Here is a 142446-nt window from a genome sequence, read left to right on the forward strand (position 1 = left end):
ACAGATTTTGTTCTCTTAAAGTACATTTCAGTTATCAAAGATATTTACACTGGTGTACACAGGGAGTACCCTGGTTATCTTACAGTTCTTAATTACAAAAAAAACCCAACAAACAAAACCCCTCCACATCCTTGGGTCTACTGTGCAAAGCTGCTCTGGATGTGAACATCAGCTGAAACTGGCCCAAAACCCAAGTTACCAGGTTATTTACACATACACAGTAAACGGGCTTCTTTTCAGCATCTCCACAACACAGTACACAGGGAGATGGAGCCTCCCAAAAGGCAGCTTTGCAAATGTGTATCAAAAGGCTCTGCAAAGTCAGGGGAAAAAAATACTAAATGCAGGTTAATTACAGTATTCTTCTTTCATCTGTATATAATTTTGCATTTAACATTTAAATTACAAGAAAGTTCAACAGCTTGCTTTTCTCTGTTTTAGTTGATTTGTAAACACTTCAGATGCACTAAATACCTTATAAGAGTCAACTGTTTTTCAGCTGAAAAGTACTTTATTTTCCTAGTATTTTTAAGGTAGCAAAGGGATATGAACGTTGGAACTGCATGCAGCTCCTTCAAGAATAGTCATTTAAAAGGTCTCTATCACTGTGCTACTGAAGATCTTCTGCAGGTACACACTTATTCAAGTATTGCAAAAAGCTAAGGCCACTTTTTCAAGAAAGGAAAGTGAACAAGATGGGATTTTTCAATCCCTCATTCCACCCTGTGAGTAACAAGTCTTTTCTGAAAGGCAGAAGTACTGATACTCCACAGCTTGGCTTAGGGAGCATCCTGCTGTGACAGAGATACTCACACTCCTTGTCCTCACAAGCCTGGGCTTTCCTACCTGGCACCAGGATCGTTCTGAAGAGGGAACTGCATCTCCCCACTGACAACAGCCACTGCCCCAGACAGCTTAAGGGTCTCAGAAAAATGTCTCAGCCTTGAATCTTCTAATGTAGATGCACCAAGATAACCAGGACCCAGAAATATCATCTTGTTCTTTATAATGGGAGGGTTAGGTATTAGAAAGAAACAGAGAATTCAGTCTGTCTGTGAGACTCCAGGCTTCCCCATACCTCCTTGCTACCAGCTGTGACAGAGACAGACCATTTCTTCATCGCAGTAATCATCAGTCTACAGGTACTCAACAAACTTGAGTCTATACTCAACTCAAAGCAACTCAACACACTTGAGGTATTGAGAAGGTAATTCATGTATGTTCAAGTCTTTTTAGGGTTGCTTCTAGCAAGGATTGCTACCAAAAATAAACAGATGTTTGCAAAGGAATAACGCCATTAATTAGATACTGCTTCCTTCTGCCCAAACAGCTGCAAAAATAGTTACTACTAATGTTGAGGGTACTCAACTAGTGCTACCCAAGCCAGCAAGACAACAGGCACATGATCTCCAATGGTCTCTGGTACCACAGACCAACTGTACAACCTTCTCCCTGCTGGTGGGCAGTCCAGAAAAGCTATGCCAGCCCTGCAGAACAGCCAAAAAATTTCAGGGGAGCAGGACAACCTTCCTGACACCTGCCATGGTATTTACAGAAGAGAAACCAATTTTGTTTCTCTTATACTCCAGCTATAAATCTGTGCTGCAGGTTTCTGCCTTCTTTCTGTAACTGCTACCTATAAAAATAGCAATCCCCACTTTTGAAAGAGATACACCCAGGAAAGGGAATCTGAGGCGGTGACCCAATCAGTGACACCATGCTGGTTAAATATAGCAGCTTTAGTTTGCTTCTATCTTAAGCAGTCAAGAGTTTCTTGGTCCAGCACAATGACATTTTATGTGGACAAATGAATTACTTGGGGGGGCAGGGGGAAGGGGGGAAACCTGAACACTGCTCCACCAAGACCACTTATTTCCAGCTAGCCAGAAGGGCCACTACAGTGGGAAGAGACACAGACACACATATGCTTGTCGGAGGTATTCCTATACACCATTACCTCCTCCTCATTGTTCTTCCACTCATTAAGCTTCCATCAATATGGCTCTCCATTAACTCTCAAGTGAGGTGCTGGCAATACTACATCTGAGAATCTGCATGGACCTCTGACAAATCCAACATTTCCCAGTACTGTCCCTGAAGAATTACCAGCTATGTGTCATTGTGCAAAATGCAAATATTCCAATGATAGCTCCCCTCCTCCCCCCCAAAAAAGTGGAAAAGAAAACAAAATCAAGCACTAGCAGAGGTATGCATAGCAGGAAGCTCAAGAACCAAATGGATGAACCAAGTGGTAGAGATCCCTGCCACACCTATTGTGGGCTGCAGCATCTTTGGAGCAAATCAACCATGTAACAGCTGCCCATGGCCTAGAAGGTCTGGGATAGGAAGGAAACAGATAGAGCTTTTTCAAGCTCAGCCCACTCAACTCTCCACTGTCTCTGAACCAGGTGTGGTGAAGCTTTATTCCTAGTGCTTGCCTTTGTACCCCACCCCTGGTTACTGGGGTTTGGTTCTTCTCACCTTACCCCCATATTTGCCTCAAGAAGCTGGAGGTTTTGTGTGAATAGTACAGGGCTCTGGAATTTTCCAGAACAGATGCTTTCTCAAGTTTGGCTGTCTCAAAACTAAGACAGTGCAGCCAACTGCACAGGGCACTCTCCTATAATCCACTTAATAAATTATCTGAAGATAAATAAAAAACCCACAAGCACAAAACATGCAGACAGTCAAAGCACCAGACACCACTTTCTTTGGTGAATACACTCTGTTCTCTAAATTGTTCAAGTAACAGCTTCTCCGAGTTATTAGGGTGACAGTAAGGGAGGAAGCTGAGGGATTGAAGGCCAAATTTTTGTGAGGAAAAGTTTCCCACTCCTGCATGTCTCGTGCCTGAAAAAATCCTGAGTATCCATTATCTGGGAGCAGCTGATGCTCTAGGAAGAGAAGTGCTACATGGTAGGAGGAAAGCTGTCCACAGGCTCATCTTTAACACATTGGGCGGCCTTTATCTTGCTCCACCTTGGGACTGAAGCCTAAGTTATGTATGAAAAGCAGCAAGAATTTTTTACTTGAATGCAGAAAGCAACATCATCACCCTGGACTGGCTGGCACCACACCTGGCACCATGTCACAGAAGAAAGGTGAAGACCAACTTCACAGAAAAGGGAATTAAACTGGCTCTGGAGCAAAAGAAACTGATGCACATTGGTAAGGTTGGCTGCAGGAGAAGAGGTGTTAGGATTAGAACACTGTTCAGTATGGTAAGTCTCCATTTGAGACTAAAACCTGACCAAACCATTTCTTCTCCCAATTACTCACACTTCTAAAGACAAGGTGAATACTGATGGCTGACAGCCATTCCAGCAAAATAGCTAATATTCCAACTTACCCAAACCCTTTCAGAGAACAAGCTGAACATGTCAAAGCCCCAGGCCAGGGCTCCAGACAGCTGCTGACAGTTATGTGACGTAACTGTACTGGCACACGAACAGTCTTGACCATTCCCCAGTGCAGCCTCAAGTGAAGAATCAGCTTGTTCCAAATCCAGTGCAAGGTCTCTAATGGCAGTGGATGCAAATTCAGACTCTTTCAATCACATCTGAACTGCCTTTAAACCCCACACATGGAAGGAAGTCCAGCAGCAGCGCTTGCAGTGTGGAGAGTACATCAGGAGTCAGAAAGGCTGGCTTCTGATTCAGTGGTTAAGCAGCTGTAAGTTTATTTTCAGCACTGTTAGACAAGCAGCAGTCTCCGCTGTTTCTCATTTATCTGGTTGAGCACATCAACAGTGTCTCTGATTAAGGCCTCAAAGATCCCGTCTGCCAACTGCATCTTTACACACAGTTCATCCTCATCATAGTTCACCCATTGCGCTTCTTCCTCATGAAGTTCCTGTACCTTGGAGGATAGAAAGGCAATACAAATATTACAGTTGTGTTGCTTTAGGATAGTAACCCCTGCAAAGTTCCAGAAAGAGTCCAAAACAGCACACATCTGCCAACAACATATCTGTCTTTGTAAGAGATTACAGAAAAGGCTTTGAATAGCAAAATGAACACAGATCTATTTGAACCAGGCTATTTCACTGTATGAAAGCTTTCCACCTTTCACTGTAGTACCCATTTTTCACAAGTTTTTCATTTGAAAGAACTCAGCTAATGAGATACTCTTGGCCAACAGCAATCCCTAATTGTTTATTTGCAAGAAGCTTGATTCCATGCAGCTTAATCTGGTAAGAAATTGTGCAAGGGCCTGGAACAGGGTAAGGAGAAAAAGAAAAGAATTTTCTGCAGTTCAGTTTATGTGAATAATAATTAGAAAAACTAAAGGAAATAATTTTTCCAGTTCTTCTGTATAGGAAGACAAAATGCTGGCATGTGTTGTATGACAGTATTACAACTCCCTTTGCACAGAATATGCCATACTTCGTTGGATTTGACAGCATTATTACAAGTGCCATTACATTTAAAACAGTAACTCAAAAAATATTTATTTATTTCTATACCTAAACTGTTTACAAACAAAATCCTGTTTTACTGGCCACTGGCAAATAGGTGTTTGAGTAACAGACAGAAATATGCAATTTCATTCAGCAAATCAAAGTCTTAGCAAGACTCTCTCCAAACTGGACATTTCCAATTAAACTTCCTAAAAATCTGTCTTGGTGACCATTTCAGTATTACAGACATATCCTGACTAAGCTCAAACACTTGAGAAAGGAGTGGGTGCAAACATCACTCATTTAAAATGACGAAGAAAACCTGCTGAAAGCTCTTTCCCTGCTCAGCTTCAGCAGAAAGCTCCTCTGACTGTAATTCCTACACTCTGAACTGAAAATACATGTCCACATAAACAACTGAGCCAGACACTTAGACACTGACAAAACAAGGTTAAAACATACTGAAAATCCAGTATTTCAGTATCAGTATCTAATGTTATCATCTAAACAGAGTACTGGTGCTATACCCCCAACACCCTTCCTTTTGCCTGAAGCTAAACCACCCACAAATTTGTCCATTTGGAAGATGACAGCTGCTGTAGCCTAATGATGATTCAATAACCCAAACACAGTGTGAAGCCCAAGATCAGGCTGCTATGGGAACTGGCACTGCTTCAGGGTTTGCAGCCACTCATAAGGTCTTAGTTGTACATGTGGTTTCAGTCTGACAGCTTCTTTCTCCCACTCTTAAGAGAGCTTGAGGAGAGGAGCTGGGATTTCATCCTACAAAGAGCTTTGTAAGAGTCTTGCTATGTGCTCACAAATCTGTGCTACCACAGCGAGCACTCCTCTTTGGCACAGCCCTCATTTCCTATATAGCTGTCAAAGGTGAGGTGTTAATGGTTTCATTACACTTCTTACTAACAAGGAAGAAGCAACAATATTGGCAATCAAATTTTGAATGACTGTTGTAGGTGAAAAATAATTTAAAGTGAATGCTAATAAGCAGCAGGTAATTGGGTCTAAGTTTGTGTAGACATGGATGTCTGAAACAGACTTCTGAACTCTCCAGCAGAACTGTGCTCCCTGCAAACACTATGTACTGGCTGTAAATGTTGACAAACACTGGGCTAAAGAATAGCAGCTTGTCCCAGGTCCTTCCATCAATAAAGAGGCATGAGATAGAAGCACCGATCTGGAGACTTATCATGTGCTGTGTGTCTGCATCACGGACTATTTAGATGAGGAAAAGCAAGATACAGGGGTCACAAAAAGAAGAGGTGGTGCTAAAAAGAAAGGTTCCCAAAAAGCAGAAGTGGTCTGGGAAGGAAAACAGGGGTCCCAAAGAGTGAAGGGGAAGATCCTGGCTGTAGGCGAGATCCTGGAAATGGGGGAAGAACCTGGAGATGATGGAGGTGGGTGGAAACAAATGCTGGGTGGGGCACACCCAGGGACCTTGACCAATGACACCCAACACTGGTTACTGAGAGCACTGGCACCACACCAGTGGTGAGATTTTCTACTGGGCCCTCCCAGGCCAGCAGTGGTCTCACTGCTGGGAAGCGAAGTCAAGACCTTGTGAATGTAACGCTGGGGGTGTGTGGAAATGAGTGAGTAAAATAATCAAGCAGGCTAAAAGCTTTGATCACACTGGCCCTTAAGTAAACCCCAGTATCAAGATCCACACTAGGGTGCTGTTTATTCTGTCTCACCTGCAACAACATGATGGGACAATTCCTTTACTGTGCTCCAGGAGGGAAAAGAGATACATGGGATAATATAAACAGGTGAGGAGAAGGTAACATGATCCAGGCAGAAAAGGGCTGGATGTTAAATAGCAGTAGAAAGATGAAGAAAGGAAAACTGTATCAGTGACTAATTTTCTCTTGCCTCTGCCATTCCCCTCTCAGATACTCAATTTCCTTTGACATTAGGACTTCCTCGATCGTAGTTCTGGAAAACTAAAGAGAATATGCAATTTGTGTGCGTGTATAAATATATATGTATGTTCTGAATATAGTGTATTCAGAGCATGTAGGGAAACCGCTGTGCTGCTTTGCAGCCGTAGCTGCAGACATCTGAGCCAAGGCAGTTGCAACTCCTCAGCCAGGGAAAGGTTTGACCCATTTGCTGTACTACCACAAACTTCTAAGCAATGGAGAAAGTTTGCTTGTATTTGGTGACTACTACAGCTTTGATGGAAATGGACTTCGCACTGTCTTTAGCACATGCAGAGCATTGAAGTTCCTGTACATTGTTGTGACAAAAATAAAACTTCGCATATTTGATATGGAGAAGTTCTCTATAGCAAAGAGAAACTGCATTTGGGCAAAGTCAGGAGAACAAGTTTTAATGAAACTGAATTCTATCCCGCAGGAAAAGATAAACAGTGACACAATGCAGAAGGCTGTTGTATGTTTGTTTGTTTTTTTTTTAATGTGCACTTTTTTTTTGTACTCATGTTTGGTTTTTTTAAACACAGAAGGAAAGCAAGGGGGTATGCACACAAAAGAAAAATCATGAGATAACAAAATAGTGTGACCTTGCTGGCCATTTAATAAATGCTACAGTACCCAAAGACATCACTTAATATAATCTGGCAGTAACTTTAAAGAGTAACTTATTAAGTTTTGATTTCTGAAGGTTTCCATTCAAAACATGAGTATCTGCAAACTAAACTACATTTGATGACTAGATCATTTAGGAGAGTAAAACTGCAGATGTAAACTAGTGCCTTGGAAGAACACCAGTAGCAGGAAGGCAGGCAGATGCATTCTCACAGCTTTTTGCTCTCCGAGTGTCTGGCAATCTTAAGACCCTCCAGTGTGCATGCAAACAGGCTTTGATTCTCTTTAACTGTTAACATTCCCCTTGGGTTTAGGCCTCAGGTGCCGCAGAAGTGGGCCTTGCCATTACGCCAGCTTTATAGGAACAGCTTTGCTTTGTTACAGAGTTTCTGCACGGAGAGAAACACCTTAAATGTTAAGTCAAAAGGTTAGAAGATCAAGTACTTTTCAGCACTCTGTTGGCAGGCTTCTCAGGTGCAAAAGCTAAACACATAGGCTTGGCAGTATCATGTGAGCTTTGCTTTCTCAAGCTGAGGATAAAAGGGAAGGGAGGGTGGCAGGGAAAGCAATAGCAGAGTTTGTTTTAACCCCATGCAAACTGAGCAATACCAGGAGTTTTTGGCTGAAGACCCAAGTGGAAAAAAAAAAAAAAAATAGCAGTAGAAACGGTCAATTGTTAGCATTTGAACTTAAATGAGGAGATATGAGAGTTCTTACTGTGGCTGAAACAGAGGTTTTGAAAGATGAAGGCAGCCCTGATGAACTGAAATGCAGCACCTCAGCCTACATGTACATTTGTGATTTTCCCACAAAGCAGAGACAGCATACACATGATAAAGGTGGCAACATGAAGGGACAGGAGAAGAAGAAAGCAAATACCTAAACATTCCTTTAACCTTATTTTAAACAAACTAGTTTCTCATAAATGAGAACTTCCCTGTACTTATTTACTGAAGATTTGCTCCAAATGTTAATAACTGGAGCAACTATCCAGCAGACAAGAAAGTTCTCTTAAGAAATCCCAATATAAATGCCTTCTGAGGACCAAAATGCTTGATCAAACTTAACAGTGCTGCAAAAAAGGGTAAGAGGAAGATGTTCCTTTTTTTTTTGTCACTGGTAGGAAAAAAAAATAATAGGCTAACTGTACTGGTGTCAATGCTAGGGAAGCACAGACAAAAGTGCAAATGCAGTCAAGATGCATTCCCAGCATGTGTGATGGCTGACTGCAGTCACCCACAGGACCCAGATCACAGAAAAGCAACAGCGCAGCACAGGCTGCTTCTACTGCCCTGCCCCTTCCCCACAAGGCTGAACCTTTGGTGGAGATGAGAACATCTAGGAACTGGGTGTAGTACAATAAACCCAGAAAGACACATCCAGGGATAATCAGTGAGAGAGTAAGCCTGGCACTTGCTTCTGTACCTTCAGAAGAAATTAAGTCATGCCTAGTTCCTGGGTCAGACAGTCCTGGACAGTCAGATGTGTTCAACCCTCTCACTGAAGTAACTAATAATGCATAGTTGCCTCAACAGAAAACTATCAAAGGATGTTTTAATTTGAAAGTTAGTTTTGCTTGGGGAAATGAAGAAACTGGGAAGGACCTGTGCTTGAAGTTTATGTGCAAATTAACAGAAGCCTAAGAATGTTTACCTCTGCTTTAAAGAAATCATGTTTTACTTTAACAGTCTTTGTCTTTGTAAGTGGCAAAAGAATGTGAAGAATCAATCGGCTCATAGGTGCTCACGTGACATCTCCTGCACATTGCAAGAGGTGTATATTGGGTAAATCTTCACAAAAAGTTGAACATTTTTTATGATGATTTCTAGAGAAGCTTCCACAACACCTAAACTTAACAAAAAAGCCTTGATTTATCTTTCAGGAAACTGCTGTATTGCACTACTTGAATATACTTTGAACAAGATTTGTAAAACTCCAAAAGTGACCTCTCCGTTTAGGGCTACACCGTGAGTGTACCCACTACTAGGGGGTAGGTAGCAGATCTCTTACAGGCCTGTATATCTGCTTACGACCTAGGACTTGTGTTATCACAGAACTCATGACCTTAAGCACAAGTTGGAGGCTCACTAGGAGACAGAGAAAGCTATCCAGATACTTCATGTTTTATAGAAATTGTAATAAAACAAGGTAAGATAAATTGAACACTCCTTACATTTTCAGTCAGAAGTTTCTCTTATGGTGTCTCACATTACAGTATGAATTTGCTAGCACTGCCACCAGGACAGCCTTATTCCTAAACCACTGCTGCAACCTTCACAGAGTTATTCCCAGACTTCAGCTAAAATTTTATTACCGTATTCTTATGAGAACAGAATAAAATTAAACACATTGCTTATTAAGCCAAACTTGTCAGAGCTCCATTAATCTTTGATGTCTGAGTCTGCATCTAAGTTGCAGATCAGTTCATCTGAACTTGTTCCACTTAAAGCACTTTGGATGCCTTTAATTAGAACAATTTTTTCCAGTCAGGAATCTTTCTTTCTAGGTATGGTTCAAAGAAATTAGGAATTGGTAAAAAAGTTGTACCATTAGTTTTCTCCGGGTTCTAAACATAGGACTTTTTTTGTGCATGCTTTAATAGCCTTTATATCCCCAAGTTGAGCTTACTATGATATGCAGGTTCTATGCACAGATATTCTATTTACACACAATTAAAACCCCAGGAAAAAGCCTGTGTTGGAAACCTTCCACTGATGGACAATTAAAAGACCACAGGACCCATGACTCAAAATTACTTATATGTGCGCATGTGTGGAATCAATTTCAGGTATAATTAAGTCAAGCACAGTGTTAATGATGACTCATATTCCCAAGCAGAACCTTCACTATCATTATAGCCAATAAAGATGTTAATCATTCTGCAATACAAGCCAACAAGTAGCTTTCAAAAACTAGTACACAGCCAAGACACACTCTCTTATGCAGTTTTAACACTGAACTGCTGCAGTGGCAGCTGCATTTACTAGTTCATGTCAAGTATTAGAGGAAACGCTCAGCTGTGGGTACCATCTGCCAAGACTGGTTACCTTCTACTAGGGACTATCATGTCCCATACTATCTCTTTGAAGTCTTTGCAGTTCTAGCTCAACGACTCTGAAACATTTCAGCTGAATCTGGTTAGCAGTCTGGCCTATTAAATTCTCCATATTACTGTCTCCAATGAGTGATATTACTTCAATATTAAAATATTTTAAAATAAAGTAAGAAGAAAAACATATTCCCTTCCCAAAGAAAAAGTTTACTCTCCTTTCAGTCAAATATTTCAGTGTTTCCTTCTGTGAATTCGTGCTTTAACCTTTTGGCAGTAGGCAAATTTATAACCCAGCCAAACTAGCAGGCATGAACAGCTAATTCACGCAACTCACCTTACTTCACTTACTGGCACTAGACTTCTGTTTTTGTCATTTGGGTGCTCTCTAAAATTAAACACCACCTATCACAACCTCACAGACACTTTGGATTCTTTAAACAGCATGACTGAATACTGAAAAATGCAACTGTATGTCACACTTTAGTCTGGTGGACAGTATCTGACATAATTGCTTATTTTCATCCACTGACCAGTATATGATCCACTCGGTCTCGTTTCTTCCGCCCAAATTTCATCATCTTCTGCCAGTCTGTTTTATGATTAGGCTCCTTCCTGAGGCTGAAAAACTTCAGTACTTCAGCTGCAATGAAGCTCTACAGAACAGTAAAGGTAAGATATATCACACGACCTAAGAAATTAAATGTATGCACAAAGTACCTTTCTGTTTAGCTAAGAGACACAGGGTGTATGTATGAAGTTAAGAGTGAAAGTTTTTGAGGCAGAACAGGTGGAACAATTATTAAATCCAGAAGTGTGCGTGTGTGGAGAATGACACCCACTTCTGTGACAATCTTGAGAATAGAAACTTTCAATTAAACACAACAAGCAAACAGATTATGGCAATTCATTTTATGGGAGAATATTAAAGAAAAGCAGGGTGGGAGTTTGGTGTTCTTGTCCTGTGCCCCAGCCCCTCTGCTCCATGCTATTGAAAGTTTTCTGAACTGAGTGATCTAGACACTATTTCTGTCTTTTCTAGGCAGCATCTTCAGCATCTTAATCAAAATACAGTTACCACCTTCCAAAGTGGGGGAGGGGGGCAAGGAGAGCAGGGGAGAAGGAAGTCTTCATAGCTTGAAATTTTCATTTGTGTCTTGGTGAGCTGTATGGACAGTTCTTTGTTGTGCATTTTCAGAGACAGTTTTTTTCCAAATGTCTAGCCCTGCAAGTTTAACCTAGGTCCAGTCATGCTCTAGCCTTCTGGAGTTTTGTCCTTTCTTGAGCACTACCACAGATAACAGGAGACCTCCTCTGGTGTACCAAATACAACAATGCCCTCACTAGTCAATTTTTGGGTCCCTTCTGCAAACTCCCACTGTCCTCAGTGAGGCTGGCACAGGTGTGTCTGAGCAAAAAAATCCAGCTCATCCCATTTGGCCCAACCCTACCCTTGGATCCATGCCAATATGCCCATACAGAGTTCCACCGAAATCTGCTAAAGCAGCAGACTGCCAGCATACCAATTTTATAAAATCAAGGTCATCCTGGCAGTTAAGCACAGAGGACTAAGGTTTAAAAGCAACCAGTACCAGCCAAAAGGACAGGGAAGCATGTTGAATAAAAACCTGGACCATTTTGACAAACTCCCTTTCAGGTTTGCAATCTCATTTGTTTTCTCATCTTATATCTTGCTGGATACACCTGGTATGATCTTTCAACACTCAGGCAAGTGCCAGTACAATGATTTTTCATCTCACATTCCCTGAAATACAAAGATTTCTTCTTACCTTGATTTCATCCAGATCATTTGGATCTTTCACTCGGCGAAAGTAAGCAGATGCAATCCTACATGGTTTCATCCAAATAGGCTGATTTAGATTAGGATCCTCAGCAAACATTTCCCCAAAGATCTCTCTTGTTAAATCAAATACCACCTTAACAAAAAAGAGGTAAAAGCTAAGGCTTCTGTTGTTTATGATAAACATTAAAAGGGCAAGAACAAACTGTCTGAAGACTGTACCTTCTTATAAACCTGTTTGTTTATAGTGTCTGTGTCCTGCTTTTTGAGAGTACTATCAAGATCTGTATGTAGGCTGAAACTTTGAAGATCATGACCCAGCTCCTTTAGTTTCCAGAGTTCCTCAGCTGCTGCATGCACCATAACTTCCACCTCCACTGCAGTATGAGGGACCGCCAAAGGCTCCTCACATGGCTTTGCTGGCACTTGCTGAGGTTCTACCTTGGGCAGCACTGCTGGTTCCTCAGCTTGCTTCTGCTGGACCTTATGGGAACTCAGGCCATAGTCCTCATCAAACCAGTCTTGATCATCTCCCAGGACACTCAGGAACTCCCGATTGAGCTCCAGCTCTGCCAGTCTCTTGGCAAGCTCTTCCTGACCACTGGCACCAAACACTGGACTCTCCTGTGAATTAAGAGACACAGATTAAATGTAAAAGCAGTGTCACACTCCTGTCTAACTCATTTTACATTTTTAAATGCCCTACTTGTGTAACTGGCAATATATGCACAAATACTCAGGAAAATAATAAATATCCTACTGTAAAATTAAAAATGTTTTGATTCAAATATTTGGGGCTTCTACCACTTTTGAGAAATGCTTTCAGTGTGTTCCTACAGAGCTTAAAAGACTGCATCCTGCCCACTGTCTGTCCTAATGTTTAACTCCTTACAAAAGGCTAAGTGGTTTAAAAACTGGCAATGTGACATATAACTTTTCACTTCTCTTACAAGCAGTCTCAGATCTAAATCAACAGCCTAGAAGCTTTTAGCAGGCGATGGCTGTTTCAGTGACTGAGCAGTGCTCACACTGATGAAATGAGCCAAAGCTTCCTGTGATGATAATATATTGAGATCAATGGCAAAGCAGACAGATTTACTGGGATCTTCAGCAGAAAGGCCAAGCCCTGTATCTGTATCATTAATGATTGTTCTGAGGAAGCCTGAACTTTCACTACCCATGGTATATTATTTGAGAGAACAGAGCAGTTTGGTACCTTAATGACCTCTAGAGCAACTAATTATGTTTAGAGATCATTATTTCATATCAATAACCAGAGGTAAGTTAACAGTCTATTGCATTTTGCCATTTTTAGAGTAAAAACCAAAGATAAGGATTAAATACAAACTGAATGTGTAAGCAGAATGCAACCTAGAAAAAGAATTTTTCACTTTCATGTGCCAAAATGTGTCTTTTGGCCTGTAGGGCTACCAAAATAAGCCATGAACTGGGATATGTAAGAACAAACATGTAAGACAAGACACACACATACAATCTCCACATCATCCAACAGAACGTGGGAGAAAACAAACCGATGCCACATAGCATTCCTCAGATTCAGTCATCATCAGTCAAAGGAACGATTAACTTAAAACCAGTGCAAGACATCTGCTACTCACTGGTCTGGGACACATGTCTGGAGAGGAAAGTTCTTCTCTTTCATCTTCAAATTCGGAGCTCAGAAAAAGGTTATTCAGTCCATCAGGAACTTGCTTTTCTACCTGCTGGGATGGGGTACTGTATTCCTCTTTTACATCACAGAGCTCCTGGTTGCTGAGCTGGATTTTCTCATTCCTGACCTTCTTTATTTGCTGTAACTGATCAACTGTGTCTTTTACAAAATCTCTAAGCAGGCTGTCTGTCAGCAAACTGACTTTTTCCAGTTGGTCTTTTGACTTGTCTTCTTCTCTAAGTGGCAGTCTAAGCTGTGCTTCCAACTGGTTCTTTTCTTTTGTCAGCAAATCCAGAAGTGGAGTTGCAGGCTTCTCCACAAGTCCAGGAAGGAGGTCAGCTACCTTTTCAGCACATTCTTCTCCCAGTGTCTTCTGCCTCTCCAGTTTTTCAGAAAGGAAATCTGAGATGTCGTCCAACTGAACAGTGGAAATCTCATCTGCAACGCTAGAAATAAGAGGAGCAAGGCTGGCCTCCTCTTTTACAACATGCTTCAGATAATCCACCACTGACTGTTCTTGGGTAAATGATTCAATAGCTACAGAAATGTTTTTGCTGTTTGCTTTAGAAGACAACTTCTCATCAAGCCTTTCCTCAGCTGGGACTTCTGAAACAGCTGTGTCTGCAGGACCTTTATCGTGGGAATAGTTCTCTGTTACATCTCTGCTCTGGCTTTCATCCTCTTTGCCAGGTTTGGAACTTCCTCTGTCTTTCTGGTAGGCTTTGTGTTGCTTCTCCAGTCTATCATCGAAGAATGAGTCTTCATCGTTGCCTGTGTCTAAATAGCTATTGGTACTTTCTGTAATGTGAGAGATTTTTTGAGGAGGAGCAAAAATACCATGCTTTTCCTTGCAATCGAAATATTTAATACCATCATAAGTCCCATTGTTGTTCCCTTCAGGCTTATCCAACTCTACACCAGCCCAAAAACCTTTGGCAAATTTAGTCAGGCCTTTGAATCGCAATGTTCCAGGTTGGACTTTACTCACAAGTACTCTATCACCAATGTTGAAATCTGGCAAACTATCTGTTTCTTCTATGATCGAAACGGAGGCCCAAAGTGGTGATTCAATAGGGGCCTGTTCTTGCTCCACATCTCTACGTTCAGTATTTTTTATAAGTTCTGTTGGGGACTTCAGTTCTAATAACCTCTCTGAATGCACACTGCCAGAGAGAGAGAGAGACCTGTCACTGAGGTATTCACTGATTTCACCATCACTGCCAAGGCTGGTGGATCTGCTTCTGCTGGTCTGTGTGTGCTGTGACCGCTCTCTCAGTGAGTCCCCATTAGGGGAGAGAGGAGATGCTTCAAAGTCATCTTTGTAATGCTCCCCAGGAAGCATTTCTTCAATTGATGCTTGTTTTCTGGAGGTGGATCCTTCAAAGTCTTCAAGGTACGATGCCTCTTTTTCACTAAAGAGTTGTTCTGAAAGCAGATAACCTTTTTCCTCTGCAGATTTGCTGAGCCTGCAAGAAGATTCTTCTGTATTTTGGCCAGTTACAGCATGTTTATTTGTCAGTCTCTGTTCCAAGATTTTTTCCGTACCCTGAAGACTTTCCACAGCCAAACTAAACAGTTCCTTCTGAGAGTGTTCATTTTCAGAACAGGGGACTTGCTTTGCAAGGATGTCCTCTGAGCTCTCCTGTTCATTACTTAATGTCAACAAGACATCAGAACTCTCCAAAGGTTTGACATGAGAACCTTCAATTTCATGTTCCTCTGACTTCAAGTATTCCAAGTATTCCTGTATCTCAGATTTATAACTGAAGGCAGACTTATCACTGGATGCATTTATCACGTTGTTCACTGACCCATGGGATATTCTGCTAACATCTTTGAGAAAAGATGATAAGGGTACATTTTCTAAGGAATCACCAGTTCCTGTTCTCGAATGCTCTGGTGACATTAAAACTGAGGAAGGTATTCCAGAAGGTTCTTCTCCATGAACATCTGTCACGGCCACTTTCTTGCCGCGTACAGACACAGATCTCTCCGTTTTTGATGACACAGTATCTTGAAGGAAAATAAAAAGGGAATCATAGTTGCATTGTTTAATGGAAAACTGCAACAACAGGCAACAAAATTAACAGCAAGGTTTCTGCGCTAAAGAAGTTACAAACTGGTGCCTTGGAAACATGTATTTATAGCTGCCCCATAAACACGAGCAACATTCTTTTACTTCCAGGTTTCTAACCCTTCTTCTCTGATACTGTTCCTGTACCACTATTTTGCAATGCCATACAACACTGACCCTGAGGTAAGGGCTCAGTTATTTGTTTGCAAGCTGCAAATACAACCAATATTAGAATGGTATATTATTATCAGATAATGATCAACAGCAAAACATTGAAGAATATCTATAAAAACCCAACCCTATTCCTAAATTCTTCATTATTTTTTGTTTCCTTACTTTCCTGAAGTGACAAATAAACAAGAAATAAAAGAAACAGAAAAGGTTGTCACTTAATTATGGTTTCACATAAACCTTAGCAGAGTAAAACTAAATGCTGAATATACAGGAAACAGCGAAACCAGATGCCTACTAAATAAATATATAGCTTGATCATTATGATTTTATGAAGTCTGCATTTTCTCTTAAAACCTCTTCTTGAATCACCAAGGAAAAGCTTAAAGAATTTTAAGACAGTCTTCCAAGATCTTCATCTGTAGTACAAATTCTTCCAGTTACATACCTGCATGTTCTGAAATGGATTCCAAAGATGCTTTGCATCGCTCTGATTCAGCCAGTGATTTCCAGTTCTTAGCTGTCTCAGGCCTAAATATGAAAAATGAAATTTCATGAATCATGGCTACAACCAGAGTGTGTTGCTTTGTCTTTTTTCTTTTTTTTTTTTGAATAGATAAAAGTGGAAATGCCAGCATTTATGATTATAAGGCCAAACCAATGATAGCAAGCAGTTTGCTTTGTCACCATACTGTGACCCTAGAAAATAGGAATGGGGACACAGAGAAGAGTTTGGCAAGTCCTGAAAAGTATTTTTTTTTAAATATTTTGGGTTTTACTGGGATGCACTAAAATTGCACCATCTGCTGGACAAAATTAAACACTTAAAAATACAGTAGAAAGTGCAGAAATCAGTTGAATTCTCTGCCTTTTAAAACCCAATAACCAAACCTGATTTAAGTTGCAAAGATGAATGGCTTGCCTCACACAGTGCTGCAGGCAATAATACTGGTCATAAGAAGCAACCAAAATGAGAAAAGAATTTCTTCCCGTTTGTAATCCATTAAACCATTTGGCTCAATTCTTGCACAACTGAAAAATGTTCAGAAAGAACTTGAAAATAGGACCTGAAAGGCTGCACAGGACAAAAGGGAAATGCATACAATTCCAAGGACAGTCCATCTTATCTGTTTTGGGTCAGTGAGACCAGCAAATAGGTCAGCAGGATACTGTCCAGTTTCTAAACTAAAAGCTAATACTCATGATTTAAAGTTTCAGTTATCTGCTAAATTCATGGTTTCTCCTAAAAACAGTATTCACCATAGTTTCTCAGAAAGAAGAAATCCCAGTTACCTATGGAGTGGTGGTGCCTTGATCTTAGGTTTTTCAGCAGCAGCTGAGGATGGAGTTTTAATCTGAGGTTTGGCTGTTGGCGATGTCTCCAGATCTTGGCTCAGCTCTGCTTCAGTCTTCTTGATAAACTCATCATATGACTGCACACAGAAAAGTTATAGCTGTCAGTCTACAAAACCACAACTACAATTTGGTAATCAAAACCTATTAAGTTAATAAAGAAGACACTTGGTTTCTCTGAATACTATACTTAAAAAAAAATAAACAAAAATTAATTACATGTGAATCAATCTTTAATTTAGGCTCAGATACAAATGCATATAAACATAGATAAGCCCCCTGAGCACTGCCAGTAACCCATTCAAGATATAAATTTTAGAAGGGAATAGCATTTTTGCCTCAAGGCTGTGGTTCATTATTGAAAATATTTAAATAGCCAGAACACAGTCACAGTAATATGTCTTTCATAGCTGTTGATAGGACAGTCAGCCAACAACATCCATACTGTAATGGTTTATCCAAGGCTAATGATCTTTCATGTCACCCTTCTTCCTACTGTTGCTAACCTCCAGTTGTTTGATCAAACTGGCTTCCTGGGCCTTCAGTCTCTCCTTTTGTCTTTTTTTCTGTTCCTTTTTCAGCTGGTAAACCACAGACTTCCTTTTCCGCAGTTCATCCTTCAGGGCCCTGATCCGTCCTTCAATGTCACTTTGATCGGATGTGGTTTCTGAAAAAGTTTTGTTTTAGTCTTTGCAAACTTCCACCTCACAGAACAGTTTTACACAAAGCAATAAACAGTTTAGTAAATAGAACATATGGTCCAAGCAAAATCTCAAAGAATTTAATGTCAACATGGTAACATAGTAAGTCTCTTAAAGTAGGATCTCAGATTCATAACACTAGTATACAACATATGAGAGTTGCATCTTATTTATAAAAGAAAGGCTCTGTTATAGTACTTGCTCCCAAACTTGTTCACATCAACCACCCATGTTTATGCTGCTACCTCATTAACTGCTTATCATGTCAGCTGTTGCTGAAATTAATTTTTTCTGACATGTTAAAAAAATATGACAGCTCAAAGATGCGTATCAAAAATATATTAAAAAAATTTGTTTACAATCACAGTACGCAGTTTCAAGATGCAGGGTACACTTCAGTGATGAGAATTTCATTTGGAACAGCGGTCTGCAAAATAGGGTTCTGGCCCATTTAGATTTTTTGCCATGTAGACTAAATCCACCTATGAAATTGAGAGCTGACTGCTCAACTGCTGGAAGGAAAGTCAGTTTGAACAATGCAGAGATTTTTTCACTATTGTCAGGCTCCAGGGGTAGCACTGAGCTTAGACATGTGGTGGACTGCTCAATAATAGCTTATACAAAGCTGCTTGGCTCCAAATTTAATTTTACAGATCCTCCTATGATGCCATTACTGACTGTAGCTGTTTTCCACCTGAAAGATATTTTTCTTTAATGATTATTCTTAGTAATTTTAATATGATCTCCACTCCTTTCCAACCCCAGAACTCCCTGCAACCTGGTTTTGCAGTCCTGATTATGATAATGTTCTACCTCTTTTCCCTTAGGACACTGTCGCCAGATACTTAGATCCATTCTCTGCATGATAACCCCATTCTACCAATAACTCTGCTACTTTTGATGTTTTTGATGTAAAAACCTCTCAGTCTCTCAGACTTTACAGAGAGACTGACTTAGTGTCTCGTTACTTATTCTTTTCTGCACACCTGATTATGTCCACTTGTTTCTTGTTTAAAATGTATACCAACCAAATGAGATCTTTGCCCCACACTGGTGCTACCACAGTTAAGTATCAAAACCTCTTCAAAATATTGATCTGACATAGCCTTACTGAAGCTCCTCCCAGCAGCTGATGTCCCACTTCCACTTGTACAGCAGCAGCTACATCTCCTAAGAAGGAACTTGTCTGGTTTGATTTTATAATGCTCAATATTACCTACAATGTTTTCCGGACCAAAAAGCTTGGATGTTCATTATCATCAACTGCTTTACTGAACATCCTAGAAATAAAGTCACCTGTATTATCTGGTCAGCTAGCAGGAACAGCTCGACATTTTGCTAATCAAATTTCCCACGACAACAAACCACCATAATGAAGGATTTCATCACCAACAACAGCCAGTAAATACACTCAAACTACTGTATTATTTTTCCATTAACAACTGCTGTTCATAATTTAGAGAATTAAAAAAAACAACAAAGGAAACAGCACAAAAAAAAAAAGGAATCTCACTAGCTAATGAGGAGTACTTCATGATGTTCTTGTAATTAACAAACTCCTCCCAAATAGTAAGTGACCACTATGTAATTATATCTTTTCTTGATCAACTCATAACGGAAAGATCTGCACATGCTTTCATCTTTAATGATCTTGTCTACGCATGGATCGGATTGACGTAGCAATGACTTCATTACTACTCAGCAGCTTGGGAGATTTGTCTCTTTACAGTGGAATGGCTTCACTAAGGGGAAATCCTGCCTGACCAATTTGGTGGCCTTCTATGATGGGGCTGTGGAACTGATGGACAGGGGTAGAGCAGTTGATGTCATCTACCTGGACTTGTGCAAAGCATTTGACACTGTCCCACACGACATCTTTGTCTCTAAATTGGAGCGACATCAATCTGATGGATGGACCACTCGGTGGATAAAGAACTGGCTGGATGGCCGCACACAAAGAGTTGTGGTCAATGGCTCAAGGTCCAGCTGGAGACCAGTAACAAGTGGTGTCCCTCAGGGACCGGTGTTGGGACCGGTCTTGTTTAACATCTTCATGGCTGACATGGACAGTGGGATTGAGTGCGCCCTCAGCAAGTTTGCCGATGACACCAAGCTGTGTGGTTCGGTTGATACACTGGAGGGAAGGAATGCCATCCAGAGGAACCTTGACACGCTTGTGAGGGGGGCTGATGCCAACCTCATGAAGTTTAACCATGACAAGTGCAAGGTCCTACACCTGGGTTGGAGCAATCCCAGGCACAGCTACAGGTTGGGCAGGGAAGAGATTCAGAGGCGCCCTACGGAGAAGGACTTGGGGGTGTTGTTTGATGAGAAAATAAACATGAGCTGGCAGCGTGCGCTTGCAGCCCAGAAAGCCAACTGTATCCTGGGCTGCATTAAAAGGAGCGTGACCAGCAGGTCGAAGGAGGTGATCCTGCCCCTCTACTCTGCTCTCGTGAGACCTCACCTGGAGTATTGTGTGCAGTTCTGGTGTCCTCAACATAAAAAGGACATGGAACTGTTGGAACAAGTCCAGAGAAGGGCCACGAGGATGATCAGGGGACTGGAGCACCTCCCGTATGAAGATAGGCTGAGGAAGTTGGGGCTGTTCAGCCTGGAGAAGAGAAGGCTGCGTGGAGACCTCATAGCAGCCTTCCAGTATTTGAAGGGGGCCTATAGGGATGCTGGGGAGGGACTCTTCATTAGAGATTGTAGTGACAGGACAAGGGGTAACAGGTTCAAACTTAAACAGGGGAAGATTAGGTTGGATATAAGAAGGAAATTCTTTCCTGTTAGGGTGGTGAGGCACTGGAACAGATTGCCCAGGGAGGTTGTGAATGCTCCATCCCTGGCAGTGCTCAAGACCAGGCTGGACGAAGCCTTGGGTGGTATGATTTAGCGTAAGGTGTCCCTGCCCATGGCAGGGGGGTTGGAACTAGATGATCTTAAGGTCCTTTCCAACCCTAACGATTCTATGATTCTATGATTCTATGAATGATTTACTGTGAAACCAGTACCATCGTGATCAGCTTCTCACTTCTTATACCCTTCTTCAGCATTTGAAATCAAAGATTGCAAACACTTTATTTTACAAAAGTTTGTTTTCATGACCCCTGTTTGTATGCTTTAATTTTCAAATAGCTTTCTTATGTGGTTGCTCAGTCAGAACTTGAAAACAATCAAGTTGTTGAATGCTCCATAATGTTGCAAACTGCTCTCCAGACAGAATCCCAATACAAATCACTCAGTACACATACCTAGGTGTCATGTATTCATTTCTCTATCCATCAGGAGAACAGCTGCCTCCAATTTCTGTGTTTCTATTGCACTCACATATACAATATTAACAAAAAACCCCACCCAAAATAAAAGATTATTAAGCTTGTTGCATCAAGCACCACAATGACTGGATACATACACATACCAGGAAGCCATCCATCTACACACAAACAACAGTCAGCACATACAATAGAGCCACTTGTTTACTTGTTTTTTTTTTTTTCAGTAAAGACTTAAGAATGAATTTAGGAAATTTTTAAAAAAAAAAAAAAGGGGCAGGAAGATGCTGTCTCATTTGCTAGAAGTATTTCATGATACTCTTATCAACTGCATAGAGGAATACACATTTGAGAACTAGAAGTACAGAAAGGTTCAAAACAGACTTTAGTTCAACAGAACTCACAATAGTGAACCTCACTGAATCATGGCTCAGGAAGTCCTGCAATCCATGTGACTAACAGACTGTGAGAACACATCAGGGAAAGGACTGCTCCATACCAGTTCACTTCTAATATTTTCTCTCTTAGCATTTACTGGTAGCCAGCTTTGATACTGGATAAAAGAGTATAATGAGTCCATTCAGTAGAACTTGCAATTTACAGCTCAAAATGCAACCTTAGGCCCTATTTTACTGCACACAGTTCAAACCTTCCTCTAAAAATAAAAACATGTTTCCTGAAGCACCCATTCATTCTGTGCATGCCAATGCAGGTGCAACGGGCTCACTCATACTGCCATGATAACAAAGCTATACTGCTTCTGAAGCCAGGCTGTGTTCAGAAGGAGAACAATCATGTTTGTACACTGCTGAACCACATTCTGCTTTCTTACAACATGACAGTTGGAGATGTGTCACATCTGTGCTAAGCACAGATAAGCTTGGTATTTTTAAATTCTAGGACCACCCTGACTATTGACTCTTATTTCCTTCATACCTGTTTGCAGGAACAGGTGTTGTTTTCTAAAAGAAGAGATAATACACAGACCTTCTTAAGCAGAAGTGATCAAATTACGTCATGGGAAAATATTCCCACAAAACCACAAAGCCTGGCATTTCCAAGCCTCCCCACATCTGTTTCTGCCTTTCAGGTTTATTTGCTAAAAGCAAAAGCTATGAAAAAGCGGTTTAAACCCAAGCAGATATTACACTTACCTGACTGTGTCATAGATAAAGATTCATCAGACCAGTTGTGAGATATCTGATGAGACTTTATAGGTGAACGTAGCTGTCCTCCAGTTCTATGGCTGCCTTTACTGGAATCTTGCCGTGATACAGATATGCTGCTTCTGGGAGGAGACTATGGCAAAAGAGAATGACAAATAAGTCATTGCTTGTAAAGACCAGTCTGAAAAGTAGGAGATCACTGTCATCAGGAGCTAGTTACAAGGAAGGAACAGCATGACTAGAGAATATCTCACAAGCAGTGGTACCTATCCAACTATCTTAAGAAGAATATCAGTTTGCTGGACAAACAAGAATACCAAGAGCAGAAATAGCTGACTGCTTACTTTGAGCCTAGATTTCAGTAAACCTGCTTAGACTACTCTATTTCCACCTACATGAACCGACATGGTTCTGACTCACAGGCATTTGACACAGTTTATGTAATCTTATTTGGTAACAACCACAGCAAAAGAAACTCCTAGTAAATATATCAATGAAATCAAAAGGACCATTTCACGTAAGGGGTGCAATATGACATTCTAAATTAGTAAAACCACAGAGCATTTCTCTGAGGCCAGGCAAACAATTCTAAGAGCAAACATTCTCCCACAGTGCTGCTTACTGCTTTGACATTATACCACAAACCTTTCACACACCTTGGACATAACGTCTGGCACATATTAGACATTTTACCTCACTATCTTCTCGGCAAACTTTCCAAGAAAATATTTGTAATAACTCTAGAAATATTTCTAGAATATAAAACTATATAGATACATGTACAGCATAACTATAGAAACTCTAGATGAGCAGTTCTTTTACCCCACAGACACCACATTTTCTGTCTCACTAAGCACAGAGCAAAGTTATCAGGACGAAACTGACAAAAATTATCAACCAAGTAGAATTAGCAGTTATGGAATAGCTGGAACAGAACAATAAGGTAGAATTAGCTGCTGCGCAGACATAATCTGAAACCCAAACGGTTGTGCATGACATTACAGCTCTGCTTCTTCATCCTATACTTATAATTTGGGGTACATCACTTGCAAATAAAGCAATGCGGAAAACCAGAGAATAGTTTCTATGGCCTCAAAGAATTTATACAATGGTAACAAGCTAGCCTACAGCTAATTTATACTGGTAAACTGGGTCAATGTTCCACCACTTAATACTGCATACCTACGTGACATATGCAAAACATTTTGCAAGACTACCCACAAGTTTAAAAATATCTAAACTCTGTGATGAAGCAATTTCTCCTGAAGACTTCAGCACGTACCTGATCACAATGTGTATACACAATAATGTAAAATGGTATTGCCAACAGAAAATAGTTTAATCTCTGCTTTGACAACTGGCATGGCTATGCTTACTCCTTCTCTCATAGCCTTTTTCAAGTGTTAAAATACATATAGCATAAAAACTCACGAGTTTGCCAGGTGAGGCAGACTTGAACTCTTCAGAATAAACCATTTCTTCATTAGCTGTACTCTGATCGGGGCTTTCTGGCTGTCCATGGCCCATAGTCTCTGATGGGACAGACTCAGCAGCTAGACTGCCCAGATCTTCTGGGACAGAGCTTTCACTGTTCAGATGACAGCAAGAAGGCACTGGAGACTCTTCTTCACTAGCTGTTTCTGAGATTCAACAAGAGACAAAACAAAGCGCTTAAGAACCTGCCCTGATTTATAGGCCTTCAAAGATGCTGCTGCCTGTATACAAAGTAGTAACTGCTACCAGTACATGTCAAATTGGTGTTATTTCCCCCACCTAGACACTGAGGGTGGAGCTCTTGGAAAGAACAAGCATGTTTACTAGAAAGTTATGATTTGAGACTGTCAAACCTTCTAAGTGATTGCTGAACATATAAAATAAAGAGGGTTTCAGAATATTCTAACATTTTCCAGACAACACACTCAAAAAAGATCATTAGCAAAACCTGTCCTTCTGGTTGACCATACACCATAGCAAAAGACACTATTAGTTTGAAGAAGTCATGGAGGAGCATATAATCTGCAAGCCAGATACTGAATTTAGAATTGACTGCTTCCTTTACAGTAGTTGCGGAAAACATTTTAATGTTAGGATTTCATCATGAGTGTCTCAACTGGCAGCAACTAAAATAATAAGTTGGGTTTTCAAAATTCCTGTTTATTAAATTCCGCAGGAGTCACAGCATTACTTAGGCAGTCATAGAGAATTATTCAGTATTTGAGCAAAGGCTGGGGAGCAGAACTTCTGAACATGGGCTGTGTTCCAGTGCTTACTAGTAGATACAATTAATAGGAAGCAAGTATATTTTCTCACTCTGAATTTTTGTTAATCTGATACACATATCTTCAAAATGTCTTACAATGCCCAAAATCCATATGACTCTTCAGTAACAACCCTAATAGGGCATAATTCTGAATTTCCTTTGCACATTCAAAGGACATGCTGCCTGCCTTCAGCAAAGTGGGAGAGAAAAAAAGAAAATTGGTTGTTTCTAGAACAATCCCAAAGTTCCATTATTTTCTCTGCCTCTCTGTGCTTCATGCTGAAAGTATGGTCCAGTTAAAACAGAACAGTAAAGCTGTGGCTCCCAACATCTCTGAACTTTTTTTTTTTCCTAACAATAGCATTACTCACGCCAATTATATCCTTACACACTTAAGCACAGTTGCACATTTCAAATGGTTATCTTGCATTCACAACAGAGGGTAGAAAAAGATGCTGAAACACAGCCTCTGGTAAGAGCCATCCTCACCAACAGTGAGGAAGCTAACAGGACAGACACTCTGAGCACTACAGAAGTTTTAATAAGAGTAAGTTCAGAAGATGATCAGCAGAGATCATGAAGTATTTTTGTTCTGAATTGTATGTAGAAATGGGCCTCTGGTGCACTGTTCACTTGAGAAGATACACAGCAGAGGAGGAATACACTTTTAACTGAAGTGTAAAATGGGGCTAAAAGAACAAGGCAACAGAAGGCACTAAAGACTGTAGAAACGGATATTCTAAGGGGGTCCAGAGAAGAACCACCACCAGCAAAACATCAAAAAAGGAAGGAAGTGCAAACTTGAACAATCATGTCAAATTATGCTTTACTCGTTATTTGTATCACTTCCCTCCACTTCCTTTTACCTTTGGGTTCAGTTCTCTGATCCCCCAGCTCTTTCTTGGCTGTTTTGGTTTTGAGCAGCTCTTTGTCCCAGGCAGCTAGAGCCTGCTTTTCTATCTGCCGTATTTCTGCTTCTTCTGCATCCAGGCGGCGTTTCCACTCCAACAATTCTTCAGCATGTTGTCGACGCTGCATCAGCTTCTGTTCTCGCTTAGTTAGAAACCTAACAGACAGAGCAGAAGACAATGAGAAAAGAGCCAATCACACTCAAAGGTCCCAATACCCAGATGCTCTATTGCCACAATTTCTAGAATTATAGCTGTTCAGATTTTTTTCAAGGATAATATCCACACTAACAACTATGTTCTAGACCTCCCACGTGCTGCTGAAAAACCCCCTACAACTAAAAAAGATTTTTTTCTTTGCAATAAGTCTACAACATCCTGTAGTGGTAGGCTACAGCAGACTACAACATATGCTGCTTACATTTTAAAGATCTTCAAAACCATTAAAAGTGATACTAACTATTCACTAAAATGAACAGGCTAAGTTCCCAGTTTCAGTACATGAAAAGTACCAGTGGTATTAAACTGGAACCCTCAAGAAAGCAGTGACTGTTTGAAAAAAAACCTTTTCTTTTCACTAATCCCAATGACAGAAAAATTGTAACTCCAAGTTGCCCCACATATTTTCCAAATACATACTTCTAAGAGAAGGTGATGCTGTGTTAATAGATCTCCTGAATTACTGGAGTTTCTACCCTTCCTCCCTTAAGCGTCGTCTCTGTGGATAACCACATCTGAAATGTTAACTGCGAGCTGACAGCATCAAGAGAATATGGGATGCAGGACTTTTTTTTCCCAGCCACTAGCATATCTGGTTCCTGGTTTAACAGCAGATAAAAAGCAAAGCTCATGATGAAAATTATGAGATATTTTCTTTCTGACAAAGATTTCTTAGGTGATCCACAAAACCTCAAAAATGAGGAAATTCTTATAGGACTCTCTAGGTATGAATAAGTTTGTGTGAATATACTAGCTCGCTTTGGCAGCTCTTGAACAACAGTATCTCTGGTCTTATTTCTAAACACTGAAGTAACCAAGACCACAGGATTTAAGCTTTAACATAGTAAATGAAATCAAGTTCAACATCAACTGCATGCACTTCCTCTGACATGCAAAGTCTAGAGAAGAGTGTGTATCAAGTCATTAATCTCCTACACTTAAATTATGACATCATAAAATCATTCTGCAGAAAACTTATGGTTTGCCAGCTAGAGTTCACCCTCTACAGGGGGTGGGGTACCTAAAAAGGCAGTCTTCAAAGATTTGCACTATTTGCTTTGCAAATGCCTTTATAATTTGTAAGTTTCAAACCATACCAATCACTTGGCATCTAAATTTTTAAGCTGCAAAGCAGATGATAATTTCATTTCTGCTTTTTAATCTCTCATGTTCCAAAAAAAGCCCTTTTATTTGCAGACGCTGGAATAGCCAACTAGCTAATCTGCATGTCTTGCCTGCTAAGGGACACTTCTTGTTTGTTCACTTCATGTTCATTCTGCTCCCTGTAAAAGTGAGCTGGAAGCTGACCAGAAAGGTTAAGATTCATGTAAATTCTTCTCTAAGATCGATTCACATAAGGTAGACAAGTTATGATTTGAAGATAAAAGTTTCAGAAGCCAGTAAGACATGCCCACAATCTTCTTTCCTATGATCAAAACAAGAGCAGGCTCAAACCAGAAGCATCGCAGAGTCTTTGGGAACACCTTCAAGCAACAGATTCAATGATTTTGTGCATTACTTTATTACTTTCTATAGACAAACATCAAACATTGTCTACTTTTAGACAAACCCAACAGATTAATACCATTAAGAAAATAGAGTACCAACAGTAATTGCATTACAAACATGACATGGACAGCCATGTTGTGCCTTTCAACAGCACTATCAGATTTATCAACTCTTACTTTCAGATACAAAACAGTTTCAGTTAATCTAGCAGATCATCATGTATTTGGAACTCATTACGGAGTAATTATTACAATGATTTCACTGCAAAAGGCAACTTTTTCTTCTTCCTTGTAAATGGTTTGATATAATCAGAACGTCTGGATCTTCACAGCTTACTGGATCTTTAGGAAGGCAAGTCCAGTTGAAATAAAATGCAAGAGATAGGTTGAAATAAATGGATTCAAAAGAATAGGACTCCCTAAAAGCATTAACCCCTAAGACTAGGGGAGACAGAAAGGAGAATAATTAACTAAGTGCCGATGAAATTAACCACCACACAAAAACTACTTGCTAGTAAGAAAGGTAAGTCAAAAGAAGTGATGGGAACGAAAGAAGTTTCCAACATTCCACCTATAGAAAGAGGAGGATTAAAGCAGCATGCCTAAAGATGCAGACCCTTTTATAACCTGGGGTTTGAAAGGTCAGAGCCACAAGGTAGTATACACACTGCTTTGACATTTACTACGGTCTAGAGGGTTCCAGTTGTAACACCAAAGGTATGCATTTATCCTCAAAAGCAGCAGCACCTTCATGGGAAACCAGAAAAAGGCAAAACCATGCCTGGCATCTACAAAGCTGGAAATCTGGGGAGAAAAAGAGCAGCAGCACTCGGATTGCATCAGCATGATTTAAAAAAATCTAAATATTTCTCTGCTGCTAACATCACATATTTTATCAATGCATCCCAAATATTAACCTGGAAGCATAACTTGCTATTCTGACCTGTGCTTGTACATTATATCCAAAGTATACTGACTTCAAATTCAAATTAGACAGTTTCAGCAGCTATTCTGAAGTGCTAACTAGACAGTGGGAACAAAGTGAACTATCTGCCATTCAGAACACAGTAGGAATAAGAGATTTGAATCATAGGATGGTTTAGATTTGAAGTGACCTTGAAGATCATCCAGTCCAACTTCCCTACCATGGCCCAGGACACCTTTTACTACATCAGGCTGTTCAAAGCCCCATCCATTCCGGCCTTGAACACTGCCAGGGCCGAGGCACCTACAACTTCTCTGGGCAACCTGTGCCGGTGTCTCACCACCTTCATAATAAAAAAAAACCCAAATCTTCCTTATATTTAATCTAGACCTACTGTTGGTCTAAAACCATTACTCCTTGTCCTATTGCTAACGTGCCCTAGCAGAAGGTCTTTCTGTTTTTTATTTAAATAGTCCACTTTATATATTGAAAGGCACACATAAGGTCTCCCCAGTGCCTTCTCTTCTCCAGGCTGAAAAACCACACTTCTCTCAGCCTTTCTTCACAGGAAAGGTACTCCAGCCCACTGATCATTTCTGTGGCCCTCTGCTGGACCTCCTCCAACAGATCCATGTCTTTTTCATCCTGGGGACCTCAAAACTGGATGAAGTACTCCAGATGGGGGTCTCATGTGAGCAGAGTAGAGGGGAAGCATCAGCTTATATCCAGTGGGTTTTTTCGTCCACCAGCATCCCCAAGTCCTTCTCTGCAGAGTAGCTCTTAATTCATTCATCCCTCAAGTCTACACTGATTCTGGGGATTGCCCTGACCCAGATGCAGGACCCTGTTATCTCCATGAGGTCCACAGTGGCCCACTCCTCAAGCCTGTCAAGGTCTCTCCGGATGGCACCCCTTCCCTCCAGTGAATCAACCACACCACTCAGCTTGGTGTCATCTGCAGACTTTTTAAAGACATACCCAATCCCGCTCACTGTCTATGCCATTCAGAAAAATCTGGAAACAATGAGGAAAGTGTCAAGAAGTTCACTGATGAAAGAACCTCTTGACTTCCCAGGACTGAACAGAGCATGCTCTATCAAAGAGTCTATCACTTGAAAAAGATGCAGTTACCTGACCAATTGGTTGTAGATATACAGCTGGAATTTGGGGTGAAGATTGGGAAAACAGACACTGAGAGAGGCCCAGTGGTGAGACGTAAAGACAGAGAAGAAGTAGTGAACAGGAGAGCAGTGTCTACAAAATAAGGAGGAAGAGTTTAAAACTAAGATAGCAAAAAAGGCAGAAAGAATGAGAAAAGGATAGCATCTAGCAAAGAACTTTAAAATTAATTGCATTTAACATTGTATAGTTATTACCCAACATCTGAAGTAGAAAAACTATACACTGTTATGCAGAAGGTAACAGAAAACACACACACACCAATTCATTTTCTAATGGCAAGCTACTTTCACACTGCTAGATTTTTCTTTAAATTTTGGAAAGAGTTTTATTTTGATGCAGACTTCCACATGCACTGGTTAACATTTCAACCTGATCTTTTTGCAACTCCTGTTACTGTAATTGTCAATACAGTATACAATGAGCATTAAATAGCATGCTACTTTTGCTACATGAACAACTTTGCTTGTCTGAAACTTTAAACACGTTTTCATTCACCTGGTGAAACCTCAGTAAAATTAATTCTCCAAAGGTAAGCACCAGTGAATGGGGGGGGGGGGATTAAATTACATATTTTAAAACATGAGCAAATCCAGGAAAAGTCTGAGAAATACCTGTAATTTGACCTCTAGCTGCTATTTTGGTTTTTGGCAATGAAGTGCAGACTTGGTCTCAGAATACTTGTACATTGCCTCTTTCATTTGAAGTACTAACTGCAGAAAGATAATGCCTATTTGTTTAAAAAAAATAATCTACCTACCTAAACTTACAGCTGTGCTTAAAATGGTATTTTCTAAACAATTACCATTTTAAGTTAATTCCTAATGAATGATCATAATTACAGAAAAATGCCATGCTCCACATAGCTCTATCAACTACAACGCAAGCTAAGCAGCATATTAAGGAAAGGCAAAAGAAAATGAGCATTTAATCAGTTCTTCTATAGCACAGATTATCATTAAAGTTGCATATGCAAGGAAAGCAAGGGGAAGTGGTTAATTCTCTTTGACAGAGCATGCTCCTGTTCACATGCAGGCTGTTAAAAAAATAACCATTCTTTCATTCCCCTTTCAGCAGAAAAGAAATATTAAAGTTGCCTCTTAAGGAAGCCACAGGATTTCCACCTTGCTATGGACTACACCAAATCCAGCATAGTAGGCTCTCCTAATTCCTTATTCTAGTTCCTCTACTACTTCATTCAACATTCAGCCTCTTTCCTTTTGCCGTATCTCACTCACACCCTGATTAAGCTGCCCTTCAGACAGCAGCTTCCTATCATTACACCCCAAACCAAATGTCTTACTCTATTATGTTAATATTATTCTTACGCATTTTACAAATAAGGACATTTAAAAGACTCCAAGTCAGCACTGGTTTTCAATCAATAAGCACAGCTACTGCAATCAAAATGCCTGCAAAAGGCGTGCAAAACCTATATAATTGGGAAGATCAAGTACTAGAGAATCACTTATGTTTACACAAAATACTACTTCCTTTGAATATGTCTGTATCAATCCAAGACAAAACCATAAAACCAAAAATACATGACCACATATATTGCACAACTTCCACTTGTTCAGCCTAAAAGCAGTTATTTCAGCTCAAATCCTGCTATCTACTTTTTGAAAATTATTCTATTTTGGACTGATGATTCAAACATCTCTAAGGGCAGAACATAATTTGTATCTACTACTATCCCTTGCAATAGTAAGAACAATTATTTATTAATATGTAATTCTTTCTGCAATCATACTTGTTGCTTAGAAATGAAAGTACTTTGAAACAGTAAAATTTCAAAAACAATACTGACAAAACCACTACCTGATAAAAAGTAGCAAAGGAAGTTTTAAATACAAAAGTGTCATCTCCTATAGTGTTTATTAACACTATATCTCAAAAATGGTAAGATGTCACTTGGTTTTGTTACACCACCTGAAATTTTGTATGTTGAATCTCAGGTGGTAAAAAAAACAAAGACCCTCTTTAAAAAAACCCTGAAACTCCGTAAGTCAACATGGCCTCCAGAGCACATCCTTCTCAAGTCCTCATCTTCAGCCATTTACCAACTTCAAAATACATTTTGAGAAAAAGAGTTTGCTGCTATACCGATGGGGTTGGTTTCCACACGACCTGGAATGCCAAGAGTTTAGTTTTGGAAATATGACAATTCAGAATCTTGAAATCATTTGTCATTTTGGCCATTAAGTTTACCAGAAGAGTTTGAATAAAATAGCAATGAATTCAGGCGAGAACATAAAGACTAAGTATACCTAGAACGCCGTTTTTGATTTTTCCTACTTACACCAATCCTCACTTAGTACTACTGGTTTTTATCTTCATCATATACAAATATATGCAAGTCTGGGAAATATACTTCTAAAAAGATTACAAGCACATAAGGAGTCACAAACAGCCTGCAAATGGCAGTGCTTGCTTTTTGATGTGTTTTGTGTTAGGAGTCACATGAGAAAAAAAAACAATTATATAAGATCTCCCTTACGGACTAAAATACAGTGACATACTTTGGTTATAAGTTAAAAAAAAAATAATGTTTAAGCAAGGACTATTTTTTGCAGAAATTGGCAGAGATCAAATTTTTAATGGATTAGTCTCAAAAATAAATTTAAGGCTTCAAACTAATGAGCACATGCTGGAAAAGCATTTGGGATGTTTAGTGCAGACAAAATAATCCCTACACTGAAAAGATGCGGAAAAATAATTTCATTCAAAACAATTTAACAAGTGAAACCTTCAGCCCTAGTTTTCAGACACAGGAACTGCACATATACTTCATTGTTTCCTCTGAAGACTAACAATCAACTTCAATTTTTTTCCAACCCATGGACCAAACAGGATGAAAAGAAAGGTCTTATTAATTGCCCATCTTCTCAGTCACACACATACAACCTCCATTAATTAAGAAAATACTATAAAATGCATCCTAGCTCACTTTAATGCAATCAGAACTGAAATTCTGCAGCTGGATAATAAGGTAGAAATCACAAGCCTGACAAGCTCAATGACTTTCTGAGAGCCAGATCTCAATCTCAGTTACTAGTTTTTGCATAAAATTATTCCTATTTTTAACTTACGCTTCAATTCAAGATAAAATTGGTACTGTAATTGCAGAGTCTCACTTCTTATATTTCTGCCCTTTAGAATAAAAGGGGAGATACAAAATACAGACACTATTTTGACCATTTGACTTCAGAGGTCTCATTGCTATAGGAGCTCTAATATCATCAAGCTGGAGACTGTCCAAGTTCCTTGAGCATACAAGTAGCTGAATCTCCTAAATTGATGTGCTTTTACGAATCAAAAAAGAAGTACAAAGAATATTAAAATCAATCTTGTATAATAAAAACTTGACACACTGTCTGCCAGCTAACAATGTCCAAATCTTAGTATTCATGCAACAGTTGTAGCCTTTGTATATTATATTCAAAAATTAACACAGTTCTATTAATGCTTCCCAATCAGCTATTTTTCAGGCAACACAGATCAAAGCTGATGTGATATTAATAGTGCAGATACTGGCCAAACCAACTCACTCTATTAAAATAGTAAAGTCTTGCATAAGAAGAAAAAAAAAATAAATTAATTACTTCTCATCCATTCTGCTGCGCATTTTTTTAAGTTTCTGCATAATGCTACTAGTCTCACTGCTGGAGATTGAGATTGGGGAAGGGCTGCGTGTTTCTCCATCAGTTGGAAGTGGGCTAGAACCATGGCTCTGTTTGACGTCATCCTCACTGTGAAGTTCCTGCAATTAAGTGTAAAAAACCCCAAAAGGCAACATTAAAAGTAGGAAGTTATTCTACAATCCTTTTTAGACATTATGTTAATTTAGCTTACTTCTCTCCAGACTACATCAAATACTACTTCAGGTAAGTCTGCCAGCCTGCAGATTTAACTTGAGTATACAACTTCATTTTTATGTGACACAAAGTTTTTTAGTACATGCTTTTCCACCATAATTTAAGTTCTCCCTAGCTGTATGCAGAAAAAACCGCAACAACACCCCAACATCAGAACTGAGTTACCCAAACAGGAAACCAATCCTTTCTATACTACTATTATTCAACTTGTGTCTCCTCAAAATTTTGTGAGGAAGCAGTCACCAAAATCCTGTCTTGCTGTCTTATAAAGCAGATGCAATAAACTTAGTGCAATGACACTAACACTCACACAAGGCAGCAAGTTTTGGGTTTAACACTTACATTTAGTACTTTGGAGTCTGAAAAATAATCAAACAAAATCAGAGCCCAAGAGATCTAAGCAACAAAAAGCCGATATTCCCAAAGTTATCGGTTAAGCTTGAGAGTTAAAACATCATTTACTGCACAGTTAAAACATTTAATAATGCTTTTAAGAAATTAAACACTGCTGAGATAAAGAGGATAAGACCATTTGAGGCAGACAAAACTTTCAAGTGATAGGTCCAATCCAGTAGCTTTCCATTCCTATAAACACTGAAATCAAACACTAGATGCATGGACAAAGAGGGAACACTCCAGCTTCTGTATGAACACTTACTAGTTTGTTTTCTCCTGCAGACTTTAGCTTCTCCTGCAGTTTAATTGTAGTCTGACGTATTCGTTCTATTTCCGCCTGCTGTTTAAGGATCAGCTGTCTTTCCTTCCGAGCAGCTTTGTTAGCCTCTTGAAGACGCTTAATTTCTGCCTTTTATGTATAAAAGATTAAGCATAAGAACTGTGACAGACAACTCTCAAGAACATGCTCTAAAGCTGCCACAGTGTCCTTGCTAGGGGTTTAAAATTACTGCAATTACTGATGAAGCAACTAGCCTGAACTTTAGCAGCAAAGAACAGAAGATCAGTTAAGACTTCCAAGTCCCAACACGTGAGATTACTGATCTAGAAAGACCCTTTAAATCAATGTGTTAAATACCACCAAAATGCAAGTAACACTTGCTGGTAAGAAATACTGCTAGCTTTCTATCCAAAAGCCTGTATGGAAGGTTCTCAATTCTTAGCTTTTACAGTGTCTGAAACATTTAATGGCTACAGAGAGGCTTCAACAGGGTTTTCCTACAGAGCATCAGTTACCTTTTCCTGCTGTAATCTCAGCAGCAGACCACGCTGCCTCTTTCGAATAGGAGGCATTTTATCATCCTCTCCCTTGTCTCGCAAATGCCTGCAAACAGATTGGAAGAAAAGATTAAATAAGAAAAAAGGATATAACAATGAACCACAAGCCTTTTACACTTTAAAGTAAAAAACCAAGATTTACTTTTCCTAATCTGCAGAAGAGTATATGTCTGTAATTAATCACTTGCATGCTCTATAGTGAAATATGTTGTACTGTTTAGTCAGACACACAGTTGAAAGGCCAGTGCAGGTAATACGAGATCTCACATGAATGGGCAGAAGCTCTCAAGAGGTAGTATTCTCACCCTTTGAGAAAGGCAATAGGAAGGACGCTTGGGTCACTACCTCACAATCCTTTGTCAAACCTACATTAACAAGAAATTGGAAGAAAATGCCTGTTGAACAATGGTAGTCTCATGCAGAGAGTGACCATAGAAAAGTATTATTGATTAAATCTGGCCACTACCATACTTGAAGTAGCATTCCCAGCCAAAGCATATGTTAGGTTGAAACAAATTATTAAGTACTACTCATACCCAAATTCACAAAATTTGGCTTGAGTCAACTAAAATGACCTCAGACATCAAGCAAATAAAGGTCTGTTTGACAGTTTTTTATCTTCTTGAATTAAGACTTGTCAAGTAACAGTTGGGAACTACCTTCTCTGACTGACAACAAACATCTGATATTCTACTGTTTCATGACATTCTCTTTGATCAAACCATGCTCAATGTGGTGCATCAAAGTACACTCACAAACTGAATTCTGTTCTTTCCAAACGACAATAACATTTGTATAGATTACTGATGTCAGAAGATCAGTTCAACCATTGATACTTAAAAAGGGAGGGGTGGAAAATGGTCAGTCACCAACAGTGTATATTTAGAGCTCCCTTACTTCTTCTGGTGTTCCAGCCAAGCTAATTCAGCCTTGGTCTTCTCCTTCAGAGCTTTCTCTCGGAGCCGAAGCAGTGAGGACTGATGAGCTGCTCGCATTTCCTCTTCTTTCATGTACTGTCTTACCATCTCCATGGTAAATTTAGAGAAACTATCTTGTCCCCCTGAGAATGGCATGCTTAGCTCCTGGAAGGCAAGAAAAATTTGGCATGATTTAGAGAAATTCCAAGGCTTTTTTCAATTACAAAGTGTGTGTGTGTCTATACAGACATACACAAAAAAACATATTAAAGAAGGGAAGCTGCTCTTATTCTGAGCTTTGTGCAGACCAGCGTTTTCTGCCCTTGGCTGTGTGAAAGTTTTGGGGTGTCCCCTCTTGGGCCAGAGAATCAAAGCATCCTCTTATACTTCCTATCTGTGTGTAGGCATAATAGAAAGATTTAATCCACTGATCTTTTATAACCCACCTCAAAATGTCACAATAGGATAGAGGCATATTTTGTAAGTCAGCGTGCTTGTACAACAGTGACATATTGCATGATTCATGCAACCCTAAGTTTTGAGATGCTCAAAGAACCACAGGGAGGAAAAAAACCTGAAGTTTGCAAACAGAGGTAAGAACAGCTCACCTGAAGCTCATTAGCTTAACAATTTCAGTTCAGTTAATTTACCTTCACTACAGTTGCTCGACCTACCTTGATAGATGACAGAGCTGTTTTGTCTGGGGAAACTTCCTCATCAGAATCATCACGATTACCCCGTTTCTTCTCCAAGTTATTTCTGCGATGACTCTCAGAGGGCAGCAAAGACCGAAAAGACTTTTCTTCGATCTCATCCTCTGTCATGGACTCATCAAATTTCAGGGAATATTCTGTTGCAACAGAAGCAGAATCTGAGGGAGAAACCAGGGAAGCAGTTTTATGCTCAGGTATGTAACATGAATGAGATTTTACTCTGTCTAATCTCAATAAAGTCAGAGGGGCAGGAAAGACAGAGAGAGAACTAATGCAGAATAAAATGGGTGTTCAGAAAATCAAATCATGGAATACCAGGTTGGAAAGGACCTCAAGGATCATCTGGTCCAACCTTTCTTGGAAAAGCATGACCTAGACCAGATGGCCCAGCACCCTGTCCAGCCAAATCTTAAGTGTCCAAGGTTGGGGAGTCCATCACTTCTCTTGGGAGATTATTCCAATGGCTGATTGTTCTCACTGTGAAAAAGTGAGTGACCTGACCTTGAGTTATAGGACATCATGAAATACCATTATCCAGCCTGACAAACCTAACAGACTTCCATAAACAGGTATAAACGCATTTCTGGGCTGCTGAAATACTTAATGTTCAGCTTGCACATTCAGCAAGTGAACTTCCAGCCATAGTTAGCACAACAGAGAGCAGAACAGCCCACACACTCCACCACTCTGATGTGCAGAATTTCAAAGGCTCCAGTCTCACTATGCCACCCTCTCTTACTTCTTAAGAGACTACCAATTCACCTGAGGCTCAGCTTTCTTCACATATATTCCCTCATTTACTTCAGAAACTAATTCTGAAACAGCACCTCCCCTCCCTTCCCCCTTACCACCCTCAGATTCATCACATATGAACACCACAGCTTACCTTTTTCATCTGGCAGTGATAAAATACTATCACTTCGCAAGGAATCATCCACACCAGTACGTGCCTGGTCTTCAATACTGCTAGTTATCTTTTCACGACGGGAAAGCTTTTTCTCGTTCTCCTTAGAAGATGGAACTGAAGGACTCTCTTGGCGGCTGCTGGCACTACTGGGTTATCAAAGAGATAAGGGGTTTTTTTTTAAATGACTTTGCACATTTCAAAGTATTTATATTGCATTACTACTGCACATACCATGATTAACAATGCCAGCAACAATCCACATGCAGAGGGTCTGGGACCTTTTTCAAATACAGCTTGGCTGCTTCAAAATTCCAAGCCTCAACAAGCTGCAGATTGACAGCAGGACTTGCATTTTTATTCCACCTTTGAATCCAAGTGCTTTTTAGGTATGCACACTCTCTACCTGGCAATGAGTGTGGATGATAAACCACTGCAAACATCTCTCCTTACAGTTTTTAAAAGGATAAGCGAGATGGCAATACTGTTTTAAATTAGAAGAACTACAGGGGATATAATCATTCATCTGGACAAGATCACAGAAGGGCTGTGAGAAACTTCATGAGCTCTAACTAGATCAGGTAAGTCAACAGGAAACAAAAAGCTAAAAATCCATTGTTAAACACAGGTGAGATACTGAAAAGTAACACCAGAAATGAGTCAAACCTAAACCTCAGGCAAATAACACCCCATGCGGTTCATGAAAACTCTCAAGCCAGTGCACAGCAGCAGTGATAAAAAGTTCAAAAACTAGAACCTAACAAAACGTTCAGATACACAGAGAACAGAAAAGAAAGTAATGTACATTACAGCAGACAGTTCTACATGTCCCTGCACTGTGTTTTCAGAACATATGCTCCAGTCTCTGTTCTAGTCCATTCCAAAATCACACATAGCAAAATGAGAACGGCACAAAATACAAATATTTAGAACAGGGAAAAAGACTCATATAAACAGAGACCTGAAGGGACTTTTAGGTTACAAAGGTGACACAATAAAAGCATGGAAGTAGGCCACAGCACAGAAATTGGAATAATCTAAGCTCAAAAATTTCTGAAAGCATTTCATCTAACCAAAGTCAAGGCTATGTAGAAGTTCTGAACAGCTGCAAGAACAAAGGATCCCACAATCTCCCTAGAGCCCCAAGTCTAGTGTTTGACCACCTTCACAGTGAGTGTTTTTTCCCTCAGTGACTTTCCCCTTTCTTTAATGTCACCATTGCTTTCTGTCATCTCACCATGCATCTCTAAAAAGAGTCTAACCTTATGTTACTTAACAACCCATGTTTTAAGATACTGCAACTAGATTCCTGCCCCCTTAGCCTTCTCTTTTCTAGGTTAAGTTAGCTCAGTTCCTTTATCCTGTCTTTTACATCATGCACTCCAGCCTCCCCTTGGTGGTTCACCACTAGACTTGTGTCTGTATGCAAATATCTCCTCTTTACTGAGAAGCCCAAAACTGGACACTGTATTCCAGATACAGTCTCACAAGAGTCGAACAGAGTGGAATAACCATTTCCCTTCACCTGCTTGCTAGACTTCTGCTAAATCAGCTGAATGAGAAAGTGAAACTCAATTATTCTTAAGTTACACAAGAGAAAAGCATTCAATTAGAACAAATATAGCAAATTCAAAACTGAAGACATTAACACACTGTGGGCTACAGTGTAGTAGGACTTTTTTAATTAAAGACAAAACCAATTCTGGTAGGCATATAAACCTTCAAGCTCCATAATATGAGACAGGCTTACCTGTTGAAGGTTTAATGCTGACAACCTCTTTTTATAAAAAAATTTGAAGGAAATATCTTTATATTCCTTTGTACTTTAGTTCTTACTTATAGCAAAACCACCCCTGTGTAATCCAAGCCCTTCTTACCTCTGATCATGAACCTTCGATCTTGAGGACTCTGAATAACTATCAAACATTGGCGAGTATGTCTGTTTCGAGTCACCTATCCCCTCTTTACTTTGTGATATGGCACCAGACTCACATTTCCTAAGAAAGCAAAGTGTTTGGCGTAAATCTGTGTTATCTTAAACCAAAGAGGAATATAGTTTACTAGAAGTAGTAACAGCTAAAATTTCTGAAGAGATCACTTAAAGCTTAGACTAGTTAAATCATCCCACAAAACATTTAGGACATCTTTTTCTACACTTCTTATATAAAGGTTCACAGAACTAGTTAATGTCACCATTGCCATATCATACACTATTAAAAGGCAATAAAGATGGAATCTGAATTCTTCTTCAATACTCACTCATTATGACATCTTAAAATTCTCTTCAAGAATAGGTGAAGGAGAACCTAACAAATTTTACTTCCCCCTTCCCAAGATGTGAAACATTAGGCAAAACCTGTTTGTATCAGCTCGGGCTCTCAGTTGTTTCATGAACTCTGAATGATGCTGCCGCTGGTGGTCAAACAAGGTGGTGACTGGAGCAGCTGGAGTGCTGACAGTATCCGTTCGTGCTAACTCAGTCATCTGAGCACAATAAAAAAAAATAAAAAACCAAGGAATACAATAAGCCTATCAGCACCAAAATCTTTTTGAGCGAGAAAAGTAATCCTCACAATCTTACTCATTTATTGAGCAAATATGTAAGATGTGGGTTTAAGATGGCTTGTAATTATAAATGTGTCAATTTTGGATATAGAAGGTACATACTGCTCTGTAAATACATATTCTTTAACTTATGCAGAGTGAAATTATTAATATGAAGCTACAGATATGCAAGATACTACTTACCATATCATTCTAATCATCTTAACCAAACTCTGATCAGTCTAATGATCCCCACATAATACAACATTCCAGACTTCTTATAATTGAAACAAAAAACAAAGCAAATACCTCCCCCCCCAAACAACCTCCAACCACCACCCCCAGAAACACCAGAAACAATGTTTTCATTTGAAAGTGCATTTTGCTCAATAAGCAAAAAATATTCTTTTCACTCCAAAGGAAGCAACAGGTTTAAATTCCAATACCATGCACACTGCCAGGTCTAAAATCAGCAGCATTAAATAAACAATTGCCATAAATTATCCATCTTAATGTATGGCAGTCACTGTGTACTGGACTTATGAAATAAGAGCTTCTTCAGAAACCACAGTAGATAACACTAGTTTTCAGAAGCTTTAGAATTAAATATTTTTCTTACTGTTCAAAGGTCTGCCTCTTGCAGAGCAGGGAAGTCTGGTTCATTTTGAAGGTAGGTATAAGCTGTATTCCAATGATTTTTAATAAATATACAGAGTTTCTTCCGTAATTCTTCAATTAATGTATATAAATTTTATAGAAATAGTGAATGTTTTAAATTGGATTGTCTGCATACATCATCCACTGTCTTAGCCTTCATTAATATGACAATCAACTCTAAGCAAACTGAACTGTATAGCAGCATGCTATATTCTTTTGCATAATACAAGCTTCTAATTGAAAGCAACGCAGAAAATTAACTCTATTCCCTTATACATAAGAAATTATAGGATACGTCCCAAAATATTCCCAGCATATTGGTAACAGCCATTTCCGCTGCTGCATTCCAGTTAAAAATAAATGGTTGTTCAACTGAGTATCTGGAGTCACTTGTAAACGTAGATGGAAAAGCAACTCTGCTAGCCCATCATCACCGACTAGGTCTTCCTCATCAACCTCTCCACTAGCACCTTTTAATCTCAGAGTTTGAATTTAAAGCAAAACAAGAGATTAAAACCCTACACCAAATAAAAGCTCTATTCCTTCTGCCTTGTTTCTTAACTGGTTTCTACCCACTTCAGCTCTATAAGCTACAAATGTTTCTTTGTCTTTATCCAAGACTCCACTACCTTCTATCAGCAACCACTGCGTGCATCCAAGATGCCTGAGCTTTTCTGTGCCTTTAACCTAATCCATTCTTTTTATTAAAAAATTATGTAAAAGTCACATATTTGGCAAAGGCCAGAACAAGTACATCACTGTTATTCTACAGTTCCACTACGCATCACACAAACAGCCTTCCTGAGCACTAACATGTGCATAAGCTGTAAAGAAACATGTTCACATTCATCAGCCTTCTGCATTCCACCCCATGACCCTAATTTGCAGGCACTGCCACTGCTGAACTATGAAGCAGCAAAAGCATTTTTTTGTTACTGTGTTTTTTACCTATGTAGCAGCCGCTACAATTTTGGAGCAAGTAGTATAAAAACTGATAAAATTATATCAAAAACCTGAAAGCTAATAAATATTCCAGATGCCACAAAAGAACAGAGACCCCAAAAAAGAAAACTTCAAACTACCAAGAGTGAAGATCCTTCTTTTTTTTCTCACTTCTATCTTCAAAAGTAAGCAAACTGTTACTTTCCCACTTTTCTGATTTAATTTGCGTATGAAAAAGATACATGATCAATCCCCGATGGAGTGCAACTCTTACAAATTAAAGATGTGTTCACTATCCTCAATCTATCCTGGAAGAACAAACTTCTTAAGAGTTTGCTAACTGGAAGATCTTAAGAATAGTGATCAGGGATTTAGGGCTGCTGACTCTTTAGTAATGATGCCGGAAAAGCTCCTCTAAAGTCCTATCATTTGTTACGTTATGAAGGTGAAGAATTACATTGAACAGAAAATATCCTAGAGGCAAAAAAGTATGCAAAGTACTACTCAGGTTAGAACAGTTTTTTCCTTTCGCTCAGGACCTCACCTCACGGGTCTGGTGAGCTGCATCTGTAGTGAGATGCGCAGTTTCTTCCTGCTTGGCTGGAGCCTTGCATTGGGTCTCCTGTACAGCCTCCTGACGTGCCTGGACAAGATGCTGTAGCGACTCTGCATGGACCTATGCAGAAAACACAGCCAGTTTACCTCTTCAAAGTCTTCTGGCTATAACAACTATACTTTCATTTCTTACAATCTGGTGGAAAAAAGTTTGAAATTGGCTCCTAAGAGTTTTTCAGCTATATTAAACCCCTTCAGCACCTTCACATAGCAGCTTCAAGTTAAGAATACTCGTAGGCATGGATTTACTTACAGCATTTTGCCTCTTACACACTCCACATTTTCTGAAGGGCAGCATTACCTGAGCTGCCTTCTGCCTTGCCTCGTCCAGTTGTCTCTGACTTTCTAAAGCTTCTTGTTCAGCCTTGATTTTTAAGAGAGCTAGGTCCCGTTCATGGCGCTGCTGCTGAGCCTACAAATCAGGAAAACAAGTTTTTAATCATGCAAATTAAACGTAAACACTTTTTGTCTCAGCCTCTAGCTGCAATGACCTCTGAAAGATCTAGATCTTCTCTACTGGTGGTGTCTCTTCTGCTAAAGTAAAATTTCCAGGCTACCAACTGTCCTTCTCCCTTTTCAAGCAAGCAGTAGACAATGCACATGCCCTGTACTTTTCCACTACAGTGTGGAAAGAAAAGAGGATTTAGGAGACCAATTAATTCAACAAACAAGAACAAGCAATCCTGCCAACATAAGGAAATTTCAACCAAAAGTATCCTTTTCATGGTCTAAGACAAATGACCTAGCCTGAACAACTACACGGCATGGCATTGGGACCCGATATCAAACTCTATAAACAATCAAGTTTTTATTTTACTGAAGTATACGACTAAAGCAGTGATTCCAGCTAATGGTATATTAATGACACATGTTTGAGTCATCAGTTCCTTGGTGTCAACTTAGAGTCAGAAAAAGAAGAGACACTAATCCTCAAAAATGGACACTGGCAGAGACACTCTATCAGGAGTATTACAATTTCTCTGCATTGCCAACAAAAGCATAACTCACCCTGATTAATTTTCTTGCAAAATAAAGAAGAAAAGAAGGTTAAGACAAGGAAGTATTTTTCCATTACCTTTAGAATCTGAGCCAAGGAAACACTCTCCTGCTGGGCAAGTGATATGCCTCGTACTCGTTCTACATCTGACAGCTGTCGCACAGACTCCTCAATAGCACTAAGGTAGTTCAATTCTACTGATAAACGATGCTGAAGACCAGCGGGGGAGAAGCGCATACATCCTGCAGGATAAGACTTACTGGTCAACTTCCTTAGACTTTAGTGCCCCACATCAAAAATACAGAAAAAATATAACTACTTTGGGATTACTGTGGTTCTAACAAAAAAAAACCACAACTCACCACTTGCAGAGGCTGCTCCTGCTACAGACCTACTAGCTCCCAGACTCAAGTCGGGGGAGGCTGAATTATGCTTCAGCCCTGAGGCTGTACTTCCAGTAAAGCCAGCAGGTGACTTGACTCTTTCTGCTGTATTGCCTATAGAATCAAACTGCAACATTTTTTGGGAACCTGGAGATGGGGAAGAAGTTGGTGTCTTCTGGGATCTTCCCTTGTCTGAGAAACTGACAGTGAAACAAAAAAAGAAAGGAGTCAATATTCTCCTAAATCCAGCCATTTGATACCACAATGAGGAAGTAACCTAGTTCTTCCACTTACACACACCAAAAAGATCCACATAAAAGGCAGTCTTTTATAGTTTGCACTATAAAGGCCCAGTGTGCCTTTAGGAAATGCCCTCATGAGATGGCTTTTGTACCCATACCCCAGGTTAAGGTTAAGTTTCTAGAGCACTCTACTTTTCCTCCAAGTATTAAACCTAGTTAGTACACACCAAAGAGGAAAAAAACCCAACCAAAACCAAAAACCAAAGCATAGTATCTAACATGTTCTACATGGCCAAACAAGCAGTTTCAATGCCTCCTTGTTAGGAACCTGCCATGACAAAGTCTGGATGCACTCACCTGCATGTGCATTTATATATCTGTTTTGAGAGTCTGAGTGAAGAATTTTGGTTTAGTTACAGAAAATTAGGGCCATATTTTGATAACAGAATACAATGAACAGAATTTTTAGAAAGTGAACAGATTACTACTGGCACATGAATGCAACTGAATGTGGTTAAGTCACTGCCCTGGAGCCAACTCTCTCAACAAAATGCAATGAAACACTTGAACGCCAAACTTGACAAACAATTAGTAAACTACTACGCTTAAACACAAAGACATCAAGTTATTTAAACACACAGAAAATCACCCAGACACTTCTTAAATTTACTATTCAAATTTCCTTTCATACCCAATACTGGATATCAGTGAAAGTCACCAGTATAAGTCAATATCTCTGAACTGCCCTGTACCCACAGAGATGAGAGACCACTCGTTTTATTTGTTGCTTTTTAGAAAAAACTGCAATGGAAACTAAATTGAGTATTCCATAATCATCTTCATGGCACAATTAGCAGAAAATTAGTACTTTTTTCCTTTTTTTCTATACTCTTTTCCAAGGATCAGTTCACCTCTCAGAAAGCATCAACTCACGTAGCTGGATAGGCTTATGAGTATTAGCTGAATACAAGTCTAGCCAAAAAAGTCTGTGGATTCTACTGAAAAGAGCAAGATGACTGCACACACTATTTCCCCCCACCTCACACTTCCTACAGAACATTTATAGAAGTAAAAAAAAAAAAATAAAAAATTGTATTTCACTGCTGAACCTGACATGACAACTATATTGGCCAGTTACCCACACAAAAATAGAGGAACCATCTGGGAAGGAATCACTGTTTTGTATTTTCTCTTACTACAGCCATTTACTTTAGGCTTTGACATTTAAAATACAGAGGGTGGGGAGTGGGGTGGGAAAATGAACTACAAAATATTTTCTGCATTCCCATTTTACTAACATTTGATCATTTCTGTTACTTTTCCTTTGCACATCCAAAGCCACTGCCATTTCTGATAACATGCCATAACACCGTAAGTTTAGTTATATTTGCATACAGTCTTATAAAGTTCATGTTACCTCATCAGGGAGTGTCCAGACAAGTTTTCCAGTGTACTGTCTGTATCTGGGTTCTGTTCATGATCTTTACTAGAAATTCTGCTACTTGATAAGGATTTCTTTGTTGGTTGGGATGCCCTCTCCAATTCAGATAGCACTTTATCTTCTTCCACAGGGAAATGGTGAGAACTTCCATTGAAAGAGTCCAACCCTAAGAAGAAACATCATTGCCAGAAGTTTATGTTTGGAATTCTAAGTATGAATCTCTCACCATCAAGAGCCCCAAAACAGGTAATTGAGAACTTTTTTCCACAATTAAAGAAACCTCCGAGTTAGAAGTTTATAATTCCAACAAGCAAGAAATGTAAATTCGGCAGCTTCCTACAAAAGACTAAGTACTCTTCTGTGTATTGTGTCCACTACCAAGAAAACCGTCACTCACCTTTCAGTTCTGCACGTTACTGTTAATAAAGAAAATACATATTTGACTCTTTGATGTTGATAATCTGAATAAAGCCTAGCTTTCTTTGGGTAAGCTACAGTCAAGTATTGCACTTACGTTCCTTTTTCCCTCTCTTTTTAGAGGAAGCAGACGAGCGAGAAGATGCTGCAGACCGTGGTCCAGATGAATGCTGAGAAGCAAGCTCTGCAGATTGAGGTTCATGAGGAGACTTCCTACTCGCAACTTCTTCCTGAATGTTTGAATTACTGCTGCCAGCAACACTAAAAAGGAGCACATTGACAGTGATTAACTATGGATTTCCAGCTCCCACATTGCATTGTGCACAAGAAATCCACTACACTTTAATTAGACAGATGGCTAAAACTAGACTAATTAGTCCAACTTGAAAAGCATTGATTTTAAGATTAAAAACTATGATAGCTGAGACACTAGTAAAGTTTGACGTGATACTGAACATATTGAAACATGCTTCCAATAATAAGAAACTGTAAAAGATGGGTAACAACCATCCTCTCCAATGCTAAAAACTCTTCAGAACTATTTGACTACAGATCTGAACTTAAGAATGACTCCAAATAAGACTGCATTTTAAATAATCTCTGGGCATACAAGTATCATCAACTCACAGAAACAGCAGTGATTAGACAGGATTTGCAAAAAAATCTAGCAACGCATTACATAACAAAGAATACCAAGAGAAGACCTATTAAGAAGTTTAATCAGAAAGAAAACTTTTTTTGCATTTGTTTTCAGGGTGCAAAATGCCTTTTACCTTCCTTTCTTCTGAGGTAAAGTATTACTAGTATAAAAACAGTACTTGTGACCTTCTCTGAGGTGCCCAGAAGATGTAAATATATCTCAATTCAAAAAAGAAAAAAAAAAAAATACAAGGGGGTCTTAGAAAATTCAGGACCATGACATGAAGTCAGCAGTAACATGGAGAGCCTAGGATTTGCAGTCTTCAAATTTTAGCCTGCAAGAAAGGTTTTAAAAGTTCTTAGATGATTTACCTATCCATTACTAAGCATTACCAAACCCTTACTGAAAGCAATCATAGGTTTTTAAAAATTTTCTGAAGTACTGAAGATATCATTTTCAAATGTTTTTCTTTTTTTTTTTTTTCCAGATTACAAAGACCAACCAATTGAGCTTCATAGCTGCCACACAATATGGAGAACTAATTTTCACCTGACTACAACAGGTAAAAACCTTGCCTAAAGCTACCTGGCCAGACTAAAGAACAACAAAAATTAGACAGAACAGGAAAATTTGACTCCAATTTTTATGTCTTAACCATGCTGGTTGTTACATTAACTGCAAAGGTCCTAAAGTCGTACCTCATCACTTTGACTAGTATTACTGTACAGCGTAACAGAAAAGATATCCAGCATATTGCGAAACAAATACTGCATTAACTACTTTCTGTTGAATTCTGCATTTTGATTTTAACAAGAAGTCTAACGTGCAGCTACCTGAGGTCACGTGCAATCTTTTTGTCTGTTAAAGTGCCACTTTCCTGTGATGAGACAAAGTCATCTTCAGAAGAAACCATGCTCTCTGGAGGGCTCATGGCAGGGAGTAAAGGGTGCAGAAGGGCAGACCCTCCATTCAACCTTTCATCAAACACTAAAACATGGACAAAGAAAGGAAAAAACAAAAATGACACAAAATGACAATGTGCATCAAGCAGGTATTAAAGCTACAGGAATTATAATGCTCCCAACCATGAGTTACAAAGACTTCCTTTCAAACACAAAAACATCAGGAGAAAAATGGTGCAGCTGTCCCATGGCAGTTTTAATGCAACATAGCAAGCACAGCCCTCTTTTTGTAAATTATGAAGTGAATACTCCATTAACACACTCCAGCTAAAACATTCTTGAAGAGCACAGCGCTTGAGTAGAGCCACATGCAGAAAATTTAAATGCAATCATATTTAAGGGAAATAAAATGAAGAAAAAAAAAAAAATCAAGGCAAAAAAAACCCAAGCAAAGATAAAAAGCAATTTCTTAGAAAACACTCCTCAAACTTAGGAACTCAAGGCAAGAGAAACTACTCATAAAATGAAGAATGAATTTGTACAAAAAATTAAAATCAAATTAAGTGTTCTGCATGGGACACTTGTAAAGCATGCCCTAAGACATTAACACTTGAAAGGGCTCATTTAAACAAGAGATTGTCCCTTATTTTCTCAAGATCCAGTATTGTTAGCGAAGTTTTAATTGTTGCACTACTTTGAGGCATTATCAAGTAACTCGTATGAGGAAAGATGCAAAAAAGAAAGACCACATCATTCAGTCACTGAAGCTAGTATAGTAAAGCTATATTCTTGCATAGGAAAGTTTACGGCAACAACAGCATAGTAAAGCTGTTGCATAGCAAGTTTACGGCACTTATGTTTACACCATAAAGTGCTGCATAAAGCATGTTATTTCATCTTTCTGCTTTAACTGAAACAGGGATGGCATCTTATTACAGATGATCTGGACTGCACACATAATAGGAGGATGCACATTCCAAACCAGAGGGTCTGTTCGCATAGTGGAGAGACCATTTCCAAATGCATTCTGGGCAATTTAGATTTAGCATGTAATTCTGGATACAATTAACTTTACATTCATAATTCCGTAACTATGGGCATCCTTAATAAATGTAACCCAGTACATATGAATTAGCTACTAATCTAGAAACACACAGCAATCTAATATAAAAATAATATTCTTCCAGCCCAAAAGCATGGTTTTTTTTTCCTTTTTCTCTTTTTTTCCATAGACAAGGCAGCAAAAGAAGGCAAGGGGAAGTAATTTAACATTCAAAAGTAAAGTGAGAAAGCCTTACACAGATTCATGTTTGAGACATCTAAAAAGCACATTCCTTACCTGTGAAGTATAAAGTGTATGAAATAGTAAAACTAGGAAAACAGGAATTCACAAGAGCTTTGAGAATTTTTTCCATTTTTACCTTTTCCATGAAGTTGGTAACTTTTCGCAAAGATGTTGATGACACTGTGAGGACTTCCCTTCGCCAGTTCCTCCCATGGCCCCTTGCTGTGTGCATCACTTGTCTGAGTGAAAAGTGGCAAATATTTCTCGGCTGCTTTCTGAAACTCCTTTATGGGCTCAAATGCATTTCTATCCCGAATGCAGAAATCCTTCTCCTTTAATGTCTCCAGCATTTTCAGCGGCAACTGTCTGTGCTGCCCTACTTCCTCTTCAGAGAGGCTTCCGTCACTTGGGAGAGGCCCTTCACTGATGGAGTCAATGCTGGACTCATGAGGAATTACAGCTTTGTTCAGAGTGTAAGCCTGGTTTTCATGCCCAAGGGAGTCTGTCTGTCTCTTACATAAATGTCCTGGCATCCCTTCATGCCTGTTAGCAGCAGGGGACCTCATTCCAAGGCTGACTACATCAGCATGAGGCCTGATAGAGTCAGGGAGCTTTTTAAATTCACTAAGGTTGCCTGCACCAGGAAGGCTGTCATCAAAGGCTGTATGAGACATACAGGTACCCAACATTTTTTGAATCCTGGCTGAAATAGCATCTTCATTTTCCTCTCTCACAGGAGGACTCACAGCCTTTGCCCACCGCCCATCATCCTGTTTTTCTTGCATGAATTCATGGTCCGAGTTCCACATGGTACCATAATTGATGCCAGCCCCAGCCAACTTTTTGGCTTCACTTTCAATCCTGCTAGAAAGTGAAGCAGCTGTAGCTTTCAAAGCTTCAATCCGATCTAATTTGCTCTTATATTGATTAGCAGTAGGTTTCACTAAGAGGTTTTGCTGTGCTGCAGTTGAATTCAGGTACAGCTGAGGCATCAAGGTCAGTGATCCCATGGGTGCAGCATGTTTCCTCTTGCCTGCCATCATGGCATCACATTCCTTTGACAAAATATCCATCTGCTCCAGACTCCAGTGTTGGGAGCAAGGGCCTCCACTTGAGCCCATGAGCATTGATGGGTGAGAGAGCTGCACTCTTGGGCTCAACCTGTCTGGCTGTATCCATGGAGGCTCCATCAAATCAGTCCTGAAATGGAAAGCCAACATTTAAGTACCGTAGTACTTTAAAAGAGAGAAAGAGAAAAGGCCCACAGTGGCTCACCTCAGCAGCGGCTGCTGCGGTTCCGAAAGCGACATGTCACTACTTGAAGACGCACTTGGAGGACGCTCTTGAGCCTTGTTTTCTTTGTCAGATTCCCCAGATGGCTGATAACCAGGTCTGGGCTAGAAATGAAGACAACCAGAAAAATGAACTTTCAAAATCTTTAAGAGTTTAGAAGTTCATCTCATTAAAATTGAAAAGGCTTACATTTCTCAGTGTAGTATCCCATCTTACCTACCACACAAAGACTTAAAAACACAAGACATTTATGTTTTTGTCTCAGCAGAATGTACTGTGAAAAAAGCAAAAAGCTTTGCTTACATACTTAACTAGTTCAGCCAAACACAAACTGATATTAGTCTTTCACCATATATTAATCTTTTTTCATGTTCAGTTTCTGATTAGCAAATTTAACTCACTGCTGAAGTTTGTCTACTGACTGAAAGCAACCTCAAAGCTCTCTAATTCAGAGTTGGACTTCAGTTTTCTTAACAGACAACCTTTATAGCTGCTTTAAGTTATTATCCAGAATTCTGCTTCTATTTGTAACAGAAAGGTTATTTCCAATCACCTTTCTTATAGGCCTTGCTGTGACAAAAAGCAGCCACTAGCAAGGAGGGTCCAGATCAAAACCACTATATTTAAACAAAATCTATACTTTTCCTTCTATCCTTTTTCTTAACTGATAACTGGACCAACTCATGACCTTCCTAAACATATGACCTCCTATTCCTGCAAACAACTGAAACACAAGTTAGTGAATCAGCTATTACCTGTGTTTCCTGCACTGTAGGCAGCTGAGGTGGCTCTTCTAAAATCGTATGTTCCAGCAATAACTTAGAATAGGTTTCCTGTAACCTTTTGGCTGCTGAAGGCTCAGGAGGAGGCACATTCTTCACTTTAGTAAAAGCTTCCTTCTGCTTTCTGTAAAGCTCTTGGAGCCTTTTGTTCTTCTGTTCCGTTGCCTCCTTCTGTGCTTTCTTCTCTTCATTCTGCTTTTTTTTCCTCTCCTCTTGTTGCCTGATGATGTACTGACGAACCTCATCTGTATCATAGTGACGTTTCTTAGAGATCACCTGAGGCTCCTCACTGGCGGCTATCTTGTCCGGTTTCCTTTTGGTGGGACTGTGACTCCTGGCATTTTGAGTGGGCAATAGAGATTTCTGATTCTGCTTTTCCCCATCTTTCTCCTGCTTTGTACTCATGGAATCCAGCTGCAAGTCATCGAGAATTCCACGTATCTCTATGGGCAGGAAGTCCTTATTTACAGAGGCATGATCTTCTTGCTTATCATCTTGAAGAGCAGCTTTCAGTTTCTTCAGATTATTCTCGGAATGTACTTTACTTCTTGACCTTTCAAAACTTCTTGAAGAGGTTTTACAGGTAACATCCAGTCTAGAATCTGAACCTGTCCTTCCAATACAGCCTGCTAAAGAATAGTCACATATTTCAGGTAAAAATAAAATTTTGGAAATTACATGAGAACATTGCAACAGCTGCAAAAGGGGGGATGAAGGAGGAGTGCAAATCTCACTGTAAATGTGCTTTTGCTTCATTGTCATAATCTTAATATAGTAGCCTTTGCTTCGACTGAGCTCACACCCTTTATAGTCTTAACCAGCCTCACCACCTCACAGGCAGTAAGAAGCACAGCAGCTACCACCATTCCTTACTTGTGCTGTCTGAGATTCTGGATAAATTCTAAAAAGGGTTGGTAGAGGAGTCAGTGAAGATTTATGATGCACATAGATGATGGGATAGTATCTGGAAGAACCCCAATTCCTGTAAAACAGGGATGCCCAATTCTAGCTTACATATTATATACAGCATATCTGGAAAGTTCATAGGGCCTGTGGACCACTGCTAGCCATTCTTTTCCTCACTAGCTTCAAGAGGTAAAGACTGACTGCAGGTGGTCTCTATTTTTTTCGTTGCAAACTTATCGGCCATCTTTTCCTGAGTGCCTTTGCAGCATGTAACGTACCTCAAGTCACTTGCAGGGTAAGCTTCCCATGACACCAAGCAAAGTTCATAATCCACCCAGAAAGAGAGGTTAATGCATCACAACAGTGGACATGAGCAAAATCGCTCCCCCAAATCCCAGGTTAAAAATAGGAGTTATTAAAATAAGAACCTGATTTCATTCTGTCTCAGAAGTCTGCTTTATTCTGCAGACACAGTGTTATGTAATAAAGTAGTAAAAAAAAAAAGTAATTAAAAAGTCCAGCGATAAAAGTACAACTTACCAGTCTTGGCAGCTCTCTCTCGTCCTGTTCTGTCACTAGATACAGCTCTTCTGTCCTGTTCTATTCTGGGAGCTGGACCCAGTATCTTTTTTACTAGCTTTTGTCCCTCCCGCCAGGAGGATGCATTTATTACATAGTTTCCACCTGCACAGTAAGTAATAAATAAAAGTCAAGTATCAGATGGATTTTCCAACATATCAAACAATACTTATTGCAACCACAGATTATTTCTATACCATTTAGTTCTGGCGTAAGTGGCAGGACTGCAGTTATGTCATAACATTAACGTATCACAACAATACTCAACAGCTCACACAACTACCAGTGCTTCATGCCTATGCATAACACAATCTAAACATCCAAACCCCACTGTAGCACATTAATGCCCTACAAAAATTGATTTAAAAAAGAAAAAAAAAAGGAAAAGAAAAAGGTGGGGGGGGGGGGGGATGGTGTTACACAGGTCTAAACCATACAAGCATATGTTACTGGGATGAGGGGAAATAACTGTAGAGGTCTGAGAAGAAGCTGTTCATCTTCACTCAAATAAGGAAAATAAGAACAAATAAAAGGAACAGAAAAAGAACAATAAAGGTGGGAGATAAAGAACAATTCACCTTCATACAAAAAGAAGGTTAGTTGTTATTCTAAGGGGAAAAAACAACCTTCAGAAATTTTCAGGTAACTGTTACAATACGTGTCTTGGGAAAGGTTAGAAAAAATAGACAGCAGCAGTTGTTCTAAGCCAATGCTAACACTCTGTCCTCCATCTGGGATTTCCGTACCAAGACTGAAAATATTTAAAATAAATGCTATTAGTTGATACTTAATTCAAGAGCAGACTATCTTGTAAGTGACAGAAGGCAAATCAAAATGTTACTATTATTATTATATCATCCCACATATAATTAGATGATAAAAAACTGGGTATGATGGCTTCTTTACCTAATATTGGTTTGATCAAATGCTGTTATTCAGCTCACCTTTCATCCCAATAACTTCCAATATTGTTAATTTTTTATTATTTTTTTAATAATGACCTTAAAGAGCTCTGGAGAAAAGCATCACATAAAAAAATAAAACCATTAATAACCTACTTCAGACAATTTAGCAGTTACCTTATTGCTAGAAAAGTACCTAACTTCAATACACAATCTGCAGTTGCTTTCTAACCATTCAGTTTCAGGTTCTACCTCTGACAGCACTGACTAAACAAACCCAGACACTGCAGCATGAAAACAACACAGCCAAAGTAAAAAAGACTGTTGTCTGGGCCCAACAGGATTTGAAGATAAAATCCAAAGCAACTTCAAGTGAAGTCCAGGACAGCAGAACAACGGTGTTTCTGTAATCCCAGTCCCTAATTTCCACACCCTGCCACCCCCCCCTTTCCTTTTTGTTATTGTAAAACAGGAGGAAACTTGCTCAGTCAGAAGCCTATAGCCCACTATTCTTCCATTTACTAACAGTATTCTTTGCTTACATTGTAAATTAACCAAGTATTTTATAAATCTGCCACTTAAAACATGTCACTACAAGCCTCTTTGAAACAGATATATCAGTCAAAGGGGTTCTCTCATGGAACTCACTGTTCTCCATTACTTCTATGTGCTTTTAAAAAGGCAGTGTAAAGTCTCATCTTCCATTTCAAGTCAGCTGTTTGAACTAAAACACGCTAACAGAGCAGAATATGAGCTCTGGCTATTTATAGCCTTGGCTATGTAAAGCATTTTCTTATTGCTATGACTGAAGGAGGACAGACCATCACAGATATACCACTCAGTTACGCTTGTTATCTTCTAGGGATTTCAGGACATCATTCTCCTCACATTTAATCCATTACGGTGAATAATCATTGCCACTAAAACTTGCAGCAATCTTTGTGCTCCCCCATCACTTGGAACTGTCACAAATACGTAAGTTAAGATAGTTTCATCCCTTAAGTATGAACTGATCAGCACAGGAAGGAGCAAATCCATATTATCACTTCAAGTGACAGGCTGAGAAAGTTGGGGCTGTTCAGCCTGGAGAAGAGAAGGCTGCGTGGAGACCTCATAGCAGCCTTCCAGTACCTGAAGGGGGCTTATAAGGATGCTGGGGAGGGACTCTTCATTAGGGAATGCAGTGATAGGACATGGGGTAATGGGTTAAAACTTAAACAGGGGAAGTATAGACTGGATATAATGAAGAAGTTCTTTACTGTGAGGGTGGTGAGGCACTGGAATGGGCTGCCCAGGAAAGCTGTGATTGCTCCATCCCTGGCGGTGTTCAAGACCCAGTTGGACAGAGCCTTGGGTGAGATGGTTTAGTGTGAGGTTTCCCTGCCCATGGCAAGGGGGTTGGAAGTAGATGGTCTTAAGGTCCTTTCCAACCCTAACGATTCTATGGTTCTATGATTCTATGATTCATTATCACAAAATAGTCACATGCAGCTTCATGATTTACAGCTTGCAGAAGCACATTCACTCGAAAAAATCTTTGCAATGATTTTTTAAAGCTTTTTTTTTTTTTCCTCAACAAAGTATTTACCAATTATGTATCACTGTATGTAAGGAGAAATCAATTCTTTAGAGGTGCAAGAGATACCTAATACCACATGTATTCAAAGAAAAATATTGCTCTTTAATGGGACTGCAGTCATAACCACTTACTTTGTATGAAAAATAAAACCAAATGCAAAGCAGATGTGGAAGTCTTCCTAATTCTTTTGCTACACACAATCAAAGATTAACATTACTGGAAAACTAAGAAGTGCTGACAGAATTCCACATATAGTTAACTCAATTTTCTACTGTAGAGGAGTGCCTTATAGTAATCTCACATCATCTTCTCCTAATACTTTAATTTTACTTGATGGAGAGTGGAAATATCAGACAACAGTGGAAAAAAATAATCTTAATTGGTTAAAGAAATAAACATTCCTTTAGAAATATCAAAATCTGTAACTCTTGTCAAGGAACAGGTTTTTGTAAGTTTCACTAACTTAAAAAGCCAGGAATGGGTCAAGCCAGAACTAAGGGTGCAGGACAGCAACAACTTGATAAAGGACATAGAATGGCAACAGCCAGAGAAAAGCCAGAAGGACATCTGTTCTCTGCTTCTCCACTGAGCAATCATGCAAGTGAACAGCTTTTACTGCAGCCCCTCTTTGCAGAGAAGGTCAACTTGGCAAATCCCACTGGCACTCCTTGCCATTCCTCTTCTCAACATTAGTTGAGAAGGCACTAATCAGCTTTGACACAAGCAAAATAGAAGAAGAATCCAAACAGAGCTATTGCTTTTTGTCTGTGTCAGCCTGACTGATATCTAAGGATACCCACCCCCACACCCCAAGAAACACATGCTCTTTAGCAGTTCCCATAAAGTGCTCACAGCAAGTGGAAAGGCAGAAAATTAAAACAAACAAAAAATAGCACATACAGCCAACTACCCAGTAACAAAAACACACACATCCCCAATGCAGCATATAGTCTACAAACACACTACAACAGCGCTGTCACATATCTGAGAAGACTTGGAAAGTAACATGCTTTAATTTCTCTTTATTTCTTGAGACAACTCATCTCCGAAGGACAAGTGACAGCCTTCCCTCTACAGTAGAGCTAGTCACCTTGTTTGGACTCTGGACTTGACAACCGTGTCAGTTTTTGTACTTTCCGCACTGGTCTGGTTGCTTTTTTCTCTTTGTTTTTCTCACTAGGTTTTCCTTTCACTGTTGAATGTTCTAAAAAGAAACAAAAGCTGTTAAGTGATATCCCACAGAAAAGAACATAGAATGACAAGCTTGCTTCAACATTTACCTTAAAAAAAGGGAACTTGGAAAAACACAATAAAATTCACTGACTCTCCCACATTATATGTTGAGACCAACTACTCCCAGTCCAGCATTTTAAAATCCTGGTATCATGAAAACTTTAAATCAAGTGTTCCTTACCTACCCACTGGAATGCAGCAAACACACAGCAATGCCGTAATAGATCTTTACAAAGTTCATGTTAAATTTTAAAAGAAATGTTAACAGTTTGGCAGGAACAATTGCTGGTTCGCTTCTACTACAGATATTACATTTTTCAGTATTAATGTTCCACAAGAACACGTAGTTCCTTCAACATCTGAAACGCACAGGCTGCTGCTTCTGTTTCAACCCATGACAGCACAAGCACTCGTTGCTGCCATGCTGCAGCATGAAAGACAGGATACCTGCAAAACTTGTCACAGAATTCACCCAGCAATGCAGAACTATTATGTACCACTTAAGGCCTCATCTACAATACAGTTAGGTTTTAGGCTTTAGAGATGCCAGGAACACTTACCAAAGTCATATTTTACCATGTTCTCATGTTGGGGTAAAAAAAAAAAAAGGAAACCAGGAATGTGGCTCAACCACCAGCCCACTGAGTGCGTTTCCCAGCTCCCCAGGTTACAAAGCAGAGACAAGCACTGCTCAAGAAGGAAAGGCAAGCTATATATTCGGTCTCAGCAGTCTCCACTGGACATGTTCAAAGATTTCTTAAAGCACTTCAGTTTGCATGCCTTGAAGATGCTCTCAATCCTGAAATGATCTGTAGATAAGGCACTCCATGGCCATTACAATCACTGTTTTCCTGTATCCCTTTAGAAAGAGTGTGATCGACAACCTGAAATAACCTCTCCATGGATAGATCCGAAGCTTTATTTAGATGCCAATAATAACTTTTACAGTCCCTAATTTTAGCTGAGTCTGCTCTCTAATGGATGTCCATAGGAACTATAAGAGACAGAACAACAGGTCTTATTAAAGGATGTAGGAAAGGAATTTTTAGAGTCTTTCTCCCTTGTAACATCCTTTCCTTACAAATTTTCCAGTCGTCTTTGAGGCTTACAAGTGCAGGGAAGACAGAATAAATGCATCAAGTACCAGTGGCCTCAGTGACTGCATTTACAGAAGTCTAGCTTGCCTCCTCACCTCTTCCAATGAAAAACAGTTCCTTCCTGATACCAGGAAACTGCATGCTGCCTCCCACTCTATTCATATTTTAGCAGTTTTGTTTTAGTACTGCAAGTCCTGAACATCTTTCAGACAGAATTACTGGAAGCTTGGGGTCCATACAATGTCCTTCAGCCTAACAGCTAAACAAAGAAAAAGATGTTCTGTATGGTCTACACTTACATGTAAAAATCTTGTTACAGTAAAGAACAATGCTTCTGAAGATATAAGAGATATTATAGCTTATTTTAGCACCACAGGACACTTTTGATACAACTGACTCTACACACCCAAACCTCTAGGCTGTAGTTTAAAGGCTGTACCTTTAATACAGAATTAACACAGATAGATAATCCAAAAGCCTAAAAATACATTTAGAGAATATATTATGTACAGCACCAGCATTTGATTGCTTGGAATCAGCTATTCAATATTATCTTTTCAGGTCAGAAAGAACACGTGTTCCACAACAGCTGTTCTTTGCATGGCATCAAGACAGGAGTACGGGTGAACACACACAGAGCTCCTTCCTTTTGTAGGCAGAAGTCCACTGAACACATTATCCAAATGCCTTTTTAATAAAACCTCTTCAGTGAAGCTTCTAAAAAATTTTGATTTCTACAAAAAGCTCATTGATTATTTATATTTTGCTTGTCAAAACTACAACCCCCCCCCCCAAATTAAATGCTAGTGTAGATTAAAAGTCTGGAAATTTTCATAGGCTTGACTACTTTCATAGGCTGATGCTGAGTAGAGTATGTGAAAAACAACTTTACTGAAAAGAAGTGGCTCTTCTTTCCGAAGAGTTTTTTATGAATGATTCCAGAAAATCTCCTCAGCACCTTGTTAAGCTGTACTGAAATCTAATAATTTCTATACCAGCCACTATACTATCAACATACAAAGACACCTACAAGTTTACAATCTCATCATATACTCCTCTGGTCTTGAATGTATTGACCAATAAGAAAGGTTATTTTTAATACACAAATTCTTAAGCTGCAAAACTATAGGCTCTTTAAGGAATTTTATTTTCCCTTCCCTTTCTTTTCATTCACCTGATATCTCCTCTCCCTCTCCCAAGTCAGTCAAAAGCAATTCAACCTTACAGCACTCCCCTGTAACCAGCCTAGCAAATCAAAATGCACACTTGAGCATTCTATCCTTGATCACCCAGAGAAATGAGCTGCCAATCGTACTACAGTTTTCCAAAGTGAAAAATGAATAAAGACTGTGTGTTAGAGCAGTACATTTGAGGACATAAAGCATGTATCACTGTTTTGGTCTGTTAGCAGTGTAACTGTTAAGTAAATACAGGTTTTTTATTGTTTTTGCTCACAATTTTAAGTATCAGAATACTTTGTTGCTCAATGAACTCATCACTTAGAGATCATTTCTCCTGTGTTGACATTCTGCAACAATGTTTTTCAAAAGACCATTAGGCAAAGAGGACTGAGTAACAGTTTCCTGAGCTTTTAGCATTCAAGGTTCCTTCCTACACCTTCATGTGGAATAAATCCCAAAGTTAACACGTCCTGTTATTTTCTCAATGCAAAGTTATTCAGTCTCCCACCCCACATCCTATCCATGCCTTATAATACTGAAGGTAAAAGTTGTACAGGAAATAAAATATAGACTATTTACAAGATTTCTTAAATCTTCTCTGATCTACCTGTTCTCCCCTTCCTCAAGGAATTCAGGTAAGAAATCTCTAAAAAAGTGCATATGTGCAAATCTCTAGGATACAAATTTCTCCAACAGTTATAACACAGTTCTACAAGTTCAGAGATATTAAATCAACTTAATGCCATATAATCTCACCACCACCCTTACTGCAGGCTACCTCCTCCATTTTAAATAAGGATTTCCAGAGACTTCCTACAGCAGACAACTCCCATCTCCCCTTTAGCTACCTATATGTTCCAACTAAACCACTAACAATTCCCACAGCAGCTTCATGTCCAAAAATGTGTTAATAACATATTGAAGTATGCAGAATGCAGCCTACAACATAACACTGTATCACATTAATGGTGCTTAAAATGCCAAAAATAACCCCCAATTGTTCCCATGACATAATACAGGTTTCATCAAAACCAAAAGTGGATCAGATTTGTGCTTTTAACAGGAAATTGCATTCATTCACACAGACACATATAAAGAAGTTACAAACTTAAATGACAATTGTTCTACCAAAGAGTTGTTTGTGGGTTTTTTTGTCTGTTTCAAAGAAAAGCCATCATTTGATTGTTTTTAGTATTGGTTTCCTATTAAAAGTATTTTAATGAGAGAATGGGGAGATGGATTTTTTTTATTCATTTTAGTGTTCAATGATTTACTCCTCCCGTGTAAAGAATACAATATATTTAACACTCATTGCTTCGACTTTTTGTTTCCAGGACTTTGCAGACTTGTTCAAAATATCCTTCTCTGCCTCTTAAGAACAGGTTGTGTGGTTTAATCACTTCAGTTTGTGTCTCACCTGTTAACTGTAGTGCTATATCTCTATACAACTCCCGACTAATGTGAAATTTTTCATCATGCCAGATCTTCCCATCTAGAGTACGAATTCTTGTTTCAGCAGGATTGAAACCTGAAAGTAAATAATTTAGGAGTTTAAAATAACTGCAACAAGATGTAAATAAAGCTTTCTCAGGGTGGAAGAGGTGGGGAACTGCCAAGTAAGAAAGTCTGGCAGTTGCGCACAGTTGAAAAACAGTAGACTGCATGAAGAAAAGATTATTAAAAATGTGAAAGGCTTTCTCAATCAATAAGCTCTGGGACCATAAAATAAAACATACTAAAATAAAATTAAATGCTAATACAGTGTGCTTTTTTTACATAGTAATGCGGAATGAGACAGGAAAAATTTCAAAAGAATCCACAGTTCTCTAAATAGGCAATAATTTCCTTTTTTACTTGTCCATATCTTTGATCAAACCATGCTATTCCACTTCTGTACTGCCAAACACAGTTATGAGTCACATCCATGCTTTGACATGTTGCTCAATGAATTGAACTCCACTCCTTCACCATGTATAACCAACAGGGAGGGATTCTGCACCTCCGTACCTCTGTATGATGGAGCAGCAGGTGCAGTTGCCACTTTCCTGACTTTGGGAGTTACTGTATTCTCCATGTTTGTGATCACAACAGGCTGCTCAACATAGCCTGAGTGCTGCCCTCTGCCACCCAACTCTTCAGAATGCTCCCACTGCTTCCGAATCCGCTCCTTCAGCTTCTCCAACTTAGCATCATGCTGCTGCCGCTTCAAAATCTCCAGCCTATGAGCACTAGAAGTACTGGTGGCAGAAGAGGAAGACGCTTTCAGTTCACTGTCCCGGGATGTGTTACTCTGAGGAGTTTTAGTGCTACTCTCATCTCCTCCAGAGCCACTATTTTTTTCCTCATCCAATCTTGGAGGTGTTGCAGCCTTAAGAAATGCCTCATTATTCTGCAAGGCATCAATAGCTGGTCGGTCATTCAAATACCTAACAACAGTCTCGCCTGCAGCAGAAGAACATGGGCTTTCAAAATCTCTGCTCTGTAGATCCCGCTCATCTCGGTCATGTATCATACGGTCTATTATCTCCGTCTTCCCTTGTGCTTCACTGAAGTCCAAACTAGAGAGCAATTGATTGGCCTCAAGTTGGCTGGAACCATGATAAGAGAGAGAATTGTATGTATCCCTGATGTAACAGAAGGAAAAAAGATGTCACCATCAGAAATACAACTGTATGACCTTCCAACCCAGCAATCGACATATTCATTAACTGCAAGAATGACTTCCTATACCTCATCTCCACTTTAAAGGTAAGCTCTTCTAAAGTTTGATCACCACACATTTAATAGTGCAAGTGTGATGAAACTGAAAGAGGTTTCCTGTTAAAGATTTCATTTTCTGCACTCTCTGTCTGAACATGACTATATATAAAGTTGAAAAGCTGAACGTTGGTTATGTAGAAAACCAGCAAACAGTAATGTCACCCCTCAGTTTAAAAAAACCTTTACATTAAAAAACAAGTGCAAAACTTGAGAAGTATAATTAATATCCATTTTCTAAAACAAACCACCGCCCAGCTTCTTGACAGCACAGTCATTAGCCGAGAAAACAAAATGCACAAGAAAACCCTGTCCTGTATTTGAGCATTAAAAAGGCAAGCCCCTGACAAGAACTTCAGACTGAACTGGATGTATTGCAAAAAATATAAAGCCTACTGAGAGCTTAAAAATTCAACAAACTAAGGATCTCTTAGCATTTTGTATATAATGTATTTAATGTTTTCACGAATGAAGGGCTGAAGATACTAAAAACTGGCACTTAAGCTACCTGGTTTGCTTCTTCAGCAAGTACATTTAAAGAACTGACCTGAAGCCAAGTCATAACACTGTACTTGTGAAATTGTCTACCACTCTTTCTCTAATAGCACACTGCTGCTGCATAGTGCACTAATCATTACCAACCAATATAACAGCTGTGCGGTTTAAATGCACAAAATTTCATCAAAAGTATACATAAATATACAGACAAGCAGGTTGTTCTACCCATTAGTCTGGCTTTCTGGCTTTTGTTTACTTATGCACACTGTAAGCACTGACTAAAGGCTTGCTCTCAGAGCAGGAATAATGTTAACCTAGCAGCTCTGATGTTACTTCCCAAATTAATGCCCCCAGAGCCACACAGTTCTTTTTACTGTAAAAAAGCCATTCTTTCCACCTGGATGTAACAGCATGAGTCTAGCTGCTCTCATTTTCTTGCTTTCCCTGAATTCCATTAAATTTACTATGTAGTTTTGCAACAAATAACTGATGTAAATTATTGCAGATAGGGAAGACAATAAAACTGACCAAAGATTACACAACTGATTCACATCAGTCTACCATGCAACAAACAAGGAGAAAAGCTTCACAGCTGGCAAGAAGTGGAAAAGGGGACCAAAACTCAGGTCTTAGGATAATGATTATTAATAGAGATCTAGTAGAATTTTAAAAAATACCACTGTCCCAACTCCACTCTAATCAGCCATCAGCAACCCCCAAATCTTTGTGAGAACATTTAGAAAAATACTCAAACTATGTGTTAGAATCCAATAAAAAGACTATTAAGAACCTAACAAAGCTAATCATCAGGGATGCCTGTGCAAAGAACACACACTGCTTAAAAATCATGAAGAATTAAAGAAGTTATGGTAGAAGTCTTTTAGGCTCTGATATTACAGCAAGTTATAGGGAGTTTATTTTGACTGCATGTTCTCTAAGTTTTTAAGGCATCTTATGTTCATTACAGCACTTAACATACACTAAGAAAAACAGGCTTTCCATATTTTCCTTCATTCCTCATACCCACCATGCCCTATGTTCTCAAATATTCCAAGCCACTTTTTCTCCTTGATACAGCTATTCTTATTTGGGTTTCTCACACACAAGAACTGAATGCAAATTTAGTACTAGATGTTCTTGCTATACACCATCTTATGATAACACATTTGGGAATACGTGATGAAGAACTAATAAAACAAAGTTGGATAACAGGAGGAAATACTCTTTTTAGTTCTTATAACTAAACCAAAATACCTATCAAACTTACAGGCCACTGAGGCCACAGCCAAATCAAGTTGATGATCTGGCTCTATTTCAAGACATCTGGCTTTAAACTCACATTCACTGAATGATAAATAAGTTTGTATTTTATTTAATTTTTTTTTTTTAAAAGGAAAACACTTTTGTCCAACACCACAGGCTATTCATGTGGGTGGGTGAGGGGAGGAAGCAAATAATTTTTTGAGGAGCTTTCAAAAAACATCACTATTAGCTTAATTTTGATCTTAGCATATTTTTCTTTAACAGTCAACTGTCTCAGCACTAACCTGTATGAAGCCAGTGGCTCATGAAATTCCACATGATTGCTTTTTTTCACATTGCTTTCAAGAGTGGTCGCTCGAAGAGGGCTGCGTGAGGACTTTTCCTTGCTCGATTTATTTTGGCTGGAGGACTGGGAAGCTGAAGCAGAAACCAAAGAATTCTCTATGTACCTATCTCTCCAGAATGAGAAAACTCTTGGGGAAACAATTAAGAACACAGTTTTCCTTAGGTTTAAGCAGCACTCCAAAATAACATCTAAAGTACTTCCTCTCTTTTTCAACAAGCTGATTTCAACAGCTAGGAGGCAAGGTGGCAAGTACTTGAAACAACAATTGTATTTAAAGATAGATAATAATGTTTAAACATTGATTATAAGTAATTAAATTTGTGAAAGCTGTGTTGCCACTAGAGGTCGACCTGTCTGTTCTTCTCCAGGGGCACACTACCAGAATGCTTTGAACAGTATTTAAAATGAGGGCTTATTTCTTATAAGCAAACGCTTTCCTTAAATGAAATAAAGGGAGCATCAGGGTATAACAGTTGACAAACAATAAAAAATAGAAACAGCTAGTCCAGCATAAACAATTGTCACCCACCTGCCCCCCCAGAGAACTCATGGTATCAGAATGGGATAAACACTGCTCACTCACAACATCAGAAAGTCTTGTCCCTCCCTGTAACCCAGTGACTGTGATAGTACGCTTTCCTCCCTAAGCTAAGGGAAGAAAACTTTAGTTTCTCATGGGCAATTAGTTTCATGAATAAAGATCATTAGCAGGAGACAACTTGAGGGCAGGGAGGAAAAATCAAGTTTTCCCAGATCACCGTGGTTTTACCCTGCCTTACACACTATACCCTCAATAACACATACCTTTTCTGCTTATTTTCCTGCTAGCACTAGCAGAGGGCTTCTTGGCATCCATGACAGAATCAAATACAGCTGTGCTGGTGGGAGCTATTTCCAATTTGTTCTCTATATGACGTAACTAGAATTTGAAGATAATGCAAATTATAATAGTGTTTTCAGTTTTTAGGCTACAGGGTTTTATTCCTCTAATGTGACCAATTTTTCTTCATTTCATAAAGAATAAAGCCACAGGCAAAAGCAACTTCACAAGGCTGATACCATAAAACTGCATAGCCTTATGGCCAGAAACTACATCAGATTATTAAGTTTTGTTTAACAGGATTATGTAAATTAGGTTTTGTTACATAGTTCTGTTGCATAGTTTTGCTTCCATAGGCAGGCTATTGTGAAAAAAATAAAATGAAAAAATTAATAACAACATGCCATGCAGAATCTTAATGCTTGGCCTGAATGAAAAAGCAATCTCATTTGGAATAAATTCTGTAATACCCTTTTCAAAATCGAGCATGATACAAGATTCCACATGTAAAACCCCACATTGATGCTAAGCTATCAAAAAAGAGATGGACTAGGCTATGTAAAAGAGCTGAATTCCATGAAAAAACAAGATGTTTGGCTTACCTGAAGCCAGGTTTTAGAAACTAGTTAAATTCTCACAGAAAAACAGCAATTCCAATGCTCAAAGATGAAATACACTGGTGTTGTCCCAGTTTCTGACCAGTAAACAGGGGAGAGCTATTTTTTCAAGTTTTCAGAAGTCACCGCTTTTTTACATAGAAAGCTAATACTAAACTCAAGACTCAGCATGTGTTACTACACTCAAGACTGAGCTTTCTGTGGCAAACATTTCTTCTACTGCACGTGGAAATCTGCTTCCAAGATAGAACAATGGCCAACATGCATATATTCCAACTGCTTGCCTTATTTCAAACTGTTTAACAATCAGTGAACAATACCCGAGTTAAAAGTTGTGTAGCCATTAACTGATTTGAAAAGGAGTAAGACCAAAAAACAAACAAACAAACAAAAAAAACACAAAAGAAAAAAAAAAAAAAATCAGTACTTACAGCAGCCTTGGTCTGAGAAAAAGTAGCCCATGCTGCAGTTAGATCTTATGGTGCAGAAAAAAAAAACAGAAATATGTTTCTCATTAGTACATGTAAAACAATGAAATAAAATGCTGCTTCAAAACAATTTTCATGGGCTCACTAATCAAATTCTTTTAATGACTCAGTTCCAGCCTGTCAATGTCCTCTAGGAGAGGCTGCTATCAGTCAAGACTCATTTAACCAGAGCAATAAAGTACATAATGTAAAACGAGTATGTAATGTTAACGAGTTCACTACATTAGGTCAAGTATATTATTACACTTGAAATCAAATCTGTCACATTAAAGAAGTTGTTTAGAAGACAAAATAAAAGCTGGTTATCTACCCCAGTGCAAGTATCTTGCATTTTTCCATTACACTATAGTTTAACTACTTTTTTTCCCTCCCGTTTTCTTCTTCAGTAAATTAAGCATGAATACATGATCACTGAAAGACTCTACTCAACAACAAGCTTTGAGCATGTAAATTCTGAACTGTACACCCTACAAAAAAAACAGAAGCAATGTTTGCAAAGAACAAGCGTGAGGCACTAATCAACTTCAGACTTTTGATCTAAACAGCACTTGCTCTTTGTGCAAACTAGTTCAGTTAGATGCATTAGTATTTTCCTGTAAAAGTACTTACTTTTTCAGTTCTCCTCTTCTTTTGGATTCTAATGGTTTTCTTCTAATGTAATGGTTTACGCAACACAACATCCAAAACTTTAATGTGTGTCAGAACCATGAGAGTAGTAGGGTCAGTGTTTTTTTAAACAAATAAATAAATAAATATTTTCCTTACAGTTGAAAAGCTGCCAATTTAATTTCAGGTAAGATAACCCTCTTCCTTTGTGTTGCTGTAAGGAAGCAGCATAGCAACAACTTCACTTTGATTTCAAAGAGATGGTGCTTCATGCCTACAGAACACCTCAGTTTCACAAAGTACATAATTTTAAAAGAAACTGAACATACCCCAGAAAACAATAAGCAATAATGTCCTCTTACAGAAAAATAATAATCTGCCTCTACTTTCAAAATAGCTTCTGGAGTCCAGTTTTGTCATAGTGGAGATCATAAGACTAATCTTGAACCACAGACTTAACATGCAGCTCAGCTCTAGACTATAGCTTTCTTCCTCCCAGGGATGTACTGTAATTACATGACAGTAGAAAGCAAATAGGATTTCTCCAGTTCAGGGAGACAGAAGTTCTGCAAGTCATCCTAGTCCAGATGTACTGCTGCTACTCAAGTGTCCTTAGCTCTTCACCGCTTTGGAACTGAGAAAGAATCAGAAACTACTGCCTCTCAGGCTCTTCACTTCTTTCAAGAGCCTACGGTTCAGTTTCTGTTCCCTCACTGCTCACCCTCCACAGTACTGAAAAAAAAAAAATCCGTCTCTGTGTCATCTTGGCAACCATATGATAGCCTGGCAATTCCTAATGCAGATCAGCAAATAACTGCAGATCAGAATATGAAACTGCTATCTCTGCAAAAATGAAGCCATATAACACATGGTCTTTGCTTCCAAATTGAGGCAAGAGAATACTTTCTGTAACTCCTCAAATTTTCAAACAACATGTTTTTCATGATAAAACATCTTCCAAAACAAGGCAATAAAACAGAGAAAATTCCTACCTCTGGCAGAGTCCTTGGTTTGGTTATGCCTCAGATTTTGTAGAGGCACCTCTTTTGACTTGTTGCTCCACATCATGTCAATTTATCTATTAAAAGAAAAAAAAAAAAAGTTATGTAAGAATCAAAGAGGTATAAAGTAAGAACAAATGTTATCTTATGCTAACCTTGATCACTATGATGAATTTTCACCTCATATGATTTCAAACTCAGATCACGAACATCAGCACGAAATCACAAATATGTTTACAGCTTGCACTTTTTTAGAAACCATGTAATTCTGTGCATAAAGAGGGTTTTGCTTTTGTTCTTGTATGTTACAGAGAAGAGTGAACTTGAAAAAAAGGAAACCCAGAAGTCATGCAATTTAGATCACAGTCATAAGTATTTCAGCAAATCTGAAGATGACCATACTGAAATACTGCACATGAAGGAGTAACAGAGACAGCACTATATGGATTATAGTAACAGACTATATGAGATATATGGATTAGAGTAACAGAGATATATGGATTAAAGTAATAGAGACAGTACAATATGGATTGAACCTACAAAATACCCAATTCTGCCAATAACAGATGAATGTGTCACCTCTATCTGTTAAAGGATCAGGCAGAACAGAATTGTATAGCAGGACGCTACAGCTGGGAAAAAAGACCGGAGCTGCCATGCTTTTCCTGTGTACTTCAGCAGCAATCTAAAAGAGTGTCATCAAAGGAATTTTTTTATAAGGGAGAAAAAAAAAAAAAGGAAAAAAGGTATGCAATCAGGAAAGGTAATTTTAAGAAAAGGCAGGTAATTTATGCAACTTTTTATTTCTCATTAGTTTCACTGGAAAGGCTGAGCTGCCCTCCTCAAAGTTGTAACAGACTTGAAAGAACTGCTATATAAGAAAAATAGTAAGTATAAGAAATCTAAGAGGAGTTCATGGAGCCAATAAGAACTCTGATTAGCAAGTACTGCCACTACCCTCTCACCAAGGACCTCCTGTCTTGGAGGTCATATGCTTGCATGTGGAAGCCACCACATGTGCTTACTGATCTGTCTTCACAACAGACTAAGGAGATTTCTGCGATGGAAAAGAAACAATTAGGTAACCATGATTTCATACAGGAAGTTCTAGACTTCTGAAAGAGTCATAAAGCACATTGTCCTCTCTCTTAATTTCTGAAGTTTTCTTTTGCTTTCATTTCCTTACAGAGCGTGCCACATAAAAAGGGCATTCAAATATACAGGTCATCCTTCTGAATAAAAGTGACGAAACATTCCACAAAATTAACACTGTGTACTACTTACTGACGCAAATCATTACCTGTGTATTTTATGACAAGGATTTTTATCATATATGGGTTCAAGGATACTCACAGTGACCAGCAGTGAAGCTTGGTCCTCACACTCAGTTATACAGCTTATCTCTAAGGCAGTAACTTACTCCACCAAAACTGTTCTTATGCCCCAAGACTATCAATAACAACAACACAGGTCTTCAAAAGACCTTTACTTGTGACTTTCTTTACAGAATACAAATACATGCTCAAAAGAGTGTGGAAAAGTGAGCTTATATATGTAGGTACAGAAAAACACGCATATATACAGAGTGACATCCACAATAACACAGAAGTAGAAAGAAGTAGGTGGTGTTTTGTTTTTCAAGTATCTAGTTACAGGCAGCAAGCCAAGTGAAGTTAGAAGATCCTGCTTCTAGGACAGGTGATGCAGAGCTCATTCATGCAACCACAGCTTTGTGCCCCACATCCTTCATGCTGTAAATCATAACACTGCCCTACCCTGGAAATCATCTAATTGATTTTCTCCATCACTGAAGCAAAGAGCAGTTATGTCAGAAATGTAGAAAAACAAGTATTAATAAAAATGGGGAATTTTTTTATACAGAATCAATTTTGAGAGCCACTGAAAATGTCATAACATACCATGATGTGTCTTGCCCAAACAAAAACATAAGACAACCTACTCAAAATGTAAATTTAGCGTAAGAGAACTTCTGAGAAAGCAACCATTTCTGAAGGGATTAAGTATTACTCTTCAGTGCTTGAAATTTATTTTTATCATCAGAATTACTGGTATAGGCAGGACAACTTAGGTACTAGACACAGGACATAACACCACTCTCTTCTACAAACACTATTCCTATGGGAAGACATGGAAGAGAACTGACAGATCAGAAAAACACTAGAGAGGAGGAAATGGAAACAAAGAGAAAACCACCATCAAATAAAAAAGATGAGAAACTACTATTACATTTACTAATAAGCATACCAAAGATGGTATTGAAGGTACAACAGATAAAATAACTAGTCAGTTAAGAGGACAGCATTTTAAAAGTAACAGGAGATATGAAAGTAGAATATGCTTAGCAAAGGTACACAAAAATGTGACGACATGAAAAACAGGGCTGCTAAGAACAGAAAGAAAAGTGGTGAGAGAAGCAGGATATAAAAAAAAAGAAGAGAATGGAGAAAGACAGGAAGGAGAGAAATGGAATGAACTTTTGAAGAACTGGCATAGAGAGCAGCAAAAAGGAAGAAAAGAAACCGGTATATTGGTCCATTTGTAAAGTTTTTCCAAATATACTCAGTATGATTTTTTTTTTTCCTTAGTAGTACAGCCTCCATAAGAAAAGAGAAAACTCAGAAGTCGTGGCATGGTACTCAAGCAAGGAAACAGGAGAGGAAGATGAATCATGCAGACACAAAAAGGCAGAGAATGTGAGCAAGAGATCACCCGCTGTTTTCACTGACATTTAGTGGTTATGCAAAAAAAACCCAGTATGCATAGGAAACAGTATTCCTCAAGAATTAATTTCTTATAAAAATTTCTTATAAAAACAGAAGGGATATGAAATGAAAGGGATACCACAAAAGAAAACATGAAGCTTTGCAAAAAGTAGGGAAAGCAACAAATTATTGATTTATGTCATATTCTTAAATGTTTAATCCCCAAGAAATGGGTATTGCTACAAACTGCTACAGTGCAGGGGCCAGCAATTCACAGAGTTTGAGCTACACTAAGGCAGCAGCGCCAATAAAATAAAGCCATCTTTTCCCTTCTTTATGCTTTGGTCGCTCTTGCCTTATTCAGACAGAAAATCAATGGGATTATGTGGTAAAGCAAAGCGGACTGGTAATCCGGTAAAGACAACAAGTAGCTTTTGGGGGGCTTTTTGCTTTACTAGTTTTATCTATGTCATACCATAAACTACAATCTCCCTGCAAGCAGAATGAGAAGGATGGAAACACTGGGGAACAGCCAGATCAGTCCCAGTCCTATAATAGCTACTGTGGCGTATCATAATCTACAGTGTTCCCCAAAAGCAAATGCTTGAGGCTGCTACTGCTTTCACCTTGAGGAGAGTGAGAGGGACCGAGGAAAACAAGAACTATTCCCATCACCTTCTTACCAGCGGAGACGCCACTGGAGCTCAAAGACACCAGGGGAGCCAGAGTCTATACACCTTGCTTTAGTGTGTCCCACTGCACCCATGCCTCGCACTGCGCAACTTGTCCATGGGGAAATAGACGTAGAGACATATGAAAGGTTTTAGGGATGTTTTCTTCCTGTTTATAAAAATATTTTAAGTTTCCATGTACAAATAATTGAAAGTTGACTTCTGAATCCTTAAAATCCCTCTGGAGCACGCATCTGTTCTGCTACAGTTCTGTGTTACTGGCAGTAACAAACACACACACAGGTGAGCAGACAAAAATCAGAGCAGGTCAAGCAAATTATTTTTCTGAGCCAGCCCACTGAAAGTGATGGAATTTCTATTTAAAGATGCCAGAACCACTTTCCATGTGTCCTCAAATACCACAGAATACAGTTTATGATGATATGCTTGACTGTGGAATACAAATACCTTTACCTACTCATTTTTCTGGAACCCAAGTTTTTAACAGATTGCATTATCCCATTTAAATGAGAGCTAAAAATAGCCATAATACACTAAGACATATATGTGTGTGTATATTGTTGCCCGAGAAGCTAGGGACCAGGTTAGGAAAGCTAAGGCCCAGGTAGAATTAAACTTAGCTAGAGGTATTAAAGATAACAGGAAGGGATTCTACAGGTACATAGCAAATAAAAAACAGACTGGGGAGAATGTAGCTCCCCTCAGGAAGCTCTCGGGAGAACTAGCTACACAGGATTTGGAGAAGGCTGAGGTTCTGAATGACTTCTTTGCCTCGGTCTTCACTGGCAAAGACTCTGACCAAACCACCAAAGTCTTGAAAGGCAGATGCAGGGACTGTGAGAATGAAGACCTTGCGCCCACTGTAGGAGAGGAACTGGTTCGAGACCATCTCAAAAATCTGAATGTGCACAAGTCATAGAATCATAGAATCGTTAGGGTTGGAAAGGACCTTAAGATCATCAAGTTCCAAACCCCCTGCCATGGGCAGGGACACCTTACACTAAATCGTATCACCCAAGGCCTCGCCCAGCCTGGCCTTGAACACTGCCAGGGATGGAACATTCACAACCTCCCTGGGCAACCTATTCCAGTGCCTCACCACCCTAACAGGAAAGGATTTCCTTCTTATACCCAACCTAAACTTCCCCTGTTTAAGTTTTAACCCGTTACCCCTTGTCCTGTCACTACAGTCTCTAATGAAGAGTCCCTCTCCAGCATCAGGAACTTCCTGATGAGATCCATCCGTGGGTCCTGAAGGAGCTGGCAAATGAAGTTGCTAAGCCACTGGCCATCATATTTGAGAAATCATGGCAGTCAGGTGAAGTTCCCAATGACTGGAAAAAGGGAAATATAACCCCCATTTTCAAGAAGGGGAAAATGGATGACCCGGCGAATTACAGACCAGTCAGTCTCACCTCTGTGCCTGGCAAAATCTTGGAGCAGATTCTCCTGGAAGGCATGCTAAGGCACATGAAAAACAACAAGGTGCTTGGTGACAGCCAGCATGGCTTCACTAAGGGGAAATCCTGCCTGACCAATTTGGTGGCCTTCTATGACGGGGCTACAGAACTGATGGACAGGGATAGAGCAGTTGATGTCATCTACCTGGACTTGTGCAAAACGTTCAACACTGTCCCACACGACATCCTTGTCTCTAAACTGGAGAGACATCAATTTGATGGATGGACCACTCGGTGGATTAAGAACTGGCTGGATGGCTGCACACAAAGAGTTGTGGTCAATGGCTCAAGGTCCAGCTGGAGACCAGTAACGAGTGGTGTCCCTCAGGGATCGGTGTTGGGACCGGTCTTGTTTAACATCTTCATGGCTGACATGGACAGTGGGATTGAGTGCGCCCTCAGCAAGTTTGCCGATGACACCAAGCTGCGTGGTTCGGTTGATACGCTGGAGGGAAGGAATGCCATCCAGAGGGACCTTGACATGCTTGTGAGGGGGGCTGATGCCAACCTCATGAGGTTTAACCATGCCAAGTACAAGGTCCTACACCTGGCTTGGAGCAATCCCAGGCACAGCTACAGGTTGGGCAGAGATGAGATTCAGAGCAGCCCTGAGGAGAAGGACTTGGAGGTGCTGGCTGATGAGAAAATGAACATGAGCCGGCAGCATGCGCTTGCAGCCCAGAAAGCCAACCATATCCTGGGCTGCATTAAAAGGAGCGTGACCAGCAGGTCGGAGGTGATCCTGCCCCTCTACTCTGCTCTCGTGAGACCTCACCTGGAGTATTGTGTGCAGTTCTGGTGTCCTCAACATAAAAAGGACATGGAACTGTTGGAACAAGTCCAGAGAAGGGCCACGAGGATGATCAGGGGACTGGAGCACCTCCCGTATGAAGAGAGGCTGAGGAAGTTGGGGCTGTTCAGCCTGGAGAAGAGAAGGCTGCGTGGAGACCTCATAGCAGCCTTCCAGTATCTGAAGGGGGCCTATAGGGATGCTGGAGAGGGACTCTTCATTAGAGACTGTAGTGACAGGACAAGGGGTAACGGGTTAAAACTTAAACAGGGGAAGTTTAGGTTGGATATAAGAAGGAAATTCTTTCCTGTTAGGGTGGTGAGGCACTGGAATGGGTTGCCCAGGGAGGTTGTGAATGCTCCATCCCTGGTGGTGTTCAAGGCCAGGTTGGACAGAGCCTTGGGTGAGATGGTTTAGTGTGAGATGTCCCTGCCCATGGCAAGGGGGTTGGAACTAGATGATCTTAAGGTCCTTTCCAACCCTAACGATTCTATGATTCTATGATTATATATATATATATATATATATATACATATATACATGTTTATGGGCTTTTAAAATGTTGGGGTTTTTTTGATACGAGAGTAATATATCTTTTTTTTTCCCCTCAAGGTATTTTGAGAAAGCTTTGCTTCTCAAAGCAAGGTGCAGGTGATTTACTGACCTTCCTCAGGACTGAAGACAAGTTCCAGTGCAACAAACAAATCATGACACATTTATCAAAACAAGTGCCACATCTCCAGCATCTATAGCCAACTCTGCAGAATCAGCAGGTCCTCCCCCCACCTTCTTCCAATACTCACTTATATAAGCCTTCAAATTAAATGTCTTTCAGGGGCAAAAGTTCTGAAAGGAAGTTAATGTTCACAATCCAAGTACGACTTCAACTGCACAACACTTCATGGACCCAAACTTCATCTTAACACGTCACCATATTATTTCAAGTCTGTAATCTCCACTTTGTTCCTCCAATATTATTTCTACTATAAAGCTGGGGTTTTTTCTTCTTATGATTTTTAAGGGGTGCAGAGCAGGATCAAAGTATTCAGAGTGCCTTTATGGGTAGTTTTGCTGGTATTTAATTCAACTGGCTGCTAGAATATTGCCTTAGAAATATTCTACTGGTTCAGACTGCACTGCACCCCAAGAGCAAGGCCGCATGTAATTACAATGGACACAATTCTGTAAAGCTGATGCAAGAAAAAGCTAGAAGTAACAAATAGCAACAATGCCCAAGGAGCTTGTGAATGTTAGCTGCTCTGAATGACTAGTTTTAGATAATATTCAGTATTTTGCCTTGTAATGCAAATAGTAAATATACCAGAACTACTCACATTTTAATCATTATGACTCTGGAAAACAATACCACCAAAAAATACACCAAATACACCAAAAAAAGCCTCAAAAGTAAAATAAATGTACTGATAAACTTTGATATGTCTTAAGCTAGAAAAAAGTAAAAAAGTTTTTAGGGATATTAAGGTAGAAAAAAATCAAAAAAATCAAAAAAATAAGAGAGCAATCATGATACAACACACACGTGCAGACAGAAAAGCAGGAAAGAATTTCAAAGCACGTGTCACTACATCTAACTGTTAACCAGAAAGATAAATGACATCCACAGTCATACATCCATCAAATGTCAGAAAATACAGTTGAAAAATATGAACATGTTTCATGAGCTCTAAGATGAAATCCCTGCCATCAGTCAGCTACTAAATTTGGATCCACACTATAGTGAAGTTTGTTCTATAAATGCAACATTTCTGAATCTGATTCTCTCCAACTGTATGCTCAGAATGGACATTTACAACACCTTTCTGCTATGACAAGTCGTGGCAACTTGCAAAAGTGTCTCCGCTTCATCACAAGTGATTTAAATATGATGAAAAAAATTACACTAAAAAGTTGATTAGTGGTTTTACTGAAAGTAAAAGGCAGTCTTGCTCTGCTGCACTGCATGCTAGAAGGTACTTTTGAGGAAATCTATTTAAATGAATGTTGTGACAGCTAGTGTAACTTAATTCATTGCTCGTGAAGAGAGTACAAAGGCACAGAGAATGCACCCATTTATTAAGCAGATGCACACAAGGATTTGTCTATCCATTCAGAAGTTCTGTATTTTCTTTGACTTCAAAGATCTTGGTATTTATGACAGAAAATAGGCAACTACCTTAGCTTCAGGAACAAACAAAATACTCCTGCATTCGTTTCCTTGGCCTTCAAAACAAAAATTCACTGGTTCCATCTCCAGTTACTAAAAATCACACATCAGAAGATTTCAATTCTTGAAGCCCATAATAAATCCATTCAGCAGAATATGCTCAAATTCTCATCTCGCAAGGAACACTACACTGTGAGCAAGTCTTATTTTATGATTCTATGATTCTTAGAAGTTACAGGCAAACCTCCCAGTCAAGCAGAAGAACGAGACCTGCCAATTTTGAGAGTCTAAGACAACAGCTTTCAAATGCTCAACAATGCCAAGGACCTATGACCACAGCAGCAACTTCACTTGCAGATGTCAACTGCAGACGGGTCAGTATTTTCTTTCAAAACAGAATAAAGTGCATGAAAACTTCCGTGAATGTGTTTCAAATGCCACTTTCTCAAGTTTGATGCCTTTGCTTTGAAATTGCATTCAGAAGCAGTGTCTGAAAAATGTCTCAGACTAACAACATGAGACATCAAAAAGAAAACCAAACCCCATGACAAGCTGAACAGTGACCACCAGCTCTGTCTCTGATCTGGCATTATAAAGACTGATACCAGGACTCTGCTGAGAAGACTTTTTCTTGAACTAGCTAAAAATAGCAGCAACATATTTTCCCAGGTCTAAATAATTCCATCCCATTAAAAGTATCCCACAAGAAAGTACCTAAACCCAAACTTTTCTGTTTCAGACAATTCCACATGATGTATTTTGCTATTAGCAACCATGACACATCATGTTAACATGACTGGAAAATACTGGAGAAAAATGTAACTGTTCTTTAAACTTTTACGCTCTTCTGCCATGGATCAGACTTTGTGTGAAATTCTGCAATCAGTAAGGAGTGTTCTTATGAAGCTAAAACATAGGCAGACTTTCTGTTAGCTCTCAGGAAGTTTCAATTGACCCAGCATAATTGATTAGTTAATTTATTTGCTCTCTTCTTTCTCCAGTATATTGGCAAAGGTTTCAGACTTACGTGCACAAGTAATTTTATTCTCAATCGAGTAGTCCATTAAAGGCTGTTATATCATTAGCACAATGATACACATGTATCTTCCAAGCACTTACACCTATGGATAAATTTTACACTCACACATTCTGATGCAGCCACATGCCTAATATATTAACTGTAGTGGGAAAGTTTCCTCTCTGCACTCAGCTACCAAACCCCTTGTAGTATTATTATGCCACTATACCTGTCTCATATTAACACAACTTACGTTGGTTTGAATAGGACGAATTATACTAGTTTAAGTACATCAGCAGCACAGCTCAAACAGTGCTGCTGTACTGATAAAAGGTCACACTCCTGATGTTCATTTCTAAGGCACAGTTGAACAGATAAAGCACGCCGACACTGATGAAGGAATGGATATATTCCTCCCTGCCTTTCCTAGCAATCTTGCCACTCTTTTGTGACAGATGCAGTGCTCATCTGACTATACTACAAGCCAGTTCAACTCACTAACCCAGAAGAAAAGTAGTCACCTTTTCCTTCTTTGTTGGCTCAGTTTTCTATCAGTTTATCACACTGAATCAAATTGCTGCATGGGCAATAGCCATGCACTGCCAAAGTGGGGGAAAAGAAGCAACAGTAGAACATCATGATTGCTCACCTCATGCTCTGTAGCTTCACCTAACTGCAACAGATACAATAATATAAAACATATATAGTGCTATGTGCACCAATATTCAAACTTCAAACACATGCTTCACTTTAAAGACATTAATAGGACTATAGCCTCATCTGGGCACACTGAAGTAAATGAGACTGATCATATTAGTGACTTTATCCATGGGTATGTCTGAGACAACATAACTTTCCCAGCAGAAATCAGCAGTATGCTGGTAAAGGGGTGCAAGGAGATGCAGAAAGTTCATTGTACCCAAGTCAACAAAACCTTTAGGGTAGATGTCGCCATTCTAAGATTCAGATTCTTTTACATTCAAGTGATGCTTTTACTATGGTGGCACAAATTACTGATAAAGTTATTTCAAGACATGAAGGACATCATCCACACTGGGACTGTTACATCTGCAAAGCCTTTCCAGCGTTACTGCGGCAAACTTAAGCTATGCATCAAGGCTTGGTGAGCTTAGTAAAATAAATCCATGCAAACAAAACATTTTATAGCTTTAAAATTGCGGTCTTTCAGTTACCACCACACCTAGCCTATGCAATCTACCAGAATATCTACACCAGTCAGCAATATAATTTTCCACAATACCCTGGCCCCTTGTAGAAATGTGTCATTACTACATAAATTAAGTTGCTCTATTCAGTGGATGCAACACACCTTTGTTTCAGGTCACTCATAGAAACTGAAGCCTTCAACAGTTTACAAGTGTTTGCGTGGCCACACTCCCAGTTGCATTTAATTATCTAAAGCATTACCTAATGAGACTGTTGTAGCAATCAGAACTGTACGAAAGAGAATGCAGTTCACATGACTTCACCTGTCCATGCAGACAGCCTGACAGAACATTTTGAGCCCACACGCAAAACAACAAACGAGTGCCTGACTACAGCTCCACAACGCATTTGTTCCACCAAGTTCCACTTTTGGTCACTGCAGTCTCCTGAATGAGTTTTAAAGGCTGTAGACTCTGTAGCCCCGTGAAGCAGCTTAAAACAACAAAAATACAGAACTGACCAGTGAAGTAGTAAATTTTCAATTACAAGACACTAGATCGTTCACTTACATTGTGATGCTACTTGATATAAACCTCTACATACAGGTATGACACCGTGAGCCAAGAAATGCTTCGTTGCTGAGATACAGCTTATATCCAAAGAACAGGATTCCAGAAAACTACATCAACAGTAGGCACTGTATCATGGAAAACACTGCATCCACAGAAGAAAAGCTGCAGTCACACTAGTATAAAAACCTCTATGCCAACAACACCCAAAATGAATGGCACCAATGAAGTCGAAAGACACTTGGGGCAGATGTTACCCAGGGATGTAAAAAGCACTTTCAGCGGTCAGATACCAGGCGATGCCGATCCTCTTCCCCAGCCCGGCAAGCTCCAGAGCCAGGGCAGGAAGCCCACATACAGCACAGGCCCTAGCAGAGCGTGCATTTAAACTTTAAAAGCACCGTCACAAGCCTGACCCAGCTCAGCGGGCCGGTTTCCGAGGGCAGCGGCGCAGGCCGGGCTCGGGAGCCCCTCGGCAGGCAGAGAGCGAACCGGAGCCAGCACAGCTTCTCAGAAACATCCCGTTTCGACGGTTTCCCCATACAAGGCAAAAATACAACAGCGAAACTAGAGCTCCCCTACCCTTTCCCTTCCTCCGCTAACCCGATATAATAAGCAGCAGGAAACAAATTAAAACTAAGCTAAGCAAGAGAGAGACTTAACGGGTAGGATGAGCACTGCAGAGGCCGTGGGGACCCGGCGGCATCACCAACGAAGACCGACCCAAATGACAGCCGGCACCCCGTGCCCGCCGAGCCTCGCGAGCTGCCGAACCTGGCCCCAGCATCAGCCTCGCCCCGGCTCCATCTCGCTCGGTGTCCCGGCCCCTAGCGGGACGGCAGCCGCCAGCGGCAGAGGGCCGAGCGCGGCCTGGGGCGGAGGCACGGGCCGCTCCCGGCGCCTCCTTACCTGGTCGCGACGGCGGCTATCGACGCTCCCTGTCCCGGGAGCAGGTCCCTGCACATCCCGCAAAAGAAGAAGAGAGAAGGGCAGCGGAAGACTGGCGGTGCCCCGAGATCGGCTCCGCTGCCCGCAGGCGCGCAGCCCCGTCAGCGGTACCAGCCCGCCGCCATTATCGGCCAACGACTGACACGGAGCGGCAGCGGCGGAGAGAGCGGCGGCGCGGGGCACGGCGGGAGCGACCGACCAAGTCTCGCGAGAACTAGCCCGCCACAGACCTTCCCGACACGGCAGTCTCCCACCGCACGCGTCTCCCTCTCCGCCGCCGGTGACCATGTTGGGTGCGGTGCAGCCTCCCTACCCTGCCCCACCGCCTCAGCGGACCGCGGCCGAGCAGCGGGGCGGCCCTACAGCCCGCCTACCTTGCTGAAGCTGAGCTCCGGCGAGGAGCGCAGTGCCGCGAGTGCACCCAGAGCGGCGGGAAGGGCTGAGGGCGGTGCCGGCAGAGCGCACCTTTCATGGAGGCCGGGAAGCCCACACAGCGGCGCGCCTGGCCCCGGGCAAGGCGGTGCCGGCGGCTCCGGACCTCGGGGCGGCCGGGCGTCCCGCCGGCCTTCTGTCGCCCCCCAGGCCCGGGGAGGCCGAAGCTCTCACGCTTCTGCGGGCGCCAGGCCGTCCCTCAGCCTCAGAAAAACGTCGTTCACCAGTATTTTCCTCAAAGCTGTTTTGTTTGTCCCCCCCGCGGTTGTGCAGGCTTGACTTGCCCGTTCAGTCCACATGCAAATCTTGTAAAAATAAAAGGTGGCAAAGCTCTCGGTTTTGATGAAAGAACAGGACTTCGCAATGTTTATTAAATCACCACTGCAGCACGGTGCCAACGCTGATGCTGGCATTCCTGAAGCAGCTCCAGCAGAAACTAGGGCACCGCTTTTCAGTCATTTGTATTCATAGCTAAGTCATCTTTATAAAAGAAATTTTTTTATTTTTGGTTGCAAAATGAAAGCAGCTCTGATTACAGTCTCGCAGTTGCCAAGTTTAAATAAACATTTGCAAAACTTCACAGAGATGACTGAGTGCCACTGGCTTAATTTCACTTTTAACAAGTCATTATAAACCCGGAAGTGTTTGGTAGTATACTATCTTCTATTGCATAGCTACCACCCCAAAGATGCATTAAAACCACCCACGTTTCTAAAATAGGTCCAAGATGTTATCCAGCTATAACAAAATTGTTTCCACTGAAGAAAGAAAGTTATTAGAATAGTAAAACAGAAATTCTTCCTGCAGCTATTTTGGGAATGTCTCCTTTGGGACTTGTCTACAACTTCACTAGAGTCTGATTTTCAGTCATTAAGATGATTGTCTGACTACAGATGACAAAATTTCTTGGGGGAGCATGGGGGTGGAGAGTTCTCTACTCCAACCATTGAAGGACCACTAAAACTGCTGGAGCTCCCCCCCCCCCCCTTTTTTTTTCTTAACCAAAGAGAATCAAGCTGTTTTTACATAGCCTATCATCTTGTGAATGGTCAACATTTTGCATGTCAGTTATTCAAATATGGGAATACCATACAAAACCACCCTGAACACTGGGAGACCATTATAGCTATGAAGCTTAGGCAATGTAGAACTTAAATCACATCACAATTACAAGATACACATTTAACCTTAATTTGGCTCTTTTACATACACTAATTACAGAGTATATTTTCCAGCATAAGCAAACCCCCTTCAAAACAAGAGGTGAGCTTGAGATGTCAGTAGTTAAACCTTTGAAAACTATTTTGTTTTGCCAGGTGAGGGAAAAAAAAAACAGCAAACGTGAACACTGAAAGGTAAGCACAGCTCCCATGGGAAAAAGTGGTAAGTAGTGCCTACTTCCCACCCAAATCCTCAAAGAACAAACCTGCTCCCTCCAAATGCAGAAGACAGTAATAAATAATAACAATGACAATTTCAGTCAATGAAAATATTACCAGTGATTGGAAGCCCTGATCACAGACTAGGGCAAATTAAATTACTACATTCCCCTGGTGTTTACTTAAATTTACTGCTTAATATTGCTGGATTGGCAGCTTCTTTACTCAGCACTTTTGTAATACACTACCTCTTTAATTATGCTTTTAAACATAGCTTCTCTTCTCTGCTAGGAAGCACTAATCTAGTTTCATGCTCCTCCTTTTCATCTTCAGGCAAATAAGGCATCACATTAGGATTTTCCCAAACATGAAAATTGGTTTTGGTCAGACAAATAAAATTAAAAGGCATTGTTTGTTGCCTTCCTGTTTTGCTTCTATTTATTATTTGTATCTGTCAGTGGAACTTAATTGTAAAACTTTACTTTTTCAAAGATTCCCCACCAATGAACAGAAAGCTCTGACAGGCAAACATCACACAGAAAGAGAAGAGAAACACGTTCTTAAGGAAAATGTAATAATCTTGTGAAATTCTCCAAGACTAGAAGAAACCGTTTACCTGCAAACAGCCAGAGCTGAGAGAAGAGGAAGAACGGAACACACTCGAGTTTGATGAACTGCTCACTAAACTGCTCAGCAGAGATAAACACTGTCCAAGCACTGAAAGCAGTGGATGGAGACATGCAGTAGGTTAAAAGCAGAGACTCAATCTCATTTTATGCTAACTTGGATATTGCAGCTTTAAGAGAGAGGCTTGGAAGGTTTTCCACTCCATGCTATTCTTGCACATCCTTTCTAAAATTAGAAGGGCAGCTGGCTATTTCAGCTGAAAAGATCAGCTGGAGCCCCCCAGACTCCCACCTCTCTTTCCCTGACTGACGTGGCTCCCAAGAGCCACGTTGGAATCTGGGGAAGGGTGCTTCCACCTGTTGGATATGGAATGAGTTTGTCCAGGAATTCAATTATAAATCCACCTGTCAGGAGTTGACAGTAAAGCAGGACACAGGACAGCTGTGAGGACTGTTGAACAACTCTCCCAACCTACTTCTCCATACTCCTTCAGTTTTGCAGTTTGCCCTACAGCAGAAACAATGCATGAAAAATTGTTCTCTGTGTGAACTGCACTTACAAAATAAAGGGATCACTTCAGATTTATTATCATAGTCTTCCAGCTGTACTACAGGGTCCTTACATAGAATCTGTCATTGCACACCTCCAAAACCAGATTCTTTCTCCCAAATACAGCATACTGGTGACGACTTCACTGCAGATGGTGCATACGCATACTTCATTCTGTACAGCAAATACATTTATACTTACCTTAGCATGGAGCTCATCTTGCCTTTTGCACTCATTCAGTTTGAGCTGAATCAATTATTGTTTCAAAACAAATGCATTTTTCAGGAAAAAAATATGAAAACCATGATTTTTAATTTGTGAAAAATTAAAAAATGCTTTTGTTGGTGTGGAAAAAAATGGGGGGTGTGGGGTGGGAATTAGTCCTTTTAATAAAACCTGCTTAGCAAGCTCAAAACTCCACTGCTCAGCACATGACTCAGAGCAGGGTGTGCAAGGGAAGGTAAGAACAGATGGGGCAGTGCACTGTTGTAGGTCCCTTTAGCAACATCCACTGTTGAAGGCAGTGCAGGTATTGCCATCCTCCAGGTGTTCCCAAGGCAAGAGCAGGAGCAGAAGAGGGGCCACACTCCACTTTCTGGCTGGCTGGCTATCTGCAAGGGGACTCTCTCCATCCATAGGCGTCCATTTGCTTGCAAGCCAACAACTGGTTTTCATATTCCAGTTCACTTTGCACAGCAGTGGAAATTTTGTCTGCAAATTGGTGTGCAGCTGGTTCAGCTCCCTGAAGATCGTGTTCTGCCCAGAGAGCAAAGTTTGTTAGCTGTAAGCCCACAGAACAAGAAACATGCGCTTCATTCCCCAGGCCAGACCTGGTATCTGCTGTACATAAGTACATCTTTCCCATCACAGACAATTTGATTTGCTTATCTGCTGACAGCTAGGGACAGTTCAATTTCAGAATTGAGATTTCTCTAGCAGAAGCCAAAGTCTGTAACTTTACAGTTTGGAAAACATCAAATGGCTATGTTTGCTGCAGGCAATGAAACAATTGCACAAGGAGGGTAGCCATCAGCTGCCTATGAGCAACAGACAGACATTACTTCTCACCTCTGGCTGACAGGGAGTTAATGAGATCTGCATTAAGTACCTGTAGGTAGTTAATGTGAGCCTTTTAAGGACAAAGACACTAACAGCTGCAAAACCAACCTACCACTACAAGAGCAGTAACAATCTAATCCTGAGCCTTTCCCCTCCTTCAGAAGGGGCCACTGGATATACCATCTTGCTTTTATTCTTCCAAATTTAGCAGCACACCATATGTTTGGATATATACCTCAGAAAAAGTGATTCTTCTTTGTCTGGCACAAAATTAAGTAGAACATTAAATCTTCCTGTTTTGTCTTGAAACTGAGGAGCATAGTTCTTTAATACCTCATAATTAGGGGGTAGGAGCAGTTTTAGAAACAGAAAAATAACCCGGATTACATGTTTTATTTGTATGTGTCGTGGTTTAAACCCAGTCAGGTAATTCGTTCTCTCACTTCCCCCCCCCCCTTTCTTGCCCTCCCCCTGGTCCCGGAGGGACGGAGAGGAGAATCAAAAAGAATGAAACTCCCACGGGTTGAGATAAGAACAGTTTAGTAACTAAGGTATAACACAGATCACTACTGCTACCACCAATGACAATAATGATAAAGGAAATAACAAGGGAAGAGAATACAACACCTCAGCACCAGCCGACCGATAACTCGCCCCCCTCAGCCCAACCAAGCACCGACCGATACCTCCTCCAACCCTGCAGTCTCCCAGCCCTTCCGGCTCACTCCCAGTTACATCCTGGGCATGACGTGCTGTGGTATGGAATACCTCTTTGGTCAGTTTGGGTCAGGTGTCCTGTCTCTGCTTCCTCCTGGCTTCCCCTCCTCCCTGGCAGAGCATGAGGCTCACAAAGTCCTTGGCCAAACCAAAACATCGCTATCAGCTCTGTTCCCAAGCTGAAAGTCAAAACACTGCACTGCACTAGCTACCAAGAAGGAGAAACATGACTGCTACTGCTGAACCCAGGACAGTATGAGAACATGGAATCTCCTGCTTTCGTGTCACAACTTAGCCTTTTTTTGTGGTTGCTAATTCTGCTCATTATATACGTTTTTTCTAAGCCAGTTTTTAAGCAAGGCTGTCTCTCGTCAGTTCACAGGGCACCAGCTTGCAACAGCAGAGGTATAGAACATGCAGCTAGGAGTGGAACAAGAATGATGTCATCCCTTTTTGTCAGCAGCTGACTCTTGTATCAGACTAATGAAACAAGTGAACCATATCATTAATTCCAGCTGAAATCAGAACTGAGGAATTAGTACAAGAACACCAAGTAAAAGACAATTCAGAGCTATTACAATTTCCTTAAATGATCCAAGGTAAAAGAGACAATCTTAAACATGCAAAAGATGTAAAAAACCACATGTAAAACACAGTCTGAGCACTTACAAATGAACGGACAAATCTGGAAACAGCTTATGAAACAAACAAGTATATTTATTTTCAATGATTGCTAAACTAGTTTACATAATATACAAATACACTATCAGGACACACTTGAAAATAAGTCACAGTTGTTTTATTTAAAAACAAAACCCAACAAAACATTTGTCCAGTGAAATGTCCAAAATGTAAATGCCATCTTTTCCTTCCTGAGCTATTCCTAAACATCCAGAACAGCAGCACTTCCCCATCTTTTTACCATTTCTATTTCTTCCCATTAAAATAAGAAGTATTACCCATTGCTGGCTCTCAGTGGCTACAATATACCCACCTCTGGTTTAAAAGACTACCTCTGTCTCTCTCAAACTGTGTTCTGTTTACAGTGATTTTGGTTCATTCCCCTTCACACCCCAAACCTTTCCTTGCACAAAGAACCCAGAAGCTCCAGCACCTCAAGAGGTTTTCTGTTTAAGAAGGACTTTTTGCAACAGGACAACTCAAGGGGCTTGTGAATAAAGGATGGGTCCAGGAGCCACTAATCTCCCAGCTGTTATAGGAAAATATCCTATTAATTTGAGAGCAGTCTTCACACATTTCCTTCATATGCAGTAAAACCAAATGCCCACAGACCAATAGTTTAAGAGCATACAGTAACAGCAATGAAATGGAAGTGCTGGAATTCTCTCCCCCCCCCGGCCTCCCAAATACTTATAATAGAAACAAGTACGCATTTTTAGTCTGGCGAGAGAAATTCTTGGCACGTGGCACGCTAATAATAATGTATTTTAAAAACATGCATTGCAAATCTGTTCTTTACTAGAAGCTTAAAAAGCAAGCAGCAGGTTATACACAAACACATGAAGAAAGGTTATTTTTTTAGGGTACCAGGTATCACAAATAAATAAATTCTCTTGATGCAAAAATATTTTATTAAAATGAGAAATCATCTATGTCTTCCTAAACTTTTGTTTGAAAGGAGATATTAAACACACATGGATGACATTTTATCATTTCCCCCCAAATTTTAAGACTTGCAGAACTTTGACAAAGAACAGAGAATTCCTGGAAGCAGCGAGGGAGAGAGGCGCTGAGGGATTATTTGACATCAGTACTACTAAGGTTAAGCAATCCTTGTACTTCAGCTTTTCTCACTCTCCAGAACTGTTTGGGGGAGGCTTATTTAAGGAAGAAATGCTTGCTGAAAGGCTCTCTATAAGTCACAAATGTTTCAAGAAATTTTATCATTCAGGAAGTTGCCAGAGATATCTGACATTACGTTGCGATAAGATGGATAAAGAAAAAGCTGGTGCTTAGACTCACAACACTAACATAATTTTCAGTTTCTGTTTTTCTTGTGTTAGAAGAAAAGTAAGCAATTCTGGCAGTTGAAGGTGATGTTTTTGCATCCTCTTACCTTGTCAAATGCAATACCAGCTTTATGCACTGCCAGAAAAGAAACCTCATAGCAAAGCCAGTAGTGCCCCAAGAGAGCTTCAGGAGATGGGTGGTTCTGCACTACTTATTTCCTGTTCAAGGACACCAAGCCTGAGTAAGTCACTGAACACAACTAACCAAAAAAATCGCAAGTTCTTTGCTCGCATTCTGCAGCTGATTTACAGAAGTCCCAGTTACTTTAGAAGAAATAGCCTGCCAGTTCGTAGAATTTCTTTGCACAGAAAAGACTGTATGCAGCCCAAGCTCAACAGCCACAGTATGTTCTTCCCTGTTCAGCCATTGCAACATACGTTTTGTGTGTTCATCCTTTACACAACTTCTATGTGCACCCCTCCACAGGAAGGCCTTTTTCAGGCCAAATAGGCAACACAAGATGAGATATACGGCTCCACAGTCCACTCAGCTTATCTGTGTCCATGCTATTGTAAGAACTAGGAATATCCGAACTGGTAAACTTTGCCCAGAGGAAATCCCGGACTTTCTCCTCAACTTCTTGCAAGGTGAGGCCCTTTCCAAGTGACTGTTCATCCAGGAGAACTGTCAGCAGAAGAGCCACATCCTTAAATGCTGCATTTTCATGGTCACAGTACTTGTAAAAGATTAAGGTGGAACCTGCAGGCAGTAACTCAAAACGATGCACCACTGCAACTTTCTTGCCTTCACTGAACCCCGAGCTGAGCTCTTCATCTACCTCCAGTTTGACAATGTCACTATCCAATACAGCTTTGTCTGCCCCATTAATTCTGATTGTAGTAGCATTCTGGGAGAAGGCAAAAGCATTGGCAATCTCATTACTTAGGCATCTCAGTGCTTTCTCAGCTTCTTGGCCAGCTGTGAACAGTAAGATAGCTGGCTCCAAATGCAGATGGGAAGCATTAAGATGTTTCTCAAGGAACACATGGGTCCTTTTCCACAGTCTGGGGTCCTGACTTTGGTAAGTATTTTTTAGTTTATTCATCTGGGCTCGAAATGCTTGCAGAATTTCAATATCTCTACGTGACAAAGTTGTATCTAGAAGACTTGGCATTCCACTCCACAGGACATAAAGCAATGTGACACAAATTAACAGAACCAGTAACAAAGTCCAGCTCTTGTGAAATCCACTCTGAGATTCACCATCACCTACAGAAAGGAGGAGCAAACAGGAAGAAAATGTTTTCAAAGTAAAACAAAGTCAACAAGTGAGATGAAAGTAAGAGGGAACAGTAGAATTCGGTGAACTCATTCCACTCTCAAGCCACTGGTACAGCAGTTGAAGAGCATAAAGATGTTCTACTTAAAAAAAAAAAACAAAACCAAAACAAACTTCTTTAGCAACTTAGTGAAGTGACAGCATTAAAAAGGGACATTTTTATTAGCACATTTCCAGATTGACTGAGAAATCAGACATTCTTCTGAAAAAGGAGCTCTTCTGAAAGTTTATCAATACTTCATTCTATGTAATCAAATCCAAACTAAGAGCTTAAAACAGTTCTGAAAAAGGCTAATATTTTTCCTACATTTAGGCTCTGCAGAAAAGACCCTATACAAAACCTCACAACACCAGAATTGTTTCTGTGTTATTTCTCCTCTCCTTCACTTGGTGATGAAGTATACCAACCTCTTTGGAAACAAAAAAGGAGTGTATACTTTATGCTACCTTTTTATATCCTAACTTCTATCAGGACAGCAACACAACTGTTAAATAAGAACACCACTAGGCCTACCTCAGTTTTAATCTTGCAACAATCTTGTAAACACTACAGATGGAAGACCTTAAATTCAGATGGAAGTGTTACCTATTATAGAACACCTTTCCTTCATGCTGAAAACACATGCCCTAGCAAGCAAGTCATCTGCTGCGGCAAAGACCCTCAGTTTAACATCAGCTACCAGGAATTAAAGCACTTGGACAGGCATGAAAATGGTTAAATGTAACATAACCATGAAAGAGAAGTGAAACAAAAGTCTTACTTTTGGTTGAAGACAGTGAATGCTTCCCTATACTGGGCTGATCTCGAAATCTGCTTCTGCCTGTTAGAAGATTCAGAAAGGAACATGAAAAAAATACTAAGACAACAATCATAACCAAAATCCCAGTGCGAAATTCAGCATGGAGTTGAAATCATTAAACTGCATTATTTTCAACAAAAAAGCTGCTCTTATTTACGCTTTACATACAAAATTCCACAAGGCTTACCGGAAGGTTAACAAAGCACCCTTACATAGCGCTTTGTTGAAGCGAACACAGACCTGGTAAGTAGGAGCAAAGGGCAAGGCTGTGACCTCATCCCAGGTAGGCCTGTATCAAGTATGGGGCTTTTTGTTCTTTTCTGCATCATTCACCTTCCTGTACTTAAGCAAGGCTAGTCTTGTACGAGGAAAATGACATGTTCACCACCATTATTAGCCTGAGAAGACCCATTCAGCTGGCAGACCAACTCTCCATCTATGCAATTTGCCAAATGTCAGTTCTTAAGTCATCTTGACAAACTTACATAAAAAGCAGAAGTACCCAACCTATCACAAGTCACCCCCAAAGATTTTTAACTCTTGAAAAGTTATGCAAATAAAGACATGGGCATTGCAAGTACAAGAGACAAAATGGCAGAGGTTTAGTAACCTGCCACTTTCTGCATAAGGATCTCATGCCCCAGGTTTCCTGATTTCGCTCAAGAATTAGAGGAACAGAAAAATGGAAGCTCAATTAATACATATTTAGAAAAACAACAGAATGCAAGATATAAGTAGCAAAAGCAAAGCAGTGTGTTATACGCATAGTCTCATATACCCTCCCCTCCAGCTCTGGTCAGAGGCCTGCTTTATCAGCAGTCAGTGTCTTAGGATGAATTATGGTTTTAAAGCAAAATGCAAGCTTTCAACTTCAAAATATACCCTTGGCTATTCATTTAAATGGGCCCAGACAGCAAAGTACATGAGATATTATCCATGAAAGAGTGTTATGAAAAACTTTCCCAAAAGGCCAGCATGAATATATGCAGTTACTGGTCAGCATGTTGCCTTCATTTACTCAGTTAATTAAAAAGTCACAAGAATTTCTGTCTTCTTATGAACTACAGCAACTGGTTCAAAGCTGAAGGCTCTTTAATAATACATAACCAAATAAGGATACTGTCATTACTATTGAGAATAAACTGAACACACACCCCCACACCCTGCAGTAGTTGCTTCAAGAATACTAAAAGAAATTCTATAACCTTGTTTCTGTATAAATGTAATTGCAGAAAGTGGTAAAAGCAGCTCTGGTTTAAGCTTGATCTTAACTGACTCAATGAGCTACGCTACTCTGTAATTTAAACCCCATACCCTGACAGGGCACAGACATGGAGCTTATAACTGGCTAAACATAGAAGTCTTCTAATAGTTAACAGATCAAAATCACCTCAATTCTGTAACATTTCACAATGCAATGTTTGCAGGGACTATGTTTCATATTTAGGAGACAGCTGTGATTCAAAAGAAAAAAAAAAGAAAAAAAATTTCAATAAAGAGTCTAAAACCAGATCCTAGCCTACAAAAGGATCTTGCCTTGTTTACAACCTAATTTGCATGAGGGCCAAGCAAATTATTTGTCTTGCCTAACATCTGCAGATATGTTAGAGCTTTCAGAGTTTCAAGTGATTTCCCAAAGTTCTCCACCCAACACACAACTGGTCACTCCCGCAGCAGCTATTACCTCTGGCACAGGAAAAGAGAAAGTACCAGACGAGCAAGAACTCCCTGCAACAATCCATAGTTCAAAGACACTTCACACATATGCAGCTACGACAGGATGAGCTTCTCTTCTGGAAGGCACTGTGGTTTTCAAAAAACAAAGCCCTAACAGCCCCCCAAGGTTCTACACATTGAATTCTAATTTACAAGACTTTGTTTATGTGTATTTGCTCAGGACAGAAACAAGCATTGAGACAAAAAAGAAAAAAAAACCAACAAAGAAAAGTGGGTCATTTTCTGTGGTCAGCAAGTTGAATAATTTCATAGAAGGGCTCTGGCTCTGCAATGTGCTGCCTTCTCCAGCTTCCATTTGGATCTGCCTCATGGGTCCCTCTCTACCTTCCCAGACAGTGTCCCCCAGGGCATGGGAAAAACCATAAGCAGAGGAAAGGAAAAGAATGCTGTAGTTTTCACTTAATTACAGGGAAAGACTTTTCAACTTACTCGCCGATATTGTTGAGCAGTGCTCCTGTTTCTTCTCAAGGAATTCAGCCTTTCTTTCTGAAAACAAAGTACAAATGAAAGAACTTGGTTGTCACATCACAGGTCAGAGTAAGACAGACAAGCCATACATGCTTTTAGCTCTATGAAATCTTCCAAGGTTATTAGGGAAGAAGTATACACTATGCTGCCAAACCAAGCCTGCACGATGACAACTCTTGAAACCCTCTGTAGATGGAGAAAACAACTACTGTCTAAGAGAAAAGGCTTAATTTGGCCCTTCATCCTGCTATTCCCTACATGACACAAAACTGTCCTTGTTTTTTCTTCAAAAAAAGTAATGACACTATAATAATAAAATGCAAAGGTTGGGAAATTAGCAGCTTTAATGATTGCTAATGGAGGGCATTGGATTTGTCACTTCTGAAACCAAAACTATTCAGCAGGAGGGAAAACCAAAAATAAACAGTGTAAAGCTACCACCTTGACAACACTCTTTCAGACCTGGGGTAATTCCAACACACACAGGCATGTTCTTAGCTGCCTGAGTAAAATGCCTGTGTGTGCCACTGGGAAACAGCAGGCTGACACAGATGTCTTCTTGTGCTCATCTCAGCTACCTGGGCTCATGTCTGCATTTTGTCAGTCTGCACTCACAATTGCTTTCAGTGCTCTCCCATAAACACTGTGTGATTAGGACTGTTACTGACCAAATGAATGCAAGCCATTACCTCACTCTACGACCAGTTACCAGCTCTCCTATATAACCTTTACACAGCATATGTATACAGGTGGTATTCAAACCACCTGTAGTAACACAACCACTTTCTGCTGGGCTAAAAAGTATCCCTTATTTTCTTCTTCACTATATTTCCCTACTGATTCTGTGAAACAAACAGAAAAGTCTCTTGAGCAGTGAACAGAAAAAGTACTCTCTCACTTCAAAATCACTTGGTATACCCTGTTTCTCCCTGCTAAAGTCAGAAGTAACTGATCTTTTTTAAAAAAAGAACAGATTTACTTTGCTTTACCCAAGGCAATTAAAGATCCACTCTAGTAACAGCTGTTGAAGGAGGTATGATATTACCCATCTTTTTATTTTGGTTTTGAGAAAACAGACAGCTATATATTTATCTAAGTTTAAAACTGTGCTTCCTTGAACTTTAAGATTTTACACCCAAGCAGATGACTGTCATAATACAATCAGTTTTAATTTGACTCATAGGCAGGAGTACACCCTGACTTTGATTTTGACTTTTTTTGGCTGGGTTTTTTTGTTTTTGTTTTTAAACACCTTCATCCATTCAGAGTTAAACTCAACAACTCACCCTTTCAGTAAGAGAACTGAAGGTATGTCATTTTAGCGCATTTAAGCAATCGCTTGTTACATCATGGAAAAGACACTGATAAAACTATCAGTTCTGATAAAATTGTTACCTTTTAATGGTGCATAAAGGTTTGGTTGATGCTCTGCTGGTATCTCGGGTTCATTACTGTTATAAGCCTTTGCTTTTTCCTTTGTTGGATTCTCTGCAGGAAAGTAAACTGAAGGACTGCCTATCAAGAGGCAAAAAAAAGAAAATATAAAAAGAAAATTGGTATAGGTGCACTATCATTTGTGCTCGTAACATCACAAAACTCCAAGACCAAGACAGTTACATGATCTAAATCAACTGATTTTCAAGTTGTGATCTCCCAAGAGTTACTTACTTGAAAAGCTTATTCACTATATTGAATTGAATGAACACAATTAATTGAATATTAATTGAATTCACTACATCACCACAGGGTTGGTTTTTTTTTATCCTCTTTTTATTTTTTGAATTTTTATTTTTTTAGGAGCTCTTGGCTTAAAAATAGTTGAAAGCAAGCCAGACATGAAAACACCAAATGCTGAGAACCAGCAAATACCTTACTCTAAAGGGCATCGTGCAAACTGCTAAATATACAAGCATGGGTGTAAAGAGAATTATGCCCATAGCTTTGGGCAAACAACTTACAAACAATTAATCGTGCTGTCTTCCACAGCACTGGGCAGAGGGGAAAGAGAGAGAAGCAAATAGAGAACATAAGTCCCCTTTTTATGTAGTCCAAGCCATCCTTTAGTTAGGTCTCCTCTCTCTCTTTCTCACTAACCATAATGGCAATCTAGGGAACCTATAATTTAATTCCCTCATGTAGCTGGGAAGAATCTAAGCCAACACCTCTAGATTGTTTGCCAAATTACACAGCCATTCAGATGCTGAAACTAATTTAGTTAATGTTAACTAAGTTAATGTAGTTAATTTACTACAACTAATAAAGGCATGGAAGATGGCAGGAGTCACAGAACAAAGGTCAGGGCTGGAAAGCCAGTCAAAAGCCAAACACCAGGAGAAGATGCTTGAAAGGATAAAGTGCAACCACATAGTTGCCCAGATTCCAGGTGGGGGAAAACAGTTCAGGATATGGAATGAAAGCTGTAATACAGCTGTGGAACAGAGACCATGACACAGTGATCACACTGAAGGACATAAGCAGAGGAAACAGCAAAGGGAATAAAACAATTAGTAAAACTTTTTCTCTGTGACATTCACACTGGGCCTTTTTTTTTTCTTTTAACAGTACTGGGTTCTCCCAGGGTTTAATGTATTTCTGTAGCTCTTGCACTATATGTGTGAGGGTAACACATAGCTTGCCACCTAGTGTTTATTAATTTTACTTCAAGAAATGAAACCATAGCCTTTTTCTAATATGTTCTGGCAGCTTTAGCATGTCAGTGTATACAATGCATAAAAAGGAGGAAAAAACCCAAACCAAACCACAAATATGAACAAGTGAGAAAATTTTAAGTTTTAAGCAAAAATATTAAGTCACAGGTACAAACAGTATTTGCACATAGTGAGTGGGATACTGTATTTTCACAACCATCTTAAAAAGTTGTTAAGTGACTGATTTCCCACCAAGCTAAGAATGAAGATACTCAAATTACCTGATCTTCAGGAATGCCAAACAACATACCCATATTTCACTTTGTAGACGTTTTGCAAGGAAAATCTCACTAGTAGCAGTAGCTAGTAATCACAAGACCAGGAAGATCTATGAATCTAAAAAAGGCTACTCATGCAGTCCATACATTCTAATTCCTCTCCCCTTCTTTGCATCAATCAGTACTCTGTCTCTTGAAGTGTTCTTAAAAGTTGCTGTAAAAGCAGAAGATTTAAATACATACAACTTCATTTCTCACATGAAGACAGCTTGTGAATCAGCACCTTCTGTAACAACGGCTATCACCAACAGGAAGATTATTAGTGCAAGCAGACAGCACATATGGCATCTCCTACTACAGAGAAAAGTAAACCCTTTATGAAGCGTAACTTTCCTAGAAATAGATACAAATTCCAGTCCAGACATTCCTGTTCTTTCCTTACATGGCATTAAGCCTCCCATCCAAAGGATCATTCCTGCCTCCCAGCTGTTGAGGATTTCCCAATCCACCTTAAATCTGCTAGCCAGGCACTTACTGCACAGTCACCTGCCAAGAAAGAGTGATCTTCTTACTATACCCGTTTTTAATCAAAGGGATTAGCAATCTGTGAGTTCATAAACTACATGTTTATAAACCAAAATATAAAGCCACTATTTCAACATAATGGAACTTGTTGTTTTAAGTCTAGTATGTATCTACCCCTATGGGTTCAATCTTTTTCAACAGAGATAAGCCCACAACACACTTGCTGGAATGTATCCACAGCAACAACAGACACTATAAACTTGAGTGCCAATACCACCCAGTGCCTACCTTTAACTCATACAGTTGTAGGCCATACTGTCCTGGGTTTAGCAGGAGCAGTCATTTTTCTCCTTCTTGGTAGCTGGTGCAATGCTGTGTTTTGACTTTCAGCCTGGGAACAGAGCTGATAACAATGTTTTGGTTTGGCCAAGGACTTTGTGAGCCTCATGCTCTGCCAGGGAGGAGGGGAAGCCAGGAGGAAGCAGAGACAGGACACCTGACACAAGCTAGCCAAAGAGGTATTCCATACCACAGCATGTCATGTCCAGGATGGAACTGGGAGTTAGCCAGAAGGACTGGGGGACTGCAGGGCTGGAGGAGGTATCAGTCGGTGCTTGGTCTGGTGGAGTGGGGCAAGTTATCGGTCGGCTGGTGCTGAGGTGTTGTATTCTCTTCCCTTGTTATTTCCTTTATCATTATTATTATTGGTGGTAGCAGTAGCGATTTGTGTTATACCTTAGTTACTAAACTGTTCTTATCTCAACCCGTGGGAGTTGCATTCTTTTCAGTTCTCCTCTCTGTCCCCCCAGGAGCAGGGGGAAGGAAAGAAAGAGGGAGGAAAGGGGGGGAGTGAGTGAACAAGCTGTCTGTCTGGGTTTAAACCACGACAGTTCTTTTTGTATCAGTGTTCACACTCATGAATAATCTATATTTAGCATATATGCTAAACCCAGGACAATACAGAACAACAATTGCTGCTTTGGAGACTGAGGAAATTGAGCAGCTGTCCACCTTGCCTGGTCTCTCAGAGGATCCTTCTGTTGTGGGGTTGCTGAAAGTTGAAGAACAACAAGTGCTAAACCCAGGACACCGACTTGCATATTTTAAGACAACTTAATTGGAGACTGCAAGAATACCTATCTTTAGCTTGCTGATCTAGAAGATGCCTGGTTCAGGGTAGGGTTTTCAGGCTCTTCTAACTCTTTAGCTCTAGAAGCAAACTTCCTAATCTATATTTAAAACCTCTAAGCAGATGCCAGAAACCAGTTTCTCTAGTTGTGGTTTTGCTTCCATTCTGTTCGGGGAAGCATGGCAATTATGTCTTTATAGAAATCTACTCCTGCTGCCTCACAGACCCTGCATTCCCCTAAACTCTGCAGAAAAAAAAACAGTACTGTACAGCTATAGGACTATGAGGGGGAAAATTACATCTTTGTTCCTATATAAAGCATTAGGGTCACACTTTTATGCCTGCTGTGACTATAATGAAATACCACTGTTAAGAGTTTGGGGAGGTGGGGGGAGGACATTTCTCCCCCAGTTTCATTTTTAGAGATGCTTACTTAAAAAAAAACGCACACCTCTGTAACTCCCAAAGCAGCCCAGCCACATTTAAAATACCACACGTTAGTACTGTTAGATATCATTTGGGAGTAACAGCTTCCCACAGCTTTTTTCCAGATAAACCTTTGTACTTTCCCAGACATACTCATAACCCCCCTATTCCTCCCTCAAGATGCTTCCACACCTCCTTTGAATTCTGCTTCTGAAGCATAATATTGGCAACCTTTCTTAAGGGCAGTACCACATAACTAAGGTCATGCCCTACAGCTGCAACAAGAGCCTAATGAGAGTCCTTATCCATCTGAAAATTGCCACATACTAATAATGTACACAGTCCAACCCAAAACAGACCAACACACTAAAAGGGAAGGAAATACACTTTACTTGCAGTTTTCTGATAGATGACAGGCTAAAGACATGTGACTGTATTACATAAAGTTAACACGTCTCTGAGTTAGGATACAGTTTTCATCAGCTAAAGAAACAAGGTACCAAACAGAGCTAACCCAACAGCTTGTCTAGTCCAGTGTCCAAGAGCAAGTACTGATATGTGCTTGGTACTTCAGAGAAAGGCCAGGAAAGCCCAAATTACTCACTTCCTCATAAGCAACACTGCTCAGTACATCCCAATCAAACTCTCGCAATGATCTGTTTTTGCAGCTCAAGATACTTAATTTTAATTCAGCCCTTACAAACGAAGCAGTGTTAGTAAAATAAGTTAGTCTCTATTTTCATGCTGTGGCAAAGTACTACTCCAGGTGATGCACTAGATAAAACAGCCACCTAAGGGCTTCAGCATGCTCTACATGCATGAATCCTTGTGGAAGACCGATAAGCACTCCTCATCTCTTATGTCTGTAATACAAACCACAGCGGGATTTATTCACTTGTATGCCAGAATCACGGTAAAGTCCACAACAGAGCTAAAACACAATAAAATCAATTTCCTCCAGTCTTGGGAATTTCAGCACTTTGCAAGCAGCATACACAGTAACCTCTCCAGGTTAAGGCCTACCTGGCGATCTACATGCTTTAATAGGCGGCCGAGTCAAGGAGTCCGGAATCCCAAAGTGATGCTCGTCTCCTGAAACGAGAAGTGGGTGAGGGGAGCAGCAAGCCCGGGCAGCTCAGCTCAAGCCCACCGGACTCCAGCCTGACAGCCTTCCAGCAGCACCAAACACCCATTTCAGACTCACTGAGACGCCCCAGTGCTTCCAGCGGGGCTATTCGGGAGGACACCCCCGACACAATATACCCCCGGGCGCCGCTGCGCCCTCCAGCAAGGCGGCCTCAGCGAAGCAAGAGGGCGAGCCCGCCCGCCCGCCCCACTTCTTGCCGCCCCAACCGCAGGATCCACCGCAGCACGCTGCGCTCACCCTCCAGCGCCCCTCCGGAGCCGGGCTCGGCCACGGCTTCCGCCTCGGCCTCCTCCGCCCGCGCCGCCGCCAAACGGGGGCTCTTCCGCCTGTGCTTCAGCTCGGTGGCGTCCGGCGGAGCCTGCCCATCGCTGTCCCCCACCATCCTGCCCGCCGCAGCCCCACGGCGCCGCCGTCCCCGCCGCCCCGCGCCCCGACCGCCGGCTGCTGCTTCCCCGCGCCTCGCGGGACCGAAGCTGCCGCCTTCCCGCCGCGGGGGCGGCTCCGCGAACCTCACTTCCCGCCGGGCCCGCCGCGGGGCGGTCCCAACCACCACAGCTTCCGGCGCTTCACCGCGCGCCGCCGCCTGCGCGCGGAGAGGGCGCCGCGGGGTCACGTGGTACAGAGGCAGGCCCGCCATGGCTTGCGCCGCTGCCCTGCGCCAGCGCCGCTGCGTTCTGCGCACGCCTCTCCTCCCCCCCGCAACCGTAACCGGCCTGCCCACGGAGCGGGATCGCTGCCGGTGCCTGCGGCCGCAGCCACGGGAGGAACCCGAGGGAGGCCGCGAGGCGGGAGCGGCCGTCCCGTGGCCCGGCTGCGTCGCGGCTGCCCTCCAGTGAAAAAAATGAGGGAGCGCCCGACGCGCCGAGCCGGCCCCTTGGCCGCGGCCTCCCCTAGGCCGGCGGGGCCCCGTGGGGGCGGCCCGTGAGGGGAGGCCGGGCTCGACCGAAGCTTTCCAGGCGGCAAAGGCCCGCTGCCAGCCGCCCAGGGCAGGGCGAAGCGCGGGGCGGCGGCCGCTGCGGGCAGTTTCGCTGTCCCCACCTGAGGGGTCGGGGCGTGCAGGGACGCGAGCAGCCCGGGGCCCCCCCCGCGCTGGGGTGACCGTCCGCGAGGTCCCGGGAGCGGCCTCCCGTGTGGCAGCGCGGGAGGGTGGGCCGGGCCTTGCAGCGGGGCCTGCAGCGGGGGCCCCGGAGGGACGGCGGCGGTCGGAAGACTCCCAGGTGCAAAGTTTGCGCGCTTTACGGTCGGTGCTCACTGTAACAGGGCACGCAAGGGGGTTGTGCTTGGAACTGTTGCACACCTGCGTACGTCTGGTAAAACCAGGCGGTTTTCACGTCTTTCAGCAGGGGACTGGCGTTTTCTGTAACTGTTGCGCAGATGGTTACCGGAGCAGCAAACAGTTCACGACCAGTTCAGAATCAAGCTGCTAAGCAAATAGAGATCTTTTTACAAATCCCAAAGGGTTTTACATGCTAAAAAAACCCAAACAAACCAAAAGCCAAGAACAAGGAAGATGATATCTGTTATCTGTAGTGGCAGTATCTCCCATGCTCTAAAATATGTATGTTCATGTTTGATGTTAGTTGTTTTGCAGGGTTGTAAATGGTTAGGTGTTCTGTGTGCTCAAATGAGAAGGCTGGGTGAGGGAAGTGCCATTCAGTCTTCTGCTACTGTATTGACTGTACATGTATTTAAAACCCCACGATTTTAATGCTATACTATTGCACCATAAATATTCCAGCTTCATTTAGAAGCAAATGAGTATTTGTGAGACATGAGGCACTGGAATAGGTTGCCCAGGGAGGTTGTGAATGCTCCATCCCTGGCAGTGTTCAAGACCAGGTTGGACGAGGCCTTGGGTGATAGTGTGAGGTGTCCCTGCCCATGGCAGGGGGTTTGGAACTAGATGATCTTAAGGTCCTTTCCAACCCTAACGATTCTATGATTCTATGACATTACACATACCTCCTTCTGTACCAGCAACAGAGTACATGTTGTTTTTTTAAGATGTAAAAGCAGAACACAGATATTGAGCAATGTTTTCTAATGGAGAAATGAAAGAGGATGTAACAAATACCACATCAGGAGGTTTCAAAGTACAGCTGAACCATCATGCAGTTCAAACCAAGTAGAAGATGACCTGCTGATTCCTGACCGAGTGTGGAACTACAGCTTCTACTATCAATTTATTCACAAGTTTCCAAACAAAGTTTCTAAACGACTACCTTGTGTAAATACTTACATAGCATGACCTTCATAATTCACCTGGTCACTGCTGATTCTCCTGCAGATTGAGAGAAAATGTTTTTCCTGTTTAAATAAAATCCTTTCTCAAACTTGAGTTAAAAAAAGACTGGATTTGTTAAGTTACAATGCTATATCCCAGCTCTTATCCCATGACTTTGTGGACACTAAAGGAAGAAAAGCAGCATAAGATAATGTCAACATGCCTTTTTGTAAGAGTTTTGTGATGGTGGATGTCTTCATGTCATAGACCTACCAGTTAATTCTCCTGCCAAACTGCTTTTGGGGTTCTCATCCTGCACAGGATGAAGCTATCCCTTAACTTCGTCACACACCTCTTTCCTCACCACTTGCTATGCTGGCATTCCACCACAGGTTTCATGACTCTTATGCTTCCCTGATGAGGCCCCTCCCTCTGCCTGCTCCCAGTTGCCTCCTGTAGTGAAGGGACTGGCTGGTTGTAAGGACAGAAGGATGTAAAATACTTTGATTTTCATGACACCTTTGACACCTGCAGCTCCCATCTGCTTTGCCCATGTTGGCTATCTCTTATGGCTAGAAGCAAACCAAGTCAAATGTGCCACTGGCTGGGATATGAGATGGACAGCAACCAAGAGCAGGGTGCTTGGGAGATCTTGGTCTCCATACATGAGCCTCTCAGGCTTTTTCTGCCCTGCTTTGTCATTCTGTTGGTTTTACAGCCTCTACTGAATCCAGTAGGAGGTTGGCCATTATAAAGGAATGTGCTGAATCTACCAGGGAGGGAGAGGATGGCCACCAGCATCAGAGTGACTGTGTGAGTCTCAGAGGAAGCCACTGCTTTTCTGTGCTCCTGAAGAGAAGGTGCAATTCTGCAGTTGCTACATGCACTGTGCCCATACATGCCTCACCTTCCTGATATGACCGGCATCGGTATTGATACCTATGCACACGCTCACCTCTTGTGTAGTGTGACACGTTTCATTATTGCTCAGTTACAATACAGTCAAATGATGGATACACAGTTGGCCATAGGGCAGGAGGCAGCTTGTGAAGGCCTGGGAAGAGACAGAGATGGAGCAGGGCACACTCTGGCTGGTTCTGTCCCCGGGCACAAGCAGCCCCTTTCTGGCTTGGCATCCCCAGTGGAAGTTGCCACCTCTGTGCTGCTGCTCCTTGTGCCTTTCTCCTGGCATGCCCTGCACCGTGCCACTGCTTCCTATGAAAAGTGTTCTGGGCAGGGGGTGAACAGGGAAGAGGCTGGAACTTTTCCCCTGTGTGGGCACAAGAAGTCAGATCAGCGCTTTTTGGAAAACCATTGCCCAAATGAGGCCAGAAGCAGCTGCACACACTCTCTCTGACCTTTCCGCATTGCAGTCTCTGGACCACACTGGACAGGGAGCACTGCTGGGCTCCCCACCCCTTACCCTCCAGGCTGATGCTAGACACTCCATTTCACAGCCCATGGCTCCCCATCTTCCCTGCACTTGCACAGTGTGACATTTCCAGAGCCCGGGGTTTGCTGGCTACATGTTTGGCTTTTTTTCTTTTTCTTGTGGCACTTCTAATCTACATAAATCAACTCTCAAAACAGTTCCCTCCTCACTGTCATTTAGTTTAAATTTGCAGCGTTGTTACTTAATGCAGGCAGCTGACGGTCATCCAGTTTGCCAGAAAGAAACTGCGCACGATCGCATTCAGAAATACAGCCAAAGAAAAGAAGTTACAGTTTCCTGAACGCTCCCGAGAACGACTGCGGAAAATCCGCCCGCCTTTGGTGAGAAGGAGCGAAGGAGAACTACAGCTCCCAGCAGCCTGCCGGCAGCCGGGGAAGGGCAGAGTTCACTGTCACGTTGACAGTGGAGGACTAAGGGTGTGCGTCGGGTGCCGGGGCTGTCCGGCCCCCAGCGGAGCCGAAAGGCCTCTGGGAAGGGCAAGTGGAGTGGCCAGCGCTGGCCTCCTCCTGCCGCCCCTGCTTCACTTCGGCGCCCTGAGCAGCTCCGAACCTGCCCGGGTAAGCGTCTGACTCTGCAAACCACTTTGCTCCTCTGACTTCCTTCTTCTGCCAGAGGCAGCAGCACAGGGAGGGGAGGGACGAGAGCCGGGCGGCAAGAAGCAGCAGTTTTACACCCTCCCACCCTGCCTCCCAAATCTGGTGTTTAGCCGGAAAGCTCAACTGTAGAGACAGTGCGGCTGGGAGAAGGTGCCCCGCTATGCTAGACGGGCTGCTGAGAAGGCTGCGCTTGAGATTTCTGTATGGAAATCCCCACAAACCACTCCCAGTGGGGAAAGCTGCTCAGGAGTTTTCCGTGCTGCACGGATTTCCGCAGGCAGGCATTGCTCTTGTGAAGCCATCCACTTTCTGAGGTTACACTATCAGGCCAGCATGGCCATCCAGTCCCAAAGCATTTTAGCAGAGGGGGAAGTATTTCTGGGGGTGTAGGAGAGTCAGGGTGTTGCTCCATGTTCACAGCACCCAGCTAGGGCACTGCTGAGGGTCGGCTGGGGGTAACAGTGCTGCACACAGGCCAGTCGGTGTTTCTGTCAGTGGCTTCCCCTCCCAGCACCACTGTCTCCCGTTCTGACGTGCCAGAGGCAGGAAGGTAAGGTGGAACAGGCTCACTGCTCTGCGTCGGCCTGGCTGTGGGATCCCAGGTGCCTGGAAGCACATGGGGCAGCCTGCCAAGCCCCAGGCTCCAGGCCTGCCATCTCAAGAGCGCATGAGTCCATCCAAGTCCACCTGGGTGACAGACCGGTGCCTCCCTCCACTGGCTTGCCCCAAGACAGCAGCCTGCGGGAAGCAAAATATCTAATAGCTCTTGGGCTAAAGGTTTCAGTTTATCATCAGTATCCGTCCATTTTCATACCACCTTGGTAGTCGAGGAGGGAGTAGCCTCCTTCTTTACCATGAATCACTGCTCCTGTGTTTCTGGTTATCAGGTTTATGGGCATTTAATAGCAACTCCCAAGACCTAGACAGGATGGTGTCTGTGAGGAGGGTAGGATTTGATCAGCCACTCAGACAGCAGGGAGATACGTCTTCTTATGACCAAAGAAGAAAGTGAAACAAAACGGTGCAGAAGCCAGAGCTCCAGGGAAGAAAGAAAATGGAAGAGAATCCAAGTGTGGATCTCTCTGGAGGTAAGTGAATCATATGCTTAACTCCATCTACTAGGAAAACCCCTTTGCAAGAACACTTCAACAGTGATATGGGAAACCTAAATAAAATAATAAAAAAAAAAATAATAAAAAGAATCCCCTCTTTTCCAGACCCAGAAAAGCAAGTTGCTATCTTTTTTTGAAGGGTGAAAGATTAACAAGTTATTTCAGTTTTGGATTCCAGTCTGCAACAGGTTTACACTCTGTGTCCAGGATGGCAGCACAAGAAAGGCTAAAGATGCAGCTACAGCTGGGAGAGCTTTCTTCGGTGCATCCCAGTGCTTCCCATCTACAGATGCTTACATAATAGGCCAGTTTTCCATCACCTATGGATGGAAAACCTCTGGAGGAGGCACAGCAAGGAGTACTGTTTGTACCCAGCTTGAATAGCAGGATACCTTGAGGTTCTTCCTGGTTCAGTTTCTACCCTGTACTTACATCTTCCATGTGCCTCATTATGACTACTATATATTTCAGTGATACTGTGATGCTGTAACTAGTTCAGATCCATCCTAAGTGATCAGAAGTTTTCCCATCATAATCAGCAACAAGGAATGTAAAAGTCATGCTCCAAAGGACAGCATGTTCTGACATGTGACAAGGGCACGTTTTTCTCCATTTTCAAATTAGCGGGGAGTTCCTTGCCATTTTTATCAGTCTTTATTCTAGTTTTAGCATAATCATTTCTGTCATTATAGTGCTTGATCATTCATAAGGAGTTTTCCACAAATAGTGCCTGAAATTTGAGCTGCACTGTTTGGTTTTGTAAGATTCAAAATGTGTTACAAACACTTACTTTCAGTGTTCTGAGTAAGTATTTCTCTATTGAATTATGCTCCACTGTTTGCTTTTAATTATATGTTACCATAGCTGTCTGGGAGAGCAGCTCCAGAACAGGAGCAGAGAAGGAGCATGAGCAGAGCTGACATTTACAATTCCAACAGATGCTTGAAGTGCTTTTGTGTAACTATTCTGGCCAGTTCTCAACAACAACCTTAGAAATTCTTCAAATCCATCACCTTAATTTGCTAACCTAGGAAACCCCACTATCTGTGGAAGGTGTGGCAACATATCCTACCACATAATAAAAGAATTGCTCGCCCCAGCATGCATATAGACTGGGATTGAGTTAACTTTGCTCACAGCAGCCTGTACAGTGCTGTGTTTTGGATTTGTGGTTAAAAAAAAATAGTGTTGATAACACAGCAGTGTTTTGGTGATGGCTGAACAGTGCTGGCGTGGCATCAAGGCTTTCTCTTCCCCCCTCCTCTCCCTGCTCCAAACAAATAATTGGGGGGGGCAGAAGATTGGGTGGAGACCCAAGGTGGGAAATGGGTTATTGCATAAAGTATAACATCACACTCAGTAACAAAAAACGATACAGGAAGAAAGGGAGAGGGGGTTTGGTTCAGGCTGGACAGTGCTCAAAGAGTGGCCTGGCATCAGTCCACTTGTAGGAGATGGTGAGCAATTGCCTTTGCATTGCTTGTGGTTTCCCCTCCTTTCCTTCACTTATTCAGCTGTCCTGATCTCAAGCCATGAGTTTTCTCACTTTTGGTCACCTATTCTCTCCCCCGTCTCACCCGGGGTAGATGTTTCTGAAATACAAGAACTGGGAATTTTACAGGGTGGTGGTAAAGCACAGGGTATTCTTGATTCCTGTATGCCTAGCTGAGCTTCTGAACTCTGATTTCAACAGCAGGGCCAGCCCAGGATGAGGATCAGAGCACAGCAGGGCATCCTGTCCACCAAGAGCCCACCCAAGAAACACTTGAGCACCAAGTGGCAAGCAGGTGGCCTGAGACCTCCTGCAAACTAGAGGAGGACTCTTCAGTATGTAAATCACCAACTCCTGATGGAGACACAACACTGTCTGATTTAGCTGGCCCCACAGCAGAGAAGGTTAACCAGGAAGCTGAAATAGCACTGGAAGAATCTGGGAAAACAAGTGATGGTGTCTCCAAAAGATGCCAGGAAGAAGATGACTTGGATGAAGGTGAGTCTCTCCCCATCCAGCATTTCCAAAAATGCATAAATGCATATATGATTCTATATAGAGATATCTGACCCAGGTAAAGTGCTGTGTTCACTGCCTTGTGTTCATCTGTATAGAGAATCATCAAATGTGTTTCCAAAAATGCAGGAGGGGGTTGTTGGTTCTTGAATAAGACCAAAGAGAGGTAAGTGTAGGTCTGCAAATTTTATTCCCCATAGCCAAGCTGGCCCATGATAAAATGGACAGCAAAGGAGACAGCCCTGTACAGCAGGAAACATGGGAGGACCAGGAGATAAGCAGGCAATGTGAAAGCTCCTACACAGCAGAGGAAGATGCTTCATCAAGAAGCAAGTCACTAAGCTCTGACAGTAAAGTGACACATTTGTCTGTGACTGCCACAGAAGATATCACAAAGGACCCCTTGCCAGAGAAGAGCACCAGTGCTCCTCTCTTAGATCAGGAGCCAGAAGAGAACATGGAGCAAGAAACACAGGAAAATGGATCCCAAGGCATGTTAAGGAACAGACATGGGATGAAAGGTGAGCTGGTGGCTGCATGTTGCTGCTCTTCCACTATTCACATGCCTACACTTTGCATAGGTGTTAGAAAAATGGTAAGGTGAAATCTCTAGTGCTTATTGTCAATTCTCCAGAGTCAAGCATGAAAGAAGGTATAAGAAACTATCTGGCTTCTCTCTTTCTCTCTCCTTTGGGTACTGTCCTGCATGAAATCACACTGCACTCTGCATTATCTTTCTCCTTCCCCTGCTCAAATAGCAGACTGTCAAGACTCAAAGCAGTATTAATGCAAAGCAGTATTGACTTCTAACTCTTTCCCTCAGCTGGGAGCTCCTGGCAGCTCTGTTGCTTTTCTTATTGCAGCTGAATTTACCTGTTCCCTCAACCGTGAGTGGCACATTTCTTTTTCTTACTGTAGGGCACACATCTCCAAAGCCAGAGGCTCAGTCCTGCTTGGAGAATATCACCACCCAAAACACAGACCAGGAGAAGGCAAAAAAGTCCCTCTTCCTGAAAGGTGAGGAAAAGAAGCTTCCCTTGCATGTTACTCATCGACTGGAAGGCCCTGATCCTCCAGGAACAAGTAATGAAGCACATTTAATAATTCTTCTCTCTTGGGACCTTTCACAGCCTTTTCTGAGGGCTTGAGGGGAAAAACATTCCCTTAAAAATAGGCTCTGTTTGAACCTATAGTAACAGCTTTCATCCAGTTCTGCGTACTCCAAAGCAGGCATACATGCTCATGAAAAGCATGTTCAGACTGCTGGGATTACCCTGGCATGCCCTGGGAGGTCTGATGCCACTACATTGATGGTTTCCCTTCCCAGTCTCTCTCTGTGTCATGGGGCCCCAAGCAGGAACTGTGATGCTGATCTGGAGAGGGACAGAAGCAGTTGTGTCTGGACCTTGCTGTCCTTTTTGGGGCAGAAGCATGGTAGCCTTTGTTCACCCAGCATAGCTAGGAGGAAGGCAGAGAACACAACACTTTAGCTGGGTCAGACACCTGTATATAGAATCATAGGATCAGCTAGGTTGGAAAAGTCGTTTTAAGATCATCATGCCCAACCTTTACTGAAGGACTGCCAAGTCCCCCACTAAACCATGTCACTATGTGGAGATAGGTACTCTGAACAGCCACAAACCTTAAAGCAAACAGAGAGGGTGAAAGAAAAGCTTGTAGCTGCAATTTCCTCAGGAAATTCTGTGCAAAAAAGCTATGGCATTGCCTCCATCTTTGGAGCTGTAGCCCCCCCATCTGGTGGGTAGCCGCATGGGCGGAGCAGCTGCTTCATTCTTGGGTCCCCAGAGAACATGTCAATTTGAACCACTTTCCTAGTGTAGGTGAAAAGGTCTGAAATGAGAAAAAAGAACCTTCATAGCTACTTTGTAGCATATCATTGCAGGTCACTTGGGACTGACTTCTGTTCCCCATCTTGGGTCTTTCCCCTGTTGAACAGGGCTTATCACCTTGAGCCTTCTATTGCTTGGTCTCTGCCTACTCTGCTTCAGCAACCCAACCTCCAGTTCCCAGCAAGCCCCCAAGAACCCCACAGTGGAGGCATTCCTGTTGCAGTTCAACCAGCTGCAGGAGAGGTTTCCGGGGCAGAGTCCTCAACTCTGGCTTCGTGGGCGCAAGTTCCTGCAGAAGCACCTCAATGCATCTCACCACACGCAGCCAGCCATCATTATCTTTACAGCTGCCCGCAAGGGTGAGCAGACCTTGCGATGCCTTAGCACCCATGTGGCTGACACCTACTCGGCTGCCCTACATGGCAGCACGGTCCAGATTGATGGCATGGGGAAATCCAGGCTCCAGAGTGACAAGGCCAAGCTGGAGGTGGACATGGAGCTGAGCTCAGCTTTCCAGGCTAGGAGCCATGCTGCAGTGATCCACCGCTTTGAGTTGCTGCCGGCAGGGGCCACCCTCATTTTCTACAAATATTGTGACCATGAAAGTGCTGCTTTCAAGGACGTGGCCCTGCTGCTGACTGTGCTGCTGGAGGAGGAGACGCTGGAGACCCACATCAGCCTCCAGCAGGCGGAGGAGAGTGTCCGCGACTTCCTCTGGGCCAAGTTCATTGACACCAGGACCCCCAGCTCCCATGACCACATGGACTCTGACAAGTTCAGTGGGCTGTGGAGCCGCATCTCCCACCTGGTCCTACCTATCTACCCAGTGCAGGCCATCGAGAAGGGAGGCTGCCAGGTCCACACCAAACCCTAGGGGCAGAGGCTGCCAGAGCCCCAGAGGAGGGTTGGACAATGGTCCTGTCAGCTCTGGTGGAGGCATACACAAACAGTGCTATTTCTTTTCAATTTGTTTCTTGCATCTTCCTGGAAAGAGTTTGACAGGTATAAGTTGATTCAGGCTGTTTGCCAGCCTGGAGATGATAGATTGCACACTTCCTTCTGGCAGATGGGAAGAGTGGGTACTCTAGACTGCTAATTGCACAGGAGAACATTGCTGTGTGGGGAGGCAGGAGGGAAAACAGGACTTTGCAGGTAGCATTTCTATCAGAAGATACACAAATAACATACACAACTAGTATTCCAGAAAGATACTTCAGTATCTCTTTCATTTCTCCCTGCCTCTTAGTTTGCTAATGTCATGTACATTGGTCTCTGAATGTACTTTATCTAGAAGGTTTCTCTCCATTTTCAGAGTGCTGCTGAAACACAGGAAGGTCGAATTCCTCAAAGCCCAACATTTTGAAGGCATACTTCAAAAAGAAAACTCAGGGGTTTGGCCAGTCAGTCCTGATAGGGTCACACTTGCACAGACAGCTTGACACCTTGCAAAGACCAGATCCTAAATATAGAATGTCCAAACAAGCCTGCAATTCAGAAATCCCCTAAACATCAATTAGAAGAAATTTCAGAGAGCAGTGAAACAGAAACCACCTCACTGTTGCTCTGATTGCACAGGTAAAAGAATGAGTAACACAGTTTAACTTATGCTGCCTGTTTTAAAAAGTGTCCACTCTTGATCCCTTTGCTGCCACGAGACTATGACTACATCTTTGGGCTGATGCAAAAAACATTTAGCATTGATATTTATTTCAAATCACATAGGGTAGCACTCCAGGTCTTTGCCCTTCAAAGGTACATTGGCCTCCCTGACAGGCAGCTGGTGCTCTGTCATATGCTAAAGCAACTAGGAACAGAGCTGGGATTTGCTGGTAAAGACAAAATCTCTCATGTTAACACTAAAATTCCCCCCAAAAGCAAGTCGGTTTCTTACTGTGCCTCCTCTTCTGCATACCAGGAAGAGAAATCTGAGTCCTGGAAACACTGTGTTGCCCCTGCACACTGCACTTTTGCAGGTGCTCTGGGACAGAGCAGCCAACTCAGGGAACACCTCAGGGGTAGGTGCAGGTTGCAGCATTTATAGCAGCACAACGACCTGTCCCGGGTGTCAGACCCTCGTGCCTACAGAGTTGTCTGCCAGGGAAGGAGCAGCTGTAGCAGAGCATGGCTTATTTCCGTATAAGCAGCACAGACTGGGGCCTTACAGAGCCAGGCTCTGTATCCGAACAGGACAGAAATTGAGAACACTATGGTGTTTTTACAAGCAGCACATGTGAGTGCTTCTTAGAGCAACTGGATCCTGGTGCTGTCCAGGTCTCCTGCCAATGGTGCCTTGCTGATGTGCCCCACTGATGGGCCAGCTGAGGTACAACCCTGCACCCTAAAACCACAGCCTGTCTCTTCTTTCCTCCTGCTGCGTGCCTTGACGTCTCTTAGGAGATATGTGGCCACTAACTTGGAGGAGGGGACAAAACGAAGGAAGAGGAAGGGGTTATTTGTTCATGTTCTAGTGAAAGGACAACTTTGTTGGTTGGGGACATGAAGACACAACCAAAGAGTTTTAACTGTGACAAACACTAGGCTAGATGTGAGTTACCTGCTGCAGCTCAGCATCAGCAGGGCAGCCCAGAGCATGGTTTTGTATAAGATATAGGTTGCTTCCTCCCCTTCCTCCTTTTTATTGGTAAACATTACTTTGGTAACAGAAAATACTGTTTCTGCTCTGCACAGTTCAGTATGGGCGTTGATGTAAGAACCAGCAGACCATTAATCATGTTATGTCAATATCTCGAAGGAAGTCTGTATTTTAATGTTATCTCACTCTCAGTTTTATGCTCTGTTTTTGTAATGCATAGCTAGGGTATGGAAGGCCAAATTCACACTGCTTGGACACATCACTGTAAGCTCCATCCACCTGAGCTAGTCTAATACAGACATAGATATTTTTATGACCTTTTAAAGACAAACTGTCTGCTTGCTTCTGAACCAAAACTTCTATTTAAAAATAAATAATGAGATTGCAAAAGAAACCAGAAGTTCTTAAACTGAGACTGGACTCTTACCATACGTATTCTGCTTTTGTGATTGGTTGGTTTATTTGCTTGCTTTTTTGGTGGTGGTTTTTGTTGTTTTTTTTTTTTGTTGTTGTTTTGGTTTTGCTCTTTCTTTTTTCCCCTCCACTAGCTATTTTCAGTTTATTAAGGAAAAGGGATCATTAGATATTAGACAAAGTTTTTTTTAGGCCAGGGCTATATTTGTGCAAGCAAATCGAATATTAGCTTTTTCCAGAAAAAAAAACAACCCTTTTCTCAGTTGTTTGGGGCAAACATTTGCAGCTTTTTCAACTAAAGCAAAAGTAAAAACAAACCCCCAAACAGCCGCTGAATTCAGCGCAGACTGGAACATACTGAGGTTTGCGTAATGCTTAATGATAATAATTAAGCTAAAATCCATGGACAACTGAAATATTTGAGAAATACAGAAAGCAAATATTTCTCATTTCAACACCCTTCATCAGATCGGTTCCACCCAATGTCACACCATGTCAGCACACACGAATTCTTATATTTGTGATGAATTACTTTGCCCAGCTCTGGCCTAAACAGAGAAAAGGCTGAACAAAAGAGGATTTACTCTTTTTCTGGATTTTCTTCAGTCCCTGTCCAGGCCCTGACAACCTATTTAGGCATCTATTTTCACACAGATGTTCACGTGATTAATTGCCAGAAGTACACATCACTCGTCTCCTGTTGTCTGATGCAAGAGAACAAGACTTGGTCCTAGCCCAAAGATTCAGATGAAAGTCTGATGTCACCAGGTTAAATGATTGGTGGATGACAAACCCAGGCTTCTTTTTTAGTCTTGCACATGAATTCGAAAGTGAGTGCAAAGGGACCGGCTAAACAAGCTCCTAGAGTGTCTCCAGGCAGAAGGATGCACTGGTATTTTTCCCCTAGATGGTGTGCTAACCGTAGAATCATAGAACAGTTAGGGTTGGAAAGGACCTTAAGATCTGTGTTAGTAAACAGAATCATCATCCTGCTCCAAAAAACAGGTTGAACCGGGAATGGGAGTGGTGCCTGCCAGGTGACACAGAGGTCGTGGGGCACAGGGAGCAGATACACCCATGGCAGCTCAGGAGGAACTAAAGCTTCCCCTTCCCAGGCTGTGGCAGGTCAGCACAAGACCAGGATGAAGCAGGACATGGTCCAGCTCTGCAGCATCGCAGGTAAATTATTCTTCCCAGGCCTAGTTCATAATCTCTCTGGGAATGTCTCTTCCTGCACATACACATCACCCAGGCCCAGCAAGGCCATGGGTTTGGCTGGAGCTTATCAGTTGCCTGCTGTTACATGAATGCAAAAAAACTGAAATTATTTTTCAATTCCTGATCTTAAAAAAAATTAAAAAACTTATTTTACTTGGCCTATTAAAGCATTCCACTCCCCAGCTATCCTTCTGTTTTTTTTAGTACTGCTCTCTGCAGCAGTAGTTCTTCAGGGAAGGATGTGCTGCCACAGGGTGCTCAACAACCCTAAAAATCACCTTGAAAATTACACAGCACCTCAACTGAGGGGCAAAACCAGTTCTGGAAGGCCAGTCTGGACTGCATCACAAAATGAGCACTGATAATATGTGTGAATGTGTCACTGCCTTGTGATTAGGACATAAACTTACCATCTCCAGCATTTAAAGGCAAGTGGCCCAGCCAGTGCTGCATGGGCTTGGCATGCCACCTGGCTCTCTGTGCAGCATCCCTGTCCCTGCAACAGGCACATCATGCCACATCTCTGTTTGCCCCTCTGCACCAGCACAGGCTAAAACTGGAAGAAGGCAGGACAGAGAGAGACAGGTAGTGAACCCAGATGAGTTACATCTCTCCTTTTGAGCTTTAACCTCCAGGAGCTCTCTGACAGCTTAACTCTCCTGCAGCTCCATGCATGGGCAGGCTCTGCTGCCAGAGGGCTGGTTTCTTGGGGGTCACTTTTAGGCCTACAGACCTCCATTTTAAGAGAGATTTGCATATAGCAGGAGCTTAAGAGGTTTTTTTATTTCCCTCCTTCACCTCTCCAGGGGAAGCAGCCATACAATGAACTGCACAAAGGAGCTTGGCATCAGCCTATGGGCTGTGGATCTAGGAGCTGGCAATGAAAAAAGGCTTGAAGAATGCAGCTTGCACGTGTATTGCCCGCACAGGGAGGAGGCAAAGCCACGAGCAGACCTGCGGCCTCTCTCCGATTTGGCTGGAGTGTGCAGCTCTGCTCAGGCCGAGAGAGGGCACTCGAGAGCTGAGGATCTTCTCAGAGCCTGAGCAGAGGCAGCCCCGCGGTTCAACACAAGGGATGGAAACAGCCTCCCCACACCACACATCCTTTGAGGTCTGCTTCATCCTCTGCCCCAGCAACCTAGGGACCACTCAAACACCTCCGGGAAGCAGTTTCAGGTGGTGATCTCTACAGGAGAGTAGACCTGGCCTCTTTCCCCAGTTACAGCTTGAGCTAAATGAAGCCACTGTTTTTTCTGTTAACACAGCTGACCCCTTAGAGCTGATCAGAATGATAGAAAGAAGGACCAGCCATTTCCCTGGTCAGAGCTTGTGTCTGCAGTGGGAAGCCTTATACCACACAGGTTCTTCCACAAAAGGGAGAGCAAAGTCCAGTTGTTTCTGCTCCAAGGGCCAGGAAGGGGCATCTGTGCTGGGGCAAACACCAGGTAAAGCCAACTGAGTCACTGTGACTGTTCGGCCAGAGGTATAGACTAAAAACCCACTGCAGTGTCCTGCAAATCTGCTGTCAAAGACAGTCTTCCTCCAGCAGCTTGGCCAATGGGAGGAAAACACACACAGGGAAATAAAGAGGTCCAAATACCTTTACACTTCAGGCCCATCTTTCACATGCGTTTTTTTGAATTCACAACCTCTATAATTATGACGCTGAAACTTTCCCTGTGGGAAGATAGCTGCCATCTTGACATCTGCAAGTGAGTTGTGAGCAGAATAAATCCCTTCAGGTAATGTTAAAGGACAGTGTACTCCAGTCCTGCAGGACCTGCTGCAACAGCAGCCACAAACATTGGTTCTCCTTTCCAGAGGCAATATGCTTTGATTCCTCTTCCTGACTGTGTTTGGAAGATTCTGGGAGAAACAGTTGGCTGATGAAACACAATTCAATGAAACAAGAAGTTGAAATAACCCTAGGCAACTTCCAGAGGGCAAGAGATGAGCACAGATCAGATCCCTACAAGCAGCCCATATGTCCAAATGTGGCTGGCACCTACAGTGAAACTCACTGGCTGGCCCCAGCTCAAATTTGGTTATGGAGAGACTGTTGGGATGCACCTATATGGCTCTGCTATTGGGTGCTAATAAAGGGGAGATCCTCAACCTCATAAATCCTTTAAACATTCCCTGGTGGTAATAAAAACCTACTTTCTGTTAACAGGGCACATGAAACTGGGAAGCAGCAGAGGAAAAGCCCTTTTCAATGGCAAGGCTGAATGAAAGACCACAAAGAGCTGCTGCACATGCAGAGCTCAGCCTGCTCATGTACATAATACAGCAGAACCAGCTGGCCCAGTTACAAAGTGGAAAATTTACTTTAAATAAAGACAATAGGGAAAAAAAATACATATTGAGAGAGGTGGATTAGAAACGATTACAAGACTGGAAGCTGGTTGTGGTGGCTGGTGATGATTTTATTAGCAAAGTTTTAAGTGTATTAATTGGTTCAGTACACTACCAAACCCTTCTATATATTGATTAGTGGGGGTTGGGTTCTCAAGACTAAGAGGGAACCTTTATCTCCTACACCACTGTTCCCACATTGACTGAGATTACTCAAAATGTGCTCTGAACATCAAGAAAACAACCATGCTGCTTAAACTCAGGGTGTAAAATGGCAAGCAGCATTTTAACAGTGTCTTGCTGCCTTTCACACTGCACTTGCATCACCCCTGTGAGCAGAAGAGGCTCAAGAGTTGTGCTTAAGAGATGCAAACTGGCCTAGCAAGAAAGGTCAGGAGAGGGGGCACAGAGGGGCCCTGGAGGGGAGAGCACTGAAAGCCACCTGGATTTGCCCCATCACACTCCCTTAGCACCTCACATGCAGATCCCCCTCCTCAAATTGTCTTTGCACTGAAAAGCATACAACAGCCTGTTTCTGCCTCCCTGGGCTCCTGCTCATATACTGGGTTTGAGCTGTAGAACATCAGACACACCGCAACTCACGTGAGACCCGAACTGCTACTGACTCTATCACTCAGCTGGAGCCAGACACACTTTTCAGCACAGCCTCTCCTCCACCTAACTGCCTCTCCACAGCTTTGCTTATCTGCAGTGCAGGAGCTGGGTCCAGAGGAACATTACACAGGGCTGCAGCAGGGCAGGAAGGCCAAGAATTGATTCTGAAGCTTCCTCCCCATTTGTAGAAGGCAGCTCATGATGCAACCATGCTATTATCAGTGCTCCTCACTCTCATTTTCTCTGGATGGGTCAGAAGAACATTGCTCCCCTCCTCTCCTTGCCCCCTGCCTGCTAGCAAACAGCTTTGATGGGAGCTCCCAGTTGCTCCCTCCTGCTGACACCCCTCCATCATTCCTCTCTCCTTCCTCCCCTCCACCTTGAGGCTGAAACCCTTGGTAGGGGAGAGGTGTGGAGTGCTCGGATCACCTTCCTACACTAATTACAGCACATCTGGCAGGCAGGAACTGCTGCTGCCCAGGCGCCTGCCCCAGGTCAGAGACACCTAATGCCATTTTTGCACAGCCTCTGTCTATGGCTTACAGCAGCTGGAGACTCAAAGGATATCACCAAGAGCTGTCTTCTGATAACAAGCACAACAAATGGGGATCCAGAAAGGAGGGCAAGTAAATTCATTCCTCTTAAGTTACACACTTGACTATCTCAGTGTTCCAGCCTGAAAGCAGCATCTGGAGACAGGCATCGACAGATTTCTTTAGCCTGAAAGGTCTCAGGGAGCTTATGGGGGCTTTTGAGTGACATTGCACCTTCTGAGAAGGCCTCTAGCAAAGAGCAGACTGCTGGAGTAGGTTCAAATGGTCTGATATTGCACCGTGCTTTTTGCAGTTACTGACTTGGGTCAGGATGCACAAACTGAACAACTTCCATGTGTGGCTTAAGCTGCACTTTAGTATGCAACTTCACAAACCATGGAGGAGATCTGGGGGCCTCTGGGTAACTATATCCTCTTTTAGTATGGGCCAGGTCATCGGGCTCATTACCACAGGCACGATCCATTTGCAGCGCCAGAAAGAGCAGCTCTCCGTGTCCCGGGTAGTTTCCCTCCTTTCCGGCACGGACCACATGCTGCCCTTCAGCCCCAGGAGAACCAAAAGGGATGCACCAAGAAGCATAGCTTGCCCAGAAAGGGCAGGAAATAGGAACTGGGTAGAGCAAATGGTTTTGGTACAGGAGGAAACCAGCGGAGGGAGGACTTCGCTTGGGAGCGCGAGGTGTGCGCGGTGCAGGGGGCAGCGCGGGTGCCCGAGGTTCGGCAGGGACAGTCGCTGCATCCCGCTGCTCCCGGGAGACGCTGCGGGGCTACGAAGGAGCCGCAGAAAGCGGCGAGAGAAACTGGAGCTGTGCCGGGCGCTGGGACGGGCAGCGGGCAGGGCGGTACGAGGCGGCAGACCCAGGCTGCCCGCCCCCCTGCCGGCCCCGGCCCCGCAAGCTCGCAGGCGGGACGCGGGACCCGGGACCGAGCCCCGGGGCGGCGGGGCCTCAGAAGCGCCCGGCCCCCTGCCCCCCTGCCGAGCGGCCGCGCCGCGGGTCGCCACCCGGCAGGCTGTAAAGTCATTAACTCCCTCAGCCATGCCGGCCCGCGCGCCGGCTGCTCCTGCCACCACCGCTGGTGGGCCGCCGCGCCGCCTCGCCGTCTCCTCCGCGGCGGCGGCAGCGGCAGCGGCAGCAGCAGCAGCAGCGCGGCATGGCCGCTTCTCCCCACCGCCTCAGCCTCCTCCTCCTTCTCAGCGCCGCCGCCGCCCCCTTCGGCGCTAAGGTAAGCGGCAGCGGGTGGGTCCGCGGCGGCGAAGCCTCCCTTCGCCCCCTCCTTTCTTCCTTCCCTCCCCTCAGGGAGCCGCGGTGGGCCCGGGGCCAGGAGGGGCGCTCCGAGCTGGCGGGGCCGGTCCTGGCCACCCCGGGCCTGCGCGGGGCAGGGAGCGGGCGGTCGCCTTACGGAATCGGCGGCCCCTCGCCCTTCGTCGTAGGTTTCTGGTTCCTGCAGGGGGTAGCCTGGACTTGGGGCTTCCCCCGCTGCCCTCCTTCAGCCTTGAAGTACTTGAGGAGGGGGTTTTGTTGTGTCTTCCCCCAAATTTACCCCAGGGACCAGACGCTTTGCCCGTTCCCAGCGCGTGACTTTGTAAAAGGCCGACGGGGGATAACGGTGCCTGAGGAAGCTTCCCAGCATCACCTGAAGGATCATGGGGAGCAGGGCCTTTCCCTGGTGGGGGGTTTGCTAGGGGCTGCCCCCCATGCTCATCTCTAGCAGAGGGCTGACTCCAATTTAGGGCTGAAAACAGACTTTGATCCCCCCTGGCCCTCCTGCCACCCCACGCATGGGTTCAGGCAGCAGCTTTCTCTGCTAAGTGGGGTGCATGTCCAGACATTGAAGCCCCATGCTCCCGTCATCTCTGCTCTACTCCATAGAGGACTTTCTCAGCCTGGCCCTCCTGGCAGCACTTTTTTCCACAGCAACACCAGAACCCCTCCACCAGTCCCCTTCTCCCTGAGGCCCAGCCTGGGAGAGTTGCCCCTGTTACTGTGGCAGGGAGGCAGAAATCCCAGCTTTGCAGGGCACCGGCTGTGCTCCTGCCTTCACGGGTCACTGCGTGCATTCTGGCTTAGCGCTCCTGTTTCCCCAAGGGGAACCCAGCCAGATTTCTTTGCTGCTAAAGGGATTCTGCTCTGCAGAAGGGAAAAGAGGGTTTGGGGTTGTGTTTCCCACCCCCACAAGCCAGCCTCCATCATGGTGAAGCAATCTCACAGGAGCTATTTTAAATGCAGAGAAGACCAGACACCAGCTTTACTATGTATAATCCCGGTTTAAGGAGCAGCAGCATCTCCTGGTTTGGGGTTATCTTAATTTTACAGCTGAAGTGTCTCATTTCCACTGTTTTTACCTTCACACACATCCACTGCCCATTCTGTTTACCCCTTAGCTATAGGGCTATGTCAGAGAAAACTTCAGGCAGAGCAAGCTGGGTCAAGTTAAAAGATGTGAAGTCCTTCATTTAAGAGTGACCTGGATGGACTCCTCCCTCAGCACGTGCACGCAAGCCTTGGCTGCTGGTGGTTCTTTCTGCCCCCAGCAGCTGTGTTTGTACAGCACCTAAGCTGAGGGCATCTGGGCCTGGGAGAAAGGCTGCTGAGCTCTCCCCAGGACAAACACACACCAGTACTGTTCACAGGTCTGCTCTGAAGACTCCCTTACTCCAGGAGAATCCCACAGAGCACTCTGATCAAGGTTTGCATAGTGCAAGTTGGCCTAGCAGATGTTCCTGGTATTGATTGATATCTCCAGTGCAAGCCAGTGCACAAAATGGTCATTCAGGAATTAACCTACAGTTTCTCTTGCTGTCCTGTTTTCTTTATACAACATGATTATACAGAAAGCATCATAGAAAACCTAAATCTATAGATAGGGTAAGCAAATTCCTATGTGGGGCTAATTGCATTCAGTGCCTCTGAAAAAACTGACGAGATGCCTGTCATACACACCGCCTGTTATTCACTTCTTCCCCTTCACAGATTTCCATCCTTTTTACCAGTTTGCCCCAGAATAAGTGAGTTATCCCACTTGAAGAGCCTAACTGACTTGGATCAAGTATTTTGTAATGACGTGCAGCATTTGCCTCTGAAATTTCTGTCACAACAGGGTTATGAACAGTACCTCATAGTTTTCCACTGGCTTCTGTTCACCAGTTTTCTAATTTGCTTCTCATCTGCACCTCATTATATGTCTAGATTTCTGTTACATACCTGCTGCAATATCACATCTTTAGCAAGCTACCATTTCCACCCAGATTAACGTTCTTCCTGATCCCCTAAAATTTATGCTGCATTGCCTATTTTACCTCAGGATACCTTCTCCTCATGGAAGACTCCTCAGATACCTTGTTTCAACTTTTCTGAAGAAAATTGGGTTTTGTGTCTGCTTCCAACACTGAATCTCTCATACTAACTATTTAGCCTACCCAAATAGGATAAAACCATGACAGGATGAGAAGCAGCTTTACACAAACACCAGTTCTTTTGTAAAACATTAAGGCATAGTTGCAAATGCTATTGTCGTTTTTTTCAGGGCTGTGGTAGAATCTTTCACCACAGCTTTAGTCAGAGAATGGCATGGGGAACTCAAAGAAGAGGAGTTGAACATGGTCATTCATTTTCAGATAATAATCTGACATCCACTCCAGGCATTAAGACATCTGAAGCCACTTAGTATTTCAGTCAGTAGTGTGTATGGTTTGCTGTAGAGAGAAGCCCTTCAGTAAAGGGATCATGGAAATTTTTGGTAGAGGATGTACAGTTAATAGCCTCATAAAAAGTCTATGAAGAATTTATTTCATTTTCAGCTGCTGTTTCTAGTAGTCTTACAAGCTTAGACAGGGCTGAGAAGAACAGTTTATAACAGCTACTGTGCCCCTCAGGGGTGGGCCAGTGCTTAAGGCATGCCAGGCTGCAGCAGGAGAGCTTCCCCCCCCAAGCTCCTCTATTAAGGGAACTAGACAGGCATGTCTGTGGTCTCTCTTCCCAGACAGCATTTTTCCAGGACCCAGGCTCTAACGAATCTCAAGATTAGGCACAACAATAAGCAACACAGGAGTCTGGGCCACCGACACAGTAATTGAAGTTTTTCCCAGGTTTCTGGGAAACCCAGCATAGTTTAGAGCTGATCCAGGGCATGACAGGGAGTCAGTGGAGAATTTATTTTATCCCTTTCAGTTCTTCAGAAAGACCGCCTGGAAATCTGGTAGGATGTCAGTCCAAGCCCACCCTTCAGTGCAGGACTGAAGCATTTTGTTTGTGTCAGCCTTTGTTTGGCAGGGGGGAGAGGGGAAGCAGCTTCTGGGGCTTCAGTTACACCGAAAAAGCTTTCAGTGATGCTGGCTGAGAGACTGACGTTTCTGCTATTGATACTGGCAAATCTGGAGACAGATATTTTGTCATCAGAAAGTTCTCTGTAGGCTGGGGTTCAAAGATGTGGTTCCCCCAACAAGGAGACAGGAGGGCAACTCTCACTTACTCAGTTGCATCGCCTCCCCTGTAGGTGCAGAAGCAGAGAAATAGCTTGGTTAACCTCAGAGAGGAAGAACTGCAGCTATATAATCACTGGTGCCAAGCCACAAACGTCTGAGGGGAAATTCTTGTGGAAAGCACCTGGGTGAACTGGAATATGGTCCCTCTTTTCTACAGATGTAAATTCTAGGCCTTATATTCCTCATTACCTAAGGAATCTCACCTGATCCTCTTACCTCCTTTAGGCAGAGCCCTCACTCAAGGCCAGACAGAACCAGCCTTATAAAGACTGGACCTACTCACATTTCCTGCTCCATTGTTTCTAGCCTGCTCTGTTTCTGTTATTTGCAGAGTGCAAATTAGAGCAGTTCCAGCATCTCCTACAACAAGGAGAATGCAGAACAGTTGTTTTTAAGCACCTTTGATTTATCCTACAAGGAGGAGGTGGGGGAGAGGAATTCACTTGGCCAGAAGGTAATTTGGGATTTGCTGAGGGGCTTGGGAAACTAAAGCTAGGAGCTAATCTAATCTGGAGTCTTTCCTACAGTCTTTAATTTACTATCTGAAAATTTGGAAAATGCAAGTATCACTAATGAAAAACAAGAACCGTTTGTGTGTCACGGTTAGTGCAGATTTATTTCTGACAGTGTAATAAATTCAGCACAGATTGAAACTAGCTGTCCCAGCTCTAAGTACCTGGAGTTCCCCCTCTACGTCACCAGGCCTAGGACTCTGGTGTAGTCATGCTGCAAGTCTTACTGGTCAAGGGGACAGCTCAGCATTTTCCTTACACAAGAAAATAAGCATTCCTAGGCAAAGATCGGCAAGGCAGCTTGGTCATGGAAAACCTGAGAGCCAAATCAATCTACTTTAAAAGTGATTGATTACTCCAGTGCAATGAGGAAGCAGGAACAGAATTTATGGATATAGGAAAACACATTTTATTTTTAAAAAAGGTTTTGCCTAGCATCCTTCAATAAATCTTCCTCTGGGCTCCTGTCATCCCTGAAAGTCCCAGTGTGGAGAGAAACGTATCTTGTTCTAACCATAAGAAAGAGGCACACAAAGGGAGAGATGCTGATCTTCTCCAAGCATGCCAAGTCTCCTTGCATCAAGGCAAAACACCCGAGCAGTAACCCAGCAAAGAAGACTGCAACTTTCCCCTCTCCAGATACACAAAGTCTTTTTCATATCTAGGGATAAGTTAGTAGAACAGCCCATCTAACTTCCCTTCTGTTTTGTTTCTGCCTTGTCTTGCCTATTTGGGTTGTAAAATCTGTGGAGCAGGATTATCTTGCTGGTTAGAGTGTCAGATTTTTATTGCCACCTGGGGAAAAGCTGTGTAAATATTGCAGCTTTTAGTCCACATGCCTTCTCCCCAGGCTGTCCATGCACCTCATGCAACTATTTAGTGAAGTGGTAAGACACAAGCTTTGATTATTACCCCAGCCATGAGAGCTCTCTGGAAAGACACCAGATAAATCATTGGCATTCTCCATCCCAACAATTGTGAAGAGCTCTTTCTCCACAGGCCTTGAGATGCTTATCACAGAGAAGCATACAAGAGGTCAAGGAAAGATTCTAGCCAAAAATACCGTACAATAAGAGACCTTTGTTTTTTTTCATTTCTAAGTGTGAAAGCAACATAGTCAGCATTTCCATTTACAGTCTGATAGTATACAGTCAGACAAAAATTCTCATAGGAAATGGGTTGAGATGATCATTTGGAAGAAGAGAAAAAGTTATTTGTGAAAATATGTCTGTTTCCTGTAAGCTTAATTTTTCTCTCGAGCAGCTCAGCTTCTGACCACAGCATTTGGTCCCTGTCAGGCAAGTCAACTCCAGCCAGAACATCCAAGTACAGCCAAAAGTTTTGCCGTATTATTGTTTTCAAAAATTAACTATTGTAATCATTAGAGAGTAAAGCATTGGGTATTATGGTGCTTTTCTGCAGAAGAAAAGGTTACTTTCAGCATGTTCTGGCTATCTCCAAGAAGCAGCACTATGCATATTTCAGCCACTCTAAGTTACAACTTAAAAACATTTGCATGAACCAGCTGCATCTCCTCTGCCCAGAGGGTGTTCTGTTGGCAGATGCTGTAAAAACAAGTTTTCAGGCAGGAATTACACTACAAGATGAAAAACACTTTAGCTGTATTACACTATGAAAGAGCATAAAGCCAAGAGACAGACAACCAAAACAGCATACAGAGCACATTTAGTGATGAGCAAACCCTGCTGAGTTTTCTTTCACGTCCATCGGTTAAGCTTTGCAGACTGGTTCTTTGCAACAGGATTATTTGCCACTGCCACAGATAGTAGCACTGATACAACTTCCCTGAGCCTTTACTTCAACATAGCAGACTTCACACACACATTATTTATTTTCTTCTACTAGTACTCAAACATTGTCAGTGTTTCAACTGGATAAATCCCTTCTAGTCACTGTCCTGTGTTAAATTCATTGCTGCATTTAACACTACTCACAGCTGTATTTCAATGAACAGCAAATTAATTCCTGCACAGGCTAGTTTTCCAAAGTCCATTGGGAGTTTTCAAGCCATCAGACAGACACTAAACAGGAAAATATTCTAAGAAAGAAACCCAAACCTGAAGCTAAAGCACAGAATCTCTTACCTGCTGGGAATTGTGAAGACACAGCCAACAGCAGCCTGCTGCAATGACCATACTGGGGCCAGGAGAGCTCAGTTTTGCCAAAATTAAAGGCTCGGCCCCAGCAAGGCATGCTGGGAGATGGAGTAATCCACCTCTGAGAATAGTGGGGTGCATATTGCAATTGCAATATCCATCTCCAGCAATTGCAGGAGACTCAGGTTCTGAAGCACTCTTGAAAATGGCTTGTGAGGGCTGGAGGAAGAGGAGCTTGGATGTGAGCTGATTTAATCAGTGAAATGCAGCTCCAGTGAGTGATAGATGTGTACCCCCAGCTTCCCTGCAGGCAGGCATCTGCATGGCCAAGCACTGCAGATCTTCCTCTTCTCTCCTGACCTTGCATCAGACCTAGGCAGGCAGCATGATCTGTTGTTCTCTCTGACCCAGGCTGCAGCTGATGGTACTGTCACACATAACCAGCCCAACAGCCCTTCTCTACAGCATGGCATAAGATCCCAGGGGCATTCTCCTTCCCATAACTCACTCTTCGAGGGAAATTTGAATTTTGAGGTGCATGAGCCTGGTGTGGCCCCACAGGGACCTTGATCCTGCCATGGTTGTCCCAGTGCTGTCCATTTAGAGGGCATCCAGGTGACATGGTCCCTGAGGGAGCTGCCTTTGGAAGGCCCTTCTCTGTTTCAGGGCTGGTGAGGAGCCAGGTTCTCCAGCTAACCATGCTCTGTTTCTGTCAGGACAGTAGTGAGGCAGCAGATGGAGCTGGCTCCTGGGATGAAGAAGTCACCAAGTGGTGGGGAGAGTGGAGCTCCTGGTCCACCTGCTCCCGGTCCTGCGGAGGAGGCGTGATGTCCCGGGAGAGGCACTGCTTGCAACAGAGGTGTGTTGTGTCCCAGCCTGAGCCCTTGGCCAGGTCTGAAATGGCAGAGGGGAAATGGGGTGCCCCTCACCTATGTTTTAGGGCTGAACCGCCTGAGTTTGTAGGGTCAGCTGTTCTGTCTTCATCCCTGGTCTCTTGGAAAGGAAGGTGGCAGTGGCCCATGGGGTAGGTGATGAGCAGGCAGTGGTGGGGAGGGCTGGCAAGGGAGAAGCATGCTGCAATGGGGCAAGCCACAGGCCCCCTGAACACATCACCCACTCAGCCTGGTTCATCTGATAGGGAGCAAGGGGTTGGTCCCCTTTTGGAGTCTGTGGGAGATTTGACAAAGTTGTGAGCTGAAGAAAGCTAGCTCTATTCCACTTCCCCTTTCCTTCACTTGCTGTGGTAGCTCTGACCAACCTAACCCTGATTTGTAGGCAGTTCCTGTGCTAAGGATGTGGGTACATACTCCCAAATGCCTTATGGGGACTTGATTTACTCCTGACAGCAGTTAGCTCAGCCACATCTCAGCAGTTTCCCCTCTTTATTCTCTGCAGAGCTTGCAAGTTTATTTCCCTCTGTGATATATCTGGCATCTCCATTTGTCCCCTATAGCCACATTTGTCCCCTACAGCTGCTACAGTCCTGGTATCAGTTGGACTGGGTCTGTGGGAGTGAGGAGTACTGGGGAACTTCAGCTGCCTGAACTCCTGCTGTATCTCCTGAGTCACCTTGCCGCCAAGCTCTCCTCTTCCTGCACACCTCACTAATCTCCTACTCCAGGCTCCTGTGATGTTAATGAGAGCCAGTATCCTGCAGCACAGCAAGCTCACAGGCGCTGCCCACCGCATACTCTGCCCCTTTCCCTTCTGCATGGATGCACTCCTGAGTGGAGGAAGCTCAAGCTAGGATCCTGCTCTCCTTCCTTCAGCAGAAAACTTATTTTATGTGGGCTCTTTGACAGCATGGTGAGGGTCCAGATGTGCTGCAGTACCTTCCGTCTGGGTGTAGCCTCTATGCTACCTTGCCAATGTCTCTGCTATTGCTTTTCCCTGGCACACTATGGCCATGATGGGAGAAGAGTGGGAAACAAAGGGTGGGAAGGAGCCTGGGGCTGTCCCATACCCCCCACAGCCAGAGCAGCCTGTTTGCCCTTTGCCTGCTGACAGAAAAGACATTTTCATCTCCATTTGGCATCTGCTGTATCCTTGACACCACAAATGGGGAGGGGAGGACTTTGCTATGACATTTTACTCCAGGGATTGATTCAGATTCAAACAAACAAAAAAACCCTCACCATAAAAGCCAGTCAAAAGGTTTTTTCAGCTTTAAGGAGACTGGCTTAAGTCTGAGCCAGGTATGCCCACAAAATGATTTCTGAGGCTGCAGGAAGCCTCTGCTTCAGCTGGAAAGGATGGCAGTTTTCAAGCTGGTTGGTGTAAATTTAGGCTTTGCCTACATCATGTAAAACATTGTTCTAGAGGAACAGCTGCAGAGCCTCCAGCTAGTCCAGCCTGAGTATGCCTACAGAGTTCTTCATTACACAGTGCACCCTAAGTTCCCAATACTGTTAACACATTGCCTGCTACTCCTGTTCACACACACTGTTGCCGTAATCTGTGGTCTCGGCCATTCTCCATACGTCTTCCCAGCTTTCAAGATTTTTTTTGCCTTTGCATCAATCCAGGACTCCAGTGTCCCATGGATAGCCCTTGCTGGACAGAGCTGAAGTGTTGAGAAATTCCCATGGTTTTGGTCCATTATCTGCTAATCTTTTAACTGGGCCAGTCCCCATGAGAGCTTCCATCTCTGCCTTCTGCAAAGTGAATCCTGAGATCAGCTTCCCTGGTCACTGCACTTCCATGGGAGTGAAGCATCATCAGGGTCTGTTGTCGTTTCATCACATCAACCCTTTTGGAGCTCAGAGGTCAAGAGACACAGAGGTGGTGGTACTGGAGTTGCTCCCTGTCTGCTCAACCTGTCCCAAAATGAGATTAATCTAAAATCACAGTTCACCTAAAAGCACAGAAAACAGAGATGTTGGCTAGTCTAGATCCAGAAAGCTTTCCTGTGATAAAAATACTTGCCTTGCTTCTCCCACTTAAGTCAGGCCTAACTTCTCTGTCATCTTTACTACCTCAGTACTTCACAGACCTCCAGCTCATTTTCTTTCTGGTTTGCAGGCTACAGATACCCCAGGCAACAAACAGTACCATATGTGTTGGTCAAGCCAAGCACTACCAACTGTGTCAGCAGCAGGTAAGAACAACTTCCAGTACTAACTGGTCCTTACTGGGGAATGTGAAATTCGGAGAGCTGCAAGAGTAGCAGCACTCAGAGTGCAGACAGGGGGTGTGATCAACTCCTGGGGTGGGTGACAGTGTGCCTTTGAAGATACAAGAGATGGGCTCTACTCTCTGGGACTGAGAGGTGGGGGAATAGGATATAAAAATGTATTTGTTGTGGGGTGGGGAGGTGAATAAAGTTTTTCCAGTATGTTTTTTCTTTGCTGGAATTAAGTTTTGCAGGACTGTTAAATACAGCTGTCTGAAGGGCCCTTGGCAACAGAGGCCTGGCCTTTCTGCTTGTATTACAGCATCTCAGAGTCCATCACTGATTCCTTCCAGGGTGGACAGGGCATTTTCATCCTCCAGGGATGCAGAAGGGATAAGTAGCTGTCACAACCATGGCTGTGACATAGGGAGCTTTTGATCACATTTATTCCCTCCATAGCCCTGCCCAGCCAACACAGCAAGCTTCAAACAGCAGCAGTGCTCCAGTTTCAATGCCAAAGCCTTTGGGAAGCGTTACTACCACTGGATGCCTCTCTATCCAGGTGGGTTTTCACATCTTCACTCAAAGGATCAGGGAGAGAAAAAACCCACAGGATTTTCTGACACAGGAGAAGGGGAAGGTTCCAGGGGAAAAGGGATGGATGCTCCTGGCTGGTCTGGAAGTGCTTCCCTATGCTCCCTGCTTTGGAGAAATCGTTCCCTGTCTTTTCACAGAACTGCTCCACCCAGCCAGGCCTCCTCTCTCACCACATTGCTCCTGTTTTGGATCCTACATCAGCAAGCACTGGTGGGCAGACAGGACACAGGCTTCTCTGAGTTGTCTTGGCTAACCAGCAGTCATCTTGGCAGAGTGGGTGTTCACGCTCTTTGTGCCTTCTACAATTTTGGCTGCCTCTGTCACCCAGCATGCTTTATGTGGGGTTGGTGGTGGGTTGTTCTGAACAGGATGCCCATGGATTTCCTGTACAGGCAAGACAGATTGCTTCACATGGGTTGCTAATTGTGCCTTGAGGCCCAGACTGAGCTCACCACAGATATTATCCGCTTTCTGGACCCACCTGTTTTTCCATTAGCTGCCAAGGGGACATAGCTGCACCTCTAGCTTCGCTTTCTGAGCTGAATGGGGTGGACCTGCCCACAGCCCCCCATAGTCAGTATCCCTCTTACAGGTCTTGCTTGCTCTTTTGTATTTATGTGTGGCCTGGGATCTGCTAATGCAGAGTCCCATGTTTGGCACAGGGCATTGCAAAGGGGAGAGGGTATGGCAAAGAAAAGGGCTTGCCAGCAAGAACTGTTTCTGTTAGGCGTGGTTCCCAGCTGCAGCCCCATACCATGCCCACTTTGGTACTACAAAATCTGTAGCCTTGGGGTCTCATCTCAAGCAGCAAGAATATCCAAGCTGACATCAGCATGAGTAAGAGGAAAGTCCCCTTTCTCGCTGCCCATCTCTGAGTACCTTGATCTGCCTGGTGACTTTCTGCCTCTGTCCCTTCAGATGACTACACCAGTATCTCCAATAAGCCATGTGACCTCCAGTGCACTACCCAAAGTGGAGAGAGGCAGCTGATGGTCCAAGCACAGGATGGTACCTCCTGCAAGGACAGGACCTATCAAGGGGTCTGCATCAATGGGAAATGTGAGGTGAGGCTCTGGGAGGAATTAGTATAGAAATCAGGAGCGTGTAAGTGCATGCCTGGCTGAATTACTGCTGCTGTGGGATTCATTCATTACTCTATTCCAAGCTAACCAATGTCACCCAGTCTCAGAGCCTCACCAAAAGAGCATGGTAGCATTTTCTTGAAAAGACCCTGACCTGTGGAGATGTACTGGCCTGGGGAAACCCTCTCTTGTTCTGTTCCTTGCAGCCAGTTGGGTGCGATGGGAGCCTGTACTCACCCCGGACGATGGACAGATGCAGGGTGTGTGGAGGGGACGGCAGCACTTGCCACCGTGTCTCGGGCAGCTTCCGAAAGGCAGTCTCACAGATAGGTACTCCCTGCTACCACAGTCTGGAGACTTCACCTGTTACTTCTTACACCAGCGGGCATGAAGGGTAACTGGCTTGGATGCGGGTAGGAGTTTCCCAGCTGCTTGATGGAAAGACCTGAAGAGTATCATGCCTGCTTAAATGCCTGTAATTTGTCCTTTTCACTTATTCACCAGAGGAGATGGGTTTTGATGTGCTGTATATTAGGCTGGTAAGGTTTCCCTTCACCTCTTTACAGCAGGAAGCAGCTGGGGATCTATTTGTTCCTATTGATTTTGGCATCTTGACTACCTCAGATAATGTGAAGAGATCAACAAATCTTTTTTTATTTGTGCTATGTATTCATTTGAAACTTAAGCTCCTATGGTGAGGGTCACAGTGTTTCAGCCTTCAATTAGACTCCTGCTTTACCCAGTCCTATGGCTGGCACAGCTGAAGAGAAGTCCCCCTGAAACTGGGCTGAGATTCATCCCTTGCAGCTTCATGGCCCATTCTTCCACCCACAGAAGGAAAAGACTGTGGTATACTCAGTAGTAGTTAATTAACTGGTGTTTGAGAGTGTTTTGGAACATTTCACACTGTTGATATTTCACTAGTCTGCATCACTCCCTACAGACACCAGACTAGGAAAGCACTCAGGCCCCTTTCCAGAGCAGGGGTAATGGTGCTAACCTCTCGAGCAGTACATGTATGGATTTGGCTTCCAATTCCAGTCCTCATAAAATCTTACAGAATGGACAAGACCTGCATTTCTAGCAGGAAAGACAAGCTGCCAAACCCACAACTTTTAAGAGCCTTCTTATTTCCTCTCCCTTTAAAGGTCAATTTTTATGCTGCTCCTGAGACAAATTCTGTTGAGCCAGTTGCTGAAGGGCCCTGTGTTTTTTTCCATCCTCTGTTTAGCATCAGTCCTGATCACTAGTAACCTTTTTCTCTGCTCCTGCCAGAAAGACTGCAACAGCACGTTCAACCACACATTAAAGCCAGACTATTATACTTGTGCAACTCCTTCCTCACTCCAGACCCAGCAGTGCTCAGACTGAGCCTTAGAGATCTGTAGCAGTGATTTGTAATGCAAATAAGAGTCCTGCCCCTGAAGGGCAGCATTGCCCTCCTACATACACACTTGTCCTACAAGCTGCTTTTCCTACCCAGACCTTTTTATTTTGTCCTCGAGGTTTCCTCACACTCTGTTCTGTTCATCAGGTTATGTGTTCATCACCAACATTCCAGCTGGTGCCACAGATATCCTTATCATTGAGCGCAGGAAAACAGAAAACATCCTAGGTAAGCAGAGGAGCCAGATGGATATGGAGATCCCAGTTCAGCTGCCTGGGACGTGGGAAGACGGCTCTGTGCACTCCCATCAATTCTGTGAGAGAGCTATCTGTGAGCATTTCCTCCAGGGTAGCATAGGGGCACTTCATCTATCCATAAATCAAAGTTATATCTCCAGCAACCAGTGGCAAGAGGGACATTTGGAAACAGCTCACTATGGACTGTCCCTCTTGTGAAGACATTTGTGCTCTTGGAGAGGGAAATGAAAGCAGCAGGCACTGAACACTGCTGACCTAATGTGGAAGATGAATGCTGGAAGGCCTATAGTTCTTTTCCTATTGGGTTTTTCTTGCTCTTGAGCTGTTTGCTCTTCTCAGTTACCAGTGCAGCCCCAGTGTTCTGCACAGAGTTATCACATTTACCCATTTTCTCTCTCTTTGAAGCACTTGCAGATGAATCTGGACATTTCTTCTTCAATGGTAACTCTGCCATTGACAACCCTCAGAACTTCAGGGTAGCTGGCACAGTCTTCAAGTACCGGCGGCCCTTGAGCCTGAACTCAGATGGACTGGAGTATATCATAGCTCACGGACCCACTAACCAGTCTCTGAATGCCATGGTATGTAAAGAACTAGTTTTAAGCTTTCCTGTCTTGCCTATACTAAAATTGTCAGCCTCCCTCAGACAAGGGGAATATTAACCTGGTTCCCAAGCCAAACTGGTAGGTGGCTGAGGAAGCCATATATTGGTTTGGCTGTGTGTACTTCTCTTGGATTTATGAGGATGCTGTCTTCTTTTATCATCCATCACAAGATGGCTGTGGCTAGGGGAGTTCTCTGGGAAATACATGCCCTTAAGATAAAGAGAGTTTTGTTTTCTTGCTCCGTTTCCTCCAGTACTACAACTTCAATGGGAAAATGCCACACATAACTTATGACTACACTGTACCACGGATACTGCCTCTCCAAACTGCAGCCCCTGATATAGACAGACCGCTCTACTACCACCTGCCAGAGACCAGCCAGAACTATCCCATTCCAGCTAACTCCAGAGCTGCCCAGGACTTCAACACCACATGGCTCACTCTGTCGCCAGATGATACCAGTGAACAGCTTCCTCTAAGAGAAGAGCATGAAGATTTAGGCTTGGGTCACCCACACTTCTTCCAGACCAACTCCACCAGTCAGGCTCAGGACTGGGGCTGGAAGCAAGGTGAAGAGAAGAACTATGACTTCCAGATAAGACAAATATATCCCACAAACACAGCAGGAGAGGATGAGGAAGCAGCAGCAGTTGGTGGAGAAACAGAGTTGGGTTGCTTGCTTTGTCGCTCCTTCTCTCCCAATTTATTCATTGGAAGAGGACATACCACACTGGTCTTCTTGAAATCTAAGGTGGCTTTACCATCTGGGTGGACAGGAGGGAATGACACTTGGTAGTGGGGTGGAGACTGTCAGGGAGCAGCAAGGGCTAGTAACTGTTAGGGAAGGGGAGCTGGGAGAGAGTAACCACAGCAGAGATCAGTCAATGCCCTCTTAGGCAGAGCAGTTCCAAAGCACCTGAGCTTGGCAGGCAGGGCAGGGACAGGAGCAGTCCAGAGATCATCAGGTAAAAACAAGGGGAGAAGTCCAATCTGAGGTCAGTCTGGGGAAGCCAAACAACAGTTTAGGAAGAAAGAACACCAGAAATGAAGGCCCAGGCCTGCACTTAATTGGAGCTCCTGAGCAATGGGCAGAGTGTATATGAAGCTGCTCAGGGCAGTTAAGGCCTGTTGGTGCTCCCTGGTGGCAAAAAAAACCCAAACAAAACCAGTGATTTTGAGGCCAAATAAGTTCTTTTGTCTTGTTAAATACCACATGCTGAAGTATATGCCATTCAATATAGTTCAAGCATGCCTGTATTTTTTTCCAGCTCTTAGGTTTAATCAGATTTCCATCAGCACAACTGTACCCTATAGCATGAGGAGATCCAAGCTCCCAGAGAACAGCCACATAGCATCCTCCACCCTTCATCTCTTCAGGCGCCTGTGTCACCGAGACACACACAACACTGCCTTCTGTAGGGAGTTGCAGCACCTGGCCAGGCTGGCCTCAAGAAACTCCACAGCAGGACTATGGGCCGAGACAGCTGCTCAGTGGCCACAGGGCCTCCACAAAGTGCCAGCTCGTAAGAACTCACTGGAAGACTTGAAGGTGGATGCATTTGCTGGGAGTCAGGGGGAAGCAGCCAACTCCAGCATGATGGCACCTGTGGAGAGCCCTCTGCTGGGTGCCAGCCCAACCATGGACATCAGCCAAGCAGAGCCTTTGCAAGCTCCTGGCACTGAAAGGTGGCACTTGATTTCATGGGCAAAACAAATGCATGGTTAGCTAGGGAGGGAAGGACAAGTCAGTCCTCTGGTAGTCCCACTGCTGTCCTTGATGTCCCCATTCACCGGTGTCTGCCTGTGGCAGCTGTTGTAGATGCTTGACCAATGGTATGTCCTTCAAAGACTGATTGTTACAATTGGCCTGACACACGGCTCCCAGAACGTATTTCAGGTCCCCTGCATCTAGGGGATCCATTTAAACACATGCTGAAGGACCTGTGAAGCCAACACTGACGTGGTTGTAAAGAAGGCTAGGAGTCTATAGCATGTCACGTGTTTACCACTACATCATGCCGCTTCTGTTCCATTCGTCTGAGCACATAAGCTTGTTGAAGCTTCTGTAACATCAGTAAATATTTGGCAGGAGAATAAGGGCCAATTTTTAAACATTTCTGGCAAACCACATGTGAATTCTTCTCATCAAATTATATACTAAGAAGGACCATGCTTGAGCTCCCCTTTCCAGCCTAGTATACCTCTCAAGGTGATAGTGTGAACTGAGGCTGAGGGCACCCGCTTGGTCAAAAGACCATAATATACACAAGACTCATAATGAGTGTTGCCTCCTCTCAACAGTGATGTTGACACACTGCCTTGCTTGTTGAATTCAGGAGGTGGATCAAGGCTTTACATTCTGTTCATCAGTGGTCCATCTTGACCAAGGTGGGGGAGGTGGAGAGCAGAAACACTAGGGTTTTTCCCATCTTCAGAGACACTGGAGAGGAATTTCAATATATTATGTTTGTGGCAATTCCTCATTTTTAGCTCATATTGCCTCCTTTTTCCACAGCAATGAGTTTGATGTGAGCCCTGTGGGCCATGATGACATAAGCTTGGCTGACATGTATCGGTGGAAAGTCTCAGCTTATGCCCCCTGCAGCTCCACATGCACTTCAGGTAGGTTTGGCTTCAAGTGACTGATCATGTGAAGTCCTTTTTGGCGTTGATGGGGTGAATACTGGTATTTTTTAAAATGGCAGGTAGCGTTTCAGATGCAGTGAGCACTCCAATAACTTAATCATGGTGAGCGGAGGCTTTTAATCCAATGGAGTGTGACCAAGGCAGTGTCTTGATTGCCCAGCAGGTATCAGTGCCTCTTATGCGATGTGTGTCCGGTATGATGGAGTGGAAGTGGATGAAACATACTGTGATGCCCTAACCCGACCAGAACCTACTCATGAATTTTGCACAGGGAGAGATTGCCAGCCTAGGTGAGTGGAAATGACATCAGCTATCCACAGGGACAAGATGTCTTTCTAAGGATCATTTTTTGCTCAATGTATACAGCCATTTCTGGGCTGAAAGATATGCTTAAACTTGAAAGTATCCTCTTTAAGCAAAAAGAGGGAAGAAATTTGCTGTCTAAATTGCCTGCAGTTAGACCAGCATTGCCTTAACACAGACATATATGTGATGAGCAGATTCATAGCAGCAGCTACTGGGTGAGGGGGTTCCAGTTATGCAGGCATTCCCCAGCCACCCCGTGCCCCTTGTCTCCCTTACCTGGGTTTTCCTTTGTGCCTTCTCCTTGGGACTGCCCGTGGAGGTGGGAGACCAGCCGGTGGAGTGAGTGCTCCAGAACCTGCGGTGAGGGCTATCAGTACCGCACTGTGCGCTGCTGGAAGATGTTGGCTCCAGGCTTCGACAGCTCTGTTTATGATGACCTCTGTGAGTCAGCTGGGCTGGCCAGGCCCATGGAGAGGAAAGCCTGCCATAACAAGGCCTGTGGGCCCCAGTGGGAGCTCTCTGAGTGGTCTGAGGTAGGTAAGCAGCAGGAGAACTTTGCTTCCAGAGGTAAGCAGCCAGGGCTGGGCTGGGGCCTGGAGGAAGGTGGCTAGTAGATGTTGGGTGCTAAAGAAGCCCTTGGCTACCTGCATCCTGGGGAAGCAAGGACTGCCTTTATGCATGGCTATTCTGTTCTGGCACTGCTCAGCAGACAAAATCCATTGCAAAACGTTTGTTTCTAAGGTCACTTCTCAAGCAGGATGTGGACCAAATTAAAGCCCTGCAAGCAAGAGGCTTTACCTCCCTCTTCCAGAGGATCTAAACAATTCTATGATTCTAAGAGCAAATAGGGAAATGGTAGCAAGGAGACACAGAGAAGCTAAAATTCAATCAAAATTCTTTTGATTAACTTTCCACAGTCTGCTTGGTACTGGGCCAGTGAACTAGTGACTTTGAACAGCACTCCAGGTATCAGCATCTTGGAGCGTTGGAACTCTATGACCCAAATTAAATAAGCAGCAGAGATAGAGTCGGACCCACCTTTTCCTGTCCCTGCTGGTGCTCTTCCCCTCACCTAATGCTGCAGAAGGAAATGGGAGGAGGCATAGCTGCCTCCCTCACCTTTGCTCATTCTTCTTGGTCTCAGCCCCAGGGCTGACTGTGTATGGCCGTTGCAGTGTTCAGCCCGGTGTGGCACTCAGGGGATGATGAAGCGGGAGGTGCGCTGCTCGGTGGAAGCGCCCCTCTGTGATGAGTCCCAGAAGCCCAGCAGCGAGAAGGCTTGCACAGGCCCACCCTGCAACCGTCACTGGACTGCGTCAGATTGGGGCCCGGTGAGTGCCGAGGGTCTGCTTCTGCTTGTACCTGATGCTGGGGATGCAGGACTGGCAGGAGGCAGCAGGCAGGCTGTCATGCTACTGCTCTCTTTTGGCTTTCTTCTGGAAGAGGCTAATCTAAAGAAACCAGAGTATTTTTGCCTCTTCATGCTGTAAATTTTGGTTAGCTGTGAGGTGAGTTACATTCCATTACCTGGGAAGCTCATGGCGCCAGGAAAATGAAAGCCCCTGACCAGATGTACCTCTAAAGACCCTTGGGATCCAGTGCCACAGTCCCAGTGGCAGGGCCAGGCTCTGGACTCAGGTCTCCTGGCACCACCAACCCTGACCACCTTCCTGCTTTCTGATGTGTCTAAATGCCCTTTATTCCTCCAAGTGCTCAGGTTCGTGTGGTGAGGGACGCATGAGCCGCTTCATCGCATGTCGCAACCTGGAGGGCAAGATCATCTCCGACTCGCAGTGTGACCCAGTCACGAAGCCCCTGGCTGTCCATCCGTGTGGAGACAAGAACTGCCCTGCACATTGGGTGGAGCAGGAGTGGGATCAGGTAAAGCCAAGCACAGCCCTGTGTCCTCAGCCCTCCTTTCCACCCTATATCCCATAGGAGACAGTAGGAGCCTGGCTGCCTTGGAATAAGGTTGTATGGTGTGACCTCTAACCTTGTGGCTGTACCCTTCTCCTAGTTCCTTTTAGAAAGGACGAAGGAGTAATGAATACCCCAGCTTGTCCCCTGCCTCCAATACCCTATAGTCTGCCACAGTGTGCCATTTGCTGTCTTCCTAGGTACCTCCATTGGAGGGCAGCAGTGACCTACAGAAACTACACTCTTCCACTTCTGGCTCATAGCTGGGTTACTGTAGACACCTCAGCAGAGCTCTTTGTCCAGAACCTGCACTCACCCATCTCAAGAGTTTGGTCCTACATGCTAAAGAGAAAGCCTTAACAAACACAGCTTCATCTCTGATAAATAATATTTGAAGATAAACCTGAACTATAGTCCACATCTCTGTCCTGGAAGTCATGTCCAGGCCATTGACTGTGTACTTGCCTCAGAACTTTTACTCAGTCTAGTAAAAATAGTCCAGGGGCCCTGTTCTAAAAATCAGTCAATTGGTCTCTGTCGATCTTCATTCTTCCCTTCTGTTGCTTAAGGCCTTGAGGCTTTAGGCTTCCTGATACAAGCTGATCCAAATCCCAGCTTACCTAGAAGAGCACATTGAGTCCATTTTGGGATTTGTCTTTAAAGTCCTGAGCAAAACACGGATTCACAGAGTACTAAGAAAAAAGATTTCTAGGGAACCAGAGAAGCAATCAAGTCTTGCCTCTGTTCTCATTTTGCTATCATTTATAGCTGTTGACTACATTCAGCTGAGTCTCCCTCCAGCACTGGTAATGATCACAAACTAGTTAAACCTGGGGATCCGTGGCAGTTCTGTAACCCTCTTCAGCTCTGGCCTGTAGTGTGGGTCACAGACAATACTTCAGTGCAGTTTTTCAGCTGTATCCAGGTTATTAAACTCTCTTGAATCCAAATTCCCTACCTTTGTATGTGCCAGGTTCTTTGCCTTTGCTGTGTTCTCCCTCTCAGCTGCTAAGCTCTGAGTTCACAGGATGACTAAGGGCAGATACAAGCTAGTTATGCTGGCCCTGCTGTGGTGAAGAAGGGACAAAGCAGTGAAATCTGAAACTGGCAATTGTCTCCATGGGCATCAGGAAGCAGAGCTAAGCTAGAATGAGCTGCTTCTCTTGGTGGTGTCCTGAGAGGGTGAGTCCTCCCAGCTAGGCACATGTAGCTTTGGGCTCAGTAGTACTTGTCCATGCAACTTACCTGCACTGTACCAGTTTAGTCCCCTGGGTCCCACACAAAGCTTGTCAGTACTCCAAAATACAGGTTGCTACATGAATAGGCTACATGTTTTTTGAGAACATAGATATACATAAAATAAGACAGAAACAGCATCTTGTAGTCTTACCTTGGCTACTCCAGATCCCTTCTAGCTGCTCTCAAGGCTAGCAGAGGTGAATTCGGCATCCTCAGCACTGGCTAAACACTAATTACCACTAATTAGGAAGTCCCCACTCCCTAAGAAACTCAGCTCTTTTGCAGACACCCATTGCTGCTGTGACCTAGGCAGTGCTAGCTCCATTAGACTACTATTAGCAGAGACATTATGCACCTTGCTTCTGAGCAGGATGCCATACTACTTGAAGCTCTACAGCTGACAAGCATCATTTGTTACCTGGCTTTTATGTTCTCTTTCCCAGTGTGATGCCAGCTGTGGGCGAGGGGTGAAGACCCGGGTTGTCTTGTGTGCAGGCCTGGAGAATGGAGCGTACAGGGAGTACCCTGAGAAGCACTGTGAAGCTTCTCAGAAACCTGAGGAACAAGCTACCTGTTTCAGGAGGCCTTGTGCAACGTGGTTCACTACCTCATGGTCTCAGGTAGGGTTCAGGGTGGTGGGGAAGGGGGAGAGGAGGCCTCATAATCCTGGTTGGTGGAGCGCAACCTGCATTGAGGTTTTCTAGCAGGCTGTTCTGCTGATGGCTCTGTCAGGTCTGGGTGGGACCATAAGCTCTGCTCTTCTGCAGACCAGGCAGCAGGTGAAGGGACTGGCACATGCAAGCTGGGGAAAACCTTCTAGCATGTGGATTATTGCCTCAAGCAAGAGCATGCACCATACTGCAGACATACAGGATACAGCCAGCATCCAGTGTTCTGGCTTTCCCTTGATTTAACTAGTGAGCCTTTATGGAATGGAGGACGGGAAACTGGGCCTGGCTTACAGCAGCCATATTTCTTCTACTGCAGTCCATTGACAGTCCAAGAAAAAAACATTGCAAGTTGCACTAAAGAGGTGAAAGCAAACACCTTCCTTGCTCTGTCCTGACCCCAGCTCTGGGAGGCTCTGCTCCAGCAACAAAAAAGGAGAATAAGTTTGCAATCAGTGTGAAATTTACCCAAACCTCCTCAAAACAGTATCCAAAGCAGGGACTGGGAGGCCTCACTGGAAGAACAAACTTGGAAACTAAAGAAAAATAAAAGGATGTCTCTCATGATTCCTTTATCCTCTTGATGCTGACAGTGTAGCAAGACATGTGGTGCTGGTGTGCGACTGCGTGAGGTAAAGTGTTACCAAGGGGAAGCACTGGCTCAGGGCTGTGACCCTACTTCCAAACCAGAAGCCAGGCAGACATGCCAGCTCCAGCCATGCCCCACAGAGGCACCAGGTAAGTGTGGGAGAGTAGGGAGGGAGTGGAGCCCTTGGGAGCCCTTTGCTCTGTCCAGCTGTTTTCTGGGGAAGCACATCTCCTTTTTAACTCCTTCTGTGGACACTTCTGTTCCCCAGAAGAGGACTGTGAAGATAAAGCGACAGCCAACTGTGTGCTGGTGCTGAAGGTAAAGCTGTGCTCCCACTGGTACTACAGGAAGGCTTGCTGCTGGTCATGTCGGCTCAGGTCACCCTGACTGCTGTCAGGTCATACTTCCCTTCCATGTTAAGGGGCAAGAGCTCTCTCGAGCCAGACTTTACCACTTGAAGCCACACCACTTGGCTTGGCTGTGGAGCCAGTCCCTGTAGACCAGCCTGCTCACTGAGGAAGAATTCCTAGGAGTTAGTCATCACTGTTCCCTCTCCACCAAGAGGATTTTACACAAGATAACCCATCAGTTCCTCAAAAGCTACTGAGAAGTGAGTTGTCAAAGCCTGTCCCTGCTGTCATCGTCTCTGAAGAGCTCTAGCTGGAGGCAGTGGGGCCAGAGGCCAGCCTGCAACAGGGCACAGACAACAGCAGCTATCTCTCCGGTCTGCCCTGCAGATTTCTATAGTAGAAGGACAATTTCCAAAATACAGTGAAAAATTCTGTGTCACAATAAAGAGCTAAACTATGAAACTGTGGTTTTGGGATGCGTGCACCTAGGCCAGAGGCAAGGGAGGAGAGGGGCCAGAAGGAACAAAAGCAGGAGCAGGAAGAGTGGGGAGGAAAAATTCTTTCATCAGTATAGCTTCCAGGCAACACCAGGTAACCCCATTTTGTGTTGCTTGCCAAAGAACAGAAACCGCTCCTGTTTGTATTTCAAAGTCCTCATTTATTTCTGACATTGAATTTGGACCCATAGCTGAGCAACAAAGACACAGAATAATACCAGGAGGAATCTGAAGTTGAAAAAATCTGGGATCCCTGCCTCTACCCCATCCTGTTCCTCCACCATCCTCCAAACCTTCGAACCCACAGCTACATTTCCTATGTTTCCAGCCCTTTCAGACTCACCCGTTTCCCTGTAGCAGTGCCAGACCCAGGGTGTTGTGTTGCCTGTGAGGCTAACCCTCTTGGCTATCCAGCTATTCTGGAACTGCCCTGCCAGCCTTGGCACCTCGTTAGCCAGTGACGGGTCACGCTTAATGTGCATGTGAGGATGATGCGGTTGTTTTCACCAGAAGCGTGACCCACAGAAGCAAAAGCCCCGGTGTTATTCCCACCCTCCGATGGTCGCAGCCCAGCACGTGCTGTCGTTGCGGTGGGAAGCCTTGCTGCGTGCCAAAAGGTAGAGTTGGATGTCAGGAGCCACTGTGCCTGTGAGCTGGCTCTGTGCCCTTTGAGGCAACGGCATTTCAGGGCTGTCTGGTGGAGCTTTGCAGGTGGCAGCCCGCAGATCACGCTGGGACATACTAACTTCTCGTGGCTTCCAGCAGGATGAGACCTAGTTGAACAGATGCTCTAGTGGAAAACGATGGCATTTACCGACTTAGTCAAGATATTTTTTCCAGTTACAGACTTTGTTTTCAGGGAGGAGTACTGGCTGGATGGGAAGCATGGACTGTTGCCCAGTGGGATCCAGACAGCTTTGTAGGTGATAACTTTGGTCTGCCTGCCTGCCTGCCCTTAATGTGAGAGGACATTTAAAACCTGGTATCACTATTTGGAGAATGGAAGGAGACTCTAAAAGCACTGCAGTTAGGCTGAGTCTCAGAATAATGGAAATACAATGACTTTCTGGGCTGGAGGTGGGGAAGATGATGCATAAAGTTTGCACAAAAGGCTGTGTAAAATGCAGGCTGGGGCAAGGTGTTCGGTTACTACGACTGTCACCACATTTGGCATTCGTCTTGTCTCCTTCCTTTGGGTAGTTGGTGCAGAGGTGCCAAGGCATGGGCAGGCCCAAAGTGTAAATTAGCCTTTTGCCTGATAACGTAGACATTCCAAGACTCATGTAGTGCACGCCTCTATGCTAAGACTTATACTTTTTCTGTGCATGAACAGGGAGGTTAAGTCCAAATCCTTCTGTGAGCAGCAGGATGATTTCTAAATTGCTGTGGTGAAAAAAAACAACCCACCACTCAAATTTCTGAGCAGTGGTACCCTATATTGCAAAGGCATGGCAAGCATTTCCTATCACTGCCTCCAGCAGCATCTGCAGGGCTGTGGGAATTGTTGCTGTCCTGGTCCTTCCGCATTGACTGTGAATTGCTCAGCTGAGCAGTTCTGCACCAGTTGCTACGGAAGTGCCTGTGAATGATGGAGATGTCCTTTTAGTAATTTTTCACCTAATCTGATTTATGGAGGAAGAAGGAACTTTCCCACATTCATTTTTTGCAGAAAGGCAGAGTCACTGGCTGTCATTACCAGCCACAGAGCCGGTGAACCCGAGTTTGGGTCTTGCACCCTCTTCTTCCAAAAGCAGAAGAGGGGATCCTGACCAATGGAACATCACGTCTTTCCCATTGCAGGTTGTGGGCCCCTCAGAGGAGGAGATGTGACCTGGTGGTCTCTGTTGTTGATGTTGAAAGCAAAAGCCATCCTAAAGCCAACCTTCCTGTGGCTGTCCGGAGCTGTCAGGGTGGCCTGGCTAGGTCTTTGAAAGCTGAAGATGACCAAAACTGCAGTTATTTAGGGATGCAATTCTTCCCATAAGTGAAATCTTGCTGTTTTTATGGGTCCAAGTTAAAATCACTCCTAAAAAAGCTTGTGAAGAGTGAAAGAGGGTGGGACTTTGGCTGCAGAAAGATCATCCTGTGACCACTTGTGTGGGTGAATGGTTTTGTGAGCAACTTTGCTTCCCTCGGCAGTGATATAAACTCTGTCTTGAACTTCTTCAGAATGTGCAAAGACCGGAGCGGGTGGTAGAAGGTGTCCTATCTTACATTGAAAGCTAACTGCTAGCGGCAACTAACTCAGTACAAGGGGAGCAGAATGATCTGGATCTTCCCTTCTTTGCTTTCCCATCGGCCAGGAGTGCTGCTGTTCCCAGCTCAGCAGTAGGATTTGCCACGGGCAGCAGCTGGTGGGGGGTCACGTATCACTCTGTGTGCTAGAGGTGGTGGGCATCGCCTCGGGTGGCTGTGTGGGGACACCCAATGCCTCACTCTAGGCCTGGGGAGTTGGGGAGCCTGGGGTAATTAAATTAGGTTGTACTGTACATAGCCCTCATTAGACAAGTCCCCTCAGGAGATAGAGTAGAATAATAATGACACTTATGATGGATTCGGAGGTGACCGGTTCAATGTTGTCATTTGAGGTCTCTCTTGTCTTCTTGCCCAAAAAGCTCAGCTGCGCTGGGCGGTTCAGCAGGAGGACCATGCTGGTCTCGGGCTGGACTTATGGGGTCTTTTCTGCAGAAACCCCCCTCCAAAGACAAGTGAAAAGCCCCTTCCCTCGAGCAGGTGCCGTCTGGGAACACCCTGTGCTAGTGGCAATGGTGACTACACCTCCGTGCTGATAGCCCGTGGGTTCGGGAAGCTCTCGCGGAGGAGGCTGTGGCGGCTCACCAGGTAGCTCTGCAGGGTGCCCATGTTAATGGGCGGCCCCATCTCCTTGTAGCATGCAGGGGTGTAGGTGACCCTCTCGCCCCCGTTGCGCACCATGTCGGCAGTCCGGATGTAAAAGGGGGAGCCGTAGGGGGAGCAGGTCGGGCAGTAGTTGTGAGCCCCGTGCTGGTTGAGCTCGCTGGCGGGGGGCGCAGGGCTTCCCTGGCCGTCCACCATGTGGGAGCTGCAGGCATTGCACATGCCGAGGTGCGAGTGTGTGGGAAGGTCTGGCTCTTCCTCTTCGTCCTCCTCCTCCTCCTCTTCCTCATCAGAGTCATCTTTCTTGCAGCAATAGTACTGCATGAAAGGGAAAGGGTTGTATTAGGGGAAGCAGAGCAGCTGAATTCGTCTTAACAGCCTGCCCTGCCACATCCCCACCCCCTCATCCCCCTGGCAGAGAAACCCTCTGCTGGCCTCTTGCTGATCTGCTCCAACGGTACCTCGTCCAGCAAAGCAGAAGCTGGACAAACCCAGACCTGAGCATTCTGCAGCAGGCAGCTGCTGGGAACTCATCCTCTCCCCTCCCAGTGAGGTTTGCAAGAGGAAGGTATTTTACCATGCCAGTTGAAAACTCCTCCAAATAACTGCTGTGCTTTTCATCACACTGCTGCATGGCACAGACTTTACATTAACTTTTAAAGAGCAGGAGGTTGTAGCTAGCTGTTGTAGAAAGCCTCCTCATTTCATTTACAGTGGGGAAAAAAAAAAACAACACAAAAAATCTCAGTCTGGTATTGCAAGCACAGCCAAGCCTACACCTAAATTAGCAAGCACTGCAGAGCCTCAAAAGCCTTAGGGGAGTCTCCCAACACTGGGATGAGGAATGGACATAATTCTGCAGTACCTGGGGGAAATGGTATTTCAACTTCCTGTCCATTGCAAGCAATAAATGCCCTCTGAGACCTCTCCTGCAGCATCATTTCAGTCTCAGGAGCACTGCCACTGCTGGGGTTTGTGGCAAGATGGGGCCAACCGCAGCACTCACCTGTAGCCTACAGTAGCAGAGCACGGCAATGATGCACAGTAGGATCACTGTCGCTAGGATTCCCCCGGTGATAACAACAGTTCCTGCTGTCATCCGACCGATTCTCCATCAAACTCTGCAAGGCAGGGCCACAGGGACATGCGTCACCCCAGAAGATGAAAGTCATCTACCATGGCTTCATCATCATATCACAGACATGACACTCATGAGGCATCCCAAAATATCACATTCTTGTTCCTCCCGCCCCAACCAAAAAACTGTCAATCACCTAACATCATTCTCCTCTTAGCAAGAAGACACCTGAGATGCAGCCTCATGGCCCCTCACTGTTATCACTGCCTCTGGCTTGGGGTCTTTGGGAAACACCCGCGGTCCACCCACAGAGCCTCCTCCCTTGCTGAGCTGAAAGGACTGATTTCCACCCTGTCGGCAGAGAATACAGCTTCTGCTTTAAAACACAGAGGCAAACCTGGGTTTCCACCAGGAAAAGCCAGAGGGGAGGCTTTGAACTCTACAACTGTGGCAATCTGAGCTGAAAAAACACACCCCGGCTGCCTGCCAGGCACCAATGGGTCTAACATGGGCTTGGCATGAGCCAAGCAGCTCCCACCACCATCCCTGTGCCATGGCACCTGGAGGCTACTTATGTTCAGGAACGGAGACGTTAGACCTGTAAGAAATGGAGGGAGAGGTTAGCAGTGGCCTGACAGTGCCCCTTCACCTGCCCGTGTTTTCCTGCCTCCTGAGAATTTGTCTTGATTTGGGACCCGGGGGAAGGAAGCACTGCTTCACGCTGTGTCCCATGGGGATGGGGCTCAGCATGTGCCCCTGGGATCCTGCACGGTGCAAAAATATTTTTGGGTCCTGCAGATGATAATGATGGTAAATATTACGGTTTCTTTAATTTGGAGCAGGGAAAGGAGGCATTTCCCAACCTCAGAGAAATACTGCACAGGACAAGGCTGTGCCATCAGCAGCTCCTGAATCACGCAGCTTTACAGGGCAAAGGCCTGGCTTAGTCAGCACTTTGCCTTTTCCTCTTTAAAATTAATTATGGGGAGGCAGATGCATCACCGTGCAAGCAGCTGATGTTTTAGGTGCCGCTGGGAAACGGGCTCTCCCCAGCACCCCCTTGCCACCCCGCAGGCACCTGGGAAATGACAGGCAGGGCGTTACGGATACACTGGCCCCAGGACAGCCGGCTGGGACAGGCAGCGGTGCATGGCCACAGGGAGACGCTGGCAGACCTGGGAGAGAGGACAAGGAGAAAAACCCACCGTCAGCTCAAGGAGGATGCCCAATGTCCCCATCTCCACTGGTGCCACCTCTGTTCCTGCAGCGGAGCTGAATAAGTTGCTGGTTTTAGGGAGACCAGCAGGAAAGGTGGTGCTGCAAAGGTGGGTAAACCCAAACCGCCGTGAAAGGACAACCCCACACCCAAACCCTGCAATTTCAGTGAAAGTGAGAGACCTGCACCCCAGAAGTGGGTGCACCCATCGCCCCTGCCACCCCCACCCTTGGGTGATGCCTGGCATAACCACATTTCATTACTGGCTCTGCGTCCCTCTGTGCATCATCCAGAGCAAGGCTAATTGATAGGGCCCAAGTTCCAGCCGGTTGCAGCCGAAGAGATCTAATTACCCACTTACCACGCAGCCCTAATTGAGAGAGAGGTGGCAGCTTCCAAACAAGACCTGCCCAACTCTGCCCCGGCCCCTTGCTCTTGCATGTGCTGTTGGGCACCATGGGGACACACCATCCTCCCCAAATCACCCCCCTCCTCACCCTGCTGCAGTGATTTGCAGGATCCTGCCTGCCACAAATTGATTTTCAGCTCTTGGAAAGTTCCTGTGCAAAGCCAGAAGGCGGGCACGCATTGGATTTCCTCCTCAAGCTGCTCTCACACACAAAACAAAGGGGGGAAAAAAAAGCCTTGAGAAATCAATAGGTCCATACCCAGCAGAGCTAATAATAGAGACCAACACACTCAGCTCCTACACCCTGTTACCAAAAAGCACCCTGAAACACTGCCAAGAGCGAGGGGCACCGGAGACGCAGGGGACACACACCAGGGAGCCTTCAATGGAGTTATCACCTCCCCAGGTGCCATCCTTAACAGGGAAAAGTTGATGGTGGGCAGCTGGAAAAGGCAGACATTGACCTTCAATGACCCCCAAGAGGGACCCGCTGTGAGCTGGGCAGTGACGGATGATGCAAGCAGCTGTTCGCATCCAGAAAACTTCATTTCATGGGAGCTGTGATTTGATTTAGAGCTCAGAGAGCAGCATCCAATTAGGCCAAGGTTTGGAGTGAGCAGGCAGCCTTGGAGAACAACCCTGGGCAGGGAGGGACTCTGGTCACCTCTGAGAGCCACATGTCTGATCAGCACTGCCTCGAGGAGGGCCAGGGTTCCACGTGCCCCACATCTGGCATTTCCATTTCTGGGGCTGCCTTGGTCAGTGTTTCACTGGCCCTGCTCAGCAGCAAGGCTCTTCCTTATTAAAATAGGGACTGTTAAAAAGAAAAATAAGCAGAAATTAAAACAAACAAGAAGAGAAGCATTGCCTTTCCTCATCTCTCTGGAGGTGATGCTTTCAGAGAGGAGAAAGTTTCTACTCTCCTCCCCCCTCAAAATCCTGCTCACCAGCAGCCTAGCAGTTAATTTCTATTCTGTGCCTATAAAACTGAAAGGGGACGCAGAAGCGCAATTCCCTTGGGCACGGTCCCATTTCTCCTCTGGCTTATAAAGGGAATTGGAAGTTGTTTATATATCTAAATTCCCCACCCTGAGCAGAAGTCTTGGCTCTCTCTGCTCACTTGAGCTTCCTGGGCAGCTCAGGAGAGGGGACTATGACCAAAGGGCAAACATGGAGACCTTATGGTGTACAAACCACTGCTGAATAAAATCAGGATTTAGATAAGCCAGGCTGTGCTACTTTCTCTTCCCCTCACTGGCTTTTGGGAAGCAATTTGAGATGCTATGCAGTGGTGTCATGCTGCCCTGATACGGACAGGAGCAGGCACAGGGAGGGAACCCTGCCATATTGTACAACCCTGGGCCAGCGTGCAGAACTGCTTGCTGCAGAGATACATTTTCTTTAATTGATGTTGCCTCACACTGCAAAGTTACGGCCTGAAAAGTGACTCTGGGAACAAGTGGCATCTCAGGCTTCTATATTTATTCCCCTTCAATGACGTCCACAGGAGATTTGCAGAGTTTGCAAGTCAATGGTGAGGTTTTTGCCAGCTGCCAGCACTCTCAGCCCAGCTGAGAATCTCCCGTCCCTTCTCACCCTGTGTGTCCCAGCTCACCCCTGCCATCCATCAAGGGTCAAGCACTACCACAAGAGCTGGGGAGCAGGTCCTGGGCTGGGGCAGAGCACAGCTACCTGCCATGAACACCATGCTGAACCTTGCTGGTGAGTCCTGCCCCAGCCCGGGCTCTGCTCTCCTGGTTTTGCTCTGCAGCTCACGGGCTAATTCAATGAAATGTCTGCCTGGTGAATTAGCCCAGCCGCTGCCTTACCAGAATCATCTCCCTGGGCCTAATTGGAAGAAACAGCATCAGGGGCTGCCTTTTCAAAACAGATTATGGCAGCAAACAACAGGGCACGGGCTCAGCGCGGTGGGATTTGGGTGGGTTAACCCGTGGCTGCAAAACTTGGTGAGGTGGGACAACATGGGGCAGGACGGGAGCACAGGGTGGGCCAAGGCCCTGCAAACTCATCCCATGTCAGATGCTTTGTGCTGCAAGGTGTAATGGGACAAGCCGAGTCCTGGGAAGCAGAATTAATGAGATCCCTCTCCCAAACTGAGCCAAGCCCAAGTGAATTTTCACCCAAAGAGCAATGGCAACATGGGATGCAAGAGGATGTGGGGGGGCTGCACTCAGACAACAGCCCCCCAGCGTCTCCCCTCCAGCCCCAGCACTCACTGCTGGTGCTTCTTGCCCAGGTCCCAAACCACTGGGTCACTTGGAAGCCTTTAAACTTTAAATTACAAGGCACCAAGGAACTGCTGTCCACCCCAGGCCCTGAGAACACTGATTTTGGGAAGCACTACAAACTGCTGCTTTGACTTACCCTTGCACATAAGCTTGCTTAAGCCCCATTACTTTCAGGGGGAAAGGGGAAGATGGGGCCAGCTCGTTCTGACTTTTGATGTGCTGTTAATAAATATATTGAGGAAAAGGCATCTTTCAGGCATGAAAATCAACAGTGACACTGGGTGACTGGAGCAGCCCTGCTCCCCCCTGCAGCAATAACATCTCCTGAGCCAGCACTGAGCTTTGTGGAGGTTTCTGCCCAAGCTATAATTGAAGTTGGACCAGTCTGCAGCAGAAATCACAGCAGCACTTGGGAAAACAGACATCCACTTGCTGCAGAGAACACCAAGAAAGGCTTTTCCTGGCAGAAAGGGTGTTTTGTGTGACCTGTTTCCTACCCGAGACGATTTTGTGCTGTGGGCCCTTTGGTGCCTCAAGCCCATCAGTTTTGCAGGGGAAACCACAGCAAACACCCTGTCCCAGGTGTCACAAGGACAGCCAGCTTGCGGAGGTAACACTGTCCTGCCACCGGTG

At 43.2% G+C, this 142446-nt stretch overlaps 5 protein-coding genes and 1 long non-coding RNA gene across 23 annotated transcripts in view; 3 read left to right on the forward strand and 3 right to left on the reverse strand.

The window, feature by feature from the left end:
- Positions 1-3173: 3173 nt before the first annotated feature.
- CEP350 (centrosomal protein 350) lies at positions 3174-77470 on the reverse strand. 5 transcript variants are annotated; one of them, XM_062602373.1, is made up of 39 exons: positions 77381-77470; positions 65880-65965; positions 64225-64268; positions 63161-63275; positions 62295-62427; positions 59500-60116; positions 58910-59020; positions 55072-55185; positions 51462-51605; positions 49989-50641; positions 49216-49337; positions 48077-49140; positions 46587-46740; positions 45211-45374; positions 44673-44862; positions 42993-43213; positions 42709-42872; positions 41935-42045; positions 41563-41694; positions 39232-39359; positions 38753-38872; positions 36858-37024; positions 35933-36129; positions 35239-35423; positions 34300-34387; positions 33767-33913; positions 32836-32993; positions 29183-29305; positions 25358-25557; positions 23663-23871; positions 22220-22364; positions 17593-17753; positions 17027-17166; positions 16182-16264; positions 13436-15501; positions 12039-12440; positions 11806-11952; positions 10549-10671; positions 3174-3858 (listed from the first exon to the last, which is right to left on the reverse strand). In XM_062602373.1, exons 2-39 carry the CDS (start codon positions 65953-65955, stop codon positions 3694-3696), a joined length of 9483 nt encoding a protein of 3160 aa, XP_062458357.1. In that variant the 5' UTR covers positions 65956-65965; positions 77381-77470; the 3' UTR covers positions 3174-3693. The 5 variants fall into 5 exon arrangements, with proteins under 5 accessions (XP_062458357.1, XP_062458356.1, XP_062458358.1 ...); XM_062602372.1 differs by having other exon boundaries at positions 49989-50644; XM_062602374.1 differs by lacking the exon at positions 41563-41694 and having other exon boundaries at positions 49989-50644.
- A 5408-nt stretch (positions 77471-82878) lies between these two features.
- LOC134155310 (torsin-1A-interacting protein 1-like) lies at positions 82879-95315 on the reverse strand. Its single transcript, XM_062602380.1, has 6 exons — positions 94888-95315; positions 94527-94595; positions 89893-90012; positions 88459-88515; positions 86254-86313; positions 82879-85422 (listed from the first exon to the last, which is right to left on the reverse strand). Exons 1-6 carry the CDS (start codon positions 95285-95287, stop codon positions 84620-84622), a joined length of 1509 nt encoding a protein of 502 aa, XP_062458364.1. The 5' UTR covers positions 95288-95315; the 3' UTR covers positions 82879-84619.
- Positions 95316-98481: 3166 nt separating this feature from the next.
- On the forward strand, positions 98482-105125 carry TOR1AIP2 (torsin 1A interacting protein 2). Of its 3 annotated transcripts, none has more exons than XM_062602418.1 (6): positions 98482-98884; positions 99811-100011; positions 101729-102025; positions 102244-102564; positions 102962-103126; positions 104001-105125. In XM_062602418.1, the coding sequence occupies exons 2-6, from the start codon at positions 99978-99980 to the stop codon at positions 104765-104767; spliced, it is 1584 nt and encodes a 527-aa protein (XP_062458402.1). In that variant the 5' UTR covers positions 98482-98884; positions 99811-99977; the 3' UTR covers positions 104768-105125. The 3 variants fall into 3 exon arrangements, with proteins under 3 accessions (XP_062458402.1, XP_062458403.1, XP_062458404.1); XM_062602419.1 differs by having other exon boundaries at positions 101732-102025; XM_062602420.1 differs by having other exon boundaries at positions 98483-98884; positions 102962-103060.
- A 2411-nt stretch (positions 105126-107536) lies between these two features.
- LOC134155322 (uncharacterized) lies at positions 107537-110256 on the forward strand. Its single transcript, XR_009961491.1, has 2 exons — positions 107537-108079; positions 108925-110256. It is a non-coding gene; the product is annotated as an uncharacterized LOC134155322 (long non-coding RNA).
- A 2403-nt stretch (positions 110257-112659) lies between these two features.
- Positions 112660-133970, forward strand: LOC134155304 (ADAMTS-like protein 2). Of its 9 annotated transcripts, none has more exons than XR_009961486.1 (18): positions 112660-112865; positions 119470-119612; positions 121775-121850; positions 122325-122427; positions 123381-123526; positions 123751-123874; positions 125079-125159; positions 125594-125769; positions 126047-126464; positions 127062-127479; positions 128309-128415; positions 128600-128729; positions 129065-129278; positions 129921-130076; positions 130456-130626; positions 132345-132521; positions 133168-133307; positions 133427-133556. XR_009961486.1 is itself a non-coding variant. In XM_062602358.1 (18 exons), exons 1-18 carry the CDS (start codon positions 112794-112796, stop codon positions 133543-133545), a joined length of 2976 nt encoding a protein of 991 aa, XP_062458342.1. In that variant the 5' UTR covers positions 112660-112793; the 3' UTR covers positions 133546-133970. The 9 variants fall into 9 exon arrangements, 8 of the variants coding, with proteins under 8 accessions (XP_062458342.1, XP_062458343.1, XP_062458344.1 ...); XM_062602358.1 differs by having other exon boundaries at positions 133163-133307; positions 133427-133970; XM_062602359.1 differs by having other exon boundaries at positions 128603-128729; positions 133163-133307; positions 133427-133970.
- A 175-nt stretch (positions 133971-134145) lies between these two features.
- LOC134155305 (protein FAM163A-like) overlaps positions 134146-142446 on the reverse strand; it is a 15556-nt gene continuing 7255 nt past the window's right edge. The window contains exons 1-3 of one of the 4 annotated variants that reach the window (XM_062602370.1): positions 139824-140236; positions 137868-139105; positions 134146-137179 (exon numbers count right to left, since the gene is read on the reverse strand). In XM_062602370.1, coding sequence (XP_062458354.1) covers positions 136778-137179; positions 137868-137960 — 495 coding nt within the window. In that variant the 5' untranslated portion in view covers positions 137961-139105; positions 139824-140236 and the 3' untranslated portion in view covers positions 134146-136777. Of the gene's footprint in view, positions 137180-137867; positions 139801-139823; positions 140237-142446 lie in introns of those variants that run through there. The other 3 variants (XM_062602368.1, XM_062602369.1, XM_062602367.1) reach the window with 3 other exon arrangements.

Source organism: Pezoporus occidentalis, unplaced genomic scaffold (assembly GCF_034315485.1).
Source record: "Pezoporus occidentalis ecotype Australia unplaced genomic scaffold, CSIRO_AGI_Poc_V1 ctg76, whole genome shotgun sequence".
NCBI lineage: Eukaryota > Metazoa > Chordata > Aves > Psittaciformes > Psittacidae > Pezoporus > Pezoporus occidentalis.

Coding starts and splice junctions, on each gene's coding strand:
- LOC134155310 (XM_062602380.1), bottom strand. CDS start 95,287: ATGGCGGGCCTGCCTCTGTACCACGTGACCCCGCGGCGCCCTCTCCGC. Junction 88,516..89,892: donor CCTTTATGCACCATTAAAAG/GTAACAATTTTA, acceptor CTTTGTTTTCAG/AAAGAAAGGCTGAATTCCTT. Junction 85,423..86,253: donor TTCACTGTCTTCAACCAAAA/GTAAGACTTTTG, acceptor TCCTTTCTGTAG/GTGATGGTGAATCTCAGAGT.
- TOR1AIP2 (XM_062602418.1), top strand. CDS start 99,978: ATGGAAGAGAATCCAAGTGTGGATCTCTCTGGAG. Junction 100,012..101,728: donor AAGTGTGGATCTCTCTGGAG/GTAAGTGAATCA, acceptor TGATTTCAACAG/CAGGGCCAGCCCAGGATGAG. Junction 102,026..102,243: donor AGAAGATGACTTGGATGAAG/GTGAGTCTCTCC, acceptor TATTCCCCATAG/CCAAGCTGGCCCATGATAAA.
- CEP350 (XM_062602372.1), bottom strand. CDS start 65,955: ATGATGTGGAGCAACAAGTCAAAAGAGGTGCCTCTACAAAATCTGAGG. Junction 62,428..63,160: donor CAGGAAAATAAGCAGAAAAG/GTATGTGTTATT, acceptor TTTCTGCTTCAG/CTTCCCAGTCCTCCAGCCAA. Junction 49,141..49,215: donor CCGCAGCAGCCGCTGCTGAG/GTGAGCCACTGT, acceptor TTTCCATTTCAG/GACTGATTTGATGGAGCCTC.
- LOC134155304 (XM_062602358.1), top strand. CDS start 112,794: ATGGCCGCTTCTCCCCACCGCCTCAGCCTCCTCCTCCTTCTCAGCGCC. Junction 121,851..122,324: donor ACCAACTGTGTCAGCAGCAG/GTAAGAACAACT, acceptor TTCCCTCCATAG/CCCTGCCCAGCCAACACAGC. Junction 123,875..125,078: donor AAAGGCAGTCTCACAGATAG/GTACTCCCTGCT, acceptor TCTGTTCATCAG/GTTATGTGTTCATCACCAAC.